Source organism: Eubalaena glacialis, chromosome 4, assembly GCF_028564815.1.
Source record: "Eubalaena glacialis isolate mEubGla1 chromosome 4, mEubGla1.1.hap2.+ XY, whole genome shotgun sequence".
Classification (NCBI taxonomy): Eukaryota; Metazoa; Chordata; class Mammalia; order Artiodactyla; family Balaenidae; genus Eubalaena; species Eubalaena glacialis.
In genome coordinates this window covers 82080117-82224295 of record NC_083719.1, presented here as the reverse complement: position 1 = coordinate 82224295, position 144179 = coordinate 82080117, and the positions used below count along the sequence as shown (strand labels likewise).

Below are 144179 nucleotides of genomic sequence, written 5' to 3'. Positions count from 1 at the left end.
ATCTATAAAGATTTATATATCTTGATAGATGCATAGAAATAATCTGAAAAAATTAAGCAACAATTTATAAAAACAAAACAAAAATCTCAGCAAATTAGAAATAGAGGGGAATTTCTTCATTCTGATTAAGGACATCTAAGAAAAATCTAGATGGAGCATCATACCTACTGGTAAAACAAGATATACTTTCCATCTAAGGTCAGGAAAAAGACAACAGTATCTAGTCTCACCACATTTTCAACAGTATATTAGGGGGCAATTGCAATAAGCAAGAAAAAAATTTTCATTTTGGAAAGAAAGAAATGTAATTGTTTTTACTTATAAGACATATGATTGTGTACGTTGAAAATCTTGACACATCTATTTAAAAAGTTACTAGACCTAATAAATGAGTTAAGCAAGGTCACAGAATAGAAGACCAATTTATAAAACTCAGCTGTACTTCTATATACTGGCAACAAATATTTGGAAAGTGAAATTTATAAAATACAATTTACAATAGCATCTGAATTATGAAGTACTTGAGTCTGTACTTCACAAGATATATGAAACCCCACTGTAAAACATGCCTGATAGAATTTTTTAAATAATGGAGAGATGCAACATGTTCATGTATTGTAGGGCTTAATGTTAAGGTGTTAATCCTCTCCAAATTTTTCAGTAGATTTAATGCAGTTCCAGTCAAAATCTTAGCAGGTACCACTCTATAAAAATTGGCAAGCTGAACCTAAAATTTATATGTAAATGCAAAGGATACAGTATACTTAAAACAATTTGATAAAGTAGACTATATTTGTACATTTCAAACTACTTGATATCAGGATAAAGCTTCAATAATCAAGATAGCGTGTGATACTAACCTCATGGAAGGTATATGGATCAATGGAATGGAACAGAATCCAAAAATAGCCCCACAAATTAAATTGATTTTCAGCAAGTGTCTCTTAAGTATTGCAATGGGGGAAATGAATGATGGAATAAACAGCTATCTATATGGAAAAAATAAACCTCAATTCTTAAAAAAATAAATTTGTAATGGATAATGTACATAAATCTAAAGATTTAAGAAAAAAAACTTCAGGAAAAAATCTTTAGGACCTGGATGTTGGCAAATTTGGAATTCTTATCTGGTAGTGGAACAGTTCTGTATCTTTGATTGTGGTGGTAAATGTAAACATGTGAAAATATTGATATTTCATAGAAACACACAAACCAGTGCATGTAGAAACTGGTGAAATTTTAGTAAGGTTTGCAGTCTAGTTAATAGTAGTCCAACAGTGTTAATTTCCTATTGTTGATAATGTTCTATTATTATGTAGGCTGTGTTAAAGTAATTAAAAAAAGGCCATGAAACTGAGGTGGTTCTGATGCCTTCATAGTCTGTGTAAGAAAACTAAAACCTAAGCCAGAGTCAGTGCACTCATACCCAAGAAAACAAAATTTAAGAAGAACCAATCACAAACAGCCAAATAGCCTTTCCCAAATAAGGTAACTTTTTAAAAGCTAAAGCCAAATTATTTCCTTACTTTGCTTCCCTGTCTGCTATATAAAAACTTTCCCCTAGCTCCTGCCAACAGAGAGCTCCTAACCACTTTCAGTTTGACGCTGCCCAATTTCAAAATAGATGTGTGCTCAAGTAAACTCTTGAAATTTTTTTTTTTAATTTATTTATTTTATTTATTTATTTTTGTATTTATTTTTGGCTGTGTTGGGTCTTCGTTTCTGTGCGAGGGCTTTCTCTAGTTGCGGCAAGTGGGGGCCACTCTTCATCGCGGTGCGCGGGCCTCTCACTATCGTGGCCTCTCTTGTTGCGGAGCACAGGCTCCAGATGGGCAGGCTCAGTAGTTGTGGCTCACGGGCCTAGTTGCTCCGCGGCATGTGGGATCCTCCCAGACCAGGGCTCGAACCCGTGTCCCCTGCACTGGCAGGCAGATTCTCAACCACTGCACCACCAGGGAAGCCCAACTCTTGAAAATTTTAATGTACTTTATCATTTAACAGAAGCTACACTGGGGGAAGCTGGGTGAAGAGTGTGTGAAACCTCTCTGTGATATGGTTGCAACTTCTTGTGTGTCTGTAATTATTTCAAAGTAAAAAGTTAAAATGAGAGCATTCTGTCACTGTAACTGCCCATTCCTCCTGTTTGGTCCCTTGTAAAACACTGGGTAATCTGTCTGTTCTGGAGGTCATACTGTCCACATCAAATTTTGGACTTGATTTTAAAGAAAGTATGGTTTGCAGTTCCTGTTAGTCTTGCCCATCATAAGTTTGTAATACTTAAACATGATGTGAAATACCTCTAGAGAAAAGGAGAATGCATTCAGAGAACTCCTATATGGAGAGTAAAGATACTATCAAACACCAAAATATCAGCAATACTACCTTTTCCATTTTCTATTTTCTCCAGTCATTTTTTCTTTAACTAACGCTATAACTTATTTATAGAAGTGCATTTTAGGTATAGGGTAAAAGAGAATAACTGTTACAATATGAATGGTTTACTTTAATATCAATTTTTTTATTTAAAAAAATCAGAGCCCATTTAAAAAAATCTTGGTTACAGTTGTAATAATGCCCTTTAATTATAAAGGAATTGAATATCTCTATCTCTTCCTCTCAAAATAAGAAATGACATCCAAAAAGCAATGTATCTTTATAGCATTTAAAAGATATGTTAAATAAGATTTCCTAGATAATACCCAAGTGGAATTGTATAGTTTTTCATTTTGTTCTTTTGCTGTACATTGAACTTTTTGAATGGTGAAGGGAATGACAATGACTTGACTCTTCCAGAATCTGGCCTGTGTCTTTGGAACTTATGATTTTTAATGTGTCCACAATGGTCAGCCAGCCCTAGCTATTGTGAATCAGATTTATATTTATGCTTAGTCATTAAATGGCCTCTTTGAGTTTGTTAAGCCCAAATAATTCTCCTGTGTTCAGATATGGAATAGACTGATATTTTAATTATAAATTTAAAATTTTACCTTTTATTTAGTGAAAATTCTTTCTCCCTAGACATAGAATAGGTGGTCTTATGTGTTTGCTTTTTATAGCTACACTAATCTCTGTATGCATTAAAATTTTTTTAAAAATCCTTTGGAAAAAAATCCTATGACCAAAAGACCAACATTTTCTTTTCAAATTTAGTGGAGTGAGTGCCTACCTAAATAAAAAATGCTTCCATAGGACTTTGTAATGAACAACAATGAACATGTGCTAAGATGTCCTTATATGTGAGCCAGGGTGAGCAATGTCAATGGCCTAAAACCTGTAAGATCTGAAAGTGATTATTTTCATATCAAAGATTTTTATCTATAGCGTGTGTATTTTAACAACTTAGTATTTACTTTTAGTTCTAGATCAACCAATGATATAACATGCAAGGTGAATTTTTTCTTAATTTTCATTTTCGACAGCCTAATATTTATTTTTTCACTGTAGACAGATAAGTAACAAATTCAATAAAATAGATATTTATCACAAAAGAAGCCGAGAGGACACACCCAACTCCTGGGCCCAAAAGTATCTGGAGCAAATTCCACACTGAATAAGATAACATATTTGAATGTGCTGCTTGATTTGAAAATCATTCTAGTAAGCCCACGGTATTCTTTAAAATATTATCTCCCTTTTTCCCAAAAACACACCCATGGGAAAATATTGACAACTACACTAAAACTCTTAGTTTGAATACTAATTATTTGCGGGTTCTTTATACAACTGCTTCATATTCTTCAATGTCTGTGCCTTCATCTATTAAAGGACTACACTGAATGATACACACCACATGCAGGGAATTGGTACAATTATTTTCTACCTTTGTATCTAAGACAGATCAACTACAGATCTCGGGAGAATACTTTAAAATCTCTACCTTACTATGATTTCTTGGCAGAGTGCTCTTGGTGGTGGTATTTGGGAGTGAAGTGCAGGAACCTTGTAAATTAAGGAATATAATACTAATCTATTTTCTTTGAAAAGGGTATTGTAGAAAAGTAAATCAATGCAAAATGTTTTTTTCTTAATAAAGTATAAGATGAAACTTTAAAGTAGAATTCATCCTATGAAATAAAATTTTGAGTAAAAATATAATTAAATTGTACAAGAAATTTAATAATAAATTTGAATAATAAAAGAAATACATTAATATTCATAATAAATTTTGAATTAACATAATAACAATAAAAGCTATATAAAATTATCCAACCATCATTAAAATTTGTTTTATAATAATTGTGTTTAAATTTGAAATTATATTAAATATTAGTTCAATAAGAATAGAACTTTGAATATCCCTTCCATTTGACATTTTGTATGAGTATACACCATGTATGTATCATTAAGGTTATTTCTCTATAGTATAGTATGAATTGCAGATTTAGGAAGTTATGGAATTAACCTGATTAATTATCCTAATGATTTAAAATAGCATTTGCACCAAACACATCCTAAAGTTTTAGTTAGTTGACGATTTAGACTAACCAAACTTTATTGTCAAGTTAGCTCACTTTAGTTAGAAACTTGGAGAATTAAAGATCTTTTAAGTATAAACAGAATGGTAAAATTCATTGTAATTTCATAAAAATATTAAGTATCTTTCTATTTATGCGTTTATCCATACTGCCTTTATATAAAAAGGTTTTTAAATGACATTAATTGCATATAAAGCTGAAAAGTTAAAAATTGATCAGAAAACATTTAAACACTTTTTATCTTATCTTTATCATTTAAGTACTTCTAACCTCACTGTGAAATTGTAGAACTTCTCCAGGGCTCAGGTGTACTAAACTATTAACAGAGTCTGAAGCCATATGTTTTCATTGGGAGCATTCTGTTTACATTTGTTTAAACGTTAACAGTGATTTTGAAATAATGTTGATTCTTCTAGCATCGTAGAATTTCTGGGGTGGTTGTGCTTTTGTGTGAATTGTCCCTCTACTCAGCCAGAAAATATATATATATATATTGATTTAACAGTGAAATTAACGTGAACTATTCTTTAGAGAATTTATATTGAGTCTTGCAGACCCCTGGTGACCATTTAGTCACTTAATGGTGCTATTTACTCAAAGTAATTCAGTGACTTAAAAGAGTCTGCTGAATTATAAGTCAATAACTCTGCAAGTGAAAACACACATATTTGTGTGTTTATTTTTTAGGTAAAAACAAAAAAGTGCTACCTAAAATTGATGTATTTAGATGTTTTACAAGTTATACCAAATTGCCAAACAACAGAAATTGAAAAAAACTGTTCTTGAACAGTTAATTACGATTTATTTGTGTACGTTTTCCCAAAGAGAGATACTTTTGCTGCTCGGCCAGTTGCCTGGAATCTCTGAACTATCTGCAACTTTAATCACACTTTGCTTTGTAAACTGTCACTGGTATAATACTAGGGGGTGGAGATCATGGAGAGCAAATCCCTGCCTCCACACTCTGCTAACCATCACTCCCAGTGACTGTTTTGTGCTTCCTGTCCCTGAACCTTTGGCCTTTATGGATTTAGAGATGTTATTTTCCAGAGGGAGAATATTTTCAACAGTTCACCGCAAGATTCCCATAAAGATTTGAGCCATGGTTCCTACTTGGTCGCTTCAGGATCCTGCGCAGCCAGCAGGCAGGACAAGGAACCACCATCTCGGCTCCTTGGGAGGAGGTTGGGCTGCTGTCACACAGGGAGTGAGGGGAAAAGAGCTTTTAGGGTACCTTCTTCTACCTCCTTTCCCAGTTTCGACTGTCAACGGATAAGTACGACAGGTTTAGTATGCGAATGTCATTGTCTCAGAGCCCTGCGGGATGAGAGTCTGATCACACACACCATCAGGCAGACCTAGCGCAGTTGCTAGAGGAGAATGAGGGGAGCCAAACTGTGTAGGATGCAGCAACAGTTGTTCTTAGGTAGGGATGCTTTCTTAAAGAAGGAAGAACTTAAAAGATAACTAAAACTAGTTTAAAGGAAGAGCTGGAGCACCATGATATTCCCTGCAATATTTTTGAATAAAAATTAATATTAAACTAAAGTATAAGGATAATTAACAATATTCAGATACTCTTTCAATACATTCTGGGATGCTGTACAAGTAATAAAAATGAAAATAAATTAGCAAAATGCCCAGTCTGGCAAATATTTTTGAAGCAATACTGAGGGATTAAGAGATTAAGAATAGTTCTATAAATGATATGCTAGTGGATAAGGAAAATGCCAGTGGCTGTCAGTACCAATGGAGGGGAGACACACACACACACACACACACACACACACACACACACACAGCTTTTTTTGGCAATGTTCACAAGAAAATCCATTTGTAAAAATCAGAGAAAATCTTTACAGGGTCTTGCTGCATCACAGGCAAGCTACTGACACCAATCTAACTGAAGAGAATGACTAAAATGAGCTAAGATAAATTATCTTTCATTTGCTATGCCAAAATTTTTATAACACATTTCCCTCTCTTTCAATTCTTTATCTGTAGGGGGAAAAAAGTGGTATGCAAGCTTTTCTTACTAAAATTCAAAACATTTTTGAAGTTTTTTGAAGAGGCATTGGTGAAATAGTTTGTCACCGTAAATCATGTCTGCAGCTCGCATATAGGAAAATAATTTTTAAAAATTCAGAATTGCTTTGGAATAAAAAAATCTGAGCCATGGTCAGATGATTAGCCATGGTCATTATTCAGTAATCTGCTTACAAAAAATATGCTATTTTGTTTCAAATTCAAAGTTTTACTTTGAAAATTAGACCTGCAGTCCTTTTCTCACTTTGTCAGAAGAGAAAATGCATGTCACTGATTGTACTTTCCTCATAAAGCTAATGTTATAAATATAGCTTGAAGTGTGTACAAATACAGTATAATGTTATACTAAGAGCACAGAGTGCCTCAGGTTGAGCCCTGAAGGCTGGGGTTGTGCGTGCTGGCGTGTCTTTCTTTGGGGAGAGAGGAAAGAGTAAAACAAGAGGAAGGAGAACAGCTTTGGAGTAAGAGCAAAGGAAGATAAATAAAATGAACTGTGTTTCTCCTCTAGCATGTTTGAGAAGTTTAAAAAAAATTAAGAATGTAAGTTTTTGGAAATGACTGTGGACTACAGGACTGCATTCTACTGACACCAGCACCACTGGAGACTGGACCAAAGTGATTGCAGCTTTTCCATCTGAGTCAGACACGCTCAGGGCAGAGAGACTGAGACAGAGATAAAGAAATATAGTATACATTACATAGCATATACGTAATACAGGATATACTAAGTCTATTTCATTCATGTTAAAATAAATGTATTCAAAGCTAGAAAATAATAAAAAGTTTTCTGTATAATAAAGAGAAAACTTAAAAAAAAAAAAAAAGAAACAAGTTTTCAAATATCTTCCTGTTTCCTCAAACTCTTTCAATTTGCCCAGTGTTTGTTTGGAAATGAATAGATTAAGTTCCTTCTTTCTAGGGAAAATAAAGGCTTAAAAGTTATACAACCATTATTTCAGTTATATAGAAATGACTATAACATTTTTGTACCCCTGAGTTTGTGCCACTATAATTCATTATGAGATATAAACTGTGACATTTAAAGGGAACTCAGTAGCTTTCAAAAGAATTGTTATGCAAAGCATAACTTCACCACAAAACACAACAAAGTTAAACAAAACAAAAAACGTGTACATAGAGATAAGTTATCTTGAGTCTTGGTGATGTGTAGTCTCTATCTGAAAGTCTGAAGAGCTAACGGAACAGAATGTCTTCATAGAAAAGAAATACTAATCCTAAAAAAACAACTTCAGATTGTAAATTTGGTGACTTTGGGCAAATTGGAAGAGACAGTACTTTGAGGAAACAGCAAGACCGTGGGAGGAGAACCCATGGCCATACAGCCAACATTCATGATGGTTTGGAGCTCCCAGGACCAGAGACTGCAGACCCCTGTGGAGTCCATGGGAGCAGAACATTAACCAGTACTCATATTGCTCTCAGATCTGGATGATTCAGCACAAAAAAATTTTTTTTTGCTGTAGACCATAGCCTGAAGGAGAATTTATGGTAATGTGAGGTCATTTTGCCAATCCCAAAAGAGAAAATAGCTTGACATGTGGCAAGAGATTGAGGATCGAAGTGGATGTTCATACAGAAAGCAAACGTGCATCTCCCCCTATCCTTTGGGCTTCTTAGGGAAGTAGGTTTCAGGAGATAAATCCATATAATTTTTTAAGGATTCTGGGGTAAAGAAAGGTGTATACCATGTGAAAACTGAGGAAACAAAACTAAAAAGCAAATAAAGCAAAACAAAGACATTTTAAAAATTCACTCCTGCCTATCACCACCACCATTTCCTTTTGAATCTGAAATAACATGGGAGAACATCTCCAAGTATTCTGCATCCACAGGACCTGGGTGAGAGCAGAAAAGCAGGCATGAAGAGGCCTCTCTATGGGTAAAGGTAGCCACACTGACATGGTGACTGGAGAAAAATTTGTGAAGACAGTTCAATGGCTGGCATGTAAATCCCTGCCCACCTCACTCACCTTCCAAACTCGGAAGAGAGGAGAAAAAATAATGAAGGAGAATGGAAAATACTGAATTGACTGATTGTCTAACCTCTAGAAGAGAGGGAGGGGGAGGGAGGGGAAGACTTAGACAGAGAGAGACAGAGAGAACTGCTTTTACCTTAAGTGGGCACTAATTTTTTAATAGAAGCAGAAATTAGGATGAAATACCTAAGGACATTTATGAAAAACAAAGTTTTACTTTGGCAATTTGTCTTTGCAGACTACGAACTTTGCACCTGTTCTACCAGTGAAGACATCTCAATACAATAATGGTCATCTTATATTGACCACATAACTTATAAAGTTAGTACCATTATATGACAGCAGTACTGACAAGTTGTTCCTCATGTTTTCGGAATGTTTGGACAAGAGAAAATACTCAGCAAGTATGCCTAAAAGAAGGAGGAGAAGAAAAAGAAGTAGTTCTTTGTCAGTATTTAAATATTGGAATAGGGTAACTTGTGAGATGGTGGAATGCCATCCATGTCGGCTTGAGTAAAAGGAAAAGATAAAAATGTATACAATAGACTTACCTGGACTGCAGTTATTAACCTTTTAGGAGAGGGATTAAACTAGATGATTTCTCAAAGTACAATCTAAGGCTGTCATTCTATCATTCTATAGCTCTTTGATGTCAAGATGCAATTCAGAGCTTTTGAAATACATTTAAAAACCCAGTATAACTTGCTGTATCCTGGGCCACAAGCCAACACAAGTCTTATGAAAGAAAGTATCAAGGATGGCATTCACTAAGGATGCAAAAATCACCCAAAGAAATAGATGAAAGAGGGAATGAGATAGTGAAGGATACATTAGGAAGTGAAGTAAATTGTGTAGACATAAGAAGCTCAGGCAGAAACAACCTGAATTAAGATGGCATATATAAAGGAGTAGCGCTTATCTGGTTTTATCCATTTCAGATACCTGAATTTTGAATGTTCATAGACAAATATGTTTCAGATATAGAACAGGAAACTCTCAAACTCTGTCTAGAGGAATTTCTTAAACAGTGTGCTATGAAGAAAAAAGGTTTATTGAGAATATCTGAAATCCTAGAAATAAATTATATGTGTGGTAAAATACATACACATATATGGGGACACCGGTATCATTAATCTTTCAAATAAATATTTATGAGCATCTGCTGTGAACTAGGCACAAGGCCATATTCTGAAAATCAATTAGTAAACAAGGAAAACACAGTGTTTCTGCTCCCAGAACATACAGTCAGTGCTCATCATATGTATCCCCTTCCTTCCCCTCACTCTCTGTACCACAGTGGGGCTGATGCTCGCAGACAGCCTCTCCCTGGCTCCCACGTCACCAGGCTCCAGTCTGGGTCCCACCACAGAGAAGCACTGGTGGGAAGTAGGAGGGAGAGAGAAGCTAGTATATCCTTTGCCCTCGTACTCTACCTCTGTTGCTGTTACTCTACCTCTTCAGTAGTTCCCACTTCTTCCAAGGGCCACGCTGAGCATGGTCCCAGATGAGACCATGGACTCATGAGAGCTTCCTCTGCATGTTTTTGGCTCTCAACTGATCATCCTGGATTTTGAGCCCTCATAGCACCACGTTTTCCTTTTGTTCCTCAAGATTCCAATTGCTACTAATATCTTGTTAGCTTTATTATCCCCTTTTTGTCTTCTCAGCTCTTCTAAACCTCCATAAATTGTGTCATGTAGATTCTTTTCCTGACTTAACCCCAAATGATCCACTGATTAATAGAATAATTAAATAAGATTATAGAAGACCTAGGATGCTAAGGACACATTTACTCAATGGGGACTACCTTATTCTTAGGTCAAGGAAATGTCTCTCAAGGCAACTGACATTAATGCTGGGACCTGAAGATGAGTGGGCATCATGCCGTTAAAAGGAAAGGAAGATTTCTGACCTGGCAACAATAGCACCCTCAGAATTCCCATTTGTGAGTGCATATGTGTTGAGAACACTTAAGATCTACTCTCTGCAAATTTCATATATGCAATAGATTATTAACTGTAGTTACCATACTGTACCTTAGATCTCTAGAACTTATTCCTCTTAAAAGTAAAAGTCTGTACCTTATGACAAACATCTCCCTATCTCCCCCAAAACCCCCAGCCCCTGGAAACCAACATTCTTCTCTCTGTTTCTCTAAGTTCAATTTTCTCAGATTCCACATATAAGTGATATCATGTAATATTTGTCTGTGTTTGGTTTATTACACTTAGCATAATGTCCTCCAAGTTCGTCCACGTTGTCAGAACTGGCAGGTTTTCCTTCTTTTTTTAAGGGTGAATAATATTTAAATTTAGCTATCAGGCTTCAAGAATTGTGGGGATGTAAGACAGGACTGACTGAGTGCTAGATAGAATGCAAGGTAAGCAAGCGAAGGGATTGAACAATGAGAAGTGGGTGAGCAATGGACAGGTAAGGAGCTCTGCATTTCACCTCACTATGGAAGTAAAGAGATGTTAACCCATGTTACTCACCATAAAATCTCTATTATAATCTTTCCTAAAACTCATTTTTCATTTTCTTTCCCCAGATAACTAGATGCTTCACTCTGTCAACTCATTCAGGTGTTAACTCAAATATCACCTACTCCTTCCTTCTTCATCCTGTTGAAATCCCAAACTCCACCCAGAACTACCTATTTCTTTTCCTGGCTTTGTTTTTCTCCTTAATGTTTATCATTAGTAATGAAGAAGATTTTTATTTTACACTATGTGCATTGCCTCTCTGTTCCCAGCATCAGAACAGTGCTAGAAAAATATAGTCAGAATTTACTAAGTATTGCTTTAATTGAATTCAATTAAATTATCCCAACTTGCTGATCCTTTTCCTTCTAACAATGATTTTATGAGCCATTACCACTAAAAATTAGCCTTTGAAATCATAAAAGACCACAGTTCACTTTAAGCAGAATTTACATCAGTTGATTTCCACAGAGACTTTGCTTCCTCCTGAGATGTTCTGCAGTATGCCGACTAACAGCCTGACTTGTTTTCCACAGGAATAGTGTCTGTCTGGCAGCTTTGGCTGCAGCTCTGTCTATTCTGAACTTCCCTTCTTATGTTAAGTGTGAGGGCAAGAGAAAGAGACTTCTCTCATGAGGGATTTGAACTGAAAATGGGCTCCTCTTCTTATAGAGGGCCTTACATTTCCCAATAAATTTTTCCCTGGAAGCAATTCTGTATCATCAGTTTGACATGTTCTCTGCAAAATAGACCCAGAAACAGAGATGTGTGAGCGGTAACTGTATCGGGCCATGTTCTGAGGGGCAGTATTTGTGAGGGAATACATGAGGCAGGGTTGGGAAGGGAAGAGGGAGCAATTGGATGTAGAAGGAACAGAAGCTTCTGACAACCCAACAGGGGACCTGAGATGGGGATGGCCCTTGAGAGAAGTCCTGACTCAAGGCACAGGGGCTGGCCACCTGTAGCCCCACATTAGCCATCATTGGACTCTGGCCACTCCACGGGAGGGATCGTCAAATCTCAGGTGGCTCAACTCTCTTCAAACAAAGGCATTTCTGAGGGAAGTGCTCAGCTCATGCAACACTCCCTGTTTCTAATGGAATGAGTCTCCTGGGGCACACCCAACATCTACCACACACTTCATATGCATTTATGGGAGTAACAAGAAAAGACAAGATAAAAGAAACTAGAGGTACAAGAAAGAACAGGATTCCTTTCTTGGAGGAATATAGAAAAATGAGTATAAAATGGAGCAGATGAATCTAGGAGTTATAATAATTTTAAGATATAATAATATCTTATTACTAATTGGTTGATATTTGTGTCTATTGTGTCTATTTTTTCTGTTGGAATAAGCAATTATTAGTATAGTATGTAATAAATAATTAATAATTTTTTTACAATCATTAATGAATACTTCTCTTGCAATTATCACTGTCTTATTTTAATGGTCATACACATTCATAAAGAAAACTTTAAATATATTTGAAAAGCATGTGAAGGGAAATAAGAACACATAACCCCACTACCCAGATGATGCTTGTTACCATTCAGTTATAATTCTTTCAGAATGCTAACTAGCAGTCTTTCTCTCATTTTCTACATGCACTCTTCATGTACATGTACACACACATACTACATTTACCCATGCTATTTTTACCATAAGGTACATATTGTTTTATACCAACTGCATTTTATTTAATATATCATGAACATTTTAATAACTTCAGGTATTCTTATACTGTTCTACTGGTTACACATTATTCTTTTACACAGATGCATCTTAATTTCTATATTTCACAAAGTTACCATAATTCATTTAACTGATGAGCTACTGCTTTTGATGTAGACAGATAACACTTTAAACTCTTTTATTTTTTCCTTAAGCCTTGGGCAGGTTTTTCTGAAACCCACTTACTGCAGAATATGTGACAACATATTTTACACGACACCTTTATAATTCTTCAATATGTTCCTCAGCATGTAAGGAGGCTTTGAGGCAGAATGTATCTTTGAAGGTAATTAACACACTAAAATGTTGAAACACTAAAATATATGATTATTTGTATTGTTTAAATTTTGTTGAATCCAATTTTTCATTATTAAAGAAACTCAACAATTGCTATCAAGTTCCCTAAGAGAGAATATGAACTGCTTTAATCTTCATTCATATAAGTGAGGCTTATTAGATATACAGTTACTTTTGCTTTATTTAAATACTTCCTTTAATAAAAAATGCACAATTTCATTTAAATATTTAATTCTGGTAGCTTGTCTGCACCATGTATTGCTATTGAAGGTACATTAGCAGTAGGTAATTAAAGAAATTGGTGATGCACTAGATAGAAATTTTTAACATTCTTTTACAGTAAACTCATTTTGTATAGTAATAAGCTTTGTCATTGCAAATGAAATACACCACCTGGCACAATTAGTGTTATGCCTCTTATTTTTTTAGTACATCTCAGAACTGTAGTACAGTGTTATAATTTGCATTGTTGTAGCTCAAACAAAATGCTAGAACTTGATTCAAAATATCTCTTCCATACCAGGGTCTGAGGTCATTTAATATATCACTTACCAGTTAGGTGCCATGAAATTTTCACAGACAGCACAGTGTTGGTAAAATTATGGCAAAAGTTTATAAATAAGTAGCTAAATCTTTTAGGAAAGAGTACCTGACTCATGTAATCTAGTGAAAATGAGAATGTCATATTAAAATATAACGTAATACAACTAATCATGTAAGTGTATTAAACTATCTAAAAGTAAAATTGTAATAATAATATGCAGCCAGAGCATACAGATTACCTTTCCAACATGCTGTGGGAAAATGGGAAGAAACCTAAAAGGAATGGTCTATTTAGCAGACTGGACCTTATTAACTTGAGAACAGTTCTTAGTAGGATGAATATAGCAGTGTGACCATTAAATTTAAGACAATGATGATGCCAATAAGACAACTATCAAAAATACATATAGTAGATCTCTCAATTATGAGGCAGGTTACTAAGAGTATTTCATTCTCTATCTTCCAGGTTCCATTTAAAAATCACTATGGAACATATATATAAATGAGAATAAAAATCACAAGCCCTGACATCTAAAGATAGAAATAGGAAACAAAAGATCGATAGATAGAGAGATAGAGATAGAGATAGAGATGTATGCTAAATTAGAAACCCAACTCTTGTATAGTGCCTTCAAAGTATGCAGATGGACCCCTCTCCGGAAAAGACTGGGAGGTGGGTGATTTTATCTGTTCCCTCTACACTGAGCCCTGGGTAGAGCAGGGAAAGCACTGAAATGGGAGTGCCTTTGCCTTCATTAACAACTGCTCCCTTGTTTGCTATAGCCTTGTAGGTTTCATGGACACAAAGCTCAGTGAAGGTGGGAGTTGGGAGTTCCTTCCCAGTTGTATGGGGCTGTGCTGGAAGACCTCAGTCTTTCCTACCCATTTTGAAGTTATTTTTTCATTCATCCATGGGAAGAGGGAGTTTGAGAGCTTCCTATGTTGCCATCTTGATCAAAACCTGAAAATTGTTTTGATTGGATGAGAGGCATTGTAAATTTTAAATTGTTGGTTGCTGAATTTTGTTGTCTGACTTTTAATAATGTTGGACTTTGTTCTGACAGGCTGTTGAGTTGCATGGAAATCATGAAAATTCTTTTTTTTAAATTTTGTTAAAGTATAGTTGACTTACAATATTGTGTTTAATGTCTGCTGTACAGCAAAGTGACTCAGTTATACATAGATATATTCTTTTTTCATATTCTTTTGCATTATGGTTTATCATAGGATATTGAATATAATTCCCTGTGCTATGTAGTAGGACTTGTTTACCCATTCTATATATAATAGTTTGCATCTGTTAATCCCAAACTCCCAATCTATCCTTCCCCCAACCCCCCTCCCCCATGGCAACCACAAGTCTGTTCTCTATGTCTGTGAGTCTGTTTCTGTTTCATAGATAAGTTCATTTGTGTCATATTTTAGATTCCATATATAAGTGATAGCATCTGGTATTTGTGTTTCTCTTTCTGACTTACTTCGCATAATGTGATAATCTCTATGTCCGTCCATGTTGCTACAAATGGCATTATTTCATTCTTCTTAATGGCTGAGTAATATTCCAAAGTGTGTGTGTGTGTGTGTGTGTGTGTGTGTGTGTATGACAAATTCTTTATCCATTCATCTGTCGATGGACATTTAGGTTGTTTCCATGTCTTGGCTATTGTAAATAGTGCTGCTATCAACATAGGGATGCATGTATCTTTTCGAATTATAGTTTTGTCTGGGTATATGCCCAGGAGTGTGATTGCTGGATCATATGGCAACTCTATTTTTAGTTTTTTGAGGAGCCTCCACACTGTTTTCCATAGTGGCTGTACCAATTTACATTCCCACTAACAGTGTAAAAGGGTTCCCTTTTCTCCACACGCTCTCCAGCACTTATTATTTGTAGACTTTTTAATGATGGCCATTCTGACTGGAGTGAGGTGGTACCTCATTGTAGTTTTGATTTGCATTTCTCTAGTAATTAGCAAAGATGAGCATCTTTTGCATGAAAGTTCTTTTGATCAGGGTAATTCTAGAGGAGGAATCAGCAAACTTTCTGTAAAGGATGAGACAGCATCTATTTTAAGCTTTGCAAGGCCTACGTTCTCTACCTCAGCTAAACAAATCTGTTGTTGTAACACAAAACCCTCCATAGATAAAATATAAATGAATGAGAATATCTGTGTTCCAATAAAACTTTATTTAATAAACCAGGCAGTGGGTCAGATTTGGTTCTTTGTTTGCTGAACCTTGGTCTAGAATAATCTATTCTGTAGGAGTAGTGCCCAATTACTAAAGCATGGCCTTTCTTGTATCTCTTCTAAATGGCTCATGTATTTAATAAAGTTTCTTCACTTTGGTTTCTGGGTTTTGGAAGGATCCATGGACCTCTTTAAGGTATAGCAATTGGTTGGCTTATGAGTACCTGGCAATTATTCTTTCTTCTGGATTTTTCCTTTGTCTGCTCTCATGGAATTTTACTGTACACCTGCAGATTGGTATTCAGCCTAAGACTCCAAGAGATCCTTCTGTAGATCTCCAGAGCTCTTTCTCTATGTAATTCCCTCTTTCTTCCTTTTCCGTTTGCTGTTGCTGTTTTTGAGATTTCAAATATTCAATAAACTGCTTTTATTGTCACTTTCTTGAGAGAGATAGCTGTTGTGCAGTCATAAACCTGCCCTGGCAATGCAATTAGCGATGTAATATCTCCATTAAGCAAGCTCTGCTCTCCAAGCAGACAGTATTTAAGGGCCTAGATGTAACCATAGAGAGAAGCTAACAATGTAATCACAATTAAATTTCTGAAATATACTTTTACCTAAATTCGAATATCCAAGTTTCATATGATAGCTCTATTAGTCAAGGTTTTCCAGAAAAACAAAACCAATAAGATATATATGTTCAGAGAGAGAGAGAGAGAGAGAGAGGTTGATTCACTATAAGGAATTGGCTCACACAGTTATGGAGGCTGGTGAGTCCAAAATCTGCAGTGTGGACCAGCAGGCTCAAGGCATGGGTGAGCCAATGGTGCAGATGAAGTCCAAAGGTAGTCTGTTAATACTCCCCCCCTGCTCAGGGAGGCTGATCTTTTTACTCTATTCAGGTCTTCAACTAATTTGATGAGGCCCACCCAGGTTATAGAGGGCCATCTGATTTACCCAAAGTTTACTAATTTAAATGTTAATTTCATCCACAACACCTTCCAAGTTGACATATAAAAGTAGCCATCACAGTAACATTTATATTAATCCCTTAGGCCTATTAAAATACTAACAAGATAGACAACTTACAATGAAAATGTTTGATAAGCTAACAAAGACATGCTCATTTTATAGGATGAAATGGAGAAGAGGTGTTGTGAGAAGGTGAAGTTGTGGATTAAAGAAAATGCATTAGAATGGGAAATACTCAAGAGGTTGCAATAAAGGAAAATGTGGTATATTTGTTGTATTCTATTATTGAATATCTATCAAGTACCTAATGTCCCAAAGCCTTACATGCCAGTGGCATAGAAGGAGAGCTGTGAAGACTTGTGAGAACTAATGACAACAGATACTTCAAAGAGTCATATGTGAAAACCCTACAATTAATTTATGTGACAATTAATTAGCAGTTTTAATCACACAAGGGCTAAGAGATTTTTTAACCTTAGCCTTTGGTGTAAACATTCCTAAAGAGAAAGCAATATTATACACAGCAATAGTTAAATAATTAAACTTTGTTGGAAGAGTTCCTTTTCTGCCTCCCAATCCATAGCAATTGGATTGATTTTTTTTTTTTTTTTTTTTTTTTTGGCTTTTTTGAACCTCTCTTATCAATCCTAAGGCAAGAGCCAAAAAATGAATGTGTTCCTGACTGATTTGTGAGGAATTTTCCCTGGCTACCTTACTTTCTTTCTTCTTCTCCCAGGATACTTAGAATGTGTAAAATTCCTATGCTCCCTTGATTCTTATCCTCCACCCTCAAAGATAAGTGCTCTATCCAGTGATTAGGAATATTTTAGTTCAACTCTGCAGTCACACTGGGTGAAATGGGGAATAAAGAACAGAATCTTGTGCCTTTTGTGTCAAACACAGCACTCTCCCAAGTACTCAAGGGTAATTGAGCCACCTCCATTATCACCTCCATTATCACAAGCCACCTCCATTATCACAAGCCACCTCCATTATCACCTCCATTATAACAGAATAACACTCTCTCTTTAATCTATGAAAATATCATAAAATGGCTCCTAATTCATTTGTCATTTTATTTCTTCATTTCTCAGAATAACCTGTAAACTATTCTTATAGCTCTCATACAACATTTTATTTTGATGTTTGTAAACAATACAAAGACATATGTAAACATTAGAGTGAGTAGATGATGCTAGAATAATATCAATTAGATCTGTTTTCATTAATCATCCATTCAAATGTGCACTTTCAGGCTTTATAGATGAATCTATCTCACACAATATGAAAACATTTAGGTAAGTGTAGCTGAACATTATGTGCAACCATGTGATAATTCATGAACATTTATATGAATCTTTCATTGCCCATCCAAATAAATGCCACATTGAGCATTCAATACATTTGAATGTGCAATCTCGCACAAAAAATCCTCTTTCTTCAAGCCATAATGTTACATATTACTTTACCATGGGGCTTTTAATATATTAGAGTGTGATTCTGCACATATCATCTTTGGGATATTGTGCTATGAGCCATGGGATGCTCCTATACACCACTGCCTGGATCAGCGGACCTGAGCTTTATTATCCCACTGCAAAGAGAAAGTAGAGCAGAGGTGCTTGTCACTTACATGACTGTCTCTTATTTTGATTGTTTCACTTAGACAGTAAGTCTCAGTGTCATTAAGGGTGATCTGAAAGTTAAATATTGTAAAGCATTTCTAAAATTAACAATGGGCTGCTTCACACAGAAAGATGAACAAAATCCACTTAAAACTGTAGGTGGTATTTGTTTTTTTCTTCACTTCTTTTTATTTTCCTTTAAGCCTCCAAGAATTAATTAAATAGCCTACAGAGATACTGGGCTTGCTGAACTTAGCCTTTGTAAGAAGTGTCAGACATAATCTGCCTTCTTACTATAAAATCCAGGGTTTCTTGAAAGGAATATATTGTCATTCTCAGAGAAATATTAAGTAACAAAACTCCGACATGTGTCACTTAAAATAGCTGTCACGTGAATCAACATTAATGACAGTACAGAATAAACCTAATGAAACCTGAATCAATACTCCCAGAAACGACAGTAAAAATAGGAAAGAATAAAGGTCCTAAAATTCTTAGGAATGAAAAATCAAGAAAGAGTGACCAACAAACACAATGTCATTCTCAATCACTTTCTATAGTAGATAATACGATGGGCCCCCCAGACTCCCCCTGCAAAACTGAGACACTCATTCCTCCACCTTTTGGGAATGCCAACAGCTGTGTCCCTCTCCAGAAACTTCCTTTAGCTCAAGTGAGCATCTAAACTCAAGTCAGGTCCCATCCCAAAGTGGTCTCAAGCCAAGGCCACGCTAAAGGACCAACCCAACTCCAGTGCTTCCCGTGAAACTATATGAGTTCATCCTTTGTAACTCACTAAAGTTCAGCTTCCCTCTTTGCCTAGTTCTAGTGCCTTTATATCTAAATATTGGTATTGAGGGTGCTGCCCCAAACACTTTCGACCTGCAAATCTCAGAGTCTGTTTTCCAAAGTTCTGACTTAAGACAATTAGTGTCAGCAGTGGTCTAAGTAAATAGTTCTTAATATGAGATACTGAAGCCAGATGCCCTGCCAGCAAGCTGGCAAGGAGGACTCCATCACTGGTAGTAGGTGCAGCCCTACAGTTATAGCAGTGCATTTGTTAAAACTCTCACCTGTGGTGAATTGGTTTGGTATGCTGGTGCAAATGAATGCACTCACAGGTGCAGTATCTCAGGCTTTTGCATGGCTGAGGGAAGTATTAGAAGGAAATCACATCAGGTGTCTCTTACTGAATGACTTTGATGCATCAGAGAAGGCCAATAAAAGGCTGTGGGTGATTAATCACCAATTGATGGTGAAGTGTGAAATTAAGAGGGCCTCCTTTGCAGCTTGCAAAGGAACTCTTATCTCCTGCAGCTGGAGACAGGAAAAAAACTGAGTATTCGGCCCAGGAATTAATTACAATAATAGCCTAGAGCCTTCCAGAGAAGGTTGAATTGTCAGTCTTTCCAGCCAAGACTGTGCCAGTGATGGATTCCTGTTTGGAAAGAATGAGATCCTGAGGCTTGAGTTGGGGACATTTGGGTTGACGAACTCATTATATTAACTCCAGATCCCTTGAATCCTTTGGACTTGAAGAAGAGGCCTCCTCCTTCCTAATAAGGGCCTGCATGCCTCCATTGCTTGAAAATGATTGAGTGATCACTGCTGCACAAGACAACATGAACACCCCTCAGCACCTGGCTGTAGCTCCCCTTTTAGATTCCAAGCTGGGGAAGTGCTGGGCGGGCTAAAGGAGATAAGGAACTGTGATCCCTGTGGGCACCTCCCAATAGACTTCCAGTGGGTCTGCAGGAGCTAGTCAGTATACACTGGATGGAGTTGGGACAATCTAATTGAGACTGCATCCTGATGATCCTGTATCAAAAACGGTAGAACATGAGATGGGATAAGGATTCCTTAGTTTATTGATAAGGGAGAACTATCTTGTGACAAAGGGTTTGGCAGCTTGACAAGACCTCAGAAAATAGTGCTGATACACTATTAAGATGGTTCTTGGAAACTTGGAGAAAGTGATAGCCCATAATAAGTACAGTAGAAAAGCCAAAACTGCCATGGCAGACATGGAAAAAAGGAATTTTAAAAATTCACAACAGTTGCCAAACTATTGGGTATATTATTTAAGGCCAGAAAACCCACCAGTTAACCATGTTCTGAGGGAGAGCTTGGAATACACCTCAATTACAAAAGCAATAGTAATACACTGGTGAAAGAAACACCATCATCCTTGAGAAGCTCAAGGGCAGCTGTGGTCTGTTGGTAGGGCTCGTGGAAATAAGTGCTGTTACAGAACTGTGTTTGCTGAAAGTAAGAATGATGATGGAATCTTGAAAACATAGAGGTCAGAGGTAGCATCTAACCATCAGAAGCAAAGCAGGCTGCCATAACGAGTAGCAAAACTGGTGTGGCTGCCACAGGCACTGCCTGTCTGAGAGTTACCTTTCAGACAATGTGAAATAATGCAAATAGTACTGGTATTAGCCCCCCAAAAAACATGTGATAAGACCAAGATTTGGAACCCAGCAAGCAAAGAAAATGCAATCCGGAATGGAAGGTGGGACATTGGTGTAAGGTGTGGCCCAACCCCTAATAATCACACCAGTGGTGATCTGCAAAAATGGCCTTGCAGAAGAGAATACGTTTGCAGGTGTGATGATACACCTATTGGGGGCAGGGAGGAATAAATGTGGAATTCATGTGACCCACTTGGACACTTCTATTGCTCCTTTCCTCTAACGTAATTGGGAAGAGACACATGCAGCAACCCTGTTCTAGGAAGATCATGATCACCAAGGGGTTGGAGCCCTCATGAATGGAGGTTTGAGTCAAACCACTAGTTAAGCCATCAAGACCTTCAAAGGTGCCTGCTGAGGGTGAGAGGAGGGAGACCATGAGTACAGGATATGGCCCTGTGACCAACAGTGGTGACGGACTATATTTGTTCTACCAACCACTGTCTTCTAAGGGTCTCCTCAGAAAGAGAGGCCCATGATAATTATAGGAGGACTGCTTCTTGAACATGTATGGAGAAGTAAATCTTGGGCCGGGGTGGGGGTGGGGGGCTAGGTGGGGATGGGTAGAGGTGAGTGGCCATGAAAATGTCCCTTCACATCTAAAAAAGAGTGGATACACAACACTGTAAAGCAACTATACTCCAATAAAAAAATTAAATGAGATAAAAATTAAAAAAGAGTGGATATACGTATATGTATAACTGATTCACTTTGCTGTACACCTGAAACTAACACAACATTGTAAATCAGCTATACTCCAAAAAAAAAAAAGAAAAAGAAAATGTCCCTCTCATATATCCTGCTACAGAAAGCATAAATGGTAGAAGACCCCAGGTGCTACACTCTGAATTCACTGCCACATTCCTGCCAGGACCCCGCTTCCTATGGGCTGCTCCCAGCTAATGAGTGATTATGGCAGAAATACTAATGTCTTCCAGTGGGCAACTTCGTCTTAAGGATTCTTCATATCCTTGACTGAAACTCTCATAGAGTTTTTCTAAAGGCTGACATTTATTTTCCTACACAGCCCGCCTTCCTTCCCTCTTCCTTCACAGAGATAAGACTTGCATAACAGTCTGATGGATCCCCCTGCCTCCTCTGGCTGCCTCCTGGAATTCCGCATAGTCCCTTCCTCCAGTACATCTTTTGCATGTCTAATCCTGTCCTGGCGTCTGCTTCTCAGAGGAAATGAACTAACACATATGTGATCCCTAAGAGAAGGGAAATGCTTAAGGTGAGCCTCATGTTCACACTACTTTCTGAATGCATGCCACTTTCTGAATTAAAATGCAGGAATTTAGAAGCCAAACAGAATACAGTTTGCTGTAACACAACACTGAAAACTCTCAAAACCAAGTCAGGAAAGAGTATGTACTGCGTAAGTCCATCCCTATGGAGCTCAAGAACAAGGTAAACTAATGTATGGTGAGATAAATCATAAAGAATCATTGCATTTGGTAGATGGAGATTGACTGGAGAGAGGAACAAAGTGCATTTCCAGGATGATGGAAATGTTCTATGCTCTGATCAGAGTGTTGGTTATTGCTTATAGACTTTACCAAACTCATCAAATTTTACCCTTTATAATAGTACATTTCACCGAATGTCAGTTATTATGATATATTGATAATGAAATAAAAATGATGCTTGCTAAAGTCCACAGTGGACCATGAGAGAGAATAGCTAACTCATTTTTATGCCTCTATGAACACCTCAATTCTCATAGCTAATTGCTTCTTTGTTTAATTAAGTCTTTCTGCCTTGATCAGATAATTATTTAGGTTCGTTGGTTTGATATTCAAGAGTTTTGAAGCCTATCTTCAAAAGATATAAACATATTAATTTATGTTAATATGTTTATATTACTCTATAAATATTATTAATTTACTAAGGCAATATAGTCAAGGGAAAATTTTCTCCAAGTTTAAAATTCAGGAATATGTGTATATCATGTTGGTTCTCTGGAATTACAGGATAGCTACATAGCTGTGAATACATAAATGTAGCCTGACTATATGGGATAAGAATGCTAAATAATAAATGTGCCAATCAGAAAGGGTCAAGATTAAACCAGAAATACTACAGAAAAGAAAATTGAAGATAAAAGTTTTGGCAGTCCAAGCATAGTCCTATGGAAAGAGGGCTTTGGCCATCAACCTTCAAACACATTTAGCCCACTGGCAAAACCAGCCCTATGCTGAGATGAATAAAACAAGCTGTTAGCTTCTAGGCTTTAATAAGGTGGGTCTGTTCTTTGACACACAGAGCATTTGTGTAGTGATGACAAAATTCATATATCAGGGTCAGTAAATTTGGTGGCTAGGTGTTGGATCATGAAAAATTTACCATGGAAGAGTTGCCACTTTGTGAGGGTTTTAGGATATGGACTAGCTAACCTTTCTTTTCTAACAGTATTATTCCCATTGCTTCACCTGCTTTTATTTTCTGTGAATTTTTACAGAAAAAAATATTGTTGACATTTATTCTGTCTTTAAATCTCCTATCCCTTTGGACCCTGCAGACTTTGTCAGCTTGGATTTCTATCCATGACAGACACAAGTCTATCTGCCCAATGTGGATGTATCTCCTGAGTATTTGTCTCTTAATGATTTATTATTATATCTTTTTATCTTGTGTGAGGTATTAGATCTCCCAGTGGTAGATCTTATTTTTCTGCTAAATTTTCACTCTCTTCCTAGTAAGGGATTTACCCTGCCTTATTATGGACACATGACATTTAGGGCCCTACAGTACTGACTTATTGATTTGGGTCTTGGCTACAGTACAAGCTGTAGCTAAAGGAACGTGAGAGAACATAACATACAGAAATATCTGAGAAGGAACTTTAGGAGGCATCAGGAATTCCTGCCAGCTGTCTTTCTGAATGTCCCAGCTCCCTGAGGCTGGAATCTGGAATGAGAAGACATGTGGAGCAGAACCACAGAACCTGACCCAGGCCACTGACATCTATCATGAGCAAGAAATAAATATGTGTTGTTGTAAGTCACTGTGATTTGGGGGAGTCATTTGTTATTAATAAAGCTAACTAACAAAATCCATATGCTGGATTAGGATTATCAAAATGATATACTGTAACAGCAAATTTGAATCCTTTTTAGATGATGTATCACATAAGAGTGAAGAATATACTGTTTAAGCAAAAATATTAAAATTAATACAAATAAGAAAAAAACCTTAAGTATGACAGCGTCTACCATCCAGAGTTACTAAAAAAAATGCTTTCTTTGTCTTTCGGTTATAATAATTTAAGATTAAGTAACTTGTCTTCTCATCACTTAATGATCACTTCAGAGCATTTGAGAAGGGGTCTCTCTTTCTCCAACAAGTCCTCACAAGTGAAGGCTGTTCTTCTTTGACATGTTATATAAATCATGGCCAGTAATAGGAAAGATATCCTTTTTGGTTCCCCATTACATATACAAAACATCTCTCCATCTCCTTTGACACTTATGCCATCAATGGTATCCTCTTCTACCAGCCCTCATGCTGTCATCTACAGACCACCTACTCACTCCCAGTAATTAAAGGCCTGCTCAACTCATGCAATTTATACTTACTCCTGTTGTCATTCTTGGTGATTTTCAAATAATCATGTAAATTATCCATCCAAAACCCTAGTCTTTCTCTGCATTTTTTCTCATGTCTAGCAAAATTTGGTTTCACTTCAATCTAGTCTCCCATTCCCATAGAAATTCTGTATCTTGCACTGCCATTAACTTATTTTCCCCTGAAATCCAAGTTGCAAGTATCTCACTCTTTGAGTACTACCTCTCACCTTTTCAGCTAACTTTCTCCTATAGCCCCTTAAAATTATTTCATTGTATTGAAATTCCATCCCATTGGGTTGTAGACTTTATGCATCTGTGCCCTTCTGTTTTGACACCCTTTTTCCCATCTTAGATTTGGTAGCCCTTTCAACTCTTGTTAAACGCTGTCAACTCTCTCCCTCTGCCATCTTGTCTGGCAAAACCTCAACCCTGGTTGAACTCAAGTATATACATTCTGTGTCTGAAACCTGTATAACTCAACTCTACTGGAAATAGTCATATAACCATACTGACAGGTCTCTGCTTAAATTCATGAGATCAGGCCTCAAATAGACAAGTAGCATTGCCTAAAAATAATACTACATGTCCTAAATAAGTTTTTTTTCACAGACTTTGGTATAAATATTTCAGAAATTTGTTTTCCTCAAATACCTTCTTATATGGTGTCTTCTATTTCCCTTAATTTATTATGCACGATATAATGACTGCCATTGTATTCTTTATTTTCTAACATTTCTGCCTAGCCATTTTCTACTTCCTGGCCTTTTGACTTGCTATTCTCTTAGCCTATAATGCTCTTAAACCCAGTTCTGTGTATTGCTATATTCCTCTTATTCTGCAAGTCTCATTTCAAATGTCATCTCCTCAGAGAGCCCTTGCCTGACCATCTTGTTCAAAGAACTCCTTTATTACCCTCTGTTACATTGCCCTGTTGACTCCTTCACACACTAATCACAGTATGTAATTATTCAATAAATATTTTGACTAGATTTCCAAAGATTCTACTCATCTCTTTAACCCCTTTACTGTAAGTTATGAGTAACTATCATGGGATTAGGTGGGTAGTTGAATACCAGTTGGAGTGGTAGTTTGACATGTCTTTTTGTGCTTGTTCTACCAGTTGTCATCAGAGAACTATATAAGGCTAGTTTTAATGCTTTCTATACATGACTTCATCTTCAAAGGGATCTCAGCATCCATGGACAAGAACCATCAACTGCCCAAACATCTCTGCTCACCTCAACAGAGCTATGACAGATGTCTCTAATACCAAGGACACACATTCAAAATCTTCATAGGTTCTAGGTGAGTCTCCACAGGACGTCCATACATCATAAATCTTATAGTCATAATCCACTCACTTCTGAGAATTTTCTGTAAATTTACTCCTCTGTCAAAAAGATGCTAAGTCGGGCTTCCCTGGTGGCGCAGTGGTTGAGAGTCTGCCTGCCAATGCAGGGGACACGGGTTCGAGCCGTGGTCTGGGAGGATCCCACATGCCGCGGAGCAACTGGGCCTGTGAGCCACAACTACTGAGCCTGCGCGTCTGGAGCCTGTGCTCCGCAACGGGAGAGGCCGCGATAGTGAGAGGCCCGCGCACCACGATGAAGAGTGGCCCCCGCTCGCCACAACTAGAGAGAGCCCTCGCACAGAAAAGAAGACCCAACACAGCCATAAATAAATTTAAAAAAAAAAAAAGATGCTAAGTGGATAAATCCAATCTACTTCCTTCTTCCTATCTCCATCTAAGACATGTGGTCAAAAGGTAAATAGTTTTACATTTAGGTCACACAAGAGGGGTAAAATCCCCAGATATTTTTGGTCTTCCCAGTAGAATTCTAAAACACATTTCTTTATTTTTCTAATGATAGGATCACAATTGTAACTAACATAAGCTATCACAGTTTGCGTAAGCTGCCTATTTGTGAACATGTGGTTAGCCACAATGCCTCCGGTATCCATAGCTATTTACATAAAGTTTTCTGGTGGAATGTAGGGAAATACTATAGTGATAATGCAGAAGACAGATCAATTATTTATATTGTGAGACACAGGTCATACGTGAATTAGACTCATTATTTTTCCTTTATTCCCACAGGTTCCCTCCAGTGAGTATCTATTGATTCATTCTCCCAGAGCAACTTTCTCCTGCTGACAGGTTAGGCACTTCTAGACTTGGCATTCAAAATTTTAGTTAATAGGGGCTTTATTTAGTTACTTTACAAAAAAAGCTGAATATCTAAATTTCAATACATTAGACAGGTAAATCACGAAGTGTATATCTTCTAGTAGAATTACTTACTCGAAGAGCTGCAAACTCAAATACCTGCAGGGGCCAAGAAGCTAAAGTATAAATGAATTTTAAAATTCTGGAATAAACACAAATTACAGAGAGACGAAACAGCTGCTACTTAACTCCACCTAATTGTTACCATCAGAGTAGGTGAATCTGGTATTAACAAGTCTTCTGATATTTTTGAAAATAAATTTGAAGTATTGACAACTAATTGTGTGTGTATGTGTGTGTGTGCGTGTGTATGCATGTGTGTGTATTTTATTTCAATCCATTTTGAAGGAAAACAAAATTGTCTTCTGCAGGCTATGTCGATCACCAGTTTGCCAGTTAGTGATGACCTCAATATTATTTTTCTTTAAAATCTTCAAATGACAAACATTAAAAATCATTTAAAATGCTTCACAAAACTCAATTTACATAGAACTGTTCCATGTTATAACAGTATATGTATATCAAAGCAATATTTTCCAGAGATACTCACTGTAACTATTGTAACTATAAAAAGTTACATAGATATAGATATCTAGAAAGAGATAGATTTACAGAAATAATTTTTTAGCCATGAACAAGTTTTACTACTATTTCTCTTTTGCTTTTATTATGATGAATTGAAAATAATATAAAAGGAATGTGAGTTCCATTAAAGAAGACATTAAGTGGGTGATTAGATTGGGCAATTTAAGAAAATAAAGATGAGAGAGGAGAACAGAAATTGGTTAAATCAGATACAAGAGAGACTTTTATTTTTTATTTTTATTAATTGTTTTTTAAAATTTATTTTTGGCTGTGTTGGGTCTTCTTTGCTGTGCGCGGGCTTTCTCTAGTTGCGGTGAGCGGGGGCGACTCTTCATTGTGGTGCGTGGGCTTCTCATTGCAGTGGCTTCTCTTGTTGCGGAGCACGGGCTCTAGGCATGCGGGCTTCAGTAGTTGCGGCGCACAGGCTTAGTTGCTCCACGGCACGTGGGATCTTCCCGGACCAGGGCTTGAACCCGTGTCCCCTGCATCGGCAGTCGGATTCTTAACCACTGTGCCACCAGGGAAGCCCAAGAGAGACTTTTAGAAGGTACACAAAGATTGAAGAAATTACAACCCCAAACAGTAAATTCCCTAGGTAGTGACACGCACAATTGCCTATGAAGTGACCACTATTCAATAGCTGACTAGTTTGGAGTAATATTTAGCCTGATGGTTATTCTCTTCCTACGAGATAGTTTCCCCCATCACCATTAAGCACAGAAAAACAGCAAAAGGAGAACACAAAAAATATCACTAGGTGATAAGGTAGGGCATCTAGGACTTGCCAAAACATGTATGGGATAGTGTGCCTGTTTATTTTAACATTTCGGGGGTGTGTGCAGTAGGAAATAAAACACCAAGAACGAGGACTATAGAACTGAAAGAGATAAGAGTTTATAAACAGTTAAAATGTGGGCTGTGAGCAGTTGAAGTGCTTATTTCAAAATGCGGCATATTTAACCAGCAGTAGTTACAAGGTGTCAGAGAACGTTTCAAATGCATATTAAAAATTAAAAAATATTTGACTAACACTATGTAAGAATTGTCTCTTCTAAGGACATTCATGTTTAAATAGAGATTAAGTATTAAATGCAAAGGATGATGTAAGTGACGTGAGTTAAATAATGGGGAAGAATTGAGAATGGCAATGATAGGATTTTTCCTGTTGTTCCAGAAATTATACTAGATTCATGATTATATCTTGTACCTAAAGTCAAAATCACCCTTCTGCTGTAAGCCTACCATATTTGGTTACTATGGATGAAAAAAAAGAGTAACAAAAGGACAATGAATATACATACAGAAAAATATGTAAAGCTTTTATGAATATTTACACGGGCAAAATGAATTAATTTAGAATAAATTTTTAAAAACTAGATATTTTGTCCAGAAACAAATAAAGAGATTGAGTTGCCTGTTGGTGAACAGCTGAATTTTCTCATTAATATGCTTCTTGTTCTTCTTGATCATTGATTCATAGGTAAAAGGCTTTGTATGACTAATTCTCACTATATTGCTAGGTCATAAACAAGACCTTCAGTCAGCTCATCTGTGATGGTTAATCTTATGTGACAAGTTGATTAGGCCAGACACCCAGATATTTGATCAAACACCAGTCTAGATGTTACTGTGAGGTGTTTTTTAGATGAGAGTAACATTTAAATCAATAAACTATGAGTAAAGCAAATTACCATCCATAACGTGGGCCTTAGCCAGTAAGCTGAAGACCTTAAGGAAAAACAGACAAAGGTTCCCCAAGAAAGAGGGATATCTACCCCCAGATGACCTCGGACGTGAGCTGCAACATCAACTCTTCCCTCTTCCCAAGTCTCCAGCCTGCTGGCTTATCCTGCAGAGTTAGAAATTGCCAGCCTCCACAATCGTGTGATTGATTCCTTAAAATAAATCTCTTTATATCTGTATATACACACATTCCATTGGTTCTTTTTCTCTCGAGATTCCTGACTACTACACCAACATTCCCATTATTAAAATGTCATGGGTACTAGCAAGGAACACTTGGAATTTGAAGTGGAAAAAAAACATTTATATTAGCATTCAAAAAATGAAATACTTTGGTATAAATCTAACTAAACATGTACAAGATCTATATGAGGAAAACTACCAAATTCTGATGAAAGGAATCACAGAAAAACTAAATAAATGAAGAAATGATCCAGGTTTATGGATAGGAAGACTCAATATTGTCAAGATGTCAATTCTTCCCAGCTTTTAACAGATCAACACAATTCCAATCAAAATCACAGCAAGTTATTTTGAGGATATTGACAAACCGATTCTAAAGTTTATTTGGAAAGACAAAATAGCCAACACAATATTGAAGAACAAAGTTGGAGGAGTGACACTACCAGACTTCAAGACTTACTATAAAGCTATAATACTCAAGACAATGTGATACTGGTGAAAGAATAGACAAATAGATCGATGGAACAAATAAAGTACCCAGAAACAGACCCATACAAGTGTATTCAACTGACCTTTGATAAAGGAGTAAAGCAACAAAATTAAGAAAAGATAGTCATTTCAACAAATGATGCTGAAACACTAGACATCCACATGCAAAATACCTTAGGTATGTTCTTCACAAAAATTAACTCAAAATAGATAATAGACCTAAATGTAATTTGGGAAACTACAAAACTCCTAGAAGATGACACACGAGAAAATCTAGATGACCTTGGATTTGATGATGATTTTTTAGATATAGCATCAAAGGCATGATCAGTGTAAGAAATAGTTGATAAGCTGGACTTAAACAAAATTAAAAACTTCTGCTCTGTGAAAGTCAAGAGAATGAACTGGAAGACAATATTGCAAAAGACATATGTGATAAAGGATTGTTATCTAAAATATACAAGGAACTCTTAAACCCAGCAATTAAAAAATGAACAACCTAATTTAAAAATGAACAAACGATCTGGACATCTCACCAAAGAAGATATACAGATGGCAAATAAACATATTGTATGTCATCGGAGAAATGCAAATTAAAACAACAGTGAGATACCACTAAATGCTTATTAGATGGACAAAATTCAAAACACCAAAAACACTAAATGCTGGTAAAGATGTATAGCAACACGAACTCTCATTCTTTGCTGATGAAATGAAAATAATACAGCCACCTGGAAATCACTTCAGGTTTCTTACAAAGCTAACCATAGTCTTACAATCAATCTTACCAGCAACAGCGCTCCTTGGTATTTACCCAAATGTTGAAAACATGCCCACACACAAACACAAAAGACTGCACGTTTATAGCAGCTTTATGATTGCCAAAACTTGGAAGCAACCAAGATGTCCTTCAGTAGGCATTTGGATAAATAAACTGTGGTACATGCAGATAATTGAATATTCAGTGTTAAAAAGAAATGAGTTTTCAAGCCATGAAAAACTACGGAGGAATCTTTAAAGCATATTACTAAGTAAAAGAAGCCAATATGAAAGGGCTACATACTTTATCATTCCAACTATATGTCTTCTAGAAAAGGCAAACCTATAGATACAGTAAAAAGATCAGTGGTTGCGTGGAACTGGCTGGGGAGGGGGGCATGAATAGCCAGAGCACAGTGGATTTTTAGGGCAGTGAAATTGCTCTGTATGATATTATAATGGTGGATATTATACCATCATTATATTGGTGGATATCATTGTACATTTGTCAAAGCCCATAGAATATACAATTCCAAGAGTGAACCCTATTGTAAACTACGGACTGTGGGTGACAATGATGCCACTTTCACTGTACTTTCACTGACTTTGACAAACGTCAGCTCCATGTTAGGCCCATAGTCCTACCCATCCCCCTTTCCTCAGGGCTAAACTTTTGTCTACTCACAAGGAATGCACCCAAGCCAGATGAGTTCCCTGTCTACTTTTACCCTTGCCTTCACCAGACATGAAAACTGGAAGAATGCCTTTTGCTAATGCAGTTGGTTAATGGTCATGAGACCTCGAGGGGAAGGAAAAACCCCTGGTTCCAGTTCCAGTTCGTGTGAATGTGCTTCCCACTTGGTAGTCAGATTCTATTTTTAGCTTTGGCCCCTTTCAATCCCCCTGTACCCCTTTTGGTGGTGCTGAATGCAGCTACAAGTGTCTCTGGATCATCTGTGTGTGGGATCCTTCCTGCCTGTATGTAAGTTACCCACAATAAACTTCATAGTTGCACTTTATGGAGTTGCCTGCTTTGTTTTTTGATCTCAAAGTTCCTTTTCAGTTCCGAGGATATTATTCCATATCTCCACCTCCCAACTGGGTAAGTGTGTAACTTGTTACTCAGTATCGCTGTAAACCTAAAACTGCTCTAAAAAATAGCCTATTAAAAAATGTCATGGGCTATTAAAAACCCCACTATGAGATTGCAAGTGTCTATTCATTTCTTCCCAGCTGAAGTTGAGGGCACAGTCAGCAATTAAAACATGATTTACATTAAGTTAAAGGATAAAGTAGCATTTTAAAACCATCTGCCATTACTTGCATTATTTATTCAAAGGGTACTACTGTGTAATTGCAGATTTGTGCTGAATAAAGACAAATGTGTTCTCTTTATTGAAGAACTTACAGTCCAAAGATAGAATGGAAATTTAGGAACAACTTTAATTTTTCAGGATCATCAAAACAGGCATTCTAATGGAGGGAGGTAAGTCCAAAGACACTTCTGTGGATAAGACTTTTTACCCAACATATATATTTATGGTTCTTGTACCTAATAGCATATTGAACCAGACTGTCCTCAGTTTGGCCATAGTGTTGGTCTATATGTATTTTTAAACTTGGCAAATTGTTATGGATGCATATTTCATGAATCTAATAATATCAAATAAATGACATTAAATTACACTCTCAAAACTTAATTGTTCAACTCTATGACATAAATCACAGCAAGATCCTTTTTGACCCACCTTCTAGAGAAATGGAAATAAAAACAAAAATAAACAAATGGGTGGGACCTAATGAAACTTAAAAGCTTTTGCACAGCAAAGGAAACTATAAACAAGACGAAAAGACAACCCTCAGAATGGGAGAAAATATTTGCAAATGAAGCAACTGACAAAGGACTAATCTCCAAAATATACAAGCAGCTCATGCAGCTCAATATTAAAAAATCAAACAACCCAATCCGAAAATGGGCAGAAGACCTAAATAGACATTTCTCCAAAGAAGATATACAGATAGCCAACAAACACATGAAAGGATGCTCAGCATCGCTAATCATCAGAGAAATGCAAATCAAAACTACAATGAGATATCACTTCACACTGGTCAGAATGGCCATCATCAAAAAATCTACAAACAATAAATGCTGGAGAGGGTGTGGAGAAAACGAACTCTCTTGCACTGTTGGTGGGGATGTAAATTGATACAGCCACTATGGAGAACAGTATGGAGGTTCCTTAAAAAACTAAAAATAGAACTACCATATGACCCAGCAATCCCACTACTGGGCATATACCCTGAGAAAACCATAATTCAAAAAGAAGCATGTACCCCAATGTTCATTGCAGCACTATTTACAATAGCCAGGTCATGAAGGCAAACTCAGTGTCCATCAACAGATGAATGGATAAAGAAGATGTGGCACATATATACAATGGAATATTACTCAGCCATAAAAAGAAACGAAACTGAGTCATTTGCAGTGAGGTGGATGGACCTCGAGACTGTCATACGGAGTGAAGTAAGTCAGAAAGAGAAAAACAAATACCGTATGCTAACACATATATATGGAATCTTAAAAAAAAAAAAAAATGGTTCTGAAGAACCTAGGGGCAGGACAGGAATAAAGACGCAGACATAGAGAATGGACTTGAGGACACGGGGAGGGGGAAGGGTAAGCTGGGACGAAGTGAAAGAGTGGCATGGACATATATACACTACCAAATGTAAAATAGATAGCTAGTGGGAAGCAGCCGCATGGCACAGGGAGATCAGCTCGGTGCTTTGTGTCCACCTAGAGGGGTGGGATAGGGAGGGTGGGAGCGAGACGCAAGAGGAAGGAGAGGTGGGGATAAATATATATGTATAGCTGATTCACTTTGTTATACAGCAGAAACTAACACACCATTGTAAAACAACTATATTCCAATAAAGATGTTAAAAAAAACCTTAGTTGTTCAAATATGGGAAGGGGAATCTCTTGAGTTCCACTGAACCATTATCATTCAGAAGTGTTCCCCTCTATGTATCAATAAAATGTGCTATGCTTAACAAATTCAGAAGCAGCAGCATTATACAACTGGAGAGTTCTTTTTATTTTTTCCTAGGCATTTAAATCTGTCATGTATTCCTATAACTATTTCTTGGTTTGCTTTAGTTTTGCTGTTGGTGGATTTGTTTTGTTTTGTTTGGCCCATGTGAACCGTTTCACCAAACTTAAAGCTTAATACATGAATTAAACCCACCTTGCTCTTGAAGATTTTCATGTTGCAACTTTCCCATTAGAGAAGACAATTTGACATTGTGGAGCTTTAGATTATTATGATCACACTGAAGACTTATGTCCACTACTTTCCTTTCCCATTTCCTGTTCCAACAGTACTGATCTACCCCAAAGCTCCTGCATTTTATTCCTCTCTGTGCATACATACTCTTTCCTGTGCTTGCAGTGTTCTACCCTCCCTCTGCCTGGCTTACCCCTTAGTTTTGCAAACCCCAGTTTATGTGTGCCCTTTCCTAGGAAACTCACCTTCCTTGCTCCCAAAGACTTAAACACTCTATCTGCTTCCATCCAGTAGCTTACCCAGATACACGATAGGTACTTCAAATGCTGCTTAGTTCATGGTGCCATATTGCAACTTATTTTTATTTATTTATTTTTCACAATCTGTCCCCCTCTGAGTGAGTGATCTTTCTGTCTGGTTAGATGCTGTATTTTATTCATCTCTGTGTTCCCATGCCCTCATGTATTGTCTGGCCCATAGTAATTGCTTAAGAAATGTTGGATGAATTTAATTAAGTGATACATATTACTCCATCAGCAGCAGCAGGTAATGTTTTATTTGAAATCCAGAATATATTTGTTTACTGCTTAAAAATCAAAAGTTAACCTAGAGAAGTTAGCATCCTAACCATGCATTGCCCACCCTCTCTGCACCCCAGTACCCTTTTCACTTAAATAAGAAGCTGTTTTATTCTTGCAGTTTCTGCTAATTGAGAAGGCAGTGTGATCGAGCTGCATTAATGCAAGTGGGATTTGCCTAGGCATCACTAAACTCGAAACGCTCCCGGTAGGCCACTTGTCTTATCAATAAAGGTTCATAATTACTTGCTCCTTTGAGTATTTTAGACCCAACCTCCTATTCGCTCTGCTGTGAGCAGAGACCTGAGAGGTTCTTAACTTTCTACATCTTAGGGGAAGAATGGCAAACATTGCCAGGGCTCTCGGGTTTTCAAGCAAAGGTGTTGGCTGTTATCCTTGTTATTTTAAGCTGTCAAGAGACTGGAAATCGGAATAGCCACTCTTGCGCCCCTCCAGCAGAGGACTGGTGGTGAACTTCACCGTTTCTGGATTTAGGAAGGTGTAAACCCCAGGGGCCAAGAGTGGATGACAGCTGGAGACACCGCTCAACCTGAAAGAACAAGAAATTGAATTGAGAGGCTCTGGGGGAAGGGGTGGAGGTGGAGAGCTTGGGACCCTCTCAAATAGATGGGGGAAATCCTGGCTTCCAGGCACTATGTCATCCGAGGAGTGGCTCCCGACCCACCTCCACCACCCCTCAGTAAAAACCAAGCCAAGGCATGGTACAACCTGAGTTGCAAGCTTCTCTCTGGGTGAGGGCAGAGATCCAAGACTTGGAGAAGGACTCTGAAGACTAGAACCTAGGACGGGAAAAGTACCCCTGCCACACAATACAATAGAACTAAAAAACAAAACAGAAAACAAAGAGTAGAGGGGAGGAGAGGGTGAAAATCAGGCTAAATGCACATTACTAAGACTTTCAGAGAAAAGCTTGCTCTTCCTTTTTTTTTCCTTCTTTTCTTCCTTCCTCCCTCTCTTCCTTCATTTCTTTTCTCCTTCCTTCCTTCGTGTGTGTGTGTGTGTTTGTGTGTGTGTATAGGTGTACTTGCGTTTGAAAAGGAGGTCCTACTTTTCTCAGAATCCTGTCTCTCAGCAGGGAAGTTCAAGTGGGATTGGAGTTACTTGACTCCTGCGTGAGGAGTTTCCAAATGGCAATGAACGAGTCACATAAATATCCATGAAGTTCCTAATGACACCTCTGTCATCACTTGTTTCCTGCAGAATCCTGAGTCGGGGTGGTCATCCACCACCCACGCTGAGTGGGCGATCGGCTGATCTGCTCGCGTGTGTATTTGTACTTTCCGGATTGAGCGGTGCACGGAATATAAAAGGTCCTCCAACTCCTTCCCCCTCCCTCTCCCATTCACTCCACTTAAGAGGGCGTGCGTTTGTGTGTGCGCGCGTGCGTGTGTGTATATTTAGCAAAGACGCTTGGAAGAAGGTACCCCTCTTGCTACCCACCACCAGCTCTATCCGACAGAGCAGGCGTCTCTGATCTTTCCCCAGCTGAGGTGTCCTCTCCACGCTGATGCGGACTATCTCGGTGCTTCCTTGTCCACAGAGCTAACGCTTTGGTGTCCCGAGAGGGCGACCTGACTTCTTAGTGCGCTGCTCTCTTCCCACGGTGTGCGAGCACTGGTGCGTGCGTGTGTGTGTACACGACTGTGAGCTTGTGAGCTTCCTCTCTCTGCACAGTTCAGGCAAGGCCGGCGACGTTACTCTCCAAGCAGCCGCCAGCGACGAAAGGCAACAGCAGCCTCCGCCCCTGAGTCCCGTGATTGGCTGGTTTTGTTCATCATTTCCATGCTAGGAAAAGGGAAGGGCCAGTGACGCCCCCGAACCCGGCTGCAGAAGCGGCCGCCACCTCCAATGTACAAGGTGTCTCTTCGGAAAAAAACCTGAGCCCCAGGGAGGCGGCGAGGAGCTACCGGGTTAGGGCTGGCGGGAACCGCGAGAGAGTGCGTTGGGCAGCGCTCGAGGACCAGTGGGAGCTTGGCCGCAGAGGACCCTCGAGACCTGCTTCTGAGATCCCAGCTCCACGCTCTCCTCCCATTTTACAGATCCACTCCCCCCCCTCCCCGCGACTACATCTCCCCAAAACGGAGCCTTTATATGAAGAGAAGGTGAGGGAGCTGGGGCAACCAGGACTTCCCCGGACACCCAAGATGCGCTCCATTAGGAAGAGGTGGACGATCTGCACGATAAGTCTGCTCCTGATCTTTTATAAAACAAAAGAAATAGCAAGAACTGAGGAGCACCAGGAGACGCAACTCATCGGGTAAATGCAAAGCTTCATTTTAGGATATGATAAAAAGTCAAGCCATAAATGAAATATGAATATAGACGACAGGGTGAGGGTTGGGGTAGTATTTGTGTTGGTGTCAGCTTGTGAGTGTTTAGTCTCGTGAATTAAATAACAAAGGCTGTTGCTGAGGTGTGTGTGATTCTCTACAGCGGGTTCTCAGTACGAGTTCAACTTGCCCTGTGCGGTGATAGTGACAGTTGTGTTGGTGCTGGGGCTCGCACGCCAAAGAAGTCACTGCAGAAGTGTCAACAAAGAATGGGTGCCCTTGTCCTTTTAGTCCCAGGGCAGAACTCAATCTAGATATCTTTATTCACCATCTGGTTGCCCTTCCTTCTTTCTCTGCCCTATCACTCTAGGGAGGTACTAGAGAAAGCTGGCTTCCTGAAAGGCTGAAGTTAAAGCTCAGAAAGCAGGAAATGTGTCTCCTCTGTTTCTTTACAATTCTTTGGCGTCCGGTAGATTCTGTGTATCATAATTTGAGTAGAAACTCCAGGTCAACCAACGATACTTCCTTATTTGCTGTCCGTGGGTAAAACCCATGGGCGTCATGGTTACCGTTTTGGAAACTGGGTGCTGTAGCTTCACACAGACTATATATTTCTGCTCTTTAGTTGGTCTAGATGAGTTCAGAATCTTCCTCCACCGCAGTAAGTTCTCTAAATATCTCACTTCCTTCCTCCCTCCCCCCTGGCCTCCGTGTCTTTGAAGTTTACCCAGGAGGTGGTGGCAACTTTGTGTTGCTTACACAGCTTGGAAGCGTTTTCTGAGGATGTGAACCTGGTTGTCAACTCTGTTCAAAGTCCTGTTTCGGAAATCCTGCCTCATCCGGAGGCGTCTGCTATCGCTATCGGAAACTCCACACTGGCAGAGATGCCAGCCTGGTTTTTATTTTCCCTAAGATTTATGAAAACCAAGATAGAACCCTTGCCGTTGGGGCGGGCGGGGTCGGGGGTGGGCGGTGGACGGGACTGCTAAAACGTGTGCGCGCATGCACACACACACACAAACTTAATGCACTCCGTTACTTAATATCCCTGCTCCTCCCTAAGTAATGAGAATTTAAGTGAGCAAGACGCCGGCTTATCTTTACAGAAGAAATTGTTATTTTATAGAAAATTAACATAGAAGTACAGTCGAAAGGGACTGGAAGAGAATGAAAAAGCTAATAAGGGATGGGCTGGCTGATTGTTATGCATCAACAAATCTCTAAATGGTCTATGTTGGGGGGAAAAACGCCGAACTGTATGATGTCGTTAACACAGGGAGTGGGTGGGTTGAAAATTCAGCCTAGCTCGATTGTCAGAAAAGAAGGGCTCTGGGCGGGGGTGTGGGCACCCCCGGTAGACCTGTGCTTCCCAGGCAGACAAAGGGGTCTTCAGGAAGGTGGTGAACCGGCGCGTGGGGGAGAAGCGGAGGCTGGGGCGTGGGGGTCGAGGCTCTTTGTTCCCTTCCCGGCTGGTGGGCTCCGAAGATATGCCTGAGCCCAGACAAAGCGGCCGAGCCTCGCCAGGACTCTGAGGTTCGGGCTCTTGGCTGGCAACCCTGGAGAGCGAGAGTGGGAGGGACGGGTGAGGCGAGAGGAGGCGCCACACGCCACCCCGGCGCCCTCTCCGGGCCTCCCTTAGCCGCCGGCAGGAAGGAGGAGCGCATCCCGAGTCCTCCGGGTCAAATAACCGACCTGGGATGCTCCTCATTTCCCGGGCGACGTTCCTCCCGTGGCCTTTCCCGGATGCCGCCGGCCGGTGGGCGCTGCCCAGGGCGCCGAGGAGGAGTAGGAGGCGGGCGCAGGCAGGGGCGCGGCGGTCGGGCCAGCTGGGGGTGAGGGGATTCTCTTGCACCTTTTTCGGGCTGAGCCTGCTTTCCCTGCTCCTTCGAGATTGCGCGGGGCGGGCGCGGGTTCATCAAACAGAAGCAGAAGTGCGCGGCGGAGCAACTGCGGCTCCGCGAGAGCTGGCCGCGAGGGTGGAAGAATGAGTGAGGAGACGCGGAAGCCTTTACTGCAGGAATCAGGCCCCCTTTAAAAATAAAATAATAACTGCTGCTCAGTCGGCAACCGGGCTCCTCCTTCCTAATTAAATCCCGCAATCACGGCCGTGCAGGGCGAGGCGGCGCGCGTCTCCCGGTGCCCCGCAGCGTCGGGGCTGCCGCCGCCAGCTCTTCCCTGAGCCCTTGGGGTTGGCGCTGCCGGGGGCAACGTGAGGACAGCTAGTTGCCCCTGAGCGCTGTTTCGCTTTTCCCTCACATGAAACGTTCAGAGGAAAAGCTTGTGATACCAGTTTATAATTTCGTTTCAACTCCAGAATAGTGCTTCTGGTGGGGGAGTTGACTCATCAAACGGCCTTCTTCTCCTTGACTCTTTCTACCCAAGCCACGTGGAGGGACTCGTTTTGAGATGAGTAAACTAGAGTGGCGGTTTGGCCCCAGAACCCAGGCCAGTAATCAGCAGTGAGGTAAACGGCAGTCCCTGACCTTCTGGGGGACACTGCGTGCCTTGCGAGTGGGCAGCGGATTCAATTAAGGACAGTTCCACAGTCCTTGTATCTTGTAACATCCTCCTAGATTCAGATTTAGCTTCCCTGCTACCATTTTGCAATAGCAGCAGTTTCTTCATCTATTCGACCTGCCTCCGTTTTAACACTGGAGGTCCCATCTAGAGTCAGTGTTAACATGGTTCTTGTACGCAATGTGGAGCAGTCATTCCACAGAGGAGGAAAAAGAACAGCAGCCCAACTTTCCTACCAACCATCCACATTCTCGCATCTCCAGAGGAATATTAGCAGCATGTTTGTAATAAGGAATTATTCGAGAATAGGTCGATAATAATTGGACATTTAAAACTGTTTCCTTCGAAGCTAACCTATCAATTGCCTGGTCTGTTGACTAGTAAAGTTTAACTGAAAGGGCATGAGGGGTATGAAGTGGTCTATTCTTAATTGATTTTTTTTTTTTCTTAATGGGAAAAATGGCACTTGCCTCACAACTGGCCTGTAATTTTACTGGCTCTGTGTGCTCTTTGGTATAGTTAGAAATATGTTAACTTAAGGGTCCTACAGATAAAAATATGTGGGTATACTCATTTAATGAAATAATGTATTTAAAAGTGTAACAAACTTTAATACCAAATAGACATTTGCTTTGATTATTATTCCTTAAAACTTGCTACATACTCTTTTCCTGGGTGACTTTAAATGACACTTTAACTTACTTTTCTTAGTATCTACAGATTTCCTTTTTAATTTGACTGTGTACTTTAGGTTGTCTCACTAGATGATCAGCAGTATTAGTTCTGAAACTTACGATAGAAGTGACAGTGGAGATAAGCATTCATACTTAGAGTATTATCACCATTAGCAGTGTTAGTTCCAGTTTGTTCTAGGGTGGAACGCACTCCTGTAACTCAGGAAACCAGAATCTGCATGTTACTTCATATGTTATATTTGGAATTCTACTAAAAGCCATAGGCTGTAAGTTAAGGTAGTACATCTCATCTTTATTTTTAGTTGTTTGGCACTTAGGGAATGAAAACACAAAATTGCCTGCTGTTTGTGTTCAGGCTTAATTTGATGCAAGTTCTTTTCATTTAAATGACTTAAATTTTTATATTAAAGAGAAAATTTAACCTAAGGGAACACATTCATTCCAAAGCCAAGTCAAGAAGAGCTTCCAGTGGGGTTCATTGCAGGGCTTTTGGGGACCTAATTTCATGAACCAAAATTAATCATGTGTGTTATGTACTGCAGAATTAATAGAATAAATTGTAGTGATGCCTGGCAACTCATATTTCAAAGAAAAATCTTTGTAAAGACTAGTAATATAACTGCTGATTAGCTTCTGTCACTGGTATCGCATAGATGACCATCTAACTGGGTTTTTCTTAGCTCGATGTAAGCAGGGATACTTTATAATATATATTGCTTTATTTCTTTTATATGTTGTATAATTATCCCTTTAGAAGTACGTATTGAATCTTCCTGTATACAGCCCCATCCGAGAAATGTTTTCAGTGCAGCTGTTTAGCACTCGTGTCTGATCTGGGATGAGAAACTAGTAGGGGGTGGCAACATCCTTCATGCCTTGCATTCACAGGAAGGAAAAGCCTATTCCAGACCGAGTACTACCAAGGTCACAAGCAGAAAAACCCCTTGGGACTCATTTAACCTTATACAAAGAAATTTGCCCCAGAGCCTCAGGTTGCTGGCAGCCTGGCCTTCTCACACATGAATTCCATTGACTTCAAGAAGTGTGACTAGTTGTAGCTATTTTCATTCAAAATTCTTTCCAGTGGTAAAAGTCTGAGATTTGACTTATCACCAGTTCAATGAAAACAATTCAAAGAGCAGAGTAATGTGGTAGCATTTCATTAATATAAAACTGATTTAAACTTTTAAAGCACTTTTTTTAAATCTTAGAGGTTCTGAAAAGGCGCCATACAATATCATAGCAATCATTCTGCCTTATAAAAATGTATCTTTATCTACCCGTCAGTAAAGCAATCTCCCACAGATATTTAAAATGCCAGCTTACTTCTATAAAAGTTTATTGGTGGTGAAAATAATTATTTTAATTGTAGCAATCTGTGGTTAGAAAAAGATGATATTGACAGGACAGTTAGTTTTTAACAAGATGAAGATGGGGAAGGTCCCTACCCCTAGAAATGGTGAGAGTTTGTGTCCCTACTCTTGAAGGCGTATCTCCAAAAGTGTGAAGATTAACTCTGTGTATATCCACATTTTCATTCATATGTAATTGTTATTATCATTAGACGTGTAATATAAAAATTGACTCGGGGCTACTGAGTAGTAATTGCACCCTATGTTTCCTTGCATCCTAAATGACCTCTATAAAATGACTATTATTAGCCATGCATAGGCAAGCAAGTGTATCATTTTCATCAGTAGGACAGTTTAAAATATTAATTTTTATAGAGTTCTAAATTTCACAGGGAGTAGTTGCATTTGATGCCTTGAGTTGCTTCAAATTGGAACTTCATGTTTAAAAAAGAATGCAAACCAAAATACCAAACTATCAGCCTCCAATTACGGAATTCATCTAGCAGCTGTTGCACAGGCAATGTTTCCATTGATAGTAGGGGAGGATTGCCTACATAATAAACACAGATTTAGACTTTGTGACTGAGCAAATAGTCATGTTACTTTTTAACTATGTTTTTGAGATTCTAAAAACTTGAGGTGACATGTAATGAAATACAGATATTGAAAGGGCTATGACATAGAGACGTGGCTTTTTTATTCTCTGAATCCGGGTTTACATGTATAAAGTACCAAGGAGTAGTCTACTGAACAATGAAGAGGTTCGTCTATAAAGGTCCTAATGGTATAAATGCGATCATAGGTGTCTGTCACCTACCACCAACACCCCTGCTAGTAGCATGCAGCATGATATACTTGCCTGTTGCTATTAACTGGTGGAGATAGCATAGTTAATTATTTGATAAAACAGAAAATACCAGTAGTAATGGCTACTGAATGAGTTTTCCCCCCTATTGCAATCTCTATCTCCCAACCACCAACTATCAGGGAAGCATCTCATTGTTGAGATGTTTTGAGACCGATGTAATTTTAGAATTAGCACTTCAATTGTGTTTTATAAATTACTTTCACGTGCAAAGCTCCACTTCTCACAAAGTCAAAGCATATTAGATAATGTTTTTGCAATTTTCAAGGTAAGGTAAAGTCACGGTGGGTTTACCACCGTTAAAGAGAATATTGTCCAAGGACATATGGGCTAGCAAGTGATAGAATCACAAACATGCCCAGACCACCTGATATTCAAAGTCTTCTTACTCCAAAACAAAAGCTCTTTCCATTATGTCTGTATGTCTTCTGTGACAATTTAAGGAGTCACAGTTACACAGATGTAGGAGAATTGGCCAAACATCCTGTCTCTATTGTTAAACACAGCAGGGGAGGGAGGGGCTAAAGGGGAACAGAACTTCGATGAGAATTTTTTTCCTTAAACACTACAAAGGTCTTTTCTTTATATAAAAATAGTTTTATTTCAAAAATAATAAGTAAAATAATAAGTGTAAATGATTCTCCTGATAAAGTCATATTCACCTAATCTTTATAATACCTTTCATCATGCTTATACCTCTTCTTCCAACAGGTAGAAAAAGTTGTATTTACAAGTTGTCACCAGTAATCTAAATCAAATTATGTATTATGCTGTTTATACAAAATGCTTCTTACTTTCACAAAGCTGGCATTGTGATTTATTTCAGAGATGGTGAGCTGTGTTTGAGTCGATCACTTGTCAATAGTTCGGATAAAATCATTCGAAAGGCTGGCTCTTCAGTCTTCCAGCATTCTGTAGAAGGTTGGAAAATCAATTCCTCTTTGGTCCTAGAGATAAGGTGAGTTTCCTTAATAAGGCATAATAAATTTCATATCATGTTCTAGAATACATTGGGCTTGGCAAACTTATATTGAATGCTTGATTTATAGTTTAAGTATGAATACTTCAGTAAGAGTGAACAGGCTCTTAATGTTTCTCACTGAAGGATGTGAAACTATAAAACTGAAATCATTATACAGCCAGAAATATAAGGATGAATATGTGAGTTTTTAATATACTGTCTTTATACTAATGAAATAAAATGTTCGACAGAATCCTAATGTTTAACACACTTTTCTTTATTACTCAGGATGGAAGTATATTTTGAGAATTATCTTTAACTTCTCTAAAGTCTTCATACTGATCTTGTGTTTTCTCACACTGGATATAAGCAGAGCCTATTCAACTGCCATTTAGCCAACAATTATAAATAAATTTGACTTATTCTATGAAGGGGTATTTCTATGTGTGCTCCTGTAATAAAAGTCTCAATAATTACACCCTAAATAGGTAACAATTAGCAAATAAGGCTTCTAGAGTACAGGTTTATTCTCTGTAAGATTCTGGTATTTTCACTTAGATAAGCTCTTGAAATCAAACTCAGTGCCTACATATATCCATTACATCTTGTTTTCTTCAATTATAATTCTCTAATAAGAAAGTTAGGGCCAGACCTTCCTAATTATGGAGAAAGCAAGCAGATCATTTTCTCTACAGTTAAGTTGCTGTATTGGTTGGTATGTTTAAATCAGCATTTCCGTAAATCAGAACTCTTTAAAAAAGTTCAAGAGAACAACCGTCCTTTACATAATAAAATCATTGCATTTTTCTAGTATTGGCAAAATGCTAATTACTCCATGATTGGATATGAACACACAGATTTTGTAAGAGTAGGTTAGTGGTTAAGAGGGTAAGCTGCTGATCTGCTGGGGTTTCTACCTCCTCACTTCTTGGATCACACGTACATATAATGTAGATTATAAGCCCCTTTAAGGAAGAGTCTACTACCTTCATCTTTAGAGTATGCATCGCAATTCATAGAATGCATTGCAGCAAAGGCACTCACTACATGTTGAAATATAGTTGAAAGAAGGTCTGGAAATTAAAAAGAAATGGGTGCCATGGAAATGCAGGAATGGTGAGACTACTTTGTTTTAAAGCTTTCAAAGTGACTGGAACGGAGACAGGAATCAAACCATGGCAATGTCAAGTGGTGTATGTCTGGCTATTTTTAGTTTAGGGTGAACTTTGTGTATTTGTAGGCAGAGTGCAAGAACAGTGAGATGAGTAGCATGTGATGTAGTGCAACTCTGACAGTTTATAAATTGGTGTCTTCTGTGTAGAATATGTTCAGCAAGCAATATTTATTTCAACTGGGTAAAAAGAAATTTAAAGCAGTACTAAAAAATTAGCAGATTCCTTATAAAAGTACAGATTTTCATATACTCTTAAGAAATTTTAAAATGTGACAACTCTGGACCTGTGTTCCTCCTGAGAACTCTTTGGCTGAAGCCAACACTAACCACGAGCTCTCCAGTTTGACAGTTCTACACCTGGAGCTCCCTTTTCTCATGATACCTACCTAGTGTCTTCCTCACTAACTCATACTCCTATACCCACATTTGAATTTAGAAACCCTGTAAGAGATGAGATAATTATGAGGAAAAGGCTACAGGATATGGAGCTAGATGGGGCCATAAATACAGTATGGTTGAGTTTAGCACAGAGTAAGGATTTATGTTTCTTAGAAGTAGATTGGAAAGAGAGAAATATGGGGGATTAAAAAAGAAAATATTTGATCTCTGAGGTTGCCTAGAAAGAGAACTTTCAAGTTTGAATGATTTGGCAAGAAAGGTGTCAATTATGTAAGGCTCTGTAGATCAGGTAAAGGAAAGTAATGGAAGAAAGTAAAGTAAAATAAGAAATTGTAACAGTTTAATATATCTAGCCATGCTAAATAATATATCAGATAAAGTCTAATAAGTAAATTAAATACATAATTAACAATAGTTTAATCAATATATCTGGCCATGCCTTCCTAGTATCTATGAAAAAATGGATACTATAGATGTGCATGAGGCTATATCTATTGCTATTTTTAAGATATTCAAGCTAAGGGTATTTAACATAAATTGACCCAAGCAATTTATTATTGCAACTTTACAAATTAATGAGGATTGCATTCATATCTTTGAGGGTGATTTATTTTCAATTATAACAGCTAATTATATGAATGAAATGTTAGTACTCTTCATATGGTTCTCCTTAACAGATAAAGAAGTAAACAATAAAACAGTGAGCAAATATTGAATAAGACATACAAAGTTGTCACTTCCTTACAAGGAAATAATAATTTGTAAAACCATTACTGTACAATGTACAAACAGTTCATAAAAATTATAATTGCCTATAGCTGTAGTGACTAGTAAGTATCAATCAATTTGACACCTATAATAAAACATTTAGAATATAAAAGTACCTGATTATTGGCTTAGCTTTCTTTTTAAGTCATACTTGAAACTAATCTTAAAGTATTTTGGTTATTTTCCTTTGTTTTTTCCCCACATCTATAGCATTTATGAAGAACCACATATTTTGTGTCTATGAGTGGGTGTGGGCATATTTTACAAGTGTTTTCAAAATTCTACTTTGAAACTTTTGATTAAGATGTTACAACTAATCATTTTTGATCTTACATGATTGAACTATGCTTACAAATCTTTCTCATTTTAAAAATCTCATTAAACTTAATAATGCACTTGTGATATTCCTAATAAATTATTTATCTATTTGCATTAAAATGTGAAAGTCGCTGAAGATAAATTGTTTTTCCCTACATTTGTAGACATGATTTTCTTTCTTATTACTGATTCTTCCAGCCCTATATGCACTCTGCTGCTTTCATAAGCACATCAAGAATAGATTCATATATATTCATCAAACAACTGTACCTCTGGGGAGTTGTCTGAGAGAGATGGTTTCATGTATTAGTTCATTGTACTTTGAAAATTCATCAAGATTCAGGGAAGTTCATGCATTCCACAGCTAACTTCACAATTAAGCTAATTAGCTTGGTTAAAGGCTTGATTTTATTGGTAGTAGTTCTTTATTATTGTAAGCTAAGAAATGATACATTTAAGATGTATCAGATGTTGTGAGTATATCTGTGAACATTGTACTGAGAAATTATCTAGTCATGTCCAACACTTGTGACTTGACTTCTTTTCATCTTCGGGTTGTTTCTTTCTTTCCCCCTCATTTTTCATATGTTGGATAGAAACCTAAAGAATTACGTACAGTACCAGATATGGATGTATAGAAATGTATGAGCTCAGCTACTCATCAGGACCAGAATAAGCACATCATAATTAGTCAGCAAAAATATTTTCAACTCTTAGTGTCATCATATATCGAAGTTCTTAACCAGATAAGGTTTGCAGGTTGACTAAACATAATTGCAAATTTATATGTGATTCACCTGTCAAAAAGAATTTGCTGTTGCATGCATTGATTTACTTTAGAAAAAGGTCCACATACAATTCAATAGCGCACGTCGTGGGTCACACAGCTTGTTAGTCCCAGAGTCAAGCTTTAAAGCCAGGCCTGACTGTGGAGCCAGAGCTCTTATTATGAGATAAATCTTTTGAAAGACTATTGTTTAATATTAAAAATGCATACTATTAAAATGCATCTTTATGAAGTACAGAGAAGTTGAGTTTTTTGCTCTAAAATAATAAAATATAAGATAGTATTCATCCAATATTACCAAATGCTGGGCCAAATATCAAATGTCTATCTGAGGTGTAAATTAAACTAAAAAGTGCTTTTCTTCAAGCTTTTTTGAGACAATTTTGCCTTTTCATTTGGTTGTGTTCAGGGTTTTTCTTTTAATACTAACTAGAATATTTTTCCTATAACAGCTAAGACCCTTAGCTCAGAAGCCCTAACAAGCTATAGGTTATGTTTTTTTCAGAGCTTCGAGGCATATTGCCTTGCAGAAATAATCTTTTGAGACAAAAAATTGTGTTCTGTCTGCTTTTTGTAGGCATAATGAAACCCTCGGCATTTCTTAAACTTTTTTTTTTTCGTTTTAGTAAACTATGTCAGTAACAACTGAATTGATTCACTGATTTTTGTCTGGAGTCAAAAGTTTGCAAAAACTGATTCCTAATATATGTATCACTACCTAATTTGCTTCTCAACTTGTGATGCATTCCAGCTGTAAGATTTGCCTCACAATACTTGCTGATGGAGTCAACAATGTCATTTAGCTTAAATTTTAGTTGCCACAGCACATGTGCTTGTTGTTGACAGGAAACCTACAGAGAAGAAAGAGTGGCACCTGGTGATAGGTTAGCTATATGTAACATTTCACAAGTGAAAACAATGTTTAGAAAATTAATTCCCCAGGACTCTGCAGCTGCTATTTCAAGTGGTGGGTGATGTTGAAAGGGAAGTTCTACTTGAAATTTCAGCTGAAAAGTTTCTGTGTAGAATCTATTCCTGTCAGTTTCACAGTCTAAACCAGTCTTTCAGTTTAAGCCAGCATTGCCTCACAAAAAATAATCTTTATGACTAATTTTTTAGTCTTACCAAAAGTGAAGCATATTTCCTGATTTCTGTCAGTTATCTTTATCGTTAAAACAGTTGCTGAACTCAGGTGTTTGCTTTTCGAATAGGGTTTCAAAAGTTACATTATGCTTAACAGAATGACAGAGACCTGTAAGGAATCTTTTGTTGTTACTGTTCTTTTAAGTCACACACAGAAAACACAGTCCTCTGCTTTAAAAATCTGGTAGTAACTCAACCACCTATTACAAAAACTTATACTGGTACAGCCTGCATATTAAACATCAGCTTTTGTTGATTCATGCTTCCTTAGAGCCCAGAAGTTAGAGTTTACTTTCTATCTCTCTCATTCTGAAGTAATTTTGTTTAACTTGCTGTTTTCATTCATATCAAGTACCTTTTGAGCGAAGCATATATGTTCTCCTTGGTAGTACTTAACGTGTTTTTTCAGTTCAGCATAAGTACAAGAGTTTTTCAGGCTTCCAGTGACATTTAGTTAATTACATTTAAGCACTAGTTTTCTTCTTTCTGTTTTTTTTTTAATAGATTTACAGTCTGAACAACAGTTGGACTTAGCAAATCCATAGAACTTTTACAGTCCATTAAATCTATAATCTAAAAATACCTACAGCCTACTAGGGAGAAAAAAAAAACTAACTTTACTGTTACCAGAAAATATTAAGCATTTTATCAATATATTCACTCATAGTAATTATTTTCAGTCTTTCTTGCATCCTACACCAGGAATCTTAGCTCAGATAATTTTCCATGTATAGATCTAAGCCCTAAAATGGAAACGAAATTTTGGTTCAATGGAGGAAAAAGAACAAACTAGAGACATTCAAGGTCCCCCCCACCCTTTTCAGTTTAAAAAAGCAAATTCAAAAAAAAAAAAAGCAAATTCAACACTAACAATTGTTCTGAGTTTTCTCTAAGAAACTTACATTTTTATATTTTGATTAGTCTGTGTGAATTGGTATTTTGTATTCTGTCTTGGAAAATACTTTTACTATTTTTTACTGCTTCCATTTAAAAAATAAACTACTGTTGAGCCTGTAAGACAGCATTGGAGTAATACATGCAATAGTATCATCTGTACTTAATAATTATTTATCACATTAAGCATTATTGTCTTCCTGAACTCTTACAGTCCACTTTTTAAATATCAATTTTCCCTAAGAATGAATAAATTAAAGGTGTTCTCTTATACTCAGATTTAGAGGACATATGTTTGAAAATATTTTTGCTGCTAACTTTCTATAACACAGCAAAGGTTCTGTGATTGCAAAGTCCCTCTTGCTATCAGTTGACAAACGTTTAAGTGTTAACTTTGTGAGAAAGGGGATTTTCCTTTTTTGGATTTCCAAGCTAAAGAGTCTTCTTTGAAATCTGGACTTCTATTCACTTCATGCTTGCAAACATGCCACTACTTGTGAGTTGCATCTTCAAATACTTACAGCAACCCCTTTAAATTATGTTCAAAGGAAAATGATAACACCATCTAGTTTGGTGATCTGACCACATCCGTTCAGTCTTCATTTTAGAGTCAAGCTTGTCATTTTCACAGGAAATGAAAAAAAAAATTTTTGTTGAAATACAGGTGTCAGACATTATTTAATTTTTTCACCAAACAAGTAAGTGGTAGTTAATTTGTACAAAGTTTGGTTGCTGCTCTTGGTGCTAGCTGTTAACTTTTGTGAAGAATCACATGTGCTTAACGTAATGAAAGAGTTCTCAGTTTTCTGCAATTCATATGCTCTATGGCTGCTGATTTCACCAGCAATTCTCTTCTTATGCAGTCTGTACTTTGTTAAGATGATTATTATAATGCCTGATAATTTCTATTAGTTTTAAAATTTCATTTGTAGGGCATTTATATAGATTTTCCTGTACAAATTTTACTCCTTGCAAACCTGATATTCCAAATATTTGAGAAAAAAAATTTTTAAATGGTCTCTTTTTCAGAGAGTTGATGGGTGTATTCCTTGTGTATAAAATCTGGACAAATAAAGTATTCAGTCATCTGGTTTCCTAATTAGATCACACGTTAAAATGGGACCTATTTAAAGCAAACCAAAATAAAGAAAACAAAAGGAAAGATGAGTTAGTTATTTTACACCCCTCCTTGCTAGTCATGCTTCTGGCTTAGGAGTATGATTTGGGGAATTGCCCTTTTGATGGAGTGATAGGAAGAGATCATATTTTGTGCTTAATAATAAAATTTATAAATAGTGATGGAGCTTAAACAATAATAGCATTAGAGGAAAATATGTCTATCCTATCATGAATGTTATAATAATGACATTGTTTTGAGCATTCTGAAAATTCAAGCTTGCAGTTAAGAGCACTTCAGTAAGTAATATCCAACTTCCAACCCAGAAGACTGCTTTCTCAGATTGCTTCTGGTTGGTATATGTTTGGTAGCTTGAGGATCAAGCAATCCCAAACTTTTGTAAGCCAGATTCATAGATTTCTTTGTCAATATAATTCCCTCAAAAACTTACTAGGCTCCTGAGCTATTTCTTTGGAGTTTGTTCCTGGTATGAATAACCCCACCCAAAGATTGCTTCTGAACACAGTTCTTTAGCCTTCGGATTCTCCCCTAATTATTCTGACCTAACCCTCCTTTTCTTCAGTTTATTGGCAGCTACTCTTAAGACATTTGAATCTATAGACTTAGGGGAGAAGACAATATCCTTCTTGCTGCTGGCATGGCTCTGATTTATAGTTGTACCTCTTGCTAATTGGATTATTGGAGTCATTTGGAGGTCCCAATTACTGGACTCTCACACAGCTTAGATTATAGGCCGTTGTCAGAGATATTCTCCTCCACTCAACTTGCAACTTGGCTATTTCATGTCTGACTTTGCCTCTTAGTTCCTTGCTAGAAGGGGTAACCAACATAAAACAGCATGCTAGCACCTTTTAACCAATTATCCAAGAGCAACAAGCTTATTACATATCGGATATGACTCCTAAGTTATTATGGACCACAGTTTTATCAGGTGCTATTCTGTATCATGCCAAGAGTCACCAGCTTTCCAGGCAGCCATATCTATTTTCTTATTTTCCATCATCTAACTTAGCATGTGCGTATATGTGTATGTAGTATCTCATATCTTTTATCAGTTTCTTTATTAGTTATGGGATAGGCTAAGCTTCCATAAAAAAGGAGACTTTAAAATACAGTGAATCAAACAAGTCAGAAGTTTATTTCTTTCTCCTATAGTGATGCTCTTGATCCACTCATATCCTGTTTAAGAAAACTAATTCATGTGACCACACCCAGCTGCACTTGGGTTTGGAAACTTGGAAATGTTCTAGCTGAGCATCAATGTGGCCAAGTAAAACTTAGAAGATTCAAATAGGAAAAGAAAGAAGGGAAGAAAGAACACTGAGGAACAGTTAGCTATCTCTGCCCTGCAAGGTCCAATGTTCTATCTGTCCATCTTTTCCTCTAATATAGCCATCTTATTTCCTGGATTCTTGAGCTTGGAGGAAAACTTTCATATATATATATATATGTGTGTATATATATATATATACACATATACATATATACACATATATATATAGTGCTGTAGCTTAACTTTACTTCAAATAATTATAATATACACATGATTTCGATAAATGTTAATAATTTTATTGGAAAATTCAATCCTTTTAATAGAGTTAACTAAATTATGATTCTAAACAATTTCAAGTTTTTCTATTCCCCTTAACTAGACAACACTGAACAAAATAGATGATTATAGATAATTAAGGCTGGCAGAATACTATCTAGCTAAGGAAAGTCAAGTCATGGCAATAGTATTTCATTTAATAAACTTTTCTATAAATTTCGATAGGAGGCCTTTTTCACTCCACAGATAGGTGTGTATACTATACATCTATTTACAAAATCATTGAAAAACTATGTGCAAATGACGTTTCAAAAATATATTTTATTTCCTTTAGAATCTACTTAATTGGTTGGTTTAGTTACCACCTGAATATTAAAGGTTAGTGATTTACCAATTTATATCTTATCATATGTTCCTTTGTAAATGATATTACCAGTCCTTGGACATGTTGTCATTAATGGAAAACTTTGCTTGTATCTCAAATATAGGAAGAACATTCTTCGTTTCCTAGATGCAGAACGAGATGTCTCAGTGGTCAAGAGCAGTTTTAAGCCTGGTGATGTCATACACTATGTGCTGGACAGACGCCGGACACTAAATATTTCTCAGGATCTGCATAGCCTCTTACCTGAAGTTTCACCAATGAAAAATCGAAGATTTAAGACCTGTGCAGTTGTTGGAAATTCTGGCATTCTACTAGATAGTGAATGTGGAAAAGAGATTGACAGTCACAATTTTGTAATAAGGTGAGCTTTCTTTTGTTCCAAAAGATTGTAATTTCTTCAAAGACCCTTTACTTAGGACTAGAACACTGGCAGAAATGTTTAAGTCTAATATTAATATTATGAATTATTGAAATCTCAAACAAATATTTATCTGTGATGTCTTTATCTGTGTAGTATCCAAATTTACACTTACCCTGGAATGTAAAATTAAAATTATTATATCATTGAAAGAAAAGATGATCTCATAGCAAGAAGATTCACACCAGCTTTCCTTTTTGGCCAAATGACAATTTTATTAAATATAATACACAGAAAAACTATTTTATTCACTAATAGAAGTAATTATTTATTTCTATTAGTGAATGAATTAATTCACTTAATTAATTACATTCATAATCCTATTTATATTCAATAAATTATATTATTTTATTTATTCATAAAATTATGAACATTACTATGCAATGATGTAACAGATATAAGTTAATTTTACTTTTTTAATGACAACTATTTAGCGTAGTCTAAGAACATAATTTAACAAGTTTATATTTGATACCTTGGACCAAATTGCTTTCATCACTCTTTATACATGGTACTTGTGTATGGTAGTATATTTTAGTTTTTTAGTTTTCTCACAAAATTAAACATAGCTATTTGTTTTTCATTGATGGTCAGCAGATATTTGATGAGTCATGTGTTTAGTTAGCTTTTGATTAACTGAAAAAAAGACAACAGTAGACTTAAGGTTGTAATGACAACAGATATTAATTAGCACTTTTTAATTCTCAGTATATCTAAATAGATTTTTTGGCTTGTTTTAGTTCTTCAGAAATATTTGCTGAATAAATGAAACGTATTTTGAAATATGAAATACTGCAATATAAAGATAGATAGGAAAATATGCTGATTTGCCATGTTGACAAATAACTTGAAGTCTTGAAGCTATGCTGGAATCCAGCCTTTGAACGTATAGATCTTGAAAAAAATCTTTTTGAACTATACTATTAAAAACAAATACAATTAAAAAATAAATAAATAAATACGATTATATATAAGTATTAATCATAAATAGGCAACAGTTTTTTATAAAAGAATAATAACCATGAAAAATCATAAGAGAATACTCTCAGGGAATACAATTCATAACAATGAATATAACTGCAAACATTTTGCCATACTATCTTTTCTCAGTTGGATGCAGGGTCAGAGATTGACTTGACATCAGTTGAGCCTTTAAAAACCTGAACTTTTAAATTGATTGAACTGAACAAAAAACCTTGTCAATATGTAGATATACAAAGAAAATTGTGTCCAAAGAGGAGACAAAAATATTTGATGAGGGAATGACAGTGGAAGTGGAAGTAATGAGCTTCAAACTTTGAAGTCTGTGTGAAGTATGGCTGTGAAGGAAGAGTAAGGCTTCTAGAATTTCTGAAGAGATTACAATCAGGGGGCAGATTAAATGAAGAGGAAAAGATTTTAGAGCACAGTAGAAATTGTTGCAAGGTGAAGAAGAGAATTTGTAAGGTTGATTAATCCTGGAGGGCTACAGGATCCGAATGTGACTGACTCCTTGTTCCTGCACCCCTTTAAGCTTTAGCATTGGGATCTACATAACCCACTAGATTGAGCCTCACCTTTAACTCTGAAATTAAGATTGCAGTGTCAGCTAACACCTCAGTCAGATCACATAATTATCTCCTCTTTTTTTGTGGTGAGAGCAGTTAAGATCTAGTATTCTAGCAACTTTAAAGTTGATAATACAGTATTGTTGGCTATAATCATTAGGCAGTGCATTAGATCTCCAGAAGTTATCTGTTTGTGGTAAGTCACTCACTGGTGTTTGAGCATAATTGAACTTCAAGAGGTTCTTTATACTTTTCTAAACTATGATTATTTTAAAAACTTAGTTAACAAGAGCACAATAGTGACCAATCCTGAGTCTATAATTGTTATGCTCTTACCAAGAAGTATAAAAAAATGAGGATAAGCATCTTAATGAAGGCATGAAAATTATTGCCGTAATTGTTTTTTTTTTTTTCCCTCCTATTTTTACTGATTTCCAAAATTAGAAGTTGGAATGTTCTAGATTAAAGTATGTACTAGGGAAGTGTAGCCCAGGATTGGGATTCTGATTTTCCAGGTAAACTTTGGTAGGAATACATTTTGCATTAGAAACAAATAATCCCTGGAGAAAAACCTTTTTCTTTTGTAATAATACCTAGTTTGGAAATTCATCCCTTTGAGTCTCATGGACACAAGGGACTTCAATGACATATCACTACCAGACCTCCATCCTTCCTAAAATTCTAATCTTTCTCATGGCATCTGACTCATCATCTGTGTGCCAAATATCATTTCCTTCCCCAAGAGTATATGACCTTTTGTTACTGTACATGTGTCTATTCTACTCTAGAACATCAAAGAGGACTTGTGCTTTAAACCTCAATCAAAGCCCTATTCCTTGAAATAGTTTGCCATCCATGTCAAACTGGTTAATATTGTTACAAATTGTAGTAACAATCTTTAAAAATCTTTCAAATTTCCCACCTTCCCAGAGCTGTATTGTGTGTATGCATATCAGCATAGGTATAGATAGTTTTGGTTGGTTGGTTGCATGTGTAACCTGTTGTTCCCAGTTTGTTTGTTTGTTTCCCATTTTTCTTGTTAGATAGTAAGTTTGTTATGAGAGAGAGAACTTACACCTGATCTGCTTGCAGAGGGCACTGTTAGTTCAGTGACCCCCTCAAGGATCAGATTCACCCAGGTATTATGTTCAAGTTGACCTCTAACTTTATAAAGCAAAGCATTATTTTCAGATAATATCTTCATTCAGCATTAGTTAGATTTTAAACTTTATTTTTTCTGAAAGTACTTTAAAGAAATAAAATGCTATCTTCTTTGTTTAATGATGTACAGAATGCATTATCACATGCAAACAGGAATCTCTTGCTCCAAACAGGTGTGCTATTGAGGAGGAGGGCAAGGTGCAGGTACATGGCATTATTGTCCTGTGAAGTGTAGTTCTGGAGAAAGTTATTTTTAATATCCCACAATATTTTTAAATAAGCCAGTGAAAAGTGCTCATGTTGTATCTTTGCCCATGTAATGGTAACTATACACAAATGCAGACACACACACAGTGTCATGCATTTCCTCTCCTAGAAGAGATATTCCCTCAGTGGCTGTTTGTATCATAAGTTAATCAATTAAATTAAATGCTGGGTTTTGTGGGATATCATACAAAATAGGAGCTTAAAGGAAAAAAATGAGGATAAGAAAATCAATTAAAGCCTTACTTCGATTCTCTAATTACTGATTAAATATTGAACTAATTTGTAAAATCTAGGTTTCATATTACCTAAATAACAGAAAACTGGACATAAGAGAAATAATTTTATTTCTTAATAAAAATGCCTAAAATCATAATTCAAATAATAGTGTTATGTCCACTTGATCAGTGTTTTTTATATGTGCAACCCTCAAGACACTTAGTCTATAGTTCCTCAATTAGCGAGTGCCATGTTGTAAGGAAGAGGCCAGGATAGAGAAACATGGGTGGTCAGTCACTCACTCAGGTTGAAAATATCATGCTTTTCTTGACTTGCAATCCTGTCTGATAGGGAAAATTCATAAAGGGTAATAAAGTTCTTGTGATGTTAAAGATCTTGTCATACAGCTCCGGATAAGCAAAAATTTAGTTTAATCTGGCATTGATGTGTCAGTTATAAACCTTCTCTCACCTGGTAAGCATTAGAGACACTGTCCTATTGATATTAAATTCTATATTTTATATTTGGATGGCGTGACATATGCTAAATATTGCAAAGAGATGGAGTCAATGCTGCAGAGGAAAACCATCACCCAATATAGATTCCAGGGGTCTGAGGAGAGTTCATTGTAGGTCATATTGGATGAAGTTGTATGCCTTGCTATACTTTAGTTTTCTAATTTAGAAACTGAGATTATTGTATGAACTATTCCTTTCTTCCTTAGAGTGTTACAACTTACCTACTCACAGAAACCACAGAATTGTCTCTACGAAGTCTCAGCCCTAAGTTTACCCCATGTATAATTACTTATCTAAAGGTTTGCTATAATATTTCAAGAATCTAGAGTTTTGAAGACATAATACGTCCTTTATATATCACTGTAGGTAAAGGAAAACAGGGTTAAAAAGCTCCCTTCGTGCAATCTGTTTAAAAGTATCTTTGAATCCTTTCTTGGGTCTTTTTTTTTTTTTTTTTACTTTGTGTTAGGTGTAAAATTATTGTAACAGTGCATATCTTACATTAAAGAATACAACTATTTAGTGGTGAAAATTGTTTTGGATTTTGCAAAATGATATATAAAGTGCTTTTCAATTTTCCTGCCTTTATTTTTCACATTTTTTGGATATTTTAGTCCCATGTATATTTACAAAAATGTACATTCTAATATCTGTATTGTCTATACTCAAGAATTTCATAAACTTAACAATTGTGGTTTTCTAATGAGAACCAAAAAAATCAGATATTTCCTAATTTTAATGCTGAAAGGTGGTGGAGAACAAATCCTCATTCCACCTTCCCTGGTCTTCTCTTCCCCCCAGGTAAGAATGATGGGGTGTTCTTTCATTCTCTGGGCTGTCTGTGGGTAGCAGGAAATGTCAGGCAGCCTGTCAGTACTGGTTTTCCATAGAAGAGGGATCTTGTCCAGCCTCATCTAAAGTAAACCTGGTCCCACAGTGTACTAGCTTTGATGTTATATAGAGAACACTGAGGGAGGGGTTAATTAACAGTTGCAATTGGCAACTGATATTTTTTGACCATCAAATGCCACTCCTCACTGTGCTTAAACAGAGATACTAGAAATAATGAGTATGACTTGAATGATTCAGAAATGGTTAACTAAGAGCCGCAAAACACTTTTTGTTGCTGTTGTTCTGGCTGGTTGGAATTCCCAATTTAATTTTGTTTGTTTATTTCTCTCTTTCTACCTTCCTTTTCTGCATTCTGTCTTGTCCCCATCTTCTTCTAGCCTAGACAACTTTGCTCGTTTTTCCTTTGTTAATCAACATCCTCAGTTCCTGCAGTGCTTGACCAATTCCCTTCTAATTTCCTCTTGGTTCATTTTTTTTTTTCTTAAAATATAGGAACAGCAATGAAAGATCACTTAAAATATCCATTTAAATATATACATATTTATGTAAGTAAATCCTTGCTATTCAGATTGTGGTTCTGAACTACCAGCATTAACATCACTTGGAAGCTTGTTAGAAATACTGAATGTCAGAACTTGCACCAGACCTGCTGAGTCAGAATGTGCATTTGATCACAGTGCCCAGGTGATTCTTATGTGCATTAAGGTTTGCAATGTTCTGGAATTCTCAATATGCCTAAACAGTATGCTCTAGGGAAGCTGGGACTCCCCAACATGTCTGATTTAGTTAGCCTGTATCTTTAGGACCTAGTACCAAATTTGATACATTAAGGTATGTGCTATTTATTTATTGAATGAAAGAATTAATGTAGGAATTGAGAAAATTTTGGTTTGTGTTCATGTATTGTTGCCTTAGACACTGAATGCAACACTGAATTCCAAAATTAATATGTAAGAGGAGTCATATATAAGGTCATTTATGGTCATTTAAACCCTTAAAATTAAAAAGAAAATACAGAAATATGATGAGTAGTATAGTGAAATGTCCTAGATATTGGGAATCAGAAAAGCTGGGTTCCTGACAATTACTAGAATCACTATGTTGTACACCTGAAACTAATATAACATTGTAAATCAACTATACTTCAATAAAAAATAAAATGAAAAAAAATAAAGCCAGGAAATGTAGTATTGGATAAATACCTTAGGTTCTAAACATGATTATTTCCAATGTCCAGTGATATTAATAATAATAATAATAATAATAATAATAGGCCTATCATTTCAAAGTGATTTTTTAAGTATCAGTTGGGAAATATAAATAGTAAAGAAATGCATAAACTGTAAATCTAAACTAATGTCAACTGGTATTAAAGCACACCTTGCTTGAGTCAAATGTTGTAGTTGAGAGTTAAATTTATTACCACTTTTTCTAATAGCCATGACCATTGGCTAGAAATGCAAATTCTCTTTGTCTTATATAAACAAGAAGTCAAACCTTCCTCAAATTTATCAAATATATCAAACGTGTATATAGTTGACACTGAATAACGTATTAGATAATATGAAATGTGAAGACACAGGAACACTACTCAGATAGGAGTGTCTATAAAATCTGAGTATATAAAATTAGAAAGAATTGTAGTGAAGAGATATATTTCTTCAGGAAACCAAAGTAATAAGATAAAAATGTTTTACTTTATGATGATCTAGCTTCCTAAGAGAAGGGATGAGATGTTTCACAAAAGAAAAGAATGGAAGAATTTACTTACCTTGACTGATACAATACATTTTTATAACTCGATGTTTAATTCTCCACTGGTGGATAATTTATGGCAAACTTTAAATCATCTTTTTTGACCTTCTATGAATGCTAACTCTTTTATAGCAAAATAGACTCTTCTCTGGGAGAGAAAAAATATGCCTACTTTTCTACGTGTTCACAAAAATGGCCTTATTTTTTTCCCTTGCACTCTCACTGAGAATGTTTGTCCTTAAATAAAATGTTTTAACTGCAAACAACTAAGTTTCTGGTAGGGAGACTGGTGCAGGCATTAGAAAGATATTTTAAAATTCTTATTAATTAAAATAACCACTTTATATTTTAGAAATACCAACATTGCTTATGTGATATTTGCTACATATATTTTCTACCTTATTTTTACTTAATGGTTTATTCATATTTTTAATCTGAAATTTTATAGTTTTTAAAAAACTAATTATCTTTATTTCTATTGATTTTAACCATAAAATTCATATTCTGGGTAGAAATCAGAATTTCTATTTTATTCTAATTATTTATGGTTTTTAAAATTTTACTGAAAACTAAATATGGAATTTGTTATGGATTGTGATGTGAGGTAAGGCTCTAACTTTTTCTTCCAATCATGTCACTCCTTGGATAAAAAGATTTTATCTACAAGAGATACTTTTTTTTTAAATGGAAATGACAATGACTTGACAAACTATTTTAAATTTTAAAACGTTGTTTTAAAATGACTATCCCATTTTCTAATTTTATTGATTTGAGTCCTCTTCCCTTTTTTCTTGATGAGTCTGGCTAAAAGTTTATCAACTTTGTTTATCTTTTCGAAGAACCAGCTTTTAGTTTCATTGATCTTCGCTATTGTTTTCTTTGTCTCTATTTATTTCTGCACTGATTTTTATGATTTCTTTCCTTCTACTAACTTTAGGTTTTGTTTGTTCTTCTTTCTCTAGTTGTTTTAGGTGTAAGGTTAGGTTGTTTATTTGAGATATTTCTTGTTTCCTGAGGTAAGATTGTATTGTTATTAACTTCCCTCTCAGAACTGCTGTTGCTGCATCCCATAGGTTTTGGATTGTTGTGGTTTCACTTTCATTTGTCTCTAGGTAATTTTTGATTTCCTCTTTGATTTCTTCGGTGATCCGTTGGTTGTTTGGTAGCATATTGTTTAGTCTCCACATGTTTGTGTTTTTTTTTTAGTTTTTTTCTCGTAGTTTATTTCTAATCTCATAGCGTTGTGGTCGGAAAAGATGCTTGATATGATTTCAATTTTCTTAAATTTAGAGAGGCTTGCTTTGTTGCCCAGCATGTGGTCAATCCTGGAGACTGTTCCATGTGCACTTGAGAAGAATGTGTATTCTGCTGCTTTTGGATGGAATGCTCTTTAAATCTCAATTAAGTCCATCTGATCTAATGTGTCATTTAAGGCCTGTGTTTCCTTACTGATTTTCCGTCTGGATGGTCTGTCCATTGATGAAAGTGGGGTGTTAAAGTCCCCCACTAATATTGTGTTACTGTCGATTTCCACTTTTATGGCTGTTAGTATTTGCCTCATATATTGAGATGCTCCTGTGTTGAGTGCATATATATTTACAATTGTTATATCTTCTTCTTTGACTGATCCCTTGATCATTATGTAGTGACCTTCTTTGTGTCTTATAATAGTCTTTATTTTTAAAATCTATTTTGTCTGATATGAGTATTGGTACTCCAGCTTTCCTTTGATTTCCATTTGCATGGAATACCTTCATCCGTCCCCTCACTTTCAGTCTGTATGTGTCCCTAGGTCTGAGGTGGGTCTCTTGTAGACAGCATATATACAGGTCTTGTTTTTGTATTCATTCATCCAGTCTATGTCTTTTGGTTGGAGCATTTAATCCATTTACATTTAAGGTAATTATCAGTATATGTGTTCCAATTGCCATTTTCTTAATTGTCTTGGGTTTGTTTTTGTACATCTTTTTTCTTCCCTTCCTCTTTTATTCTCTTCTCCTGTGGTTTGATGACCATCTTTAGTGTTGTGTTTGGGTTGCTTTTTCTTTTTTGTGTGTGTATCTATTGTAGTTTTTGGGTTTGCTGTTCCCGTGAGGTTTTGATATAGCAGTCTATGTATGTACCAGGTTGTTTTAAGTTGCTAGTCTCTTTCCCACCTAGAGGCGTTCCTTTAGCATTTGTTTCAAAGCTGGTCTGGTGGTGCTGAATTCTCTTAGCTTTTGCTTGTCTGTAAAGCTTTTGATTTTTCCATCAAATCTGAATGAGAGCCCTGCTGGGTAGAGTATTCTTGGTTGTAGGTTCTTCCCTTTCATCACTCTAAGTATATCATACCACTCCCTTCTGGCTTGCAGAGTTTCTGCTGAGAAATCAGCTGATAATCTTATGGGAGTTCCCTTGTATGTTATTTGTCATTTTTCCCTTGTTGCGTTTAGTATTTTTTCTTTGTTTTTAATTTTTGTCAGTTTGATTACTATGTCTCTTGGCATGTTCCTCCTTAGGCTTCCTGCCTGGGACTCTCTGCACTTCCTGGACTTGGGTTACTGTTTTCTAAAAATGCAGTATTATAAACAACTACAGTTTCTCATCTATCAATCTAACAAGGATATTTAAAATTCTTAGTATTCAGCATAAAGTTATACTGATGTTGGCACTCCTTTGAAATGCTTTTAAAAATATAGATTGATACAACTTTTCCAAAAATCAGGTTTATGTCCCCCAACCCTTAAAAATAGTAGATTCCTTTATTTACTATTTCCAGTTCTAGGAATCTACCCAAATGTGAACAGTTGTTGAAGTATAAATGCATTTTATAACACACAGCAAGAAAGGATGAGTAAATCATTGTACATCTGGATGATTAGTCATTCAACACATGGAAAAGAGGAATCTCAGGCAAAGGGACCAGTAAGCACAAAGACAAATGCTTTCAATGGTCTTATGATAAGGCAGTGTTTGGGACTACTCTACTATTAGGTTCATATTGAAGGACAATGTGGAAGGGGAAATGGCAGGGTATGTTGGCCTTAAATAATGAAGGATCGTTTCACCATGTTAAGGATTTACATGGTATCCTGTAGTCCAAGAGATTTCCTTACAGTTTATTGGTTTATTTGTTTGTTCTTGTTGGGGTTTTGTTGTTGTTCTTATTATAAGCATAAGAGGAATGTAAAGGTATAGAAGCATGAGCATATTTGCAGATGGAAGGACCATGATAATAAATAAATCAAAGATAAGAAAGAGAAAGAACACTCAATAAGGAAGATACTAGAGGAGGCAAATGTGATGAAATCCAAATCATAGGACAGAGTAAGATGATAAACTTCAATGGTAAGATTCATACTAATGTAAAATATGGTAGAGATCATCCTTTCCTGACATCAAAGGAGCATTAGCAAATGGGCAGTTGGTCATTCCATAGATTTTCAAAATATACCTTCAGTTTTGGGTTTAAAGCATTTGTTATTTGTCTACTATTAAACTCATCTGTAAGTGGACATCAGCCCAAAATATGTACTCCAAAGCCAAACACAATTGAACTTTTCAGTACCTATTGTTTTCAGGTGATACATAGCATAGCTTTGATCTTTCTTATAATTTTTTCATTAATTCCTTCACTCTTTTATTCACCTATTTATCAGGAAGATACAAAAATGGAGATCAATTCTTTACACCTGAGATGATTGTAGTCCTGTAAAGAAAATAAAGTAATGAACTGATAATGCACAAATTGCTTTATTAGAGGTACTCACAGAACTAGGCACTGATAATGAGGCAGAGAGGATACATAAGCTGGATGGTCAAGGATGATTTCCTGAGAGAAACAACACGAATTAAATTATGGTGAAAACTGAAGAAGTAAGGAAAGGAGAGAAAAGAGAGTGAGACCTAGTCCAAGCACCAAGGAACCTGGATGTAGGAATGCGTGGCTTTTCTGGGCCTGTGAGTAGTTTCAGTATGATGGAATAGAAGGTTGTGTGGGTCAAAAGAAGCAGATAAGGCTGGAGAGGGAAGCTGACAGGTTATGCAGAGTTCATTGTATCTTGCTAAGGAGATTGGATTTAATTTATCAAGTAGTCTGTGGAGCCACTCAGGAGAGGAATGTCATGATCACATTTAAATTTCAGGAAGATTTTTAGGTGATCAATTACAGGGGGGACAAAGATGGAAATACTGAAAATAGTCTAAAGATGGAGATAATGAGGGGCAAAGTAAGATAGAGACAGTGGGGATAGACGGTGGAAGGCAATTTAAGAAAATCAAGAACTTTATGAATTGTATAATACATGGAAAGGGCAAATGATAGTGAATATAAATATGCCACGTTTTAAAGTGTAACATTTTTTGGATGACGGAAAATGAGTCTTGAATAATCCAAATTGGTTCCCATTGGTTCCTCTGAAGAAGTTAGGCTTAGGTTAACAAACCACATTTTTCCATAGAACAGAGAGTCTAAGTGACTTTCCTGAGTGTATATGGTAAGTTGAAGAAGGAAGCAACAACAGAACTTTTTTCTCTCATACTCAAAGTCCAATACTTTATTTTCAAATGAAGATTGAAAACACTTATCTTTTAAATTAGAAATAGCAGTCAGTGCTGCACTAGAGTGTGAAGTTTTTAGTTGTATGTTTATTCTGAAATGTGAAGACCAGTGAGAAATGGTCTTAATTAGTGTACATTTCAAATTTTCGTGACTTAGCATGAAAGACAGAAGAGGGAAGGCCATTTTAATGTCTGACATTTCCACAAACTACCAGCCATTCTTCAAAGTCTAGGCTAACAAAACAAATTGAACAGCAAATAAAATCACACACACACAAAAACTGGTAACTGTGTGAATGGTAACTATGTGTGGCAATGATTTCACAATATGTACATATATAAAATAATCATGTTGTACACCTTAAACATACATAATGTTATATGTCAATTATATCTCAATAAAGCTAGGGAAAAAACAGTAAAAAATTAAATAAACACCAAGCTGACTTTATAATGTTTAACATTTTCTCCAGTCGTGGTCTGTGGACCATCCTGTGAGAATTCCTTTCTTTTATTAAGCACTTACTATGTGCCAAAAATATATGTCAAAATATTCTAGAGACAGATCATCAACCAGGAGACTCATGACCTTTTCTCTCATGGGAGCTAACATCTTAATCAAATGTGATAAACCTTTAAATCAGGTAAATCTAGTTTCAAGTTCCATCTTTTCCATCTAATTTATATTCAGTCTTAAGTGATTTATTTACTTCTCTAAGCCCCAGTTTCTTTGTATATAATATGAGGAAAATAATCTCTATCTTCCCTTTTTTGTGAGTATAGAAGTAAATGAGATAATGTGTGTGAAATTGTCTAGAATAAATCCAAGTACAAATCAGTTATTCAATAAATGTAAATTTTTCTTCCTTTTGATGGTTTAGGATTAACATATTGGTGGTATTGTATATTCATGGTAGTAAAATTATATCTGTGACCCAGGTACACAGAAGATGTAAATATTTGCACTAAAATGGTCATTGTTGCTAAGCAGTATATATTCTCCCAAAGAGTGTAGTTGAAATAATACTCATGAGAGAGTTCAGAAACTTGGATCCTCTTGCTGGTATTGCCACTAAATATAGCTGTGTGACTTTGAACAAGTAATATAAACCATTTTGAGCTTCAGTTTTCCTGATATGCCAAATCTAGCCATTGAACTAGTTGGACTCCTAAATTCCTTTCTGGCTCTGAAACTCTATGACTCTATTTTCTTATGATTCAGTAGACAACTTTGGAATAGAGCCTGTCAACTTGCATTGTTGTGTGATTTTTTTTTTCCTTCTGGTTGCCATGTTCTATGAATAAATTTCCTTTTCATCAGTCGGCTTGTGGAAATAGCATTCTCTACTTAATACTGTATCCTCTAATCTGGCTTTTTGTTTCCTTTGGTCCAGGAGTGTTGCCTTTCCTCCTGATGTATGCAAGCCAATGTTAAGACTTAAAATCAGGGGAAGGGTATCACTTCTTAGCCAAAGAAAAACAAGACTAAGTTTTTGTCTGTTTGTTTATTTTTAATTTTGGTTGAAATATAGTTGATTTACAATGTCGTGTTAGTTTCAGGTGTACAGCAAAGTGATTCAGATATATATATATATATATATATATATATATATATATATATATATATATATATATATATTCTTTTTTTTACATTCTCTTCCACTCTAGGTTATTACAAGATATTGAGTATAGTTCCCTGTGCTATACAATAGGTCCTTGTTGGTTATCTATTTTATATATAGCAGTGTGTATATGTTAATCCCAAACTCCTAATTTATCCCTCCCCCCCTTTCCCCTTTGGTAACCATAAGCTTGTTTTCTATGGAACAAGACTACGTTTTAATGATTCATACGAATTATTGTAAGTATGATGAGGTCAGGGCCTTGGGAAGTCACCATATGTACAAAATATATAAAGAAGAGCCAGTGAATACAAGCATTATCAAAAGGGAGAGAAGTTGTTTTATAGCAACATCATTTAGTATAGTTTTGGGGAAAGGACCTTGACATTTTTCTGGGAGATAAGATCTCCTACTTCCCATATCTATTTCACTGGCATCCACCAAAATTCTTAGAACCACAGCTTGACTTATGCCATTACTGGAAACTTTTATTTAAAATATTAGAAGTCAGTATGGTACCAAATGTTAATAGTGATTATATTTTAGAGGGAGACTTACAAGTGTTCTATATTTGAAAAGTATTTTAACTTCTCTTTTTGTTAGTGTTTGTATGTGAACACAAATGCTGTTTTTAAATTGGAAATGAAAACAATTTTAATTTTGAAAATTATGTTAAAATTCTGGAGTATAGATAAGAGTGACATATATGGGAGTTAGGAGATTTGGGGTCATGTTACAGCTGTAGCACTACCTGAGTGATATTAAGCAGGAAATATGTTTTTTGTTTAAACAAACACATAAAAATGCAACTTATAGTTTTGTAGTCTAGTTCTGAGTATTCTGTCATTAGTGTCAAGTGTAGTGTATGTGTGCGTGGGCGGGGGGAGAGGGAGAAAATGAATATGTATTTTGGACAGTGAAAATCATTTGAACCTGCGGTATCATGCAGTAAATTTTGGACTCATAGTGTTTTAGATACAAAGTTGGATTTAAATCCCAGCTCTGAGGATTTGTAAACTGAATTTTTTTTTCCTCATTTGTAGAATATGATTACTTATACTTAATTATATGGATGTTCTTTAAAGTTTGAATAACTTAGATATGTATAGTATCTTGCATAAGGTAGTAACTGATAGCTCGTATTATGTTTAGTGAATTATATAAATGATCAGACTGAACAACATGGTCTTGAGTCAAAAGCATGTGATCCTATAAAGAATTGAGAGGGATCTTTCTATTGTGATTAAGAATTGTTTAGAAAAGCAGTTCAAAATTAGGGTCCCATAATTATTTCTTAAGTACTGGTATCCTTTGGCATAAATGTATGGCTCCTAAATATGACGATTTTAAAAAATAAAAAACATTTATTTGAAGTTTAAAAATGGAAGCAGTGGTTCCATTAATTTGTAGTCACATTAATTCAACAAGTATTTCTTCATTCAACAAACAATTATCAAGCAGCCACTAGATGACAAGTTCTGAGGGGCTCCATTGGGTATTAAGGATATAAAGATAAATTACATGGTCTGTTCTGTTTGGAGTTTGCAGTCTGATGGAGGAGACAGACATGGAGAGAGGAATAACAAAATAGTACAGTGACAGTAATAAGAGAACTAAGAACAAAGCATTGCTGCCAGGGAGACAGAAGGAACTAATTATAAAAATGAGTGAAACTAAGTTTTAAGGCAGTTCAGTTTGGGACAGGAAAATAATTCCCTTTCCAGGAATGTTGTATTTGTATGGATACTCTTGCCCTTATTCTTGGCATACATCATTTTACCGAAGTATTGTGTGAATGTGCCTTTCGTGCTTTTTAAGCTTCGATGACTGAGATCATTAACAATAATCCTACTTACCTTTTAAATATGTACATACATTCACATTAGTGAAACAGATTGTATTTCTTTGTTGTAATTTAAATAATTCCAACTTAAAAGGATGACTTTTTTCAATTTTTGTGTATTTTAGTTAGCACACCTTCTGAGAGTTAAATATTTTAACAACTACAGTTAAAATGCAGTTTTCAGCTTTACACATATTTATTAGTACCTTTTGTGTTCCTTAATTCACCTCCCAAAACACACACTGTATCAACTTTCTAATGAAACATGTTTAACATGTTTAACAGAACATACATGTTAAAAATAAAAATTAAAGTGTTTGTACAGGGAATCAGAAGATTTAGTGCAGAGCTCACAAACTGACAGCCTCAGGGCCCAAACCAGGTGGTAGATATGTTTTCTTTGGCATTTATCATCACAAGCCCATGAGAGCCTGTCTCCTTTAAATGGGGAAATAGCCCAGCAAAATTGCCCATTTTTCAGAGTTATGTTAACCTGTGGCCCAGGGGCCTGTGAATTTTCAGGACTTGATTTAAACACTCAGCAGCACTCCTAGAAGACTGAGAGATCAAATACCATTGTAAACAGGTTCTCAATTCACCTACACAGAGTAACCGTCATTATTATTATGGTTAGCTTGACTAATTGCATTAAAGATATCAACCCTATACAAGCAACTAAATGTAATCAAGTTTCATACGTGGTAGAATAAAGATATAAGTAAATATTTTAGAACAGTGCAGCAGAAGCAATTAGTTCTGCCAAAGAAATCATGTGAAACATTGCAATGGATATTAACCTTTGAGTTTTAAGAAAAAATAGGACTTTTTGAGGTTGGAGGCTAGAGTGTCTTAGAGAGGTAGTCATTTCAGGCAGAGGTATCATCATAAATAAAGGGACACAGAAAAGTACGTGGAGTAGTCTGATGCCATTGGGATCTAAGACAAGCAAACGTATAGAGAGAAAATTCTGGAAAGTAAGTGTAGGGGCAAATTATGAAAGCCCTTGGACTGATATCACTGAAGGTTTTTGGTTAGGATAGTGTTGTGGTCAAATGTGCATATTAATAAGATGACACCATCCTTGAAACAGAGAATGGTCAAGCTGGAGTCCTTGTGTTACAGAACTGGTTAGAGCAATGTTTTTCAGTACTGTTTAAAAAAAAATGCATAGCAAGAAATACAACTTACATCATGATATACTCCTGCTATTGCTTCCTCAGCTACTATTACTACACACACATGTAAATCTGAAATAAATTTCCATAAAATTATGTGCATGGAACACTGTCATTTTCTATTATAGACCGTTTTGTTCTTTTTCATTCTTTAAAAATTGCAGATCAATTCATGATCCACCAATTGTTCCAGCTAACAGTTTGAAAAATAATTAATTAGGAAATTATTCCAATGATAGTTCAAAAAAACATGGTGGTACCTAAGCTGAGAAAATATCAATAGAAATAGAGAAGAGAGAATATATTCAGGAGGAATTTTCTGAGATGAATTTTTAGGGCTTTGTGATGAACCAGATATGGAAGATAAAAGAATTATGGAGATCAAGGCCTTTCCACCAGTCAAAATGTTATTTTCTACTAAACAAAGTATGAGAAAGATCCACTTAGAATAAATATGATGTAATGAATGTGAAGTTGCCTTGGCCTACCTTGTGATATTAGAAAATGAAACATTCATTTTTATCCACTCATGATATGATACTTTTCTGAATGCTTGATGGTATCAGAATACCTAACTCTTCTGAACATTATACCAACTGTCTTTCCAGGACCAAGTGTCAAGTAAATTATATATACTAAATTAGAAATCATTTTTCAGTCTTGGATTATACTTTCAAAAAAATGAAAAGAAAAAATATATTTATAGTTTAGAGTGACAAATCAAAAATATTTTTGTTTTCTTAAACAAGAAAGTTAAATGTCAACGCACTGTTACTGTGACAGGTTTTCTGGTGTAATCACTAAAAGTTAGAAAACTCAGGTATGTTTCCCACAGCCACTGTGATGACCACATTGTACTTAGTTTATTAACACCATGAATTGCAAAGAGAAAATGTTATCGTTCTTCTGCCTGGGTTTTCTGGCATGGATAATTAAAGTATCAGCCATAATATTTCATGAATGCTGTTTCTTTCCTTTTAATGTACAACATAATTTTTAAGAACATAAATTCCATGCTGAATCAGTTCTCTTCCCTCTGTAAAACAGTAGTAACTGCTCAGCAACCACTGATCAATGGAGTAGTCCAGTTCCCTGACTAGGACAAGAGTACTTGAAAATACATTCTAAGATCTTGCTTGGTTTCCCACCCCCTTGTCTGAAATATCCCAATAATGAATTTTTACCCGAGACAATGAACAGGGAATTTCTCAACAGCTGCCAGAATTTTCTCTTCATACCCCTTCAGAAAAGTAGAAATGATCCTTCATTTTTAATTACAAAGGAAGGATTTAGAGGGTTTCCTTAATATTCCTTTATTTGCATTTTCCAGAAACTTGACATTTATAATAATTCAAATAAATATTAGTCTTGCTACTATATATATTCACTCTTGTGAAAAAGAAAACAATCACATGCATGCAAGTTTATTTGATTTAAGCACAATATATCCATTCCTTGGCATACCTTTCCCTCTCCCCCCCCAAAAACTAAGTTATTGAATAATATCTGTGCAGTTATAGCAAATTTGCCCAATAACTCTATTTTGATTTTGACTGAAGTGTGGGAATGACATAATCTAACATATTTCTCTGGTATTTGGATCTTCGTTTTCTAGAATGAGTTTAATTTTTTTTTCATTCTGTGATTTCCGTAGAAATAATATGACACTGTTCTTCTCACCCTTGCCAAATACGTAAACAAATCTGGGTTTGTGAAAAACGTCTCTCTTCTGTTTAATCACTTAGTTATTTTCATGATATGTGTCATTTTTGTATTTATTTCTATCAACTTGAGGATTTGTTTACTTTGTTTACTACATAATGGTATACAACATATAAGTCATATGTTAACCCTAGGCTTCATATTTCAAAAAGTCACATCAATTAGATATTCAATCCTTTTACCAGCATTTTTTGAAAATCCTTTCCCTCAAGAGATCTGAAATATAAGTATTATTTTTATGTGTTAGATACCTAAAAGCCCTTTGTTTAATAACTGCTCAGGATTTGGGGAATGTCATGGCTGAATGGCCTTGTATAATATGCTTAAGACCAAATGGTAAGGCATTCTTTCTCTTACAGGAAGGTTGGGGTGAAACATGAACATACAGACATTTTTCGCTGATTCTGAAAGAAATCAATGTATAAGTAGTGTCAATTAAAACTCCTGTCCTGGAGTCATTTTTAAATAGTTATGCTTTTATTTTATATGTGCTACGTCCTTGGACATGTTTCTTAATCACCTTGACCTAGTTCCTTACCTCTAGGTGGAGATAATACTACTCCTTACCTCAAAGTATTGCAAAATTATTGGTTTCGGGTCTACTATCCTCACCTCAAGAAAGTCAAAGAGGCTCATAGGTTGCATGTTTCAGCTTCCCCTAGAAGTTTTGAGAGGGTAACCACAAAGCCTAAAACAAAACCAGGTATTAGAGATTCTTTGTTCTCTTTCTTGGCTCTTCAAGCTCAAAAACAGGATGGGAGCAGATAGGAACCATATGCTTCCTCTGAGGGCAGAAAAGAGAAGAAGTTATCTCTCATTTCATAGTCAGTTGACAAATGTGGTTCCATTGGCAACGATGGTTTGGGCTGAGAGATTTCAGTGTTAGTACAGAGAAGCACACAATGAGATTGGCCAACAAAAAAAGGATGTGTTTGGAAAATTGTGTGATGGGAACTTGTCTGAACATTAACTAATGGTGAGAAAGAATAGAGATAAGGCTGTAGTGCACTCAGTATTGTTCCCTTCTCATTTAATCTATGTTGTATGTGTAAAGAAGTAATTAACCACCTCCTATATCACAGTACATGCTGTCGTACCTCAGTATCTCAGATGATTAGTTCTGTAGGTGGCACAAATGTTTAACACACACTGTGGGATACATAAACATGTGGCTAATTGAATGAGTATTATCTTATTGCTATTACTAATAATAATTGTCAAGATCATATTTTGGCCAGGTTCTATCATTGTAAACTAGCACAAATAGTAAGATAGCTGGAAAAAGAGTTCTGAGTACTGTGAAGTATTTGCACAATGAACTCTCAAAGCATATCTGTTGAGCTCTTGAAACAGGGACCTCCTAGTTGCTTAGACTGTTGAGCCATGACTTAAGGGACATGAAGAGAATACTAACAAATCTAAGAGATATGTCTTGCTAGAGAACTGAGTGGTCTTGAGCACATGAAATAAACACACATACATGAAATAAACACATCTTTCCTTAAATAATTAAGTGAATTAAAATTTATTAAAAACCTTTTATATGGCTGTGAAATAGATGAAAGTGCCTTCAGTTCTGCATAAAAGGAATGCTGAGAGGCACATCTAGTTTGAGATCACAGAAGAAATTTCAGAGGTCTAGAGCAGGGGTCCCCAACCCCTGGGCCGTAGACCGCTACTGGTCCGCGGCCTGTTAGGAAACAGGCCACACAGCAGGAGGTGAGTGGCAGTCGAGCAAGCAAAGCTTCACCTGCAGCTCCATATCTCTCCCTATCGCTCCCCATCACTCTCATTACCGCCTGAACCATCCTCCCCCCGACCCCATCTGTGGAAAAATTATCTTCTACGAAACCAATCCCTGGTGCCAAAAAGGTTGGGGACCACAGGTCTAGAGTACAAGTGGAGCTAGCTGCCTTCCCAAGGATTTTTAATCAGTGATGGAAAATAAAAACAAACAAATTGAAAATCGGGCAGCTAAGAGTAAACAGGGAGTTTGGCCAACAGACCTAATTCTGTGTATATGTGTTCATGTTTTTGATATGTCAAAATAGTTGGTCAGTACAAAAATTTAATTTGGCTAAAGAAACAGAACTTGAGTGTATTAAATATTCTCATGCACTCGGTAGTTTTGACTCACAGATATCCATCATTTAAAAATTGGGCACTTCACTTTTATGAGATTAAGAATAACATGTGAAATCATGCTTCATAAATGCTTGCTACACGTTCTGGATACTTTTGATGATTGTAATCCCTGAGAAGATTTTTTAAAAAGGAAAGTGAAGAATGTGTGATTGCAAATCTATTTATAATCTTGCTCAATCAGCAGTATTGCTACTAGTAACGCTGTGAAGTTCACAACAAGTCTACTGACTTGCTGGAGTGTAACACAGCTGGTTGGTTATTTTCGCTTCCTTAATGCTTGCCCTGATTATGTGACATTCAGCTAATTATATGACTAGATATCTAACTCAACCACAGAGAAGTTAATTTGCTGGCCACATGTGGACATGATGTTAATCTTTCCTTCCAGTGAAAAATTAGACATAGTCACTCCAAGGAAAATGAACAAGCAGGCTGTGGAGCCAGCATAGTTCATATTTTACAGTGTGTCCTTCTGTCATGCTATTTCCAGTACCTCTGTTTCCATCCCTCACAAAGTCTGGTTGGGCTGTGCTTAGGTCAGAAAAACTTTACAGTAAAGCTCAGGTGGATTGATTACTCTTTGATCTCCTGGTGCTGTTTCAGTTTACATCACAGCCATTTAGCATTCTTTGACTACATCAAATATATTGTTTCCTCTCCTAGATCCAACCCTATTCTCCAGAAATATTGTTATTCTGTTCGTTTCCTTTTGCTTCCAAGGTGGGAAGTCCCTGTCTTTCAGCACCCAATTTTATTGATGACTATCTTATTAGCTCTTAAATGGCACATGGCCAGACAATCCTGTTTCAGAAACATGCTGAATCAGTCCTAAAAGAGTGGGTGTTAGCAAACATGGGTGTGGAGGGGCTTTTAAATATGTCATAAGAAAAAGTAATGAAAAGCATGAAGTAATTAAGTGATTTTTTTTTCCTGAAAAGATAATTCAGTGGGATGTTATTTTGGCTTTCTTTAACAGGGTTGGCTCTGATTATTTTTACAATTATAGAGAAAATGAAGTATAGATATTTTTCCTATGGTAGAAATCCTCTGAAAAGAATCGCTGAGGAATTATTACAGCAAAAAGATCTGTCTGAAGCCATCTCCCATGACAGGAACATGTTAACTGTCATGTTAACAAGTGTTGTTTATTTTTTACCTGAGGAAGGAGAAGTGTTTGTACCAATGTTGTTCAGAAAGCATTTCCTCACAGTATCCCAATTCATCTTCTAATCAGCTTGCTTAGAATTTTAGACTATTTTTAAAGTTGGTGTGGAGCACATTTTAGGACTTTAAAAATTAAAAATTATCATATCCTCAGTCTTCCATGAGTTCCACTGTAAGATGTTCAGTTTGCTTCTGTTCACAGGTAGTTGTTCTTTCCCAGGGCAGTCCCATTCCTAATATTCTTACTGTGAGGGGAGTGAATAATAACTAATCTCCAGTAGTGCATGGATCATGGATAGAGACAAATAAATACTCTATCATATAATATGGTGGGTATAATTAAAGTTATATAACTTGAAAAGATTGTTTCTAAATAATATGTGTTAACTTTTATTTGTTTTCTCTCAGTAGGTTATCCTAGATAACATAGACTTTGCTTAATTGTGTGAGATGAAAGATACTTGTTGTGTTATATAAATGTTGTCAGAGATCTAGGAAGTAATAAGATATATTAATTAAGAGAGACAAGGAAGGATATATAAACCAGTAATTTTAATAGCAGAGCACACACTTTACTTTCTAATTAAATTTAACTTGTTTGAGAATTTAATTAATGTGGCAAAATGCACAAGGAAGAGAAATGTGAGAAACTTTCATAATGCAGTCAAACCTGCAAAAATGCAGAAAGAGGAAATTAGTTTCTCTTCCCTTCCCTTGAAAGGCTGATATAAACAATGAAAAAGAAAAGAAAAAAATCTGTGTGTGTGTGAGTGTTTTCATGAATGTATAGATTCAATTGCTTTTTTTCCAAATTAGTAAACTCTTGTTTGTTAAAAATCTAATTTTTCACTTATCAACTAATTAAAATGTGCCCTTTTTAGCAAGTTAAAATATTGTAAAATTAAAAAGCTATTTTTTAAGTTACATCAAATCCAAAGGTCTACGTGACAGAATCAAAGAAGCATCACAAATTGGTTAAAGGCAAAATTCAAGGTGCTTTCCAAAGCTTCCTTGTAATACAAGAATGAAATCAGGTTACAAGAATAAAATCTGACCCAGGTACTTTCTGAGGCCCTGGAGCTTTGGTAGTGCGAACAGGGCAACAAATTCTGTCCCTCCTCCACAAAGGGCACATGGCCTCTTAGTAGGGAAAACAGGCATTTTGAGGAACAGAAAGATATTTGATCCTATAGTAGAGGCTTTTCTGCATTAGTTAACATCTCAGAAAGGCATATTAAATGTGATAACTCCATTTTTCTCCCTTTTCCTTCACATTTAGGCCTATAGAAGGCAATTACAAATATGTCTGTGGAAAAAGTCATAAGGAGTTATATTTTTCCCTTAACCTCAGGGTACAGAAGAGCCATCTCCACTTACTTATGTTCATAAGCTTGTCGAAATGACTTAAGCTTGACAAGTGGCGCAGATTGGAGTATCAGGTCAAATGTGTTTTACTTACTTACGGAACAGCATGTGGTTTAGACTGCCTACTACATGGCAGAGCTCTTGTGAATTTACCATCATAAATTCACCTATTAGGAATTCATATCATGTGGTTTTATGAAGATAACAGCAATGAGTATTCTTCGACAGCAGAGTGAATTAATATAAATGACAATTTGAGCCCCATTACTAGGAGTGCACATCTTTATTGAAGACAGCATTCCTGAATGTGTGGTGACTTACTGAAAATGTTATTTTACCAGGCAGATTATCTTTTTTTATTTCCACCTGGTGAAAAAAAAAAATGCTCATTCCCCATTCTTCTTTTCATGCACACCATTTTAGGAGTGACTGTTTCATATTTACTTTTCATTTGTCCATTAATTTTTTCCTCTTCAGGTGTAATCTAGCCCCTGTGGTGGAGTTTGCTGCAGATGTGGGAACTAAATCAGATTTTATTACCATGAATCCATCAGTTGTACAAAGAGCATTTGGAGGCTTTCGGAATGAGAGTGACAGAGAAAAATTTGTGCATAGACTTTCCATGCTGAATGACAGTGTCCTTTGGATCCCTGCTTTCATGGTCAAAGGAGGAGAGAAGCACGTGGAGTGGGTTAATGCGTTAATCCTTAAGAATAAACTGAAAGTGCGAACTGCCTATCCATCACTGAGACTTATTCATGCTGTCAGAGGGTAAGTGTCTGGAAAGGACCAGTCTGTCCTTGGCACATGGTACACATAACTACACATTTTCCCTAGACAGGAAGGAGCCTCAGTAACTTCCCAATGGATATATGTTTCCATTGTTTTATAATGGCTGCTCTGTTTACCAACTTGAATTTCGTTTACGTGCTGTATTATTTTAGCTCATTCTCTTTCTTGAAAAAGCAAATATTTGAACTTGGCACTTATTTATATCTGCTCATGAAGAAACTACTGATTTTTATATTTTGCTGTGTTAAAAAGTAATAAGAATTCATAGTATAATTCATGAATTTGGGGTAAAAACTACCAACAGAAGTGCTAAATGGCTAGTGGGCAATATTGTGGAAGCTTAAACGTTAGATGTATTTAAGGAGCAATTAAGTCCCATCTGTAGTTAAGAGGCCAACTAGTGGTAGAGAAGGCTGGCTGAGATAATATGCCTTAATGCTTCCCCCCAGAAGTCATAGATGACATTTTTATGAATTAAGTCAACATTTCCCTTTTATTAATACAAGCTCAAAAGAAAGACCTAAGAAGTAGACTCTTGTTTAAAAGTGGTAAATGACCAAAAGGCTAAATTCAGTCATGCATACATATAAGTGTGTGAGATATGTAACACAAAGATAAGCAATACTGTATATTTATTAGATATCTCCTTAATGTCAAATGCTGCAGATTCGCAATGGAAGAGCTGATCACTGCTTTAAAGGAATGCATAGGCTTTATGTTAGAAACAGAGGCATGTATAGCTAGGTAAGGTATAAACAAATGGTAAGGGGGTATATTGTCCGAAGTGTAGAATTTGTTCCTCAGGTTAGCATAGAAGTCCTAAAAATCTAACATTTGAACTAAACTTTTAAAGCAGAAAATGATTTTAAAGAACTTTAAAGCGATGCTCAGGGGGAAAAAGAGAGGGAGAGAGAGAAGAAACCAGAAGGAAACGTATTGCATCATTAGAGCAAACTGAGGCAAGAAAATAATTAAATACACTGTAGACTTGTGGAATAATGGAGTCCATTGTGGTGCATTGGAATACAAAGTTGGAAAAATAACTTGTGATCTGGTTGGGAAGATAATCATGAAGCACAATTAGATATGTGAATTTAGGAGAGTAAATCTTGTAACTACAGACTCTGTTGACAAGCAGAGGTGCTAGAGATATGAAGGCCATTTAGGCTTTTGATTAATTTACTCATAAGATGATAAAGACGTAGGGCAAAATCAGTGGACATAAAAAGGATGGGCAAGTTCAGGGGACCAAGTAAATACAATGGCTAGAAGTCCTAAAAGAAAAAGCTTTCAAAACCCAGAGTTAAAAATAGTTTGCTTTATATACTGTCACTGGGACTGGACTAAGGTGTTTTCATTTTGTTTTGTTTTGTTATTGAGATATTTTCCTTCAAGGATTTACCATTTCCTTGTTTAAACCTTGAGACAGTTTTTTGAATTGTTATTCTGCATGCAACTAAATTGCATTCTTATAATTAGATCCTGGTTATTCAACATTCATTCTCTTGACATTTGGCATGAATTTTCAACAAAGTAACATAAAAAATGCATTTGGAAGATAAGCAATTTTTTTAAGCAACAGAGTCCTGAAATTACAATTTGCGTCTGAAAAAAAAAAGATGCGTTCTTGATAGAGAGCAGCTTCATAACGTGTTGTTCTAAGAACACATCTTTTTAATTTTTTTAAGTTTTTATTGATTACATGTACTGCAGATATTTTTCCCAGTCTGTGGTATGCCTTTTCACTCTCGTAGTGCTGTCTTTTTGATGAACAAGAGTTTAATTTAAAAAAAATCTAATTTGTCTATATTTTTTCTTCTTTTAAAAATTGTGGTAAAGTTTACACATAACATATAATTTACCATCTCAACCATTTTTAAGTGTACAATTTAGTGCTTTTAAGTACATTCATATTGTTGTTCAACTATCACTAACATCGATATCCAGAACTCTTTTCCTTTTGCAAAACCGAAACTCTATACTACCTGTTAAACAATTACTTCCCATTCCCTTCTCCCCCTAGTCGTTGGAAATCACGATTCTACTATCTGTCTTTATGATTTTGACTACTCTAAGTACCTTATATAAGTGGAATCATACGGTATTTGTCTTTTTATGACTGGCTTATTTCACTTAGCATAATGTACATTGTTTCTTGTGATTTTTTTTAATTTAAATTTTGTTTTGTTTGACATTAGTATAGCTACTCCTGTTCTTGTATTACCATCATTTTGGGGGGGGGGGTTTGTGTATGTGTATGTGTATGGTGAAACATTTGAATTTCTTTCTTTTTTTAAAAAAATTATATACTTTTTGAGATATTTATTGTCTAACAAATTGGATTATTATTATGGTGAAACTAAAAAATAACATATCTGGCATAGTGAAGTGTTTTTTTTTCAAGGTTTCTTTTTTCTTTTTTCTTTTTCTTATTAATCATCCATTTTATACACATCAGGGTATACATGTCAATCCCAATCTCCCAATTCATCACACCACCACCACCACCACCACGCCTGCCGCTTTCCCCCCTTGGTGTCCATACGTTTGTTCTCTACATCTGTGTCTTAATTTCTGTCCTGCATACCGGTTCATCTGTACCATTTTTCTAGGTTCCATATATATGCGTTAATATACGATACTTGTTTTTCTCTTTCTGACTTACTTCACTTTGTGTGACACTCTCTAGATCCATCCACGTCTCTACAAATGACCCAATTTCGTCCCTTTTTATGGCTGAGTAATATTCCATTGTATATATGTACCACAACTTCTTTATCCATTCATCTGTCGATGGGCATTTAGGTTGCTTCCATGACCTGGCTATTGTAAATAGTGCTGCAATGAACATTGGGGTGCATGTGTCTTTTTGAATTATGGTTTTCTCTGGGTATATGCCCAGTAGTGGGATTGCTGTGTCATATGGTAATTCTATTTTTAGTTCTTTAAGGAACCTCCATACTGTTCTCCATAGTGGCTGTATCAATTTACATTCTCACCAACAGTGCAAGAGAGTTCCCTTTTCTCCACACCCTCTCCAGCATTTGTTGTTTGTAGATTTTCTGATGATGCCCATTCTAACTGGTGTGAGTTGATACCTCATTGTAGTTTTGATTTGCATTTCTCTAATAATTAGTGATGTTGAGCAGCTTTTCATGTGCTTCTTGGCCATCTGTATGTCTTCTTTGGAGAAATGTCTATTTAGGTCTTCTGCCCATTTTTGGATTGGGATGTTTGTTTTTTTAATATTGAGCAGCATGAGCTGTTTATATATTTTGGAGAGTAATCCTTTGTCCGTTGATTCATTTGCAAATATTTTCTCCCATTCTGAGGGTTGTCTTTTCACCTTGTTTATAGTTTCCTTTGCTGTACAAAAGCTTTTAAGTTTCATTAGATCCCATTTGTTTATTTTTGTTTTTATTTCCATTACTATAAGAGGTGGATCAAAAAAGATCTTGCTGTGATTGATGTCAAAGAGTGTTCTTCCTATGTTTTCCTCTAAGAGTTTTATAGTGCCCGGTCTTACATTTAGGTCTCGAATCCATTTTGAGTTTATTTTTGTGTATGGTGTTAGGGAGTGTTCTAATTTCATTCTTTTACATGTAGCTGTCCAGTTTTCCCAGCACCACTTATTGAAGAGACTGTCTTTTCTCCATTGTATATCCTTGCCTCCTTTGTCATAGATTAGTTGACCATAGGTGCATGGGTTTTTCTCTGGGATTTCTATCTTGTTCCATTGATCTATGTTTCGTTTTTGTGCCAGTACAATATTGTCTTGATTACTGTAGCTTTGTAGTATAGTCTGAAGTCAGGGAGTCTGATTCCTCCAGCTCCGTTTTTTTCCCTCAAGACTGCTTTGGCTATTCAGGGTCTTTTGTGTCTCCATACAAATTTTAAGACTTTTTGTTCTAGTTCTGTAAAAAATGCCATTGGTAATTTGATAGGGATTGCATTGAATGTGTAGATTGCTTTGGGTAGCATAGTCATTTCCACAATATTGATTTTTCCAATCCAAGAACATGGTATATCTCTCCATCTGTTGGTATCATCTTTAATTTCTTTCATCAGTGTCTTATAGTTTTCTGCATACAGGTCTTTTGTCTCCCTAGGTAGGTTTATTCCTAGGTATTTTATACTTTTTGTTGCAGTGGTAAATGGGAGTGTTTCCTTCATTTCTCTTTCAGATTTTTCATCATTAGTGTATAGGAATGCAAGAGATTTCTGTGTATTAATTTTGTATCCTGTAACTTTACCAAATTCATTGATTAGCTCTAGTAGTTTTCTGGTGGCATCTTTAGGATTCTCCATGAATAGTATCATGTCATCTGCAAACAGTGACAGTTTTACTTCTTCTTTTCCAATTTGTATTCCTTTTATTTCTTTTTCTTCTCTCATTGCCATGACCAGGACTTCCAAAACTATATTGAATAATAGTGGTGAGAGTGGACATTCTTGTCTTGTTCCTGATCTTAGAGGAAATACTTTCAGTTTTTCACCGTTGAGAATGATGTTTGCTGTGGGTTTGTCATATATGGCCTTTATCATCTTGAAGTAGGTTCCCTCTATGCCCACTTTCTGGAGAGTTTTTATCATAAATGGGTGTTGACTTTTGTCAAAAGCTTTTTCTGCATCTATTGAGATGATCATATGGTTTTTCTTCTTCAATTTGTTAATATGGTGTATCACATTGATTGATTTGCATATATTGAAGAATCCTTGCATCCCTGGCATAAATTCCACTTGATCATGGTGTATGATCCTTTTAATGTGTTGTTGGATTCTGTTTGCTAGTACTTTATTGAGGATTTTTGCATCTATATTCATCAGTGATATTGGTCTGTAATTTTCTTTTTTTGTAGTATCCTTGTCTGGTTTTGGTATCAGGGTGATGGTGGCATCATAGAATGAGTTTGGAGTTTTCCTTCCTCTGCAATTTTTTGGAAGAGTTTGAGAAGGATGGGTGTTAGCTCTTCTCCAAATGTTTGATAGAATTCAACTGTGAAGCCATCTGGTCCTGGACTTTTGTTTGTTGGAAGATTTTTTATCACAGTTTCAATTTCATTACTTGTGATTGGTCTGTTCATATTTTCTATTTCTTCCTGGTTCAGTCTTGGAAGGCTATACCTTTCTAAGAATTTGTCCATTTCTTCCAGGTTGTCCATTTTATTGGCATAGAGTTGCTTGTAGTAGTATTCTCTTAGGATGCTTTCTACTCCTGCAGTGTCTGTTGTAACTTCTCCTTTTTCATTTCTAATTTTGTTGATTTGAGTCCTCTCCCTCTTTTTCTTGATCAGTCTGGCTAATGGTTTATCAATTTTGTTTATCTTCTCAAAGAACCAGCTTTTAGTTTTATTGATCTTTGCTATTTTGTTATCTTTGCTATCTTTGTTTCTATTTCATTTATTTCTGCTCTGATCTTTATGATTTCTTTCCTTCTACTAACTTTGGGTTTTGTTTGTTCTTCTTTCTCTAGTTCCTTTAGGTGTAACGTTAGATTGTTTATTTGAGATTTTTCTTGTTTCTTGAGGTAGGCTTGTATAGCTATAAACTTCCCTCTTAGAACTGCTTTTGCTGCATACCATAGGTTTTGGATCATCGTGTTTTAATTGTCATTTGTCTCTAGGTATTTTTGATTTCCTCTTTGATTTCTTCAGTGATCTCTTGGTTATTTAGTAACGTATTGTTTAGCCTCCATAAGTTTGTGTTTTTTACGGTTTTTTCCCTGTAATTGATTTCTAATCTCATAGCATTGTGGTCAGAAAAGATGCTTGATATGATTTCAATTTTCTTAAATTTACTGAGGCTTGATTTGTGACCCAAGATGTGATCCATCCTGGAGAATGTTCCATGCACACTTGAGAAGAAAGTGTAATCTGCTGTTTTTGGATGGAATGTCCTATAAATATCAATTAAATCTATCTGGTGTATTGTGTCATTTAAAACTTGTGTTTCCTTGTTAATTTTCTGTTTGGATGATCTGTCCATTGGTGTAAGTGAGGCGTTAACGTCCCCCAGTATTATTGTGTTACTGTCGTTTTCCTCTTTTATAGCTGTTAGCAGTTGCCTTATGTATTGAGGTGCTCCTATGTTGGGTGCATATATATTTATAATTGTTATATCTTCTTCTTGGATTGATCCCTTGATCATTACATAGTGTCCTTCCTTGTCTCTTGTAACATTCTTTATTTTAAAGTCTATTTTATCTGATATGAGTATAGCTACTCCAGCTTTCTTTTCATTTGCATTTGCATGGAATATCTTTTTCTATCCCCTCACTTTCAGTCTGTATGTGTCCCTAGGTCTGAAGTGGGTGTCTTGTAGACAGCATATAGATGGGTCTTGTTTTTGTATCCATTCAGCAAGCCTGTGTCTTATGGTTGGAGCATTTAATCCATTCACGTTTAAGGTAATTATCGATATGTATGTTCCTATGACCATTTTCTTAATTGTTTTGGGTTTGTTTTTGTAGGTCCTTTTCTTCCCTTGTGTTTCCCACTTAGAGAAGTTCCTTTAGCATTTGTTGTAGAGCTGGTTTGGTGGTGCTGAATTCTCTTAGCTTTTGCTTGTCTGTAAAGCTTTTAATTTCTCCAATGAATCTGAATGAGATCCTTGCTGGCTAGAATAATCTTTGTGGTAGGTTCTTCCCTTTCATCACTTTAAGTATATCATGCCACTCCCTTCTGGCTTGTAGAGTTTCTGCTGAGAAATCAGCTGTTAACCTTATGGGAATTCCCTTGTATGTTGTCATTTTTCCCTTGCTTCTTTCAATTATTTTTCTTTGTCTTTAATTTTTGCCAGTTTGATTACTGTGTGTCTTGGCGTGTTTCTCCTTGGATTTATCCTGTATGGCAGTCTCTGCACTTCCTGGATTTGGGTGGCTATTTCCTTTCCCATGTTAGTGAGGTTTTCGACCATAATCTCTTCAAATATTTTCTCAGGTCCTTTCTCTTTCTCTTCTCCTTCTGGGACCCCTACAATGCACAAGTTGTTGCGTTTATTGTTGTCCCAGAGGTCTTTTAAGGTGTCTTCATTTCTTTTCATTCTTTTTTCTTTTTTCTGTTCCTCAGCAGTGAATTCCACCATTCTGTGTTTCAGGTCACTTATCCGTTCTTCTGCCTCAGTTATTCTGCTGTTGTTTCCTTCTAGTGTAGTTTTCATTTCAGTTATTGTATTGTTCATCTCTGTTTGTTTGTTCTTTAATTCTTCTAGGTCTTTGTTAAACATTTCTTGCATCTTCTCGATCTTTGCCTCCATTCTTTTTCCGAGGTCCTGTATCATCTTCACTATCATTATTCTGAATTCTTTTTCTGGATGATTGCCTGTCTCCTTTGTCTTTGCATGTGGGGTATCTCCTTTGTCTTTGCATGTGGGGTATCTTTTTTGGTGAGTTCCAGTGTCTTCCTGTCGATGATTGTTCAGCAGCCAGTTGTGATTCCGGTGTTCTCGAAAGAGGGAGTGAGAGCATGTCCTTCTACTCCGCCATCTTGAACCAATCTCTAAACATTTGAATTTCTTTCTCATTTCCTTTGTGTGTATTGTAGAGCTGTTTTCTTTGTGGTTACCATGGGGATTTCATTTAAAATTCTAAAGTTATAACACTCTTATTTGAATTTACACCAGCTTAACTTCAATAACATACAAAATGTTCTTTCCCCACCCCTTTCCATTGTTGACATCCCAAAATTATGTTTATATATATAGTGTGTCCCAAAACATAAACTAATAATTTTTTTAATGCATTAGTGTCCTAAATTATGTAGAAAACAATATTTGGAGTTATAAACCAAAGTTACAGTAATACTAGATTTTACACTAACAATTTTTTTAATGTATTAGTCTCTTAAATTATGTAGAAACAAATGAAAAATAATTATGAATCCTTGTTACAGTAATACTAGCTTTTATAATTGCCCATGAATTTACCTTTAGTGAGATCTTTGTTTTTCCACACATCTTTTTTGATATGTTAAAAGTTGAGTATCATTGATTCATAGAAAAATAAAGAAGTCATTCTGTCCTATCTTACACACACACACACTCACTCTAACACACACATACAAATATATACACACACATACACACACACTGCAATGATATCTTATTAAGTTTAAAAAAAATATTTTGAAGTACTCCTTGACTGTAGGAAACTAATAAGAAAATTTAAGATGACTGTGGCTTAGTAGTTTTTTTAATAGACTATTTTTAGAACAGTTTTATGTTAACAGAAAAAATTGAGAAGATGGGGCAGAGATTTTCCATATACTCCCTGCCCCCACACATGCATAGTCTCCCACATTGTCAACATCTTCCACCAGAGACCTACATTTGTTACAATTAATGAACCTACACTGATACATTATTATCACCCAAAGTCCATAATTTACACTACAGTTCACTCTTAGTTGTACATTCCATGTGTTTTGACAGATGTTAAATGACATGTATCCACCATTATAGTATCTTATAAAGTAGTTTCACTGCTCTAAAAGTCCTCTGTGCTCAGACTCTGCATCCCTCTCTCCCCATTAACCCATAGCAAGCATTGATCCTTTTACTGTCTCCATAGTTTTGCCTTTTCCCGAATGTCGTATTGTTGGAATCATACAGTATATAGCCTTTTCACATTGGTTTCTTTCACTTAGTAATATATGTTTAAGTTTCTTCCATGTCTTTTCATAGCTTGATAGCTCATTCCTTTTTAGAGTTTAATAATATTCCATTGTTTGGATGTACCAGTTTGTTTATCCGTTCACCTATTTCTTCCAAGTTTTGGCAATTATGAATAAAGCTGCTGAAAACATCTGTGTGCAGGTTTTTTGGGTGGACATAGTTTTCAACTCATTAGATTGCTGGACCTTATGATGAGTATGTTTAGTGTTGTAAGAAATTGATAAACTGTCTTCCAAAGTGGCTGTACCATTTTACATTCACACTAGTAATGATTGAGAGTTCCTGTTGTTCTACATCCTCACTGGCACTTGGTGTTTTCACTGTCGTTTTGGTGATTTTGGTCATTCTAATAGGTATATAGTGATATTTAATTGTTTTAATTTGCATTTCTTTTATGACATATGATGTGGAACATCTTTTAATATGCTTATTTGCCATCTGTATCTCTTCTTTAGTGAGATATATGTTGAAGTCTTTGGCCCATTTTTTTAGTCAAGTTGTTGGTTTTCTTACTGGAGAGTTTCTTGTATATTTTAGATAACTGTCCTTTATCAGATATGCCTTTTGCAAATATTTTCTCCCAGACCATTGCTTGTCTTTTCATTCTGTTCACATTGTCTTAATGAAGTCCAGCTTATCAATTATTTCTTTCATTGATTGCACCTTTGGTATTGTATCTAAAAAGTCATCACCAAACCCAGAGATATCTGGATTGTCTTATATATTATCTTCTAAGTGTTTTATAGTTTTGCATTCTACATTTAGATCTGTGATCCATTTTGAGTTAATTTTTGTGAAAGGTGTAAAGTTCTTTGTCAAGATTCATATTTTTAATGGGAATGGACAATAGTTCCAGCACCATTTGTTAAAAAGACTGCCTTTTCTTCATTGTATTACCTTTGCTTCTTTCTCAAACATCAATTGACTATATTTATGGGGGTCTATTTCTGGGCTCTTCATGTGTCATGTGATCTATTTGTCTATTCTTTGCCAGCACCATATTGTCCTGATTACTGTAGCTTTATAGTAAGTCTTGAAGTTGGGTAGTGTCAATCCTCTGATTTTGTTCCTCCATCAATATTGTGTTGAGCATTCTGGGTCTTTGCATCTCTGCATAAATGTTGAAATTAGTACTTTTGTTCCTTAGATTCTGGTTTATATTTCTCCATTTACTACCAACAGCAAAACACTTAATAAGAAGCATGGTTGAAATAGAGCATTTTCAGTAAATTAGAATCTAGATAGGATTATATATGATTAATAACAGTGAATTCATATCGCCCTTTTACATTTATTTTAAACATAGTAAGTGCAGAACATTTTACTAATTAGTTCATCAATACTCTCCTTTTATGTTTTGTCTTATTTACTTTTCTTCCATAAACATTATAAATATAAACTATTTCACTATTTCCTGAACAGTTTATTCCAAAGAACAACAGGGCCAAACTTCTGACTACTGGTGAAGTTAATGGTATGCTTTCTTTTGATTACTATATTTTAGGTATTTTTGAGAAGACTTATTTTGAATTCTCCAGAAAGAACTTAACTTGCGACTTTCCTGCTTACACATCTACATCTTTCCCCTCAGGGTCAAGTGATTGAGTTCTAAACTGTGGCCCAGGGTATAAAAAGTAGCTCTAAATTTGCCTTTCACCTTTTGAATACGTTGGAAATTTATACATATGATGTATGTGAAAGGTAATTTCATTTATGGAACTAGTGAAATTAACACATTAATGCATGCAAATGTAGCATTTCAACATAATGTTTGTACTCCACAAAGCTACTACAACTCAGAAAGAAAATAAGGAAGTGGGAACACTGATGAAACAAAGAAGATTCACATGATATGAAAGCAAGAGCAAAATCCCCAAAGATCTGTTCTTTAAGTATCTTTTTTAAATGTCTCTGAAACCCTGTGGTTAATACAATTCAGGAAAATAGTTTAGAGAGTTTCATATCCTCTGTTGATTACCAGAGTTTGTTGTCTCTCGTGACAGGTCTTCATGCAGTCCATGCGTTTTACCGTGCACGTAATCACAATGTTAAAATGCAAAGGTCCTTCCAAATACTGCAGTTACAAGTAGAAAGTTTAAGTGATTTGGAAAGCAAAAAAGTCCTTGAACACTATGAGAATCCTTTAGTTTTCATATCGTCAAGCCTCATCATTTAAACTTTTTCCTCTCTGAAAATTTTGATGGCTTACCAACTTTAAGCATCCATTTAATTGTAGATTTTTTCAAGCTCTGAAAATATAACCATCAATCACAACACTCAATGATGTTTTTTAATGTATGGTCATTCTTCCCAAGCCATGTTAAGTGAAACAGGAAGGAAAGATATTGCAAGATTCTAATTTTAAAACAGTCTTACCAAATAATGAAAGAGTAGTCTAATGGGGACAAATTTTAAAAACTATAGTTACAAATTAAAGTGAATACATCAGTGTATTACACTGGTTTAGGATTGCAAGCTTTTCATTCGTATTTATTCAGAAACCCCACATGTCCAATATTATTATTATTATTTTGTAATTTTCTTGTGAAGAATGGAACAATTTTCATAAGACTTTAAGAGTGAAGAGGGGATTTTGAAACATTAAAATTATTTGTTGAAACTTTAAAAATGTGTGACTACAAGATATAAAAATCAAGGTTTTTTCTTTATACATTGATGACAAAATTATCAATGTATTACCTAAAATCTGAAAAAAACATTTAACCCAATGATGTAATTTAATATGCAATTAAATTGTTATATGAGATGTATTAAAATATATTTTTACAAAATATATAATGTTAGGCAAAAAAATTATAGTTACTATAATTTGATTCATAATAGTCAAGTGCTGTTTTTTATAATGGGATGGTTATATTTTGTTTTCTCATTTTTTTAACATGGTGTAAAAAAAATTAAACAGTGCACAAAGTAGATCATCAGTTCCACTACCAACTACCATGGATAATTTCTTAAGAATTCTTCCAGGAAATAGACAAATAAATAAGCATTTTTTAAAATTATATTTTATATGCATAAATATATTATATGTAAACTGTTCTAGATTAGAATCATGTGTACTCTTCTGCATTTTTTTTTGAAGTTTGTACTTTGGGGAGTTTGCTCTTGTAGTTCTCATCTCTATTCCCTTATATTATAATGCTCTTATCTCTACTCAGATATCTATACTAGAGCTTAATTGATTTAAACTTTAGATTTCTTTATAATTAGCTCTGGAAAAAATATTCAAGCAATTCTATTTGAAATCTTTGCCCCTTGGCAAATATTATGAACTATTATTAAAGTATTTAAACCAAAAATAAAATATCTCCCTTAATTATTTTATAAATTTTTATGGTCCATTAGTTTTATTATTTTAATTCTACTGTAACAAAAATGATGTCTTTGCCCTATTTTGTCACCACGTTCTAATTATTAATTTGTTTTAATATAAATATTCCTATAATAGGAACTATACTCATTAAAATGACAAGCTAATAACTTTGTATTAATCAGGATAAATACTTGGATTGAGAATTCACTGGTGATCATTGAGATTGATAAAAATACGTAGTGTTCAGTGATGTCACCTCCTTCATAGTTAATAATTCTAGAGTTATCCAACAATTTTGTAAACAAACATCTTCACCAAAATGATTTTTAAGGAAAAGATAAATTCAATTCATATAGATTTAAAAAATTTCTATATGAGTTCTACTTCTGACTTTCTTCTTTATCTTTTAGTTTAGAATACATATGCTACCCTTGTATTTGACAAATCTTCCAAATGTTTTTTATTAGAGGGATAATTTTACAACTACAAAAGAAATGTGCAAGTGTGAGATAAGTTGACTATATGACTGCTTTAAATTTGCTTGGAATTAAGAATTTCATTTGAAATGCTTGATATAACCCTCATGACCTACAACAATGTCTCTCAAATTGGAGTTGACAGATGTATTTTGCCGATTCTGAGAAAAAATATTCTTACTCCCTTTAAAACGTGTTTTTACATTGATCCAAGCTGAGAACACTGGCTTACAGAATTTTTAAGAATTACTTAGGAGTTTGATCAAAGAAGGTCAAAACAAGCCTATTTACAATCTTGAGTCTCAGATTTGTAGCCTTTGAATTGTGGGTATTGACATAAATAATCATTTAGATCCCTTGGGCTTTGCATTTCACTGGTTCTATACTTTAGTTGTTCTTACTCACATGAATATTCAAAATGCCACAAACAGTTGTACTTAATTTTCATAAACATCCTCAGGAATATCTTCTCTATAACCTAAAGGAGGTTCACTTAACTTTTGATCGTCACTAACTGAGGTAGCTTACTAAAATATTCCTGCTTTAAAGTCTGGAATTTAAATATTGTCTAGGAATTTAAATATTCTTCGCATTCTTCAAGACCATAATTAAGCTAATCCACCCTCATCTAAATGTTTCCTGTTGACAGTAAAAGATACACACAGGCAAACACAGACACATATACACACACAAATACGTATATGTGCATGTGTATATATATGTATGTAAGTAGGTATAGAAGAGATAAGTATATATCTTTGTTATGGGGCTATTTATTCTATTGAAGTTATTCTTTCTTTGGATTTCTACAATTATTAAATTTTTAAAAAGCATAGATCTTTCTATAAATGCAAATTATGGAAAATTATTTCTGGAGAAGTGTTTATTTGTTGCACATATGAAAAGTAAAAGCGTACACATAGGCTATATATTACTCACAAAATACAATATTTAATATACTATTAGGATCTTACATATATTTACAAACTATATAATGTATAATACACTGTTATATAATACAGTATACTAGTGATATATATATATATAACAACTTATTCCATACAAGTTGCTCTGCTAGACCTTGAGTGTATCAAACAATATTCAATAATACATTGTCTTTTTTTATAATGATGATACATTGTTGATTTATATTCAACATGTCCTCGCTTGGATTTTCAAAAATTGATTTGCCATGCTTAATATAGAGCAAAAGCCTCCCACTGTATATTTATGTTGTTGGCTATCTTGAATTTATTATTTCTAGTAATTTCATCTTGTATTGGGAGACTAAGTATTCTTTTATAATATTACTGTGTCTAAATAACTTGAATTTTTTCCTCTTATTCAGAATATAAGATAATATTCTAATTAATCTGCATATTTCATGTCCAGTATACTCATTTCTTCATTTTTGTTATTAAATAAAATTATGTTGAGCAATGGGATATCACCTAATGTAACCTCCTAAGTTTCCCAGGGTTTTACTGAATCACTGATGTTTTCTTTTATCATTCAGCCTGTAAACTAGCTGAGTATTTGATTCTCAATGTAATGATCAAGGTCATAATTCCTAGCTTGTAGATTTCAATGTAGGAAGGACTAACAAGCCTTACAGAAATTTTATCAAGTGACATCTCTAGCTCACCTCCTATCTGTGCAGCTGTCAGTCTGTTGTAAAATATTTTATTGGCAAAGTATACTTTTCTATTAAAAGAAAAGAAGCACACATTAGTTTCTTTGTTACAGCGCATGATTTTCTATATGGTTCTTACAAATAAACAGGTTGTATTTTCATACATCTTCCAGCATCAACTTTTATTCCAGTTTTAAGACTAACACAAAAATACCGTATCTCAGACTTTAGTTTCTGAACTTATATTTCAGATGTGAAAATCTGCCACTTTTAAATGAGTATAGAGATAAAAGGCTGTATAAAATTAGGTTGATCCTCTGCAGGCTAAATTCATATGAATGGCATGTACTTGCAGAAGAAGTTGAATCAGACCAGGCTTCCAGTAGAATCCCTGGTAAAAATATAAGCTGAAACAGACCATTAGTAGACTTCAGGAAATTTGAGTAAATTACCTCTGTTGTTCAAGTGGATTATTTTAGAGTATTGAATCAACTCAAAGTTGCATAAGGAAAAGGAATTTTAAAAAACAACTTTGAAAATGGAGAGATTCACTCCAAATGCTTTCTGAAAATGGCTTACTTGTTTTAAATTTAGTCTTATGCCAAAAACATTTCCATACGGTTTCCATTTTGACTAATGAGCAACACAGCTGTAATACTTCTTTATAAAACATGTGTCCTTCATTAATGCTTTTGAGTAGCTAGAAACTGCTTAATAGGTATTTTAAACCTCATGATATTTCCATGATGGAATATTTCTTCCCTCACTGGGGACTCTGATATCCACCCTTCTGCACTGCAATGTTTCTTGATATCTTAATCTAGTTACCCTTGAGTCATGGTATTATTTTCTAGCAGCTCCCATCATTCATATTTCATTGTGGAATATGAAAATATAAATGGCTTGTATCTGAGAAGTCATTCATAGGTGTATGGCCCAAACAGGACCCTGTGGGAAACAGAGCTGCCAGGCTGCCCTTAGCCAACATGTTTCCCAATTCTTGGTTCTCTCTCATTGAGATGAAAAGCTTTTGCAAAGTATTTAGAGTGTCTTCTGAGGAGTGGGGAAGCCTTCATGGCACTCAGTGATACTGACATATCCTGGGGTTTCTCCTTGGTATGTTTTTTTCTCTTCTCTACCTAAATCATTTCTACTTCTTCAGTTTAAAGGTTAGTTCCAGTTGGGCACAGTTCCTCACTCTTGTCCCTTTCTCTGAAATTAACCTGGGTATCCTTTCTCTGTATTCTCTTCACAAGGGATGTATGTTTCAAACAAAACAGTCATCAAAATGTATGATTTTTTTTTATATTTTTCTCTGTCTTTTTATATTGTATATTTCATGAGAGAAAAGGTTGATTTATTCATCCCTTTCTATACCTAAGAAAAAGTATGAAAGCCCTGTGTTTGTTATGGTGGGGCCTGGGGCCCAGGTGCAAGGGGGTAGAGAATGGAGTCATGAAAAAAGGGCAAAATTGTGCTGAAAAAAGACTGTGAAGTTTGGTTTAGGGTTAGTTATTGAGAGCAATCAAAGAAGCAAGGCAGCAAGCAGAAGGGAGGAAAGGGTTTTTTAATATAAATCTGGGTACCACTGCAAATCACATTAACCATTCAGCTTATGTTGAAACAGAGGGAAACCATGCCAGTAAGAAGGCTTGAATCTCAAATAATGAGGATAGAATGTGAATAACTTGTCTTTACAGCAATTTATTAATTAATCAACTGGTATATATCAAGAACCAACCTGTGCCCAGTATTCACAACACTGTGAAAGCAATGCTTACTAAATTTAACCTACCTAAGTTGTTAGAATGAAAATATAAGTTCTAATTCAAAAGTAAATGGATCATAATAATGAAGTGTGACACTTGGGAACATCCAGACTGAACATCTACAAACTCATCCTGGCCACCTGAGAAAATTGCCTTTGTTCCATAATTTAATAACTTAATGTTATTCAATTATTATCTTTCAAAATCTCTCTCTATATATATATATTTATTTATTATTATTTATTTATTTATTATGATGCTTTCTAGAAGAAAATGGTGATTTCAAACATGTTAGCCGAGGAAAGAAATTTATTTTCATCATTTTTTAAAATTCATATACTGACATTTAGTATTCAGAACAAAGGTTTATACTGCTATATTTAAGAGCTACAGGAAAAATTCATGAATTTACTTCATGGATTGTATTCATTACATGCTTTTTGTTCTTTTATTGCCTTTCTACTCTCAAGACCCAATCTTGTAATGAGTGGTAGAAAGTACATAAATAACTTTAGAAATTCCCTTGTTTCTCTGACCTTTAAGGAAAAAAGAGTAACACTGATCAGTATGCAAAATGTCTTGAATTGAATTCAATATGAATGTCTTGAATTAATCTGCATAAAACTATTGTAATTTAAATCCAAGTGATCTGGCAATGACCATATTCAGAGATTTCTTATATACATTAAAATAATTAGTTGTGAATTTAAAATAAAAGGCAAATATATAATAATAAATTTTTAAATAGTGCGTATGACTAGATACAGTCTAAGTTTGCTGAGGAATTGTTATTGAATCAGGTATCCCAAAAATCTTTTAAAATTTACAGTTTCTTAGCTCCTCAGAATAATTTAGATATGGTTTAGCTTGAAGGAAATAGTCTGTTTCCATTTGTTTGATCATAGTCAGCTAACTCTAGCTCCTCATATGATTGATCACATGATCACAGCCTCAAGCTACAACTTCCAAATTATGGCTATAGATATTTGAAATGACACCAGGTAACAGTAATGTATACAAAGAGAATAAGGCAAAAGACTTGGGGCTTGACCACTAGAATTATCATGTGTGAAACAACTTATTGAGAGAGTCTTTTGCGTATTTCAAAGGCCCGTGCACCAGCACACCATGATTCCTATTGGCAAGAGATCAAGGAAAAGGCCATCTCTTCTTTTTCTCTCTTCTCAACCTTACCCCCAAATCATGTAAAAATTTGGGTGAATAAGTAAGAACGTTGTACAAGAATAAGGACTTTTGACTATATTTTTAAAGTCCCTTTAACAATTCTTTCTGGTTTTGTGTTTATATACAAACCAAGAATTGGAAAGCACATAGGCCGGGGGCAGACTGGAAGCTCTGTTTCCTACGGATTCCAGTTGGAGCCAGATACCTGGGATTGACTTCTCAGAAATGACATTTACATTTTCACACCTCATGGATGAAATAAGTGAAGAAGAGTGCTCAGAGAGACAAGAGAAAAATCAAAACCATAGAACCCTAGTAACAACCCATATTCAATGGTAGGAAGGGAAACCACATGGCAGTGATCTGAGTCTGATACCTCTGCCAGCTTGTCCTCATCAGTGCATATCCCAAAAAGCCAGGGCTATTTTTTGTTCCCCACTAATATGCTGAATGGTGTTCCTTTTTATGTATTAATAAGTGAGTGTGCTCTCCCTTGAAGGTAGGGCATTCGTGGTTCAATATGGTTTTCTGAAGACTGTATTTAAACACAATGTATATTTGTTGATAGATGTGGGAAATATTGTTCAGTAGTTTATTTTGAAAACCAATCAAATCACATTATACAAGTTGCAAATTCTTAAACTTATTTTTTCAGATCAGTGTTCATTGTCACAATCCTTTCCTCCAAATGGTATTATACTGGGACTCCCACTTCATGGGCCTAAGTGAAGGTAAAATCCTAAAGTATTTTCTCCGTTCTTAAGAATGGATAGTTTTTATCATATCTTAAGAACTTTAGCCTTCTAATACACCATTGTTACGCCTTGTCCATAAATTAAGTTTCCGTCTATATGGTAGAATTTTTGTATATGCCATGAAAGATTCCTGATTCCTCAAAAGACTTTACTTCTGTACAATATGAACAGATTTTTGTCTCAGTGAGAAATAGCCACCTAAACTTCACATATTCAGGAGAGAGAGCAGCTTCGATAAGCAGTAAGGTACACATAACTGATAAGTAATTTTTACTTAACGGCAAATAGGTTGTTGGGATTAAAAGAAAGCAATCGTAAAGGCCCAATGAATATACATTAGGAGCAGCAGTACTGCTGATTTCTGTGCTAATGTTGTTCTTACGCTGTCTGTGCGTCTTTATCCAGCTGGATCATGAAGTTAGGTCTCTCAGATAAGGTCAGTACCAAAAAACTGTAGGTGACAAAAGTCACTGCTCTGTATTGGATAAATGCCTGCTGTATTCTTGCTTTTACATGAGTTTTCAGAACAAGATCTCATTGCCACAGCAGTGGTATTATTTAGCTATATTCCCTGATTAAAGGTTCCTGGAGAGAATATCAGTCGAATGCTAGTGTATTAAGAACTCAGTTACAATCACTCAATCCTACCCTGCTTTAACTTTTATCCTCCAAACCGTCATCCAGTGGCCATCTTGGCAGTCAAATGAAATGTGTTGCAGAGAGATTGGGCTGGCAGTTGCTATCTTATCATTAATTCCTTACCAAAAAGAAACAGGTTTTATTTCAGGCAGTATACATTTTCATTGTCAACACCAAATTGTTTTCATAATGAAAGTATGGGTCATATTGCTTGTCCTAGTCTTTAATTACTCATTGAAAGCATGCTTTTGAAGAAAATATTGCCCTTTGATGTCACTCTAGAGATAGCAAAATCAGTGGGAGAATTCATTTCTTCTTCTTTAAAAAATAAAATGTAATAAAGTAATAGTACAATAAAGTAATTAGGAATTCTTGGATACTTAGCTTGTATAGATTCCACTGAATGAATTATATGGACTGAGTTTCCTTGGCCTTTGCAATAAAATCAGAGAAATTGGCCAGAATTAATAAAGCTGTAGCACCAAGCAACTGAGTTCAGATTTAGAGCTTCCTTGTTTCAGATATCCAATGATATTTGTGCCAGTCTCGAACTTGGATGAAATTAAATAGCTAAAACAATCATATGACACCTGGATATTCTTACATGATCTAAAATGCAAGGGATTCTGTATTACACTACTAATATTTTTTGATGATTTAGTCTAATAGAATTTAACTTCATTTTTTTCCCTTTGCTCCAATGGATCTTACTTAAAGTCAAATTATTACTTACAGCTAAAGTTATAATTTTGCATTTTATTTCATTGACCATCTTACTCTTCTCAAGAGAATTCTGCAAACTTTCTGCAGAAATTATTTTATAGCCATATATAAAATTTTTGCAATATGACAACCTGATCTTGCATTAAAATATCTGTTTCTCTGTAGTGCTTGGGAAAATTGTACAGTCGTAAATATTTGACAGCATCTATTTTAAAATAATAAAAATTAAAGGAACAGTGCTGGGGTGGAATATGGGCACTTTCCCAAAACTCTCACGTTTGTTTTTGCTTCTTGGTAGTCACCATTAACAAAAAATAAATTGATACTTTGTGAATTCATAGTGTTGTAGTCATATATTCCGTCAGCAGGTCTCCATTAATAAAAGTCATTTTTAGGCAGAATCAGTGCTGCTAAGCACATTTTGTAGTTTATTCAGCTGGCAAATACTGTCTCTCTTTTTTCCCTAGAACAGATGCCTACAACAATATTGCTGTCAGTTTCCAAATTAGTAAGCTAATTATTTTATGGGAAATAATTAACACAGAATATGTTTCATACAAATATTTTAGTAATGCAGAAAGCATGGCATTCCTATCAGAGTGCACAAAAAAATGAAATACAAAGTTTTTCATTAAAAAGTTTATACTGAAGTGGCAAAATACTTTAAATTACATAATTCCACAATTGGAAAATATGAATAGATGTGTTTCTGCATGTTCACCCCTTCAACACTTATAGATGCATCCTGTGCCAGGAGCTGGGCTAGGTCTGAAGCTGCAGAGAAAGTAACAAAAGTATGGGCTTCCTCAAGTGATGGAATCCCCTCCTTCATAATCCAGAGATTCATATAAGGAAGAGACAAGGTAATTTGGAAATGCTAGCCCAAGGGATTTGGCAAATGCCTGGAATATCTCCAGTGGGTTATATGAGCTGAGCGGGATCACTGAGCAGAGATGCACAAAACAGTTTCCAAGCTGGATTAAAGGTTAGCTAGGAGTATAGACCAAGAACTCACAGCAGTGCCTGTTCTCTAATTGTATCATAGCTAAATACTGCATAATAGTCCTCTTTTGAAAGAACTAAACAGAATGACTTCGATACCTTATGGCTTGATTTTTAATAAAAGACTATTCATCAGAATCCCAATTTACAAAAAGCTTCAAGATCCGAACAGTGATTCCACATGCTAAAATTTATTCTAGAAAGGGATGGAAGGTGATAAAAGGAAACAGGTATACAACTACTAAAATGAGTAACCTGTTTAGAAATAATTCAAGGTAACAGAACAAAATTTTATTCAGATGGATTTATGAATCCATCTTCTTTGTCCACCGTGATATTTGGTGGGTTTGACATTTCCCTTGTTCTGGTTTTCTCATTTTACTTGGTGTGCACAGGAACTAAGTCCTTGGATTTTTCACAGCGTGTGAGACACTGAATATGATGAGGAGGAGGCATACTGGGACTGCAGATAGATTAGGTGGATGGCAGGGATTTACTGGAGAATAGAAGAGGAAGAAACAATTACAAAAAAAAAGAAAAAAAAGGTGACACACCACTATTTTCATTCACTTTATTCTTTTGGATCTATGTAATAGGAAAACTTTGGAGACTGGCTTTCTTATATCCTTAAGAAACCTGGGGACAGGAAAGTCACAAGAGCAAGCATAGGCTTTCTGGGAAGGAGACTGAAAGGCAGACCAGACTATTCAAATGTGATGCTGCCCTGCCTGGCCAGGAGATGATGGAGACATGCAGTTTCCTCTCCAGCAGTTAGTGTGCTAGGAAATGACTGCATTGCTCAAGCCTTGTGACTCACGATGAAATGAACTGCTTGGGGAATTTGGCATCGTCACTCAGTGTTCTGGACCTTTTAACACTTAGGTTTGATTGGGGACTTTCTAAACAAGCTGATGGTTGATGATATTAGGGAACATTTTCATAGCTTGTTCTTCATTTCATTGTAGTAATACATTGAAAACAAGTTTTGTAGTTTCTTTGAAAATCCCCCATCTTTAACCCTAAAGGAACCTCTAAAATCGCCATGTATTTATGTATGTTCATCAAGCAACTATATCCTTTGCTTTGGATTTCTTTAAAAATAGCACTATATTCCTCCCTAAAATAAGTAGAAAATATTTGAAAATGTTAAAAAAGGTGCAAGGAAGTTCATAACTGCTTAGAAAATTTTAACCCATTTGAAAAGCATTGAAGATTGTCATTTCACATCAGAAAATTTTGCTGTGTCTCACTGATAAAACCATATATAATATAAAGTTCGGGATCAGGAATAGTTAAAAAAGGATTTGAGGTGTAGTGAAAATATTTAAAGGATATAATTTTTAAAATATATAAATATGTTATGCATAGCTAATTAATATATCTTGAAGAGACTGTAGTGATCCTTTGACATAATCGAGCTAAAACCCTTATTTTACAAAGCAGGCTATTGAGAGCCAGTCTGATCCAAGACTAGACATGCAGATAGTGGCAGAGCCAGAATTGCTGATGCCAGCAGCTCACTTTCCACCCATATCTCTCTAGAAAAGTGTAGCTTTTTATTAGTATGATAATATTTGTGCCATTTTATCATTCCTTTTGGATGTATGATTTTTCAATATAATAAAACCTATTAATTTATGTAGCTTTGTACTCTTTACCAAAATGATATTCAGAAAGTGAATTCATTCCTGTTTATATGTTATCACAGATCTTGAGCTGTTTCTGGCCTGTGTTTCCTGGCCAGAGATAAAAGAAAATTATTTTTCATGGACAAGAGGAAACAACCAAATAAACTGTGTGTCTAGCTAAGGATTTATACCCCAAACTTCAGGCACAAGTTTTTAAGTAATTCTAAAATAGAATTCCAATTTTTTTCCAACTCCAAAAGAGATAACACAAATCTTATAGGAGGGTTCTGAAGCATTTCATTAAATTTAAGTTCATTTATCTGCTCAGGCTTTCAGCTGACATCTGCAGAGCAAAATCAAGATCTCTTCTAGAAAATTGATTGATGGTGTGCCATGTTATTTGTAAAACTCAAACCATCTAAATTTGAAATATTTTATTTTAAGTGAAATTTGAAATACAATAAGGAACTTTAAAATTATTTGTCCAGAGAACCAGTGAAATTTGTATTATAACTAAATATCAATTCTTACACATTCTAAGTTGGTGAAAGGCTATAGGAATAAAAAATAATCTGTTTTAGGAACTAGCTTTGTCAACATAGTTTAAACAGTTTTGCTGGGAAGCTTAATGTGGATGACATTGTTTCACAATTTGCTGAAATTACCTAGTGACAATTATGTTTTCTATTGTACGCATTTATTAGTCCATACAAAGCAAATGTTCATGAAGATATACCTGAGAAAAGTACCAGAGAATATATTCTAACTAGCTACAATGTTGATGACTTAGACTTGAATCTCTGGACTCAAGTCTTTTTTAAGTATTTATTTTAAATCCAGATTAAACTAATTGCATTCTTATAGGTAAATAAGCAAACAACTTGTTATACTGTTTTATTTTAGTATTTAATTTAACAGGTTTTTTTCTCTAGTGCTCCCTGTAGTATTCCCAACATAATCAGGTACTAATGTTTGGACTGGAATGAGAAAAGTATAATTTAGATATTATTTCTGGTCAAGACAGATTCTTTTAAATATATTGTTTTCGGCGTCTATTTGGCACTCATCTCTTTGTTAGTGGTATAAGTAATATAATGTTGGTTTTCATTAAAATACCTGATTCCTTTCATTTCTCTTGTAGAAACACGCTATTGTTGTTTCTGTTCCTCTTCCTGATTATGGAATAGGGATATCAAACTGATGTCTGACCAGTCCACTGACTTGTTTAACAACACAGATATTTAAAAATGAAATTTTTTGCTAATATTTAAGAGCCATGAGCTTTCAAATAAAAATTTCAATTTCTGTTGATTCTTTAAATATCAGAAGATCTGGCAATACTGGACCTTCATTTCTTCAAGATAACTGTGAGCCAGAGCTGAGTTGTCCTGTCTTCTGTATCTAGGCGTTGTTATCCAGTCTTCACCAGACACACACCCCTTTGTTTCTTCCATCCTGACAGTTACCCTGATTAACTTATCTTGGTTCTCTGCTTTATCCAGCTGTTAACCATTAGTTTCATTGTTCTACTCTTGGGGAGGAGAATGAGGTATACACATATATGGCAATTGATTCAGACAGTCTTAGAACTGGAGAAAACTTTGCGTATCATCTAATCAAAGGTCTCACTAAAAATAATGGCATTAATGCATATTTGGGCAGGTGAAGTGACTTACTGAGACTGTACATACAGTAGCTTAGTCTCAAACATCCATCTTTTGATACCAAATGTCATGTTCTTTTCACTATCTTAAGAAACTGGTTGTGGAATAGTTGCAGAAAATTACTCAGCATTTCACCAATAGAGGTTCTTTTCAGGCAGTGTGTGCTAATAAATGTTTAATAATCAGCTCTCTAGGAAAACAGACAAACCTGGATTATAGCATTTGCTGATTTCCAGAGTATAAACACTCCCACCATGTTGAATTTCAGGCTACTTATGAGACATCAACCAGCTCATAAAATTCAAGAAAATTTAACAATGGCTCTTGTGAATCATTAAGAGCCACCTCCAGAAAACCAGGATACATGTATGATTCAAGGAGAATCTTGTGTATATTACAGAGAAATTCAGGCCACTAACAATACATGCTTATTAAACAAAATCCTTTCTATCACACTGGCAACTCTGTCAGGAATGTCTATCTCACTTACTAGAATATTTTCTTTTTATTGTATCTGTCATCATTGTTTAGATCAGCTAATGCAAATGCACTGACAGCACTGATATATATAAAAGAAAAATCAATCACTTTTATATAATTCATCTCTTTGGTTTGTTATTCTAATCAAATATAAGCATGCATAATGGATCACTTATATGGTAATTTCTAAAGTGGAGTCTCTGAATGTTATTGACTAAAGAAAAAGTACTCAAATTCTTTTCCCTGCTATTGAGTTTGGCCTGGCTAAATGCTTTGAATGGCATTCAATTTTATGATGTTTCTCAGAAATGAATATGTACTCTAAACTTATTATTTACCTACATATTGTTCTTTTTTCTAAAATGTAAGAACTCCTAATCTTATTAATGATAGTTATGATATGGCAAAATTCTTATGTTCTAATTTCTCTATTATAAAAGCTTGAAAGCATTTTGACAAGAGTTAAAATTTTCCATTTTATCCTAGAAACTTGGTAGCTTTGACATTGATTCTCACAGGTAAGAAATATGTTTACTTACATAGTTGGAAAATTTTGATTTCTTAATGACATAACCTAAAAACAAAAATAATATGTAAAAATGACAATAACCTATCTGAGAAAGTAAAATTTTATTGTCATTTCCTTTAGTCATAACTAAAAATATAGGAAGAAAAAATAATTTTTGGTAAAAATGTTACAAAGAAAACAGAAATAAGTTTTAATACTTGATAACACATGATTAAAACACTATAACAAATTTATATATTTACACGTTTGTATATATGTGTGTGTTAATGTGCATCCAATTCTATATTAGGTACTAGATATTCCAGAACTCTAATGGAGTTTTCTATTGAACTAATTGAACTAATTGTTATTACAGATTAAGATTCATTTCTAAATAGAAAAAACGTATGTGTGCAAAGTAGCAGTTCAGATTTATAGGAAAAATATTTCATTTACTCTACATTTTACTGTAACTCCTAGTTATTTATTTCCGAGATGTTTTAGGTTAAGAAACTGAAATATTGTTTCCTCCTTATTCCATAAAAAAGCATCTCAGCAAAGAGAATTAGAACCAAACCTTTTACAGCAATACTTGAGATCATACAGAATTCATCATTACTCTGTTTTATAGCAGTTTTAATCTTATAATTGAGGAGGATGATTTTTGTCAAGAAAACTGATTTTATAGAGCTGTACAGGCAAAATAGTATAGTGGACGTTGCATCTAAAATCTCTTAAATTCATTCCATGGTTGAATGTCGTTCCATTGTAACCATTGCATCTACAATATTTCACTGCTGGTGCTGGGAGATGGCTTGTCCAATGCCACAGAACCAGTAAGTGTTATAGACAGCAAATCTGTGCCATTCGTTTCCATTAATTGTCTTACCTGATTGAGAGAAGCAATAAGAAACAGCAAATATAGTATTTGATTTAGGAAAAGCAAGAAAAATAAGTTTTGGATTTGAACAATTAAATCCTAGTGAAAGGTTCCTGCTGCTTACAGGACCTGTGAACACCATTTATTTTATTTTGTCTGTGAGAACACTGGCAAAATGGAAGAACGTGTGTTTGCACGCACGTGTGTGTATGTATGTGTGTCTGTTGTGCTGGGAGAATCACTTGGCACAGCTGTTGAACTCTATCTTCTGTTATTTATAGTTTTTCACTTATCACATAAAGGAAATCATCTCTTTTTCCCAGTGGTTTGGAGAAGGTTAGGACTTTGAGTTTGGGGTGAGCAGTGAAAAAAAAAAAGAACATAAAAGTAAAATTTCCTATGTTTTAATATTTTAGAATTATCCTCAAGACAGAATTTGGGTATAGAAATGGGTGCATAAGACTAAGATATAAATTGGCTTATGATTTTGTTTTATGTGTTCTCCCCAAATTTGAAGAAAATATGGAAAATAAAGCTTCAGGAATCTATCTACTACCTACCTACCTGTCTATCATATATCTATGTATCTACCTATCTATCATATATCTGTCCTATCTTTTTTCTTTCTTTCTTTGTAAACCAATTCAGCATTGACTCCCGAAGTACCTCTGACACTTACGATGACTCGGATTTTACAAGTGAAAGTAGAGCTAATAATCAGAATGGCCTCTTATTTCCCTCAGGTATAATGAGTATGCGTGTGTGTGTGTGTGTGTGTGTTTTAGCACTAACGAGAAAATTCCCTAAACTTCCATTAGAGCTCCTGTGAGTAAAGTCAATAGTGATAATAACTGACATAGGAGTGTTTTTACCTGGGAATTGGAACGTTGGTCTCCAAAGATTTCCATTTTAATGTCAGCACAGAACAGTAGCAATTTCCTCTGATGGATTTTATTCTTTCCCAAGTATCAGTGTTATTTCTGCCAAATCTAAGTAGAAACAGAATCCAGAGATGATAAAATACTTTCTAGAAATGTTTTTTCTAATCATACACAATTCAAGTTGATTGTTTAAATTATTTTTTATTCCTAAAATTATTTGTCCCCTTCAGAGATAGAGAATGATAACTTTGACAAGTTAAGAAGTCAACTTGGGATTTAACATTTGCCATAGAAAAGTGAAAGTTGTTTAATTCCAGGTTATACTTAATAAGGAGTACCATCGATTTAACTGAGAAAAGCATGTTAACCTTTTTTTCTACTTTAGATTTTAGAAGTGTTTCTACTTCTCTGCAATATTTATTAGTTAATGCAACATGCCTAATAACTAATCTCAGAATAATGCCCACGAAAATTACAACATGGAGTATTGGACCCTCAGTCACATTTTACTTTTTAGTAATTTATTTTTTTAATTTCAAATTGAATTCATGTAACTAAAAACATCCAACTAAAAATGGCATGGCCAAATTAATAGCATTATTAAGATTCAGCTCAACATAATTTTTAGGGCACAGACTCTGGAGGGAGATCATTTATTATTTCCCAGTTCCACAGCTTACCAACTCTTACTTTGGGCCAGTTCTTCATGCTCATCATGCTTTAGGTTTCTGATCTGTAAAATGGGCTTATTAAGAATATCTACTTCATAGGGTTACTGAGAGGATCATTTGAGTTATATGTAAAGCATAGAGATTAGTGCCTGACACATTATAAGTGCTCAACAAGGCTTGGCTCTAATTAATGCATCACTGAAAAACAGGTTCAATAAATTACCCTTTGGGTAATTAAGAAAAGCTTATTTCTTTTTTTATTGACGTATTGTTGCTTTACAATATTGTGTTAATTTCTGCTGTACAGCAAAGTGATTCAGTTATACATATATATACATTCTTTTTCTATATTCTTTTCCATCATGGAAAAGAATATCCTATGGTTTATCATAGGATACTGAATATAGTTCTCTGTACTATACAGTAGTTGTTTATCCATTCCATATATAATAGCTTACATCTGCTGACCCCAACCTCTCCCTCCATCCCTCTCCCAGCCCCCTCCCACTTGGCAACCACAAGTCTGTTCTCTATTTCCATGAGTCTGTTTCTGTATTGTAGATAGGTTCATTTGTGTCATATTTTAGACTCCACATATAAGGGATACATATAGTATTTGTCTTTCTCATTCTGACTTACTTCACTTAGTATAATAATCTCTAGTTGCATCCATGTTGCTGCAAATGGCATTATTTCATTCTTTTTTATGGCTGAGTAGTATTCAATTGTATATATGTACCACATCGTCTTTATCCATTCATCTGTCGATGGACATTTAGGTTGTTTCCATGTCTTAGCTATTGTAGCTAGTACTGCTATGAAGATAGGGGTGCATGTATCTTTTTGGATTAGAATTTTGTCTGGATACATGCCCAGGAGTGGGATTGCTGGATCATATGGTAGTTCTATTTTTAGTTTTCTGAGGAACCTCCATACTGTTTTCCACAGTTGCTGTACCAATTTACATTCCCACCAACAGCGTAAGAGGGTTCCTTTTTCTCCACATCCTTTCCAGCATTTGTTATTTGTAGAGTTTTTAATGATGGCCACTCTGACCAGTGTGAGGTGGTACCTCATTGTACTTTTGATTTGCATTTCTCTAATAATTAGCGGTGTTGAGTATATTTTCATGTGCCTATTGGCTATCTGTATTTCTTCTTTGGAGAAATGTCTATTTAGGTCTTCTGTCCAGTTTTCGATTGGGTTGGTTTGTGTGTGTGTGTGTGTGTGTGTGTGTGTGTGTGTGTGGTTGAGTTGTATGAGCTGTTTGTATACGTATTTTGGAAATTAAGGCCTTGTTGGTCGCATCGTTCACAAATGTTTTCTCCCATTCTGTAGGTTGTCTTTTTGCTTTGTTTATGGTTTCCTTTGCTGTGCAGAAAAGCTTATTTCTCTCTTCAGATATTCCCCCTCTTTCCTGGCAACCTCCCCTTCTTCCTGTTGGTTTATTTAAATTAAGAGCACGTGCTTCTAATAAAATATATTGACATAAATAAAACCTTTGGCTAAAAAAAACCAATAGGAGACCAGTAATTACATCTTACGCCTTACCCTGATGTCAGAATGTACTGTACTCCAGATTTCTGAGTTTATCTTCCTCTTCACTTCTATTATCTCCATCAATTTGGTTTGAAGTTAACTGATGTTTATCTTTCCATTCTGGTGAATATTAATAATGGATAAATATGTCTACTGCATACTAAAAGGGGAAATATGTCTATTCTAAACTTGGCAGGTGAAACAGCTCTGCATTAGTTGTTGGTAAATCTCTATTGTCTTTTACTACGTTATTTCTGAAATACTATTTGGCAACCACAGCATCCATAATGTCTTTTTCCATTTTAAACTTTATCTTAAACGTTTCACATGAGTGACAAGTAAAACTTCTGGTGCAAAATATGGTAAGAATAAATATGAAATATATTTCAACTACCAGTAATCTCAATACTGCATGAAGCAAATTGTCGAGTGTTTACCTTCTGTAACATACATGTTCCGATTTCAGCTGGCCACATTTATTGTGACTGAAAGACATATTTTTTTTTTAATTAATGCTTTTCCCATGTATTTTCCTATTTCTTCAGCCACATAATCTGGTTATGTTTGGGGGAAATGGCAACATCTTTCAAAATAAATAGAATATCTAACATTGGCTGTCAGAATATCTAACATTTCCATAAACAAATTGACTAACTCCCCACACAATAATCTCTGGAGCGTTTTCTGATACCAAGGACCAATTCTCTAATTCTCTGAACGCCAACTGTGTGTCCAACAATTCAATTCAATTTTGACAAAATCTACCCAGAGTTAGCATCAGATCCCTCAAGTTGAATGGCCCAGTTCCACACGCCTCCCCACTACAGACACCAATTACAAGTCTCTGGCCATGTGTATTTCTGACAGACTGGCTGTAAATCAAGGGTTCCCACAACCCCTTCCTTGGGCTTGATAATTTGCTAGGACAACTTATATAACTCAGGAAAGCACTTTACTTACTAGTACTGGTTTACTATAAGGGATGTAACTCAGGAACTGCCAAATAGAAGATATACATATGGCAAGGTATGGAGTGGGGAGTGGGAAAACTGGGATGCCTGGGGGCTTTCAGCACTTTGGACTGTATACCAGCCAGGGAGCTCTCTGAATAGCCTTGTTCAGGGCCTTTTATACCCCAGTGCAGCCCCACTCCCCTTTCTAGAGGTCAGGGATGGGAGGAAATTTTTCACCCTCTAATGAATTGGCCTTTCTAATCACCAGCACTTGCCCTGAGGTATCTAGGGGCCTCACCTTAAGCCACCTCCTTAGTACAAACTTAGTACTAATGTTAGTAACCTTTATTTAGAACAAAAGACACTCCTATCACTCAGGAAATTCCAAGGTTTAGGAGCTCTGTGCCAGGAACTGGGGGACAAAGACCAAATATAGTTCTTATTGTAACACATAATCTAAGAGAGAAATGTCACTTTGTGTAGTTAATGAAATTACCACTTGCTAATAGATCTAAACCTATGGGTCTCTTAGAATTTGTGATGAGAACTTTGTGTACAAATTGAAAAGACCAAGTTAGTATCTTTAGTATCCCTTTTGGGATGCAAAAGTGCTATAGCCATAAGTGTAAGAATATAAATTGAAAGACTTCTTCCCATTTTTCTTTGTTTTATGGCTTTGAAAAAATTAATTCAAGAAAGATAGGTCAATTTCATCGAGCGTGACAACTTGAGAAGGAGAAAAAAAATTTTTAAGCATTCAGAAATTCAAAACCATCAAATTAAAGTAAGTCACAATAATTCCTTCCAGTAAATATGTTTTAATGTCCCCATTAGATACCAAATTACAGGCATTGTCAAAAGTAAGGACATTTCTTTTTTATGTGAGATAGACAACCATGAGGTTACTGTGTTTAATATCCAAGTGAAGTTTTAAGGAATGCTAAATCCTAAGCTATTCTACTCTTTCTAATCCCCACAAATTAACAGTTGTTCCTTTTGTCACTGTAGGATTTCATGTTTTATTTCTACTTATTATTCTTTCCTTTTTCGACTTCTCTAATTCTATTAAAAATAGACCTCAATATTATATTCACATATACATTTTGTATATGTTTATATATTTAGATTGCATTTTATACTAATATCCCTTATTATTATATTAGTACTCACTTGACTTAGATGATTTCCTAAACTTCAGTTTTCTTTACTAATTTCACCCATTCATTCAACTTTTATTGAACATATGCTATGCGCCAGGTACTTTGCAGGTCTGGGGTTCCAACTTGGACTAAAGACACGTTTCTCACCTTCACTTGGATGATTATATTAGTAGCAGGAAATTACAGGACAGTATAACAAATTCTATCATGGGGGAGGTAAAGATGCTGTGGGAGGATCACTTCTGAAAGAAATGAGAATGGGAGCTCGGTTAAAAGAAAAAGACCTGCTGGAGAAATGGGTGTTTTAGTTAATGTAAGGAATGGGGGGAAAGTGCTTCAGGCAGAGAAAATGACATGTGTAAAGACAGATGCCTTTTTGCAATCATTTCATTGTATGATATTATAACACTCATGTAACACTATGTACCAGTAACTATTACAAGTGATTTTCACACTTTGTAAACAACCCACTAAGCTAGTTCTGTTGTTTCTTTCATTTTCCACATAAGGAAACTGAGGAAGTAAGTAACTTGCCCAAGTTTACACAACTAGTAAAAGGCAGAGCCAGAATCCAAGCCATGCAGCTTGATTTCATAATCTGTACTCTCTAGTGCCTTTTACACTAGAAATGCATTAAAATAAAAATTTAATTTAGTATGCTACGTATTCACTTTGGAGTCTAATAAAACCAGTAAGATTATTTTAGAGACCACTCACCAGGGCTATAGTAATATGAATCACCAAGAAGCCCGTGTGTCATTTATCATGAATCAGAAGTCCATAACAGACTAGGAATTCACTTCACTTCAACAAAGATCTACTGCCTTCCTCCAAATGCAAGTTCCCTGTTAGGACCCAGGGATATAAAGATCAATTCGTTTGATCTCTGCCCTCCAGGGGTTCTCAATTTTGCTGGGTAAGGTGAGATATTAACCAAAAACAGTATATAAAACTTACAACAAATACAACCAAATAGACGCCTGTGTAATATGAGGGCAGAGAATTTGCCTTATTCACCTTTGAATTCATCACACAGTGTCTAGCACCTGATTAAATACAGAATGAATGCATGAATATAACAATGTATTGTAAAGGGAATAATTACTTTCATCAATGTAAATCATGAGGGGCGTTTTGGGCCCTGAAATGTGGATTGGATTCCCTAATCGAAGATGGTAGATTAGCAGGGTAAAAGAAACTTGCTTGACACAGAGAGGAGATGAACAAAATCATTAGAGTAGAAATAACTGAGTAAGAACAGTGAGAGAATAATTGAGTAAGAGAGTGAGACAGTTTACTAAAGAGTTTGACTAGTGTAAGATTCTAGAAAGCTTTGAACCGTGTAACAAGGAACTTTATTCTTTTGAAAGTAGAGAATCAGGAGAGGTTTGTGAGCAATAAGTGATAAGATCAGAGCTGTATTTTCATAAAATTAGTTTTGTATTGGGTAACGAGAGCCTATAAGATTATTTTAAAGGCTACTTTGTTAAACTGTGTGCAAATTACTGATGGTCTAAAGCAGGCCAATAAAAACAAGAAGAGAAGGAAACAAAGATGTGGAAGTTAGCTAAGGGTATATTATATTTTAGAACGCTGTGATACGTTTTAGTGCACTAACCTACATTAACTGAAAAGGGCGAGTCACACTCTGACAATAAGAACCGTTTCCTTCACTTCATTGATGGGAATAGCAAATCTTTCTTCTTATTATTATAGTTGCTGTGGTCCAAAGCATATTTGAAAATGAAACATCTGTGATACTGAAATGTCTTTAGTAATGAAACATCTGTGGTACAGAAATATCCTCAATATTTTTTAAGAATTGGGAAGGCTTCCCTCAGACATATGTCCCAGATATACAGTAGCACATTTTAGGTCTAATTGCAAAAACTGTGGTATGCCTACAGAGCCTCGAAAGGAAAAACTAGTCCATGTGGAGTTAAGTTAAAAAAAGAAAGATAAAACCTAAAGCATGGACTGATTTGTATCTGAGCTCTTACTTCAAGTATGAATGAACACAACATATTTAACTTATCTAGATATGAAGTCTCTGTTATTGATAATTGGTATCTATTTAGACCAATATGAATAGTGTTGTATTTAAACAAAACTAGTTTCTGTTTAGAACTCAGAGATAAATGGTAAGTGTTTTCAAGAATCAGTGTTTTAGACCAAATTATGGTACTAGATCCTGAGAGTATACTGCAATATTTTTCACTTGCATATACAGATTCCTGTTATGTCTCAACTCCTGTGTCACCCATCTATCCCCCCTGCAAAAAAAAATGTAGAAAAGTTAGATCGAGTCAGATGAGAATTTTAAAACTAAAATTATTTTTTGGGGTGGTCCCCTCAGAAATAATCACATCTGACCCATCTAGGAACACTCTGCCTAGCTAATAACTGGACTCCAGCTCCAGTGGAAGGTTAAGTAGTAGAGCAGAAGTAGTGGAGAATCAAGGAAAAAAGAATACGATGAAGCAGGATGCAGATTGGAAAATACGCTGGAGAAGAGTTGTGTGTCTCTGCACAGGAGGAAGGACAATAGCAATAAGAATAACTCCATTTACTGAACATTTATTCTTTCATTTAATCCTCCTAATAGGTGGATTTTATAAGTCTCTTTTTAAGATAAGAGCACGTCCTGCTCTGCACTTGCTCCCCAGCAGAGTACCTGGCAGATAGTAGACCTTCAAAGTTAAGTGGTTGCTGAAGGACTGGAGCATAAATGCAAAAAAGAGAAATATTTCTAAAAGTAATTTATAACATATAAATATATTTATATAATGTAACTAATGATCCACTGGTAAAACCAGGAACTTCAGTTTCAACTTATATCGTTAAAGGGAGTGGTCAGTGGACGCTCAAAGTCAGTCCTATATGTATTTACAGTAGGATTTATTTTGAGAAACTATGGGTCTAAATTTTAAGAACTGATGTGTTGGTCATACTATATTTTAAGCAATTTGTTCTTGAAACACTACTTACAGTTACAACCTAAGCAAATGTAATAAAAAATAATACATAGATTTGAAGTCATATGCAAGTATGGTTATGTAAATACATATGACTATGTACTTAATCCTCTGTAGAAATCATTTGTCTGTATCTCTTTTAGGTTTTTTTTAATTAATTAATTTATTTATTTATTTTTGGCTGTGTTGGGTCTTCGTTTCTGTGCGAGGGCTTTCTCTAGTTGCAGCAAGCGGGGGCCACTCTTCATCGCGGTGCACGGGCCTCTCACTGTCACGGCCTCTCTTGTTGGGGGAGCACAGGCTCCAGACGCGCAGGCTCAGTAGTTGTGGCGCACGGCCTTAGTTGCTTCGCGGCATGTGGGATCTTCCGAGGCCGGGGCTCGAACCCGTGTCCCGTGCATCGGCAGGCAGATTCTCAACCACTGTGCCACCAGGGAAGCCCCAGTCTGTATCTCTTTTAAAAATTAATTTTAGTTATATTTGCACACATATACTTTTTGCATGTCTATACACATACGCACACACACGTACACACACATAGACAAATGTAACGCAGTCATTCTAAAGGATATCTTTGTCTAAATAACACAACAGTGATTCTCCATATCACTCTTGATGAAGTGTCCTTGACTGCTTGCCTAAACTCACAAACATTATTACAATATATTACCACCCAGAGATATTACAAGACATAAAATAGGTCTCTTGAGACTTTGAAGGGGTTTCTTGGATTCAGAAGAATAAAGTCTTTGTTTTATATAGATATCTGCTGCATATTCCCAGTTGCTAACTTAAAAATGGATTGAGCTTTAAAAAGTTGCTTTCTTGTTTTTATTATTTTCAACAATAAATAGTATAGTACTATGTGCCAGGCATTGTTTGTGCTACTTTACAAACTTTAACTTATTTAGTCTCTATAACAAACCTATAAGGTCAATATTACTGATGATGGAGTAAGACACAACAAAGTTAAACATCTTGTACAAGCTCATACAGTAAGTTCTAGCAATGGGCATTGAACCCCATCAGCCTGGCTCCAGTGTGCCTGTAACTACTGCACAGTGATACATCTTGCTAAACTCTGCTGCCTTTCACTTGTTTGTCCCTTGCAACAAGTCTTATCCAACATTTTAAAAATTTTTATAAAGAGCTAAACTCTTAGACTGAGCTACACGTGCCCCTTATCTTTAATGTTTCACATTTATGGCCAAAGATTGCAAAAATATCACTATTGCACTCAATAGTACAGCATAAATAATAAACAGATAAGATTTTGTATCTCTTTATCCTATTTAATTGTACTTTAGAAAAATCAGTTTTGCTTAGCAGAGACTATGCTGCTAGGTGGAAACGTTGTTGTAATTCTAAAAGATATGTTCAAGCATTTTAGAGGTTAAGAACACAGGTAATTCATTATGTCCATTTTCTGTTTAACTTATATGACTTTCCCTATTGTAGATCTATCACTGTCAGTAGCCTTTGTTTTTCAACCTTTTCTTTATTACTCTAAAGTACAATTAAGGCAAAGAAAAACTTCAAGTAAATGAAAAGATTTATCAAAGCATTTAGGCAGTAGCTGGGAGGAGTAAAGAAAAATGGATCAAACAGGACATACGTACCTATGTTTGAAAAAAGATTAAGGTTTAATTTCTAATCCAGGAGAAGAAAAAAGACAGGAGAGGGCATCGAGCCTAAAGGTGATTGCTTTGAAGGGGAGAGAGAGACAGTGCTGGGCCAGAGCCCTTGGTTCACAAGCTCTCATCCCTTGCTCAGTTAGGGAGTGCTATTAACCGAAGGCCTTAACCTCTGTTGACTTGAATTGACACCTGCAGACTAAGGATCTTCCACACCCCATGCAAATTGCTGATCCTCCTCTATTAGAATGCTGGAACCTTTTACCTAGATTTTCCACAGGCGAACTGCAGGTTTAATCATGAAACATGGCCCTAGATGTCTCTGGAGTCCCGCCAGTGAGAAAATCTAGGGCACAGTCTAGGCTTTTGGCCTGAAAGGAGTCTTTTTGCAAAGATGTGCTTAGAAATGTGAAATTCAACCTATGTTCCCATCTAACAGAAAAGTGTTTGACTCCATTACAAGCTGCTCTCAGAAAGGTTTTCAAAGAGGTGCTGCTTTTTGAGGTCTCAGGGAGTGAAAAGTGGAGCTCCAAGTGTGCAAAAGGAGTAGCAGAGATTTGCTCTCGGGAGAATGCCCTGAAAAGCTGCCTGTCTGGCACAACCAGGGGGACTGAAAAGCTGAGGGAGATACTCCTTACTTCAGCACATATTAAATGTATCAGCTTATTAGGATTTTGCACCGTGGTTGGTTTATGCAGGCCCCAGTTGGTAATGAACTCAAGGAGTGAACACTCACCCCCAGAAGGAAGCAAGGACTCACCTAGGACAGGTAATTCACCTTCCAGTGAATGGGAGTGGACTCATGTTTTGTTGTTACGATCACGGATTTGCTCTGGTTGGCAAGATATCCCAGAATTAAATTAAGATTTTTTATTTCAGTTTATACATCTGTATAGACACAGATAAATGGATGTAGATATAGATTTCAGCTTGAAACTTGAACCACTTAACCAGTGTTTACCAACAGTGTGCATGGGGCTGATGCTGCATGTGGCATCAGGGAAAAGTGCTACAAGGGGACGCGGGAAATCTGTGATCTTAAAAGGCACTTAGCATGGTTCTTACAGAGCTGCAGAAATTGCTGCCGTGAATGTCACTGCTATTTAGGGAGTGACAAAGGTACATCTTGAACTTATCAGAATGGCCTGTAGCCACACGTGCAGCTTGTCGCTGAAGCCAGGGAGGGCCTGATTAAATACAGGGCCTACCCATTGTGAGAAAACTCTCTGGTATCCCAGCTGCCATTCAGAATGTGAAATCCAGGATATGACCTGTCAAGATGAGCCACTTCAGCATATTGTGGCAATGCAGCTGTCACTGAGATACATAAGTCTCCAGAGAAAAGCATTCAAACTCTTTCCATGGTGGAATGAATACAAATGCACAGCTCAGTCACATTTGAATGTGATTTTTTCCAACAGGATGGTCTACACTAAATATGCAGATGAGTGGAAGTGACCCCAGTACCTCTTCTCATTTTTGATTGCTGAGCATTTTCTGGAGGCAAACTTGTTCAGTATTTCTCTTGGTCTATATTTGAGGGGGGTAGGGAGTATTTGGAAGCCAGACATTTAAAATATGCATTGTTGTCCTTCTCTTTCCTCAATGAAGATAAAATTGCTATGGATCCCCCAAGGTGTTTTAAAGAAATGTTTGAAGGATAGATGGTTCCGTAACCCAGATTTAAAAGAATTATTTTATATTATTCCTTGATACTGAACTTATTCAACATTTTTATCAATTTATAGCACTAAAACCAAAATGTATAATAGGGTTTGAAAACTTCTAACTTGTACCATTAATGTCAACAGAAGTTCAGAGAGTAAGATTTGTGATTATATAAGCATTTTCGTAATAGGAAATTAACATACATGGTCCCTCAGGTGTGTCCAAATAGGTGGCAGTAAATCAACGTTAGAGCAAATTTCTATTCTTTATTTCATTTTTAAAGCTTCTGAAAAGTAGGAAATAAAGTCAGGTATCAAATTCAACTATGAATTCTTGATAAAACTGGCTGAAACAAGTCTCATAACAAAAACGCCAAAGTTTTATCCGGAATTATACAGATCTGTATTGTCAGCCAACTAACTTCATTCTAATAGCAAAAAGGAAAGGAGAGAAACATTTGATTCAACTAACACTACAGTTCAAAAAACTTGTTATTCCAAACTATTTTTGATTTTAAGGCAATATTGTCAACTGTGTATTCTGAATTTAATATACCTGTGAGATATTTGTGTGTATACATATTTGCATACCAAACTAGTGATAATTACATATATTTATGTATATATGTATATATGTTTATTTACATGTGCATTTCTACATACTAATGTATTATATATAATTATATATGTCAATGGAATGTGCAGCATATAACTATATATATTATATAGCCATACTTAATATTATAGAGAGATTCCCTTTATTAATTAGAATGAAATGTCGTATTTCCCAATCATAACCTTTAGTAATTTGTTTCACTTGTTTATTTCAGAAGCTCTTGCTTCCAATAACTCGTTATTTTATTTAACAAGTATGTCCATGCTTACTATGTAAAATTGTTTAGCAGATAAATGTTTGTAGTTTGTGTGTATATAAATTCAGGGCTGAAAGCCATCACTGAACTATGAGGTAACCTTGAGACTTTCATACATGTCATTTCTTCACTGCACTGTGACAGATTTTTTTTCCCCCAAATACCTGTCATATTCCCCAGAGGGCTTAGCCATCATCACTGGCAGATTATGAATAATGTTTTAGGTTAAACAGATGTAAGCAGTTTATAAGTTTTCCCCTTTCTGAACCAGCTTCGTTTTGATGAATCAGCTGGAAATTGAAACTTAACGTAAAACTTTAGTTTGAAAAGGAACAGTGTTTTCCCACATTGGAATATGTAGTCAGCTCTTAAATATGGACGAGAGACAGTCAACAGGGAAACTGGCCACTGTGTGACTGAAAACTGGAAGATCATCACTTAGCATTGCAGTGGAGTTCCAATTTCTTTAATCTGTAGAACCACATATAAAAAAATAGGTTTAAGTCATTCCAAACCAACCAAACTTCCATTGCATGTTGAAAAGAGTGTTTTTAACTAGTGTAAAAATTGCCTGTTTTTCTCTCTCATCAAAATACTCTTCAAAGAACTAGAGTTCTAGAAATGCAGAAAGTGCTGATGAAATGTTAATAGAAAAGGAAATGAATTATTCTTCTGGCAAGGATTTGTCTATTCTGCCAAATTATATTTTAAGTAAACTATACAAATTAAAATTATATTTTTGACCTTCATACAGTCAACTTAAATTGAGCCTTACTGGCAATTCAGTTTCAGGGAAAGCTATCTACAGGCTATAAATTAGTTAAATACACTTTTGTTTTAAAAAATGATTTGAAAAATCTACCTAAGACAGATAGCTCTTAATTCGATAGCTCTAAAATGCACATTTATCTATACATTGATAATCTACTTGCAAACAATATAATAATCAGTGGCCAGGCCTAAAAAGCCCTTTTAATGTCTAGAATTCAGTCATTGACTTGTACTTCCGGATCCTGTCTCTGACCTGATAGCTCTTTCCAAAAGAACAATCATAATGAGTATTTTTAGCTTTCTTTAAAGTCTGTGAGACTAAATTAATTAGAAATTGGTCTAGATTAGAGAATTGAAAATATTTAAACACTTAAGAATTTGGGAGCTTTACATGCTACAGACAGAATTTAATAACCAAAATGTGAACTATTAAAGACAGTCATCAATGCACTTTTTGTGTCTGTGCTTATTACTACATTTCAACATGACTGACTTAGAAAGCTTAATGTTAATATTATAAAATATTTTAGGTAGAATTTACAGACCATCCTCAAAGCATTTTTAAACTTTGTCACCTTTGAAAACCACAAACTTTCATGCCCTTTAATTATATTTGCAATTTCAAAATAAATTAAATATTATGACTTAAACCCAATCAAAAAAACTATAGTATTTATTAATCTTCTTCTATTTCCACTTCACTCCAGAAATCTACCTGTTTCCCCTTCTTCAGTGAATAATCACTGGTTCTAATAAGCTGGGTAAAGATCTTATTTACCTAGTGTCTCATGTAGGCAGCCATTTTAAAGAACTCATTAGGTATGTTTTCTTACTTAATTGGGGAACTCTCCAGAATGGCCTACATTGGCTCCTTTTTTTCACTTAGAGTCTATAATTTAATGTTCCTCAGATATATCGCTCTGTCCCTGAGTTCCTGAGTTTGCTTTCATACACAATTGTTAGACCAAAGATGAAAAAGCTTGTTTTTATGCCTGTACAAAATGAAGGACCCTCTGGACAGCTCTTACAGAGTGCCCACGAATTTTAATGATTTGCAGCCTTTTTGGTATTTCATTTCATTTATCCTCTGTATTTGAAAGGTTGAATAGTAAGATAGCAACTGAGATATTTCAGAGATGTTTTATTTGTTAAGCAAGACCATTAGAGATGCAGTGTGAGATTTCTCAATATTTTAAGCCTGATCACTCTTATTCCAAAATTTAAATGTAATTTATTCTCAAGTAGTGCATACTCCTTTTCCAAACCTGTATATTCCCCAGATTCATCTCTTGCTTTCTGCACTCTATGTGTGTTTCATGCATTATAGAAGTTTATAAATGAAATTCAAGTCAGCACACAAAACAATATTACGTGAATGTTCTAACACAAAGAAAAGCAGATGGTCAAGAATACTGTACACATGCTTTGTAAGCCAACTCCCACAGATTGCTTATCTTCAGATTTTTTTTCCCAAGTAGAATCAATCATCAGACAAGTGATTTAAGATGCTTTATTATGGAAATATTCCTCTTGAACAACAACAACAACAAAAAGCCATTTCAATTACATTTTCATTTTAAAGAGAGTTATGTTTCACCCTCTTGATAAGTTTATTGTTATGAAGTCTGAGCTAATTATCTCCATCAACTTATATTCTTCTTCAAAGAGTCTGGAAAGAAAGTTTTGTGACTCTCATTCCTGAATTTCTATTATATCAGTATGGCTAAAAGAAAACAAATCGTATGAAATAAATGATTGTCTTAGGCAGTGCCTCTAAATTTATGTGAATTTCATGATTGCTATATTCAGTCGAATTGTATAGTTCATATTCTAGATGGAAACGTAATGCTCATTGCTTCCTGCCTCTTAAAATTTATCAGGTTTAAAAGAAGTAACTATTGGGTTTTTTGTTTGTGTGTTCGTTTGTTTTATTTTGTTTTGCTAGATGATTTTTAAGCCCTAGTTGCATAACACAGGCAATAATTCAACAAGTTCTTTAAACAAAGAAAGAACTAAACTAAACTGAACTCAGATTCACTAGTTGAGTGTGACATAGGTGTGTGCATAGGTAATGTGACTGATCTTACCTAATGAAATTGCACCAACATAATATATTAAGATTTATTTGTATGTAACTTAATAGTTCACAGTGAACTCTTATTTGTATCATATTCAATTCCTCCAGTATTCCCAGAAGATAAGATGTTTTAGCCCAAATTTAGAATAGGAAACAGAAACAGAAATGACAAGGAGCAGCCAAGTCTCACAAAGGAAATTCTAATTTGAGGAGAGCTCACTCTGATAGCTGACTCCATTCTGAGTCCTAGAATTTTCCATTGTACCAAAGCTGCTCAGTTGTACAACATAATAAGGCCAGTTTCATACCTGCTTCTGCATTTTTTTTCCATTTCTTGTTTTGATAAATGCTATAATATTGAAGAAATGGTTCATACAACTGATGTATATAATAGATGACATAGATAGATAGATAAATAGATGATAGATAGCCTAATTTTAAATTACTTGTTGTTTAGGTCCTGTAGGGTTATAATTCTCTATTCTTTAATTTTTGAGAGTTGTGAATAATTTATAACATTAAAGGAAAATAACATGTTTGACTTAGGAGTTTATTTCCTTACCAATGTGAGGTATAAATGTTTGGTATTACATTTTCTTTAATATAACAGCTTTACTGCTATGTAATTCACATACCATATAATGCACTCTCTAAAGTATACAATTAAATCAGTACGGTGACAGAGCTGGGCAACTATTATCACAATCAACATTGGGACATTTTCTTCACCCGAAAAGAAACCCCAGCATTAGCAGTCAATCCTTATTCCCCCCCAAACCTTCAACTCCAATTCTTGGCAACCACTCATCTACTTCCTGTCCCTATGGATTAGTCTGTTCCAGATATTTCCTATAAATGGAATCATGTAATATTTGCTCTTATGTAACTGGCTCCTTTCACTTACCATAATGTATTCAAGTTCATCCTTGTAGCATGTATTAGTGTTTTATTTTAATTATCATGTAATATTCCATTGTATAGATATATCCACATTTTACTTATCCATTAATCAGTTGATGAAAATGTGGGTTGTTTTCACTTTTTGTCTATAATGAATAATGCTGCTATAAATATCTGTGTACAAGTTTTTGTATGATTGTATGTTTTCAGTTCTCTTGATAATTATGAAAGAGAAACAGAGCCAGGCACTGGCCAAAAGTGGTAATGACAGATTTTAATCAGAAACTATTGCAGCAAGGGAAAAGAGACTTCAGTGTAGAACTGAGTTCAATTCTGAATACAGCAAAAAACAAGTAGAGATCTACAGCCAACGAGCAGAGTAAGGGATGGAAAATTCTAAGAGAAGACATGGGGGTGGGGGAGGTGATTCTTACTGAACAGGCTTAACGAGATTCTGCTAAAGATAGGCCAAGAACTTGGACATCAAAGTTGGGGTATGAGAAATTTGATCAGATATCAATGGTGGTCAAATATGAAGGGTAGAGGGATTCTCATTAAACTAACTTGGCAGGATTTTTGCTAAAACTGGACTCAGAAAGGATGGACACAGAAGGCCAAAAAGTAGAGGCCTAGTTGAGAGAAGGGCTCTGAGGAATCTAACTAAAGTTTGGTTGAGGAGAGAATCATTTACCTAGGAGTGAAGTTGCTGGGTCATAGGATAACTCTATGTTTAACCTTTTGAGGAACTTGCAGACTGTTTTCCAAAGGGGCTACCCCATTTTACTCTCAGACACAGGCACCAACAATGTATGAGGGTTCCAGTTGTTCACATCTTCACCAACAATTATCATCATTTGTCTTTTTTATTATAACCATTCTAGTTGCTGCAAAAATTATCTCACATTTCCATAATGGATAGTGATGCTTACTGTCTTTTCAGGTGCACGTTGGCCATTTGTTTGTCTTCTTTGGAAAAATGTCTATCCCTTTGCCCATTTTTTACATTGAGTTTTTTGTCTTTTTATGATTGAGTTGTAGAAGTTATTTATGTATTTTAGATGCAAGTCTCTCATCAGATATATGACTTGCAAATATTTTCTCCCATTCTGTGGGGTTTTTTTTTTAACTTTCATGGCTTCATTTGAAGCACAAAAATTTTTAATTTTGATTAAAAATTAAATTTTGAAGTCCAACTTATTTTTTCTTTTGTCGCTTGAGCTTTGCTTGAGCTTTTTGTATCATACCTAACAAGGCCTTGCCTAAGGTCATGGCATTTTACTCCTGTATTTCTTCTAAGAGTTTTAGAGATTTAGGTCTATGATCCATTTTGAGTTGTTTTTTTCTGTTTTTGTATGTGGTATGATGGAGGGGTCCAACTTTACTTTTTCAACATTGCATTTTAGCTGAATATTATGACAAACATCATAATAGGGGCAAGTCTTAGGCAAAATACAATTTTGTTACACAATAGCCTGATTTTGTAGTCCTATTTTCACTTCGATACTTTTCCATTGCAAAAAATAGTATTTACATAATGTAATTGTCTTTACAGCTGGGTTTCTGATTGTTTTATTTCCTCAGAAGAACATTATTTTTTTAAATATCTACTAATGGTCTTCCATTCAGCAACTATTTAATAATTGTGATTTATAAATTGATTCTGGCTACAAATATGTTGAAGGGATCAGCATTAAGTGAGACTGAAAAAAAGAAAAGGGAGGAAAATTAGCATTGATTCCATTAGATTGGATTTTCATCAACTGCACATTGATGACTGGAGGGAAAAAAAGCCCAAATATTTATTAATATTTGACATAATGAAAAATATTATTTACCACCCATTGGCCTTCAAAGTTTTAAAGATAAAAATTTTAAATTATCCCCTAATTAACCTTGTGGAACAGAATTACAGCAATAATATTTCTAGTGACAGGTAGCTTTAATATATGATACAGATCCCAATGCCTGCATCCATGGCCTTGTCTCGGCAATATTCCTTAATGGGGCTTTTCTCTCAGCTGGAAGCCCCTTTCTCGACTTATATGCTCATAGAAAGCCCTTTACTGAGTGATAAATTCATGACAAGGACAAGACAGTTTTCTAAATGGGCAGTCTCTTCAGCATCACACACTTTATGACAAGAATAAAAAAAGAGAATAATCTATATTTGACTAACCTCCCCAAATGTTATTGTTTTGATAAGTGCTGAGAAAGCTTAAAATAACTACTTTGAACTTGTTTATGATTGTCTTGATTCTGTTTCTTCACTGGGCTTTGAGGAGAACTCTGATCTTTGGCTGATGTTTAGTTTGTACACTTTGCTAGCAAGCATTTTTCATTATTGAGTGGATTATAGATCACATTATTAGTGAATGGATTATAGATCGCGTTTGCTGGTCCTTGCTCCTCTTGAAATAGATTTTAGCACAACTATCTGGAAGGTTAATGTAACCTGACTTATTGATGTAAACTGGGCATATCCATTTGTAAATAGTCCAGATGAAGCTAAAATAAGATCATCAGGCCATTAGAAGGGTCGTTTACATTTTGTTATTATAGTAAAATTGACTTCTATTGAGAAACTGCCCTTATGTTGGCTGGGGAGTGTGGAAGTATAATCTCTAAGTGCCTCCTTAGAATAAATGTTTATGTAAAGGGAAAAATTACATAGATAAAATACTGCTAATATTTTCATCTGCCAATATCTAAGCCATTCCTGATAAGCATTAGGATTACCTACTCTACTTGCTCTTAATTCCTCTTTCTTTTCTTGTAAGACTCCATGTCTTATGATAAATGATTTCACTGCTTCCTTTTAATTTTAATAGGAAAAATGTAAGGTTTCCATAATTTTTTATTTTCAAAAAGTAACCCAATCTCATGAAAAGGATCGTTCACAAAGCTCTTTAGCATTAACCTCATTTAATTCCTTCATCATGCTTCAAAAGACCCATCCCCCTTCTATGTTGCCAATATTTAGACATCACCAGTTCCTCATTCTGGCAGTTTAGATTATACATTTCAGTTGTCTTTCAGAATTCAATTGGGTTAAAAGAGAAACTCATTAAAGCCTGTGGCATTATGTCTACTTTATTTTTTTGCCATAGCCTTCATGTGCCAGTTCAAGTTTTTAAGCATTATCTTCAAGAAGTCCCCAAAGATATTTTATTAAATCCAGGTAGACAACATCTATATAATTATTTTATTAATTCTCTTTCACCAGAATCTAACCAGCATATGATATAGTTTCGGAGTGATCTATTTAAATTCCATTCAATTTTCTGACATGGTAGGTAAAGTCAAGAGGATTCCCTCTGTTTATTTCTGTTTAATTGTTCTCACAAGCAAGATTTCATTTTTCCTATTATATCATTATAATATTATATATTCTTTTCCATTAGCTTTGCCTTTGAAATTGTGGTGGATAATTTTATAATTTTTAGATAATCAAATATCAGTTTACTATGATTTTGAAAGTAAATAAAATCTTACCATCTCTAGTTACAACTATTACAGGAAACTAGGCATGATGTTAAGTTTTTCAGCAGGGATGAGTTTTATCAAACAGCTCTATAACGTTGTTGAAGGGAAAGGCTGCATGTTTTGTCAGATGACACATTATAAAAGTTAGGAATAGTTAATAGCTACAAGCAAAACATAAAGATTGGACTGCTGCTACAATTGGATAAACACTCATGTTCCTCAATCAGAATTCAGGTTATCTGTGACCTTTTATAAATGAGAGTAGTAGAAACCATATTTAGAATCTCATTTTTTTGGTGAGTAAACTGAGGCCGAATAAGTTTAAATGGTTTGCCCAAAATCACATAGTTCGCTAAAGGTAAAGCAAAGCCCCAAGACTCCAGTTTTTCCAGTGCTTTCCCACTGTTGACTACTGTCACTAAGAGATGGCCAAGCCATGAGTATGCTCCACCTTATTAACACTGAAAATCTCTAAGATGCCAGCAAGAATAAATTAAGTAAGCACTTATTAAGTACTTACTGTGTCTCCAGCACTGAGTCAAATATTATGAAATAAAAATAGAAAGAGAATACTCTTCTCTTTCTATTTTCATTCTATAATAATGTTAAACTTCTCTCTTAATGCAGTGAAGTTACGTTTACAAAGATGCAAGTTATACCCCATCTTCTCTCTTTGCAAATAGGGTATAAATAAACAACTACCTGGGAATCTTTCTAAGGCAAGGTCTTTAGTGTTGAATTTTATTGTGCAAACTGATTGCAACTATGGGTCAAGAGGAATATTTTCTGTCTCTTTTCTACAGCCAGTAGTGTACTGAAGCTGGCTTGTGTTGGCTTGCAAGAGCTGATTTTGCTATCCCTCCCCAGCTCAGTGCTCACTGATGTCAGGTTAGTCGCTTGAAATCAGCCCTGATGGGAATATTTACACCACAGAAATTGGCAAATGCTACAAAAATACTGTCTCTCCCCGAACCAGCGTCTGCTTTAAAACATTTACCAACATGCCAGTGTACAACACCAGCACTGGCTGAGCAAAATTGGACAAGTTATTTTACTTCTTGAGCTATTAACTGCACCTTCTGTGAAGTGGGGATGGTAATATATACTAGAGCATATATCACAGGATTTTATGAGGATCATGTGACAGTACTTTGAAACTGTATGAAGTGGAATTACTAATATCACAACAATGAGAGTTATATGTTCACTAATAAAATATGAGACTTGGCAAAACCAATATAATGTAAGTAGATCTAGAGTTTCTTAACACTAAATCTACACTCAACCTGACCATGTACCTGGTCAGATAAAAAGAAGGGTGAATTCAGAGTTAAGGTCAAAGCCTCATTCCTATAGTAGACATCAAGTAACATAAATAGGTACCAAATAGAATGTAGAGATTTTTAGGCCTAAAGTAGTATCTCTATTCCTTTTCCCATGCCGTGAGTCCTCTATGCCTCTGATAAATTAGGCTTATGAAGGTGGATAAAACATTTTCTGTATGTAGACTACGAAGGGCTTCAGCAGAAAGAATTTTCTGTCTTCTTTTTGTCACCTACTTCATACAGAGCTCTGCATATAAAGGACACACAGAAAAAAATATTGATAGATTTGACCTTTTGAGGTTACAAATTCCTGCTTTCATTTTAATGACACTTCAAAATACTTTAAGAAGCCTTATTCAAATCTGCATGGAAATCCCTACCCTTTGATTCAGTGTCACTGCCTTTGGCATTTGCAATGTGGTTAAGTAAGTTACATGTTGAAACTACAAAATCATCTTCTGACTTGAAACACTTTTGAGAGTGTTCATGCGAAAAGTGGGTCCAGTATAAACTGGTCAGCTCTTATTTACCTTTGAAAAAAACAAAGAAAACTGAGAAAGCTCTGTGCATAAAACACATCATTATTGACACTAGACTGTTAGTCACCAAACACCATACAGATGTTTATTTTTCCCCATGTGAACTCTGTGTTGCAAATAGTCCTGAGGACTTGCTCTTCCAAGCTGAATGCTCTGTAGAAGCTAAGGAATCCAATTCTTTTTTAGTTAAAACTGAAATCATCATAGCCAGATATATGTGGGCTTAAATCTTGGTCGCGTCATCTACAAATTCCATGACCTTAATCTGTTTATTTAACCTCCCCAGGCCTTGGTGTCCTCATCTTTGAAATAACATCTATTCAGAGGTTTGTGGTGAGGATTAAATGGAAAAAACTACATACGTAGAGTTCTTAATACTACCATTTAATAAATTGCTTATGTTTTTACTCCTGGGTTTACTCCTAGCTTACCAAATCACATTAAATATGCTACTCTGTCCTTTTGTTTCCTCACACAAGAATTGGATGTAAAATCTATCACTTTTTGCTTCTCTGGAATAACAGAAGAATAACTCATGGTGGACTGAATTATTCTCAGTGAATACAGTGCTGGAAGTTCTTTTTTTTTTTTTTTTTAAAGAAATTATCACCAACCCTAGTTTTGTGACAAGATAAGCCATCTCATAATCTTAAAAGGTATCATGAATGTTACCACAACAGTTTTTTTTAAAAAGTAAGTTTTATGCACTTTTAAAAATGAATTCATGTTATGTAGTATACCGCAGACTGGGAATACAATGAAAGGACGATTTGAACAGTTGAAAATAAAACAGCAGAGATATTCCATTTCAATATGCCAGGGATGATTGCTTTTAAGTTTTACATTTTATAACCTGTACACACATCCTCTTCCTAACAGTGAACCAACATATTGACCAATGTGGAAGACAGAATCCCAGAATATAATACTCATATATAATATTCAGATATTATAAAAGAATTAGTTTTGGGGGGTGGAGTGTAGAATTGGGAAGATGCAAACATCTTCTGCAAAGATGTATTATAGAAAGCTAATTCTTTTATAATATCTCAAATTTCTGTAGCTATTTTACAAACAGAAGCCATGTTATTTACGTTTAACAGACTCTTCCTCTGGAGCCAAGCACAAAGCTCGGTTGTGGGAAGATAAATATGGGAGGAGAAATAGAGAAGACTCCTTCGGAAGTAAGAATGCACAGGCACAATATGCTGTGTGCTCCATCTCCCATCCCAGAGAAAAGAATTTCTGGGCTCATGAATGGAACCTTTGCATATAGTATAAATACTAAATTAAAACTCTTGGCACAGTGGGATTTCATACTCTGTATTCAAATTCTTCTAGACATTTTCATGGTTGATTTTAAGAAGAAGAATAATGTTTTAAGAGGAAAAAATATTATATTACTTCTAAACGTTTTGGCTTCTCTGTTTCAACATAAATACAAATTAATATTCCTTGTTTGCCAATGTGTTGAGTGTGAGCTGTCATCAGTGTATTAATTACTACTTTTGAATATAACACTTTTTGCTTTTATTTCTAAAACATGGGTTTCTTGAAATAATCATTTATTTTGGCTCATAAGGTGATTATGTAATTTATTATGAGATAAAATTGAACATATTGCAGGCTTTAAAATTAAAAAGCATCTATTAAGTATGTTTAGCAAAATTTTAGAAATGGAGACCTGTTTGAAATAAAAAGGTGTTTATTTGGGGTTTGTTAGGATTGTGGCCCAGGAGACATATATTCAAGAAGCACTTGAACTGTGTTCCACAGGACTATACAATAGGGGAGGCTTATAAAGGCAAAACACGCAAGGTTGCAGTTAGTTACATGAGTTGTTTATCAGTAATTATAATTGGAGCTGGGAAGAAATAAGGGTGTTTGTTAAGTAAAGAGATTGGTTAGAATCCAAAATGGTTGCATAGTTACAGGGAGAGACCTTGAGACCGTAAGGCTGCAGCTGGCAGGTGTTGTTCTGAATACGGCTGGTGGTGTGCTTGGGCCTGGTACAGTTCAAAGACAGTTCAGGTTTTCAGTGGTGCAGAGATGTGTCTGAGACCAGATCCTCAATGGCCTCCTAACTCCATTTTGTATGCCTGCCTGTGATTACCCATTAAAATATCAATTTGTCACCAAGTACCTTTGCTTTGCAGTATATTAAAAACTAAAAGAAGGTAAAGGGAACAGAATGGGGAGGAGGAAACAGAGCAGTAGCAAGAGAGTTTCACACAGCTTCAGGGAGCGTGCAGTTTCGTGGAGAGAAGATTTGAAACAGCAATAGAATCTTATAGATGGAGGAAGCCCCAAAGCCATACAGTCAGATGGTTCTGTTTCTCACCAAAGGAAGCAGACCACTGAGGTGAAATGACATGACCACAATTGTCCAACCAATATGTAGTTATAGACGGTGCCAGGAGAAAAGTAGGATGTGTGAGTGGGATTGAAGAATGGGTTGTGTGGGGTATGTTGAAGTTCAACTACTGTTACTATGTGTCAAGCTTTATGCTATGTTCTTACATACTTACAATCTCTTTTACTTTATCATAACAATCTTGTATGTTAAATATTATTAACCAAGTTCCAAGGAAGTGAAGTAGTTTTCCCAATGACTCATGAGCATTATATTACAGATTCACACCCACATCTTGTGACCATCTATATGGCCTTCTATAGCTCACCAATTTGGTGAGTAAAGGCATTCCAAGTTGAGTTTGTTTGAAATAAGAAATGGGACTGATATGCTGGAGGAAGAGTAGATAAGACGCCTTGTTGGGAAGCAGTGAGACAGACCTAGGGAGAGTATTGCATCTATAAAAAGTTAGAAGTGTTCAAAAACTTATATAGCAAATCCAGGGTGAGTTTGCTTCATACAACAAGACAGACTATTAGAGTATTAAAGCAGAAAGGAAGGGAGGGAGAGAGGGAATTAATAATAACTGAAGTAAAACTGAGCCTAGCTGATGGAAAATATTCTATGTATGTCTATGAATGATTGTAATATATATTAAGATCCAAAACAGCTAGGAAAACAAAAGGATGCAGCACATTGTGGCAGTAATTATCTCTATGGGGTTGCATTTTAGGTAATAGTTTTCTTCCTCATTCATTTCCTTTTGCTTCAAATCTTCTACAGGGAGCCTGCATGGATTTTATAATTTTAAAACATTGATTTCTATAAAAAGAAATACATACAATGGAAACTATATTATTTGCTAAATTGAAAACATTGCTAAATTTTAAATTGTAACAGATATGAACTTGAAATAAAAATTAGAACAGCTTGTACTGAATTAGAGTATGAATAGTTCATTATTTTATCAATGCATTGTTTTCCATCTTTTTTTCCTAATTAGGGTTAAAAATTTAATAGTCTATTTTTGATGAACTCTTCACAAGAAATTTATAGTATTTAAATGTCAGCTTGTATATAAGTGGACACTCTCAGATACTTTAAAATTGTACTGTGTTCCTAGGGAAATACTGTATCTTGATAGTTTAGGTTGCCCTAAACAATTTCAAGCATGACATTAAAGTTATATAAGCACATAGTAAAGTCTTACTGATGGCATTTGGATTAGCTCCTTATGGGTTTTTTTTGGTTTTGTTTTGGATTTTTTTTGGTTTTTTTTTAACATCTTTATTGGAGTATAATTGCTTTACAGTGGTGTGTTAGTTTCTGCTTTATAACAAAGTGAATCAGTTATACATATACATATGTTCCCATATGTCTTCCCTCTTGCATCTCCCTCCCTCACACCCTCCCTATCACACCCCTCTAGGTGGTAACAAAGCACCCAGCTGATCTCCCTGTGCTATGCGGCTGCTCCCCACTAGCTATCTATTTTACGTTTGGTAGTGTATATATGTCCATGCCACTCTCTCACTTTGTCACAGCTTACCCTTCCCCCTCCCCATATCCTCAAGTCCATTCTCTAGTAGGTCTGTGTCTTTATTCCCGTCTTACCCCTAGATTCTTCATGAACTTTTTCTTTTTTCTTAGATTCCATATATATGTGTTAGCATACGGTATTTGTTTTTCTCTTTCTGACTTACTTCACTCTGTATGACAGACTCTAGGTCAATCCACCTCACTACAAATAACTCAATTTCGTTTCTTTTTATGGCTGAGTAATATTCCATTGTAAATATGTGCCACATCTTCTTTATCCATTCACCTGTCGATGGACACTTAGGTTGCTTCCATGTCCTGGCTATTGTAAATACAGCTGCAATGAACATTTTGGTACATGACTCTTTTTGAATTATGGTTTTCTCAGGGTATATGCCCAGTAGTGGGATGGCTGGGTCGTATGGTAGTTCTATTTTCAGTTTTTTAAGGAACCTCCATACTGTTCTCCATAGTGGCTATATCAATTTACATTCCCACCAACAGTGCAAGAGAGTTCCCTTTTCTCCACACCCTCTCCAGCATTTGTTGTTTGTAGATTTTTGGATGATGGCCATTCTGACCGGTATGAGATGATATCTCATTGTAGTTTTGATTTGCATTTCTCCAGTGATTAATGATGTTCAGCATCCTTTCATGTGTTTGTTGGCAATCTGTATATCTTCTTTGGAGAAATGTCTATTTAGGTCTTCTGCCCATTTTTGGATTGGGTTGTTTGTTTTTTTGATATCGAGCTGCATGAGCTGCTTGTAAATCTTGGAGATTAATCCTTTGTCAGTTGCTTCATTTGCAAAGATTCTCTCCCATTCTGAGGGTTGTCTTTTCGTATTGTTTATGGTTTCCTTTGCTGTGCAAAAGCTTTTAAGTTTCATTAGGTCCCATTTGTTTATTTTTGGTTTTATTTCCATTGCTCTAGGAGGTGGGTCAAAAAGGATCTTGCTGTGATTTATGTCATAGAGTGTTCTGCCTATGTTTTCCTCTAAGAGTTTGATAGTGTCTGGCCTTACATTTAGGTCTTTAATCCATTTTGAGTTTATTTTTGTGTATGGTGTTAGGGAGTGTTCTAATTTCATACTTTTACATGCACCTGTCCAGTTTTCCCAGCACCACTTATTGAAGAGGCTGTCTTTTCTCCACTGTATATTCTTGCTTCCTTTATCAAAGATAAGGTGACCATATGTGTGTGGGTTTATCTCTGGGCTTTCTATCCTGTTCCATTGATCTATATTTCTGATTTTGTGCCAGTACCATACTGTCGTGATTACTGTAGCTTTGTAGTATAGTCTGAGGTCTGGGAGCCTGATTCCTCCAGCTCCATTTTTCGTTCTCAAGATTGCTTTGGCTGTTCGGGGTCTTTTGTGTTTCCATACAAATTGTGAAATTTTTTGTTCTAGTTCTGTGAAAAATGCCAGTGGTAGTTTGATAGGGATTGCATTGAATCTGTAGATTGCTTTGGGTAGTAGAGTCATTTTCACAATGTTGATTCTTCCAATCCAACAATATGGTATATCTCTCCATCTATTTGTATCATCTTTAATTTCTTTCACCAGTGTCTTATAATTTTCTGCATACAGGTCTTTTGTCTCCTTAGGTAGGTTTATTCCTAGATATTTTATTCTTTTCGTTGCAATGGTAAATGGGAGTGTTTTCTTAATTTCACTTTCAGATTTTTCATCATTAGTGTATAGGAATGCTAGAGATTTCTGTGCATTAATTTTGTATCCTGCTACTTTACCAAATTCATTGATTAGCTCTAGTAGTTTTCTGGTAGCATCTTTAGGATTCTCTATGTATAGTATCATGTCATCTTCAAACAGTGACAGCTTTACTTCTTCTTTTCCAATTTGAATTCCTTTTATTTCTTTTTATTCTCTGATTACTGTGGCTAAAACTTCCAAAACTATGTTGAATAATAGTGGTGAGAGTGGGCAACCTTGTCTTGTTCCTGATCTTAGTGGAAATGGTTTCAGTTTTTCACCATTGAAGACGATGTTGGCTGTGGGTTTGTCATATATGGCCTTTATTATGTTGAGGAAAGTTCCCTCTATGCCTACTTTCTGGAGGGTTTTTATCATAAATGGGTGTTGAATTTTGTCAAAAGCTTTTCTGCATCTATTGAGATGATCATATGGTTTTTCTCCTTCAATTTGTTAATATGGTGTATCACATTGATTGATTTGCGTATATTGAAGAATCCTTGCATTCCTGGGATAAACCCCACTTGATCATGGTGTATGATCCTTTTAATATGTTGTTGGATTCTGTTTGCTAGTATTTTGTTGAAGATTTTTGCATCTGTGTTCATCAGCGATATTGGCCTGTAGTTTTCTTTCTTTGTGACATCTTTGTCTGGTTTTGGTATCAGGGTGATCATGGCCTCGTAGAATGAGTTTGGCAGTGTTCCTCCCTCTGCTATATTTTGGAAGAGTTTGAGAATGATAGTTGTTAGCTCTTCTCTAAATGTTTGATAGAATTCGCCTGTGAATCCATCTGGTCCTGGGCTTTTGTTTGTTGGAAGATTTTTAATCGCAGTTTCAATTTCAGTGCTTGTGATTGGATTGCTCATATTTTCTATTTCTTCCTGGTTCAGTCTCGGAAGGTTGTGCATGTCTAAGAATTTGTCCATTTCTTCCAGGTTGTCCATTTTATTGGCATAGAGTTGCCTGTAGTAATCTCTCATGATCCTTTGTATTTCTGCAGTGTCACTTGTTACTTCTCCTTTTTCATTTCTAATTCTACTGATTTGAGTCTTCTCCCTTTTTTTCTTTATGAGTCTGGCTAATGGTTTATCAATTTTGTTTATCTTCTCAAAGAACCAGCTTTTACTTTTATTGATCTTTGCTATCGTTCCCTTCATTTCTTTTTCATTTATTTCTGATCTGATCTTTATGATTTCTTTCCTTCTGCTAACTTTGGGGTTTTTTGTTCTTCTTTCTCTAATTGCTTTAGGTATAAGGTTAGGTTGTTGATTTGAGATGTTTCTTGTTTCTTAAGGTAGGATTGTATTGCTATAAACTTCCCTCTTAGAACTGCTTTTGCTGCATCCCAAAGGTTTTGGGTCGTCATGTTTTCATTGTCATTTGTTTCTAGGTATTTTTTGATTTCCTCTTTGATTTCTTTAGTGATCTCTTGGTTATTAAGTAGTGTATTGTTTAGCCTCCATGTGTTTGTATTTTTTACAGATTTTTTCCTGTAATGGATATCTAGTCTCATAGCGTTGTGTTCAGAAAAGATACTTGATATGATTTCAATTTTCTTAAATTTACCAAGGCTTGATTTGTGACCCAAGATATGATCTATCCTGGAGAATGTTCCATGAGCACTTGAGAAGAATGTGTATTCTGTTGTTTTTGGATGGAATGTCCTATAAATATCAATTAAGTCCATCTTGTCTCATATATCATTTAAAGCTTGTGTTTCCTTATTTATTTTCATTTTGGATGATCTGTCCATTGATGAAAGTGGGGTGTTAAAGTCCCCTACTATGATTGTGTTACTGTCGATTTCCCCTTTTATGGCTGTTAGTATTTGCCTTATGTATTGAGGTGCTCCTATATTGGGTGCATAAATATTTACAACTGTTATATCTTCTTCTTGGATTGATCCCTTGATCATTATGTACTGTCCTTCTTTTCTCTTGTAATCGTCTTTATTTTAAAGTCTATTTTGTCTGATACGAGAATTGCTACTCCAGCTTTCTTTTGATTTCCATTTGCATGGAATATCTTTTTCCATCCCCTCACTTTCAGTCTGTATGTGTCCCTAGGTCTGAAGTGGGTCTCTTGTAGACAGCATATATACGGGTCTTGTTTTTGTATCCATTCGGCCAGTCTGTGTCTTTTGGTGGGAGCATTTAATCCATTTACATTTAAGGTAATTATCGATATGTATGTTCCTATTCCCATTTTCTTAATTGTTTTGGGTTTGTTATTGTAGTTTTTTTCCTTCTCTTGTGTTTCCTGCCTAGAGAAGTTCCTTTAGCATTTGTTGTAAAGCTGGTTTGGTGGTGCTGAATTTTCTTAGCTTTTGCTTGTCTGTAAAGGTTTTAATTTCTCCATCAAATCTGAATGAGATCCTTGCTGGGTAGAGTAATCTTTGTTGTAGGTTTTTCTCCTTGATCACTTTAAGTATATCCTGCCACTCCCTTCTGGCTTGCAGAGTTTCTGCTGAAAGATCAGCTGTTAACCTTATGGGGATTCCCTTGTGTGTTACTTGTTGTTTTTCCCTTGCTGCTTTTAGTATTTTTTCTTTGCATTTAATTTTTGATAGTTTGATTAGTATGTGTCTTGGCGTGTTTCTCCTTGGATTTATCCTGTATGGGACTCTCTGTGCTTCCAGGACTTGATTAACTATTTCCTTTCCCATATTAGGGAAGTTTTCAACTATAATCTCTTCAAATATTTTCTCAGTCCCTTTCTTTTTCTCTTCTTCTTCTGGGACCCCTATAATTCGAATGTTGGTGCGTTTAATATTGTCCCAGTGGTCTCTGAGACTGTCCTCAATTCTTTTCATTCTTTTTTCTTTATTCTGCTCCGCAGTGATTATTTCCACTATTTTATCTTCCAGGTCACTTATCCGTTCTTCTGCCTCAGTTATTCTGCTATTGATTCCTTCCAGAGAATTTTAAATTTCATTTATTGTGTTGTTCATCACTGTTTGTTTGCTCTTTAGTTCTTCTAGGTCTTGTTAAAGGTTTCTTGTATTTTCTCTATTCTATTTCCAAGATTTTGGATCATCTTTACTATAATTATTTTGAATTCTTTTTCAGGTAGACTGCCTATTTCCTGTTCATTTGTTAGGTCTGGTGGGGTTTTGCCTTGCTCCTTCCTCTGCTGTGTGTTTTTCTGTCTTCTCATTTTGCTTAACTTACTGTGTTTGGGGTCTCCTTTTCGCAGGCTGCAGATTTGTAGTTCCCATTGTTTTTGGTGTCTGTCCCCTGTGGGTAAGGTTGGTTCAGTGGGTTGTGTAGGCTTCCTGGTGGAGGGGACTAGTGCCTGTGTTCTGGTGGATGAGGCTGGATCTTGTCTTTCTGGTGGGCAGGTCCACGGCTGGTGGTGTGTTTTGGGGTGTCTGTGGCCTTATTATGATTTTAGGCAGCCTCTGTGCTAATGGATGGGGTTGTGTTCCTGTCTTGCTAGTTGTTTGGCATAGGGTGTCCAGCACTGTAGCTTGCTGGTCGTTGAGTGAAGCTGGGTCTTGGCCTTGAGATGGAGAGCTCTGGGAGATTTTCACCATTTGATATTACATGGAGCTGGGAGGTCTCTTGTGGACCAGTGTCCTGAACTTAGCTCTCCCACCTCAGAGGCACAGCCCTGATGCCTGGCTGGAGCACCAAGAGCCTTTCATCCACACGGCTCAGATTAAAAGGGAGAAAAAACACAAAGAAAGAAAGAAAGAAGATAAAATAAAATAAAGTAAAATAAAATAAAATAGTCATTAAAATAAAAAATAATTATTAAGAAAAAATTTTTTAAAGTTAACAAAAAAATGGAAAGACAGAACCCTAGGACAAATGGTAAAAGTAAAGGTATAAAGACAAAATCACACACAGAAGCATACACATACTCACAAAAAGAGAAAAAGGGGAAAATATATATATATCTTTGCTCCCAAAGTCCACCTCCTCAATTTGCGATGATTCGTTGTCTATTCAGGTGTTCCACAGATGCAGGTACGTCAAGTTGTTTGTGGAGCTTTAATCCGCTGCTTCTGAGGCTGCTGGGAGAAATTTCCCTTTCTCTTCTTTGTTCGCACAGCTCCCGGGGTTCAGCTTTGGATTTGGGCCCGCCTCTGTGTGTAGGTTGCCTGAGGGCGTCTGTTCTTCGCTCAGACAGGACAGGGTTAAAGCAGCAGCTAATTCGGGGGCTCTGGCTCACTCAGGCTGGGGGGAGGGAGGGCTACGGATGCGGGGCGAGCCTGCGGCGGCAGAGGCCGGCATGACGTTGCACCAGCCTGAGGCGCGCCGTGCGTTTTCCCGGGGAAGTTGTCCCTGGATCACGGGACCCTAGCAGTGGCGGGCTGCACAGGCTCCCGGGAGGGGCGGTGTGGATAGTGACCTGTGCTCGCACACAGGCTTCTTGATGGCGGCAGCAGCAGCCTTAGCGTCTCATGCCCGTCTCTGGGGTCCGCGCTGATCGCCGCGGCTCGCGCCCGTCTCTGGAGCTCCTTTAAGCGGCGCTCTTAATCCCCTCTCCTCATGCACCAGGAAACAAAGAGGCAAGAAAAAGTCTCTTGCCTCTTCGGCAATTCCAGACTTTTTCCCGGACTCCCTCCCGGCTAGCTGTGGCGCACTAGCCCCCTTCAGGCTGTGTTCACGCCGCCAACCCCAGTCCTCTCCCTGCGATCCGACCGAAGCCCGAGCCTCAGCTCCCAGTCCCCGCCCGCCCTGGCGGGGGAGCAGACAAGCCTCTCGGGCTGGTGAGTGCTGCTCAGCACCGATCCTCTGTGCGGGAATCTCTCCGCTTTGCCCTCCGCACCCCTGTGGCTGCGCTCTCCTCCGTGGCTCCGAAGCTTCCCCCCTCCGCCACCCGCAGTCTCCGCCTGTGAAGGGGCTTCCTAGTGTGTGGAAACCTTTCCTCCTTCACAGCTTCCTCCCACTGGTGCAGGTTCCGTCCCTATTCTTTTGTCTCTGTTATTTCTTTTTTCTTTTGCCCTACCCAGGTACGTGGGGAGTTTCTTGCCTTTTGGGAAGTCTGAGGCCTTCTGCCAGCGTTCAGTAGGTGTTGTGTAGGAGTTGCTCCACATGTAGATGTATTTCTGATGTATTTGTGGAGAGGAAGGTGATCTCCACGTCTTACTCTTCCACCATCTTGAAGCTCCTCTCTCCCTATGTTTTTTTAATTTCACAGAATGTTACTACTTATGACGGTAGATCTTGACCTGCTTTAAAGTTTTATTTCAATTTATCTGTTAAATATTGATGCCATTTATTAAGGCCTATTTTCCTCTGGTTTCTTTTTAGAAATCAATAAGAGCCATTTATTTTGCATTGTTTCTCCAGAAACATCCTGACAAATGGGTAGTTTATTTTTCTTTGAAATTTTTCAAACTGTTATAAGCCAAACATCACAAAGCTTATTTATAATGTGATCTTGTAATTACATGTAATGTGACCTTGGAGTACCATACAAATGATATAGCATTACGTTATATTCTCCTAGCTATTTTTTCCCCACTTTAGAAATAAGATAATTCAGCATGACCTTCATACTACCAAACTATTTCCAATAATTGACATTCCCTGATGGAAATAATCATTTTTTTTGACTGAGTATGAATTTGCTTCACTCACTTTAAAAGTATATAAATAAATGCACTTTTTAAAACTAACCAACTGCCTCAGCTGACATTTGTAACCACACACAAATCATGCTCACAAAACTTTCCTATAATAACCATTTCATGTTAAGAACACCTGCTTTCTCAGAGCTGAGAGAGCTTCAGCCTGTATCAAAGTTTCTTCAAAGCCTTCAGACTGTGGTTTTACTATTCTCCTTGCATGAAATCTATGTCTGTGATTTCTTCAAGATGTTAACAATATACGTGCTATGGCTTTTGCTCATACCTTTGGGTTATGAGAAAATTCTTAGATGTTCTTCTCTAACAATTCCTTATGAATCCTCCTTACTGAGAATACGCTTTCTCAAAACACTTGTGATAACAAAAGGCTCATAATGCATTTCACATTGCTCACAACATTTAGCACATGGCCTTCACCCAACAAGAAAAATTAAAAATGTGAAAGGTCAAACCTGGTTCAAAGGAAGGGTGAAAAAGAAGGGGAAAAAAACAGAGATAATAATGGTTAAGTATATTTTCCCTTTTTTGGATGTTTGTAGTGAGGTTTGAATATTTCTTTAACCAATATTTCTTTAACCAAATGAAATAAAACAAAATTTGGGTTTTTTCGTATTCAGTAGTCTACATGTATTTGATCCAGCCTGGAAAGCTTCATAAATTATTTTTTTTAAAGAAAAAGAAAATAATATTATGTAAAATCTGAGGCAAGTATTTAAGCACGGCAACGACCAGAATTGGACAATCTTCCCCTCATATTTGGATGACCAGGTATATATTTCCCTGAATAGGAGATAATAAAAACAAAAATAAAAAACCCAAACAATTTATTAACTTTATTTATAACTGTACAACTTTGAATGTCAGAGAAAATCCACGTTCTTCCTTAACTTTTAGCTGATTCCACATAAGATAATGAATGTGCCAAGAAGTATTGGCCACCTCCTTCCCTGCCAGAGGTAATGATTAACTTATGAGTGTGCATGTTTTTCAGGTGAAGAAAGTTTGGCAACAGTGGTGGATCAAACATTTTGGAGTATTTTATTGACTTTTTTAATGAATAGTATAAAATACTTATCAGCATTGAAATATGTTTGCCTATCTAACAAAATTTTAAATGGCATAAGTGGTGAACTATTTACAAATATTTGTTATTTGTGTTATGTTGTTCTGCGGGTTGAGGCAATATTCTTCATTAGCTTTAGTAAAATGTGACTTAGAAATTGGAGTTGAATAAGTCAGTTAGTATAATACAGGCAAAGCATTTATTTGTTTGGATTTTTAATTGAAATATTAAAGATTTTGAAAACCTATAGGCATAGTTTCAAATTCTCTTTTTCTAGGAAAATTACTTAATCACTGCCCAATTACTGTGCCTTTTGCAGTCATATTTAACCCTTTCTGAGAAGATTCTACTCTGTAGGTTATATAAATGTTTTGTTCTAGTTCTTTTTGAATACAAGATTCCACAGTAATATTTACCCACATTCCGCGTCCCTTGGCTATTCATATGACTGCAAAATAAGCAAGAAAATAAAGGATAAGAAAGATAAAATAAATGCATTCAACTTTCTAAATTCTTAAGAAATATATTATTTCTTCAGCAATCTTTTGAATGTCATTCATACAGTTACTTTTCAAATTTCATTTACTTTAATTATACATAGTGTACTTGCTATAGGGTATGTTGAACGTTTCTCTAAATTCTTCTCTTGTGTGTATGTTTTTTTCCCCAGTTACTGGCTGACAAACAAAGTTCCCATCAAAAGACCCAGCACAGGTCTGCTCATGTATACCCTAGCCACAAGATTCTGTGATGAAATTCACCTGTATGGATTCTGGCCATTCCCTAAGGATTTGAATGGAAAAGCTGTCAAATATCATTACTATGATGACTTAAAATACAGGTACTTTTCCAATGCAAGCCCTCATAGAATGCCATTAGAATTCAAAACATTAAATGTGCTACATAATAGAGGCGCTCTGAAACTGACAACAGGAAAGTGCATAAAGCAATAAAGCACATCTGAAACATACAAAGAGACTGAATATGCACTTCTTTTCTGAAGATGCTTCCTAAGATTTGAAAACAGGATCCAAAACAAGGCTGGGTTTCAGCATCCACCACTTATCTGAAAGGTGATAAAGGACGTTCATGAGAAATGCACTACCAACTGATGAAATACCTGCAAAGTGCTCTGAAAATTAAGTATTTTGACTTCAAGGGTCCTAGTAAGTGCCACTTCCACTAAGAACACAGTTTGAATGTATAATCAGTAGTGTTTACAAGATCCAACAATGCACTCGTCATTAGTTAATGAATCAAAAATGTTCATCACTGTTGGGCTGCCACTGCAACGCCAAGCACATGAGAAGAGGAACCCAGGAACACAACTCAGCCCTTGGGGAAACTGAACCGCCCTGTCAGCAGAAATCAAGATGGAAACAGTTTGAGCAGTGAAATCCATAAGATTAAACAACTCAAGTAAATGCCTTCAGTCAGGATTCTGAGTCTGATCATGAACTTTATGTTTTTGTTTCTGTTCTTGTTTGCCTTCTGGAATCTCTTTTGGTTTGGGTATTGGGGCGCTTCGAAAATCCTTCTGAGATAAAAATGAATGAGATAAATAACCTTCAAGTGATCATTTTTAAAGTTCTTATATTTTTAAAGGGTTATCACACAATGACTTTGTAAAAAAAGTTTTATTTTGCACAACTCTAAACCTCCAGATTTTTTCCCAACGGTGTAGAAGGTACCAGATAAACTGTATCACTCAGTAATTTTGAGCCATTCTAAAGGAAAGATAAACTCTGTCATTTGAGATGGTAAAATTACCAGGAAAAAAATGTTCTTTTGGTACCAAAGATTATACTGATGTGTCTACACAACAAACCATTTTCCTTTCATGAAAATAACATATTAATATATTATTATGCTACTAAAGCGAAAGTTGTCTCTAGGTATTTTAAATTTTCCAAATTCAAACTTTATTTTTATTTGAAGGAAGGTTCCACAGCTTTTACACTTCATACTGATTTTGTGGAAGCATTTTGCCCATTAGAATAAATGTTTGATAGGGCTGAAATGTGACTTTTCTTTGATATCCCCCTTGTTATTCAAATGGAAAGATTGGCATGCTCTCTAGATTATTGTTAAATTTTCTTAGTGCAGAAATAATATGATTAATAGAGTATTGTTTTCATCATGGAGATGATTAATTTTAAGAGGTTTAACAATGCAACTGTACATCAGTATTTTGCACTTCAGATTAATTAAATTGACCAATATTTTTTCTATAGTTAAATTTATTCACATTATCACATTAATGTGTTTTCAGAGAAACACATGAAATTATTTATAAAGAGATTTTTAAACATTTTAACACATAACAGAATTGACCAATAGGCCAATTTCTGGTAATTACTATGCTGGTAGGTAATTATGATGGTAAATTGTTTCTTTAGAAAGCAGAAATACTGCGTTCCCATTTCTCCTCTTGACCTGAAACAACATAGATTACTTCTTGTTTCTTAGGGAAGGCAGTCTGAGAAAAGAAGAAATAGCAAGAGGAATATGTATGTTTTGTTTCTTAGGGAAGATGGTCTGAAAAAGAATGAATAGCATAAAGAATATATATATATATATATATATATGTTATCAAGAGAAAGAATATTCACAGTACTACAGTTCTCAATATATTAATAATACGTGGTATTCTTTTTAAAAATATGATAGAACCTTGAGATACAGAAGATTATATTTCCTGAGAATTTATGTGTCTCTAAGAAAACAAGATAGAATCCATAAAATAGAATCCATAGAGACACATAGCTAAAAATGGATAGAATATGATGTACTTTTATCATTGAACCTCTTACCTCTTGGAAGTTTTTAAAGTACTAGATACATATTTTGAATGTAAAGTTGAAAAGTGATTTACCCAATGAATCAAAAGTAGGTAATTACTTAATTTGGACTATTTGCAGACAAGTTGTTTGAGTAGCCTTTAATTTGAATTCAATAAAAATTTTGAAGTCACAAGTAAATTCTTGTAGATAAAATACATGTCAGAACTCATTAAAAGTATGTCTTAAAAAGCAGCAGCAAGGTACCTTGCCATTTTTACTGCATTTTCAACAAATGTGTTTAAACAATTTTAAGGCCACAGCAAAAGCATCCCAGACGTTCACTGTTCTGTGCATTGTTTATCTCATAGATGCATTGAGTAGTGCCTTTTTAGCTTCACATTGCTTTGTTACCCTATGCTTTGTGTTCTCTAAATACATTGCCCAGTTCTGAAAATGCTCAGCATATAAAAAGGGCTTCAGTATCGACTGAGACTACTTTTGTTCATCTCAGGGAACTTTCAATACTCAAGAATGAATTCAATTAAAGGCATTTAGTGTTCAAAGAAGACAAACTGTACAAGACCAATTCATTCCCTGTTGTATACCTTTCCATCTCCCCTTCCCCTTTGTGATCCACTGTGGCCTTCTTATGGGGATAGGGCAAGGAAATCACTGAAGGCTAACAGCAAGAATAAGAAAAAGAATTGAGATTTAACCCATCAGGGGGCAAAAGGGATAATGATGAAATCAAATTATAAATACATACTTGAAATATCTGGGGTTTTTTTTCCTTTTGAGACTATCATACGTTCACTTCTTTAATATTTTATTTCCTTTTCACGATTTACACCTGTACCTGGCAATGCTCAGGCAGCTGACTGTGAAATATTCCTGTCCTTTAGAGAACATGGTTGTTACTGTGCTGTTGACATGAAGAGGCCATGGAAACATTTTCATCATTATTACCCAGCCTGTTCTATACTTAACATTAAGTTGCTGGAATAAAAATAATAAATCAGTAACAGACTTTTCTGGGCAAATCTAATGATTCAGCCCACAAGACTGATGAAATGACTGTGGAAGTTTTTCTGTCTGAAAGAAGGTGCTGGGCATTCAAATGTCTTTATGTATTGTATATCATATGAAATATATATCAGTTGCTAATGGGAATTTCTACATATATGCTTACAGAAACAATTTATTTAAATAATGCTATAGGTAGTGTACATACCAACTAGTTATTAAGCTACTACACAGGAAAAGGGTGAACAAAGTAATTTATTTCTAATTGAGCCAGTTAGTCATAATACACACAGTGTGGTATTTGGTTCATAAAAGAATTGTTTTCATGTGGTTATTGTTGGAGTATCTATAATTGTGGAAGGGGTGTAGGAAGAGTTATGTATAGTAGTTGTTACCTCTACAAGTTTGAGAGTTTCCCCATCAGACATCAATATACCAACGTTTGACAGATTGAGTGAGAGAGGGTTATTGTTCCTATTTGATGGAAGAAAATCCAAATAAAGCCCACCTAGAAATAGATATTTTATTATATATGTGTTGTAGATATATCTACATAGTACAAATAGACATGTGTGATGCATATATACAATGTTATATATGTGTGTCTGTGTGTATACACACTTAGTCTGTAATATACACACGCTAGGTTTGTGTTATGCTAATGTCTTCGGGGCCTGCACTGTGAAGCACTCTGGAGATAAGACCACTTTAGAATAAAGAAGTTCTTTTGAAACTTCAGTTGCTAACCTGCTTTAAAGGGATCTATTTATAACTGAATTCTACACTGTTCATACCTAGAGTTACAATAAGTGTATCCAAATCTTAAAAAAAAAAAAATTAAAAATTAAAAAAAAGTCTTCAAGCTGGCAATGTATTTGAATTGCAGTTTTCAGATTGTGGCTCCAGACTCTGTGTCTCCCCATTTAAGTAGCACTTTTTAATAAATACTGTTTCTTTGTGTAGGCAAAAGCACAAGTGTTTCAAATGTATATAGCAGGGGGAAAAAAAAGAGTTTACAGAGATAGTATTGCTGCACCGGATAATTGCTACTGAGTATTTCTTACATCATTTGTGGAATTGAAAGATGAGGTTTATTCTGTCAAGTTCATTCTGTTCAACACTGTTTCCCTTTTGTTTATGTATAGCAATTGGGTGTTACTGTTTTATCATTTGTAAAACTGTAAAATAAATTAAACCCCCATTTTTTTTTCAATTTTTCTCTTATCTCTTATATCTAAGACCTCTGTTCCACTTTACATGTCAACATAAGGTAGTGTAAAGCTTTAACAAGCTTTAGCTAGTGCTTCTGTTTTCCCTCCCCCTCAGCCCCAGCCATTGGCAATTTGGCAAATCATTTATTTAAAGTGTATAGCTGGCAATATGAACAATATCAAAAGCCCATGAACATCAGGAGATCCTTGACAGTTTTCTGTGTAGTGCATTCTGTTTGTGGCTGAGGGAATGGAGTGTTACACAAGTTACAGTCACTTATATCCAATTTGTATTCCCACTGACTGTTGTCAGTGGGTCACTCCAGCTTCGTGGCTGAAGAAGCCAGTGGCTCCTTACACACTGCACATTCTTATGGCTGCCCTGTGACTTGTGATGTTGACCGCTATTACACTCACTTGCTGCTGTTTGCAGTTCACCTTCCAGGGGATGATACTGAAAACCGCATATTTAAATCTTCCATGGGGACTTCCCAGGTGGCGCAGTGGTTAAGAATCTGCCTGCCAGTGCAGGGGACACGGGTTTGAGCCCCGGTCCAGGAAGATCCCACATGCCACGGAGCAGCTGAGCCTGCGCGCCACAACTACTGAGCCTGTGCTCTAGAGCCCGTGCTCCGCAACAAGAGAAGCCACGGCAATGAGAAGCCCGTGCACTTCAACGAAGAGTAGCCCCCACTCGCCGCAACTAGAGAAAGCCCACGCACAGCAACAAAGACCCAATGCAGCTGAAAATAAATAAATAAATTAATTAATTAAAAAAAGAAAATCTTCCATGGCTTTCTAGAACTGACTAGTCTATGTTTTCAGACTGCACTATTTTCTCCAGAAATTATTAACTTTGTTTTCATGAGGTCACTTTTAACCTTTTGTAATTTTGAAACATTTGCTAGAGACCAACAATGAACCATTAACAATGGTTGATGAATATCAATCTTATTTGTATTTGCATAATTCTACTTTCAAAAATCCATATACAGTGGGGAATCCCTATGTATTCTTGGGATATAATCAGACCTCATCCTGAGCCTGTGAGATGAGAGCTGTAATATCCCATTTTTATAGATGTGAGATTATGTGATTTGCTGAAGGTCACAAAGCTCAGAAGTGAGAAAACAAGGATTTGAATCCAAGTGGTCTGTCTGACTTCAGCGTCCACCTTCTTAATGATCAGATTTTGATGCCAATACTTTTCAGCTGGCAAGAAGTTTCCTGGGAAACTTAGTTTGCAAATAATTCACTATTTATGGAGCACAGATTAAAAGTTGAGGTAAGTCTATAGGCAGGGTATATAATATAGACTTTGGGGCAGTCTAATAAGTGAAAAACAAATGATTATCTCTAATAACAAGAAGAACTGTGCCTTCCAGAGCAGTGTCTCCTGGATGGTGCTGCATAAACACTGATAATTCTTTTTTTTTTTTTTTAAACATCTTTATTGAAGTATAATTGCTTTACAATGGTGTGTTAGCTTCTGCTTTATAACAAAGTGAATCAGTTATACATATACATATGTTCCCATGTCTCTTCCCTCTTGCATCTCCCTCCCTCCCACCCTCCCTATCCCACCCCTCTAGGTGGTCACAAAGCACCAAGCTGATCTCCCTGTGCTATGCGGCTGCTTCCCACTAGCTATCTATTTTACATTTGGCAGTGTATATATGTCCATGACACTCTCTCACCCTGTCACATCTCACCCCTCCCCCTCCCCATATCCTCAAGTCCATTCTCTAGTAGGTCTGTGTCTTTATTCCCAACACTGATAATTCTTGCTCCAAACTCTTCCTGTATTTTTTTCATGCAAGCTGGATTACTGTTATGTTAGAATGTGACTTTATGTATCACAAAATTTATCATACTGCAGTTATTTTAGAGTTTAATTATGAGATTTCTATACAAACATTTTAATTGAATCTGGGTGTTTCATCTCCATTAGCAATTTAGCATGAGATGATATTTACAGAAATATCTTAAGGTTGAAATTCTGCAGATGACTAAATTCATCCATTTTATATTGATTTTTTTTTTACTAGTTTCCTTCTTTTCCTGAGAATGGAAGTAACCTAATCTCCAAATTAAGGAGCAGTTTAATGATTTCCCCTATATAGTGGCTTCATCATGCATGAGTTCATGGAAGCAAAACAAATAAATAGATAAATAATCTCAGATAGAAGACTATAAGTACTGTTCAATCCATTCTTAAAAGATAGATTTCCATCACTTAGGTACTTAATTTCTGGAATCTCAATCAACAAATTATGTGAAAGAATCTAATGCTAACTTAAATATCTCTTTTTAAAATATTTTTGCTTCCAGATTGCTGATTTCTGACTCAGTCCCCAAAGTGGAGTTTCTCAAGTGAACACAAGAGAACACTGGTCCAGGACATGCTCCACAAAAATGTGCTCAGTGGATGACAACTCTGTATATCTCTTCCTTGGAGATTCAGAAAATACATTAACATAGAAAAAGATCAGAGAAATCTTGAGATAAAGAGAGAAATTTCTATTGTTTAAAAAGTCATGGATAATTTTGTATATAACTTCCATTAAGTATGAAATTATGTTCTTCAGAACAGATTTTGGATAACACTTCTGAATACAGCAACAACACAAAAGAAGAGAACAGATAAGAAGCTTCAGTTAGAAAGGTTGATGCTTACTTTATTCAGTGTTTTCTTTTCCCACAGGCCAAAATATTTTTTGAATAATATTTTCAAATAGGAAAATATTTTAAACATATATTTATTCTCTAAACTTTTTACATTAATTTTTACAGTAACAATTACTCTGTTTTCTAAAATAGTAATCATACCATGACTACATTCCTAAGAGCAGTCCCAAACCTAAACTTTATTGCTTATACTGGGCAATACACAAATTAGTTAGCTTTAAAACATTAATAGCACAGGAAGGAAAAAACATGCTATGAGGTGCTAATTTGCATTTTCTGGAACAACTCAGTGTATTATAGTAAGCTGTGTCTCTGCTGTCTGTCCAGCCCAGCTTCCTTCGCTCCAGCCTCCATCACCACACAGATGGGCTGTCTATGAGCACATCTGCCAGTGCTGCCAAAATGTAAACACACTCAGCTGGTAGCAGATGTTTTCCAGGAAAGATCACTACCACCAGAGTTGTGCTGCTTTGGATTCTACATTCGTCCATCTCCGTGATTTGGGCAGACGGTCATTGTGTTCAAATAGATCGTTTGTCTCTCAGGTAGAGAACAATAGCAGGGTAGATGCAGGCTCCAATGTGTAATATTTACCATGTACATACATGAAGAAATGTTTCTGAAGGCTCTCCTAATAAGTCAAGGTTTTTCTTCTTTAAAATACGGGCTTTTATTTTAAGACTGTATTTGCTGAGCTCTCAAAGGTAAAACATAGGCTTAGTAAAAGAAAAGTACGAATACTTTCTGCTTTTCTACAGACATTGTAATTGTTAGTGTTCTTGTGAGTTGTTAGAATAATCATCTGTGATTCAGATGAATCATGGTTCACGGTCCTACTCTTTATCAATACACTGGGCATTCATTTATGGGGTAATTTTATTTAATTCTATAGACACTGATGGCATGTTTTCTTATGTGAGTTTATCAACTCTTTTAATATGTATGTGCAAATTTTGATGGCATGTAAAATCTAAAAATAATTTATCTTATAAAATGGTTACATTTATTCAACATTTGCAAAGTAATACTACCTATTAGGCATTCTATGAAACATGAGGAATACCTTTTCTAATGGTTATCAAATTTTAGATGAAAGAGACAAACATGAAAATAAATAATCATATCCTTTGGTGGCAAGTGTTCTATTCCTAGAGTGCCCAGAGAGTTAGGGCAGTACAGAAGGGGCCAGGCAGAGAACACAGGCTGCTTTGAAGGTGATTTGTAGTCAGGTGGTAAAATCAAGACAAACAATATTCCATTAACACAGAAGACCCAGTGGGGTTTTTTTGTTGTTGTTTCTTTTTTTGTTTTTATAATCTAATGAGTAGGGTTTGAGAAACTATTATCCTAAAAAACTGAAATATTCAACAATCCCTGCTTATGGAATTTACACAATTTCCACCCCGCTCCTGACCATACTTCCCCAGAATCATTGTTGAATTACAAGTTTTAATAAAGCTGAAATGCACCCTAAACCAAGCACTTACTACCAAGACCAAGTAACCGCAGACCTATTGAAATTATCCGCTATACAAAACCCTGCACTTCCAAATGTCTCTGTCTTAATATTTACTTTGTATTTCCAACTTGAAGGAATGCACATAAAAGAAAGCATCTTGTGCTTGCTTCCAAGTAATGACTTTTTAAAGTGGTTTATTTCTGTCACTTCAATACATGTTTCCAAATTACCATGACTTTTAAGTTTGATTTTGTGATGATTCCAGAATTTGAAAATCCATATGCCCAAACTTTCCAAGATGTGGAATGGGAGCCTTCTAATATTACTTCTCGTTCAATGACCATGCCTTCTCTCTTCTCTGTGGGCTCCTTTTTTTATGTCCTTACCTAAAACGTGTTTCAGTAAGATTTTTCTTTTCTTTTATCACCACACCTCTAGAGATCTTATCAATTCCAATGCTTTGTAAAGTGGCAGATGTATGGACATGTGGAGATAATAAAATTAAGAATCTATTCATAGAAAGATGTGCATATGTATGTCATATTCACAGTAAAGGTTCTTTTTAAAACACAACTCAAAGGGGTTTTAATGAAATAGGCTATTGGGCAAATGCTTCCAGGAAGCAGAAGTGTGGAACCAGGGTACCATAGACTGAATATATGTGTCCCTCCAAAATTCCTATGTTGAAACCCAATCCCGAATGTCATGGTATGTGGAGGGCCTCTGGGAGGTGATGAGGTCATGGGGGTGGAGTCCTCATGAATGAGATTAGTGTCCTAATAAAAGAGACCCAAGAGAGCTCCCTCACCTCCTACATCATGTGAGGACACAGCAAGAAGATGGCTGTTTTTGAACCAGGAATCAGACCCTCAAACCACACACCAATCTGCTGGTGGTTTAATCTTGGACTTCCCAGTCTCCAGAACTGTGAGAAATAAATGTCTGTTGTTTATAAGCCACCTAGTCTATTATATTTTGTTATAGCATATTGAGTGGGCTAAGACATGGGGAAAGCGTAACAGTAAAGGAGAGAAAGCCTATATAAAGATATGTTTTCAAATTGTCTACTTCTGTGAATACTGAGTGTGCAATCCCACTTGGACTATCTGAGGAAATTAATGATAAAGATCTCAGGATTCAAGGGATGTAAAGAGGAACCAATTACCCATCAGATCCTACCTCCCATTGAGAGTTTCTTTATGAATCATAAATTCCCTGAACTTCTGAGTTGCACATGTGAATTCTAAGCTAGCTCCCACAGGTGTCCCAAAGTATATGCTAGAAAAGCACCCAAGGAGCATGCAAGGTGGATAATGCACACTTGACATGTCTGCACAATATTGTTTGCTGAATTAGTGACTGA

General features: G+C 35.7%; 1 protein-coding gene across 2 annotated transcripts; it reads left to right on the top strand.

Annotated features, from left to right (window-relative positions):
* The first annotated feature begins 36123 nt into the window (after positions 1 to 36123).
* On the top strand, positions 36124 to 135205 carry ST8SIA4 (ST8 alpha-N-acetyl-neuraminide alpha-2,8-sialyltransferase 4). Of its 2 annotated transcripts, none has more exons than XM_061188021.1 (5): positions 36124 to 36528; positions 42797 to 42928; positions 51590 to 51847; positions 74273 to 74566; positions 134323 to 135205. In XM_061188021.1, exons 1-5 carry the CDS (start codon positions 36416 to 36418, stop codon positions 134603 to 134605), a joined length of 1080 nt encoding a protein of 359 aa, XP_061044004.1. In that variant the 5' UTR covers positions 36124 to 36415; the 3' UTR covers positions 134606 to 135205. The 2 variants fall into 2 exon arrangements, with proteins under 2 accessions (XP_061044004.1, XP_061044003.1); XM_061188020.1 differs by having other exon boundaries at positions 36135 to 36373.
* The last annotated feature ends 8974 nt before the right edge of the window (positions 135206 to 144179 follow it).

Excerpts from the sequence above, each read along its gene's own strand:
- ST8SIA4 (XM_061188021.1), top strand. The coding sequence starts at position 36,416 with ATGCGCTCCATTAGGAAGAGGTGGACGATCTGCACGATAAGTCTGCTC. Across the intron at positions 36,529-42,796 it reads CAGGAGACGCAACTCATCGG|AGATGGTGAGCTGTGTTTGA; the intron begins GTAAATGCAAAG and ends GATTTATTTCAG. Across the intron at positions 51,848-74,272 it reads AGTCACAATTTTGTAATAAG|GTGTAATCTAGCCCCTGTGG; the intron begins GTGAGCTTTCTT and ends TTTCCTCTTCAG.